The sequence below is a fragment of the Falco peregrinus genome, chromosome 5 (assembly GCF_023634155.1).
Source record: "Falco peregrinus isolate bFalPer1 chromosome 5, bFalPer1.pri, whole genome shotgun sequence".
Classification (NCBI taxonomy): Eukaryota; Metazoa; Chordata; class Aves; order Falconiformes; family Falconidae; genus Falco; species Falco peregrinus.
In genome coordinates this window covers 27,617,258-27,761,436 of record NC_073725.1, presented here as the reverse complement: position 1 = coordinate 27,761,436, position 144,179 = coordinate 27,617,258, and the positions used below count along the sequence as shown (strand labels likewise).

Here is a 144,179-nt window from a genome sequence, read left to right as displayed (position 1 = left end):
AATCTGCAGCAAATGAAGTTAGATTTCTGCTGTGTATATCAATACTCAAGATATTGACAAGACTGTCCTATGCCAGTCCTTTATTCACATTTCAGGTTAACACTTAGTTTTCCAGTTAGCAGCCATCCAGCACATTTTCCATGTCTTTTTAAAAAAATACAAAATTAAAAAAATAATTACTTTTATCTTTGGAACTAGAAGTCTCAGGCTGATAAACGAGCTATGTCAAAACGACTGGAAGTGTTTGGTACGAAGTCTCAGTTACGTTGCCCAATTGTTTTGGTACGGAACTCAGCTTGATGCTTATTAGGCCAACACAGGACACGTTATGGTCTCTGGTTGATGATGACTGGACTAGCCATTAGAGAAAACCTGTATCACCAGCGATGCCCTGCAGTCTTCAAACACATGAAGGCTCTCACAAAACCTTTCCATCAGGTCACTAAACTTCTAGCCAGTGTCCTATGCAACTCTAAAAAAATTCAGCATATTAAAAAAAAAAAAAAAAACAAAAAAAAAAAAAAGATTTTTAAAGTAATCTTTTAAAAACCCCACCATTTCTGTGTCTTACTTCTCTCATTATAAATTACGGCAATCTTAAATCAAGCATTAAGATTTCTGATTCACGAGACAGAGACTGGATTTGAATGCAGTAATTAGTGTGCTCTATCTATTCAGGCAGGAAATCAATTCAGGCAGGAAATTAACATAAAAGAATAGTGAATCGAGCTAAAAAAAAAAGCAGCAACAAGAAAGAAGAACAGTGAGGAACGATCTTTTACTAACAAAAAAAAGGTGAAAATTGGATGTGTACCTGTGTCAATTATTATCAGATGTTCCAATCCTACAATGCCATATAATAGGTATAGAACTGTACATCAGTAATTGCATATTCAATCATGTTTAAAACAAAACACTCAGGCAAAGGTCCTTGCTTGTTTGCATCTGACCATGCATGCACACAAATGGACCTCTGTGACACACACACACACAGTTTCCAACTGAAATTTTAGGAAAAGGAAAATCTGACAAATTTCCTTGAAGATAAAGTGTTTTGTTTTCTTTTTTTTTAACCTATTGACAGTAAAGTCTTTTCATTCTCATCCTACTGAAAACAGCTAGCTTTTCAGATTATTACATGTGGAACATCTTCAAACTGGCTTAGTTTGGAGAAGTGTCTAAAAAGCAACTGAGAAAGAAGATAAATTAACTTAAGCTGAATACAGAAAGTTGAAGTAGGTTTAAAGCACTGAGCTACCAACGTGAAAGCCAGTTTAGGCGCTCAAATTGCATCACAAACATGGAAGTGTTTTCTTCAAATTTAGCATCCAGCCAGCTTGTGCAACACAAGCTTGCATCAACTCAACTTTAAGTCCTTTTAGCACACCTCTGTGGTTCAATGACTTCAATTAATCTAAAAGACTTCATCAAGTGGGTATGTTCATAGCTTTCTTGTGCTTTAACTCAGTAAGAGCCAAAGTACCACCAGGTGTCAACTTAAATAGGTACAAGATTAAACTCCCAATATGAGCGAGTCAAACCAGTTTGATTAAAGGATGCTGAGGTATGATCCGAGTATTATCAGAAAAAAAAGAAGTTTCACTTTTGTGTGTCATTCAAAGCTAGGTAGCCTGCTACATATTTATTGCTTTCCAGAAGCCAGATGATTGAAGTAAATAATAAATTCTTTAAAAGATTTGTATGAAAAATATTTATCTGCCAAGTCATAGCATGCTGCAAAAAAAACCAAAAACAAAACAAAAAAAAACCAGTCAACTTTCCAGTAATAAAACAAAAACGTGCTAACAACCTTGTAAGCGAAATTACCACAACGCATGTTAACCAACCTCCCTGGTCCCGCGCAATGAGCTCACAGAAGTCATGATGTGAACAGGCTGTATCCTACGTTGTTTCCACTCTTGATTTAGGATTTCAGTTCTTTCCAGTATCTTCTGACGATTAGAATTAAACATACTCTAAAAATTAATCACAATTGTAAACATTACAAATAAATCAAAGACTCTAAATTCACCTGCTAGCATCATAAGGCATTACAACATTTACTAAAAAAAAAGCCAAAAAAACAAAAAAACCAAACAAAGCACGATAGGATTAAAAGAAAAGTGCTCAAAACTCAACAATGCAAATTTTGTTTAGATGTCAGAGAGGGTCAATGTAATTCATTGTCCCTTTCTTTGACTCAAACCATGTCCTCGTGTTTAGAGGCTCAGAGATTTAGCATGGAATTAAATTCTACTTGGAATTATAAAGAGTATGTGGCTAAAGAAATTGCTGTACTTGCTCTCCACAGTCTCTTCTGATACTTAGCATACCTGATTCAATCACATAGAATATATCATACCTGTTCATCAGATCACAGAGTTAAGACAAGTTTTCAGTACGTTGACAAGTTCATTACTTAAATTGTTACTGCAGGTGTTAACTGCAGGACAACTCCTACTTCAGAAGAAAATAAATTTTTGTATCATTTTTTAAGCAATAGAACTGAAAGATAACATACCTTTACTTCATCTGCACGTCGGAACCTCTTGAGCTGCCTCAGTCTCATATATTCTGATTTCACACGTTTTCGCCAACAAATTGGTCCCTTCTCAGATTTTTTTCCGGTTTGACCCATGATTATCCTACAAGAAACATCATGTTAACATTACCAGATCTGACACTGTTGCTTACAGAGGAAGTCAAAGTAGGATAGAAACATTCCTTTAATACCTTTCATATCCAACTCCTTTCATTCCTTTCAATCAGACACTTGCAATACCATCCCAATCCAACAACAAAAACAATTAAAATAGACACCAGAAAACAGTAATTTTAATCACAAATCAGCAGGACCCTTCACATTTGCTTTAAGCACTTCTAACGCCTCTACACAGGAAGGTACCTAATGGATTTAAAGGGGTGAAGCGGAACAGATCAAGATTCCCACTGCAATGCTACACACTGGAATCCTTGCAAGCAGTCATGTAAATAAACTTCTGGGCAGCTGTGTTCATGGCAGACAAACCTTTGCCTCCTTGCAGGAGTGGTCCTCTTCAGTAAGATACCAACTCCTAAAATAGGCTTCTGGAGTTGATTGCAAGTGCTAAGAGGTACCCAAGTACAGTCCTCCTACCCAGCCACTCAAATGTCAAAAAGTTCTAGAAAATTCAGACATTAAGAGTTTTGAAACAGAGTAAGAGGCCTTGCTTTTTTCTCAAGTATTCTACAAAAACCTAAACTGTCCAGCTGACTGCAAATAGGATGCTGATTCCACTTTTACTGATCACCATCCTAGTACCAAGTGCTTCATTTTTATGCTACAGGACTGCTGGCAATCAAGTTGTATTTTTACATTACAATCCAAATGTGTTGCTAGAATATGCCAATCTGCTCAGCGTTTTTCAAAATCAAGGACCGTATGCTGTGACTATGCTGGCAATGACTATTTTGACAGCATCCTGAAACAAAACCACTACACTGAAGACTGGCTTCCTCTCAAGAGTTGCTCTGTAACAACCTACAGTATTTCCCTGAATAGCAATAGCAGTCACAATAGCCATCATGGACTGAATGGCTGAAATGTCCAGTTACCCAAGGTTAATACATTTTCAAACAAGCATAATCAATTTGAGCAGAAATAATTTCAGCCTTTCTAATTCTCAAGGTAGGTAAATGTGAACAGAGGTGTCCTCTTCAGGCTGGAGTTGAATGTCCAGTGCCAGCCCCTGCTCCGCACCACAGCTCCCCTGACAGTTGTGAGTACAGCTTTATCCAAATTATCAAGAGCTCCTCGCTGCTGTACATACAGCTCTATTTTCAGCGGTTTTGTACAGGTCAGACTTGAGTTCTATCAGACTTTATGATGATTGAGGGGGGGGATCAATACAGAACCTGTTTATTCTCAGTAGTATGCCTTCATTTACACCACACATTTACATTGAACAAAAGTTATAGTCTATAAAAGCCTGACACCCATTTTTATGCAAGACATTATATTGTATTTTGTAAGAAAAATTGCCAGGTTTTTAGATTTAGAATGACAATGAATCAACAAACAAATGGTGGAATTGCCAATCCAAATTATGGGAAATATTCTCTGAGGAAAAAAGGCAAAGTTCCACATAATGCCCAAAGCACCTGACTAGACAGAGGGGGAGGACAGAGAACCAGCAGGGACAGGTAAATCTAGAGCAAAGCTCAAACACAGTTGCCCTCTTTACAGGCCTCAGGGCAGCAAGCAGAATCCACCTGCATCTCATTTGCCACAACACCAGTAGTTACAAGAGAAAGATATAAAAAAAAAAAAAAATAAAGCCACAAAAAAAATCCTGGACCATTCATGTTTGAAGATGGTAAAGACAGTGATTCATAGTGCACTAGGACACTGCTTAGAGAACAGCTTAAAAGCATTACGAACTACAGAAAATGCATTATATTATATGCTAAACTAAGCAAAGCAAAAAAACAGAAGAACATCCCACTAACTGGAAATAAATTAGACATAGAATAAGTATCATTAAATAACAGAAAGAGAAAATCTCAATTTGTAAGTAATGCAGAACATCAAAATCACTTTGGTTATGATTCAGTCAAAAGGTATCGGAAAAGCACCAATGAATTCAAAAGATAAATGAAGGCTCAGCTCACACCACTGAAGTAACATATCCCATAAAAACAAAACCCAGATTATGTTTCCTCACTTTAATGCTGCACCAACCACAACCCTTTTTATTCTAGTTTCCTGGAGAATTACGAATGACTCAAGCTTAAAAAAAAGCTTTCTTAACTAAAATTAAATTGCCAGATAAGCCCTACTCATCAAAAGCAGATCTATATGGAAATCATATATGATTAGATCAAAACCAAAAACAATCAACAAACAAAACCCAACAGAAATCTCATCTTTCTTTCATACAGCCCCTGGAAGACCCCACAAACAAGGATTTAAGACCTGAGAGAAATACACCCCCATCAAATAAGCAAATCCAATCTATTCAATTTTTCAGTAATGAACACCATTGTTACCCGTTATATTAAATTGGTTAAAAAAAAAATACTTCACAAGAAGATAAATACCCCCTTTTAAAGCAGCATAGTTTACACATAATCAGGTCATTCATCTGAAAACAAATGGGACTTAAAAGAACACTCTCTTGCACTAGTTTGAAGTTGCTATCTAGGGCACAACATAGACAATAATTTAATGTTCAAGACACCAAATAATAAACCATAGAAAATGAAAAAAAGGCACTGTTGCTTATGTCAAGGTATAGCAAGAAAAAGTTCTTCCAGATAAAGTAATAATGTTAATGTGCACCAGTCAGTGGGATACACAGAGTGTATAAAGTCAAGTATGTATAAACAAATTAGAAACAGCCTCATAAATGGCAAGTCTATGTTAAGAGAAAAAAAAACACCTGAGGGGAAAGAAAGCAAATGCATGTATAGGTTATAGAAAAATTATAGTTAAGAAAAAAAGCCAAGTGTCCTGGATGCATGTTTGTAAACTATCAATTCTGAAAACCCCTGAAACTTTATTAATGAATTCTGATTTTGAGCAGCAGTTTTTCAAACTAAGTGAACCATATTTGTATGTTTCTGGGCAGCTGAAGACCACCAAAGTTGAATTACAGTGTTGTTAATACATGTAATGGGGTAAGAGGTAACTTTTTCTGTCCCTAATCTCAGAAGAAGGAGGGGGGGGGGGGTGGGGGGGGGGGGGGGGTGGGGAAAGAAGAAGCAGGGGGGCAGGGAAAGAAGAGCATATTCATAGCAGACAGTTAATTCTCACAGTGCAGTTGATACATCATGTTCACATTAGGACCATAGCCAAATGCTACTGACAATTTCTAATGTCAATTCAAAGATCAGCCCCCAAACTATACATTTAAGAAACTAAGCCTGAGAAACTGGGATAAGAAGTTTTACAGACAAGGACAGCCCATGCTGGGTCAGGGCTGTGGGAGCAAAAAAATGAGACAGAAAGATGGAACTCTTACAGAAGGGTGCTGGACATTACCTCCATTCCTGAAAGGGAGAGTAATTTGGAGGATTAAAAGACTTCAGGGAAACATAATTCAGGATTGTAGATGTTGTCTTCTCAAGCCTACTGTTGGTCCACTTGCACTAGTACCTATGTGGAAGAAAAACCTTTCCCAAATCGCTTTCTTCCAGCATTTCTGCTGTTCACATTCATAAGTACTTGAGCTGTAACGACACAGATTTTACTTTGCTAAACAAGAATTTTTTAGCAATTCTTGTTAAAAAAAAAACCCTGTACATTTTCATTAAATTATGTTGCATGGGATTTCAAACTAGGATTGCACAGCAGAAAAGCTAGTTAAGATCAATTTGTCAGAACTCGTCAACTTTTCATATAAAGTTTCAGAGCATTCCCTACAGTAGCACAAGTGGCACAAGCTAAATCCCATCTAAGAATGGTTTAGCCTGTCTTAAGAGACAGCATAATGTCAAAAAGTTTCCATTTAACAAATAAAAACATGATACTGGATTGTCTTAGTGCAACAGTCTGATTCTGAGAGCCCCTAGGCCGTGTCCCTCTTCTCTGTCCCCATTTTCCCTTCTGAATCCTGCTAGCAGTTTCTATTGTTTTCAAGTCTTTTTCTTTCCCATTTTTTCATCCTCTTCATAGGAAGGGCCCAAAGAAACCATCTAACTGCTAAAGATCCCAGCCCAGAGAACTTTTATTCCAGAGAAAGAAATTATGTAGCAGTCAACTCAGTTACTTGTGGGCATATTATCTCATCTCCAGAAGAGATACAAGCAAGCAAGCCTAACTCTGAAGCAGGAATGCTGCTTCTAGACACAGTGCATCTCCCAAAGTGCACAATAACTTCCACGCAGAACCTGAGCTAAACTTGCCAGATCGTACCTGGCAGCACACTACGGAGGGAAACCTTGCCATAACTCCCTGCACCCTCTCTGCGGAAGAGGAGACACTGGAAAGTGTGGCGAGACAGCCCAAGCAATTCTAGTGTCAACGTGGTACAGCCACAGCCAGATGGACTCTCATTCCAGACCGAGCAATCACCCTGATGCCACAGCAAGCAAGGATGCATGTGGCACACTGAAATGCAAAAGTTTAATACCTTGGGTCCAAAGTTGCACTTAACCCAGCCAACCCTCCCAGAGCACAGCACTGCAGAACCAAAGCAACCCCTTGTTGCTTATTCCAAACATACAGCTGAGTGTTGATACACTCTGCTTGACAGCTCTTATAACATCCATATTTTTCCATTACTTGTAATATTACAGCTACTTAATTCCCTAAGCTACAGACTATACCTATGCACTGTATACCTAAGTGCATGGGCAGAACTAGACATTACATAGTCATACTAGTGAGAGGATCAATGTAATTCTAAACAGACCACCACCAAATACAAGAAAAATAACAAAATTAATGCCTCTTTTTGACCAATAGGAAGTGTGAACTATGGTATTAGGAATGAGATATACTGAACCCACCTAACCACTGATTTTTAGAAAAATCCTACAAGAAAATAAAAACAAACACATAGCTATTTTTTTTCAGTTCCTACTCATGCTTGCATAGTTGGAAATTCAACAACAAAGAAATGGCAGTGTCCTAGAGCATACATATTTACGTTTCATAATTAAATTATGTACAAGATCCACATTCTTTACAGTAAGTTTCAAAGAAAATTCATGTCTATAAGCTTAAATCCGCCAACACTTTCAGCAGCCGAAGTGTGTACAATACATCTAGAGTTGACAGCGAGAGACAAAGAAGCGTAGAAAAATTCAGCTCAAATTGCTGTTTTGCCTACCAAACATAGAAATAGCCTTATTTAAAGACAACGTCCTATTTCTTCCATCATTTTGGCAATATCCATCAGTGACAGACAAGCACATAGATAATTCTCTAAATTAGGCAGTCATACTGCTGTCAAAGACTATATTTAAGCTCCTCTGGCTACTGTGCCAAATTTCAGGCAAAAAAAATTAATGAAGATTTTCAAGCTGGAAAGCATGGGAGAACAAATGAAGAGGTCTGCCCTTTAAGAGAACGCTATTAGTTTATATCTGTGCTTAATATTACACAATATTTTAAACTGTAACAGTATTACCTTATCTTCCTGCTACTCAGGATTTCTGTTTGAAGATATTTATGAATTAAAACATACTGTGTACAATATAACTTCTCAGCCATTTTTTGTGAATTAATCTACACTCAAAAGGTTATGCATACACTTTACATATATACACATACTTAAAATATATGCATACACTGATATAATACTGCACTTAAAAGCACTCTTAAGCAACAGTTTCAATCACGGGGCAGGGAGAATGGTGGAGAATATAAAACCCAACACAGAAACTACATATGCACCTTGACGCAAGCTGAACAATAAAACAAGTCATTGTGCTTTTTGTTGCCTAGAGTAATGAAGGAGTAAAATAATTCAGAGAGGGCAGGCAGGGGTGAAGTACTACTTTTACCTCCCATAAAACCAAATGTGAATGCTTTCACATTTGCTTCTTAAAACCTCGAACTCTAAAGGAATGCATTTAACTGCACAACCCTGTTCGATCAACAGCATCATGCTACTTCTCAACCTCTTCTACCTCACCATTAGCATGCCCACAGCCCTATGAACAAATTAACTTCCACTAAGTGCCCTGGACTGGATGTGCTGGTAAGTTCAAAACATGCATTTGAGCTGGCTTCATGAACTGTCACTTCAGATACCATAAACTTATGAATTTAGATGCAATACTACATAACGAAGATGCTCACGTAAGTAATTTCTTCAGCAGCAACGACATTTTACAATCATCCCACCCATCCCAACTCTTTATTCTCACCCCAATACTGCCCACTGAGCCACAGCCACTCTTCTCGAAGGGATGCATGGTAAACTGGATTAAACTGACCAACAACAAATAAAAGCTCACTTTTGCGATTGTTTGTTTTCTGAAACACAGATCAGTTTGATGACCCCATGCACAACTCTGGTTTCCTGTGCACAACTATAAAGCAGGAAGGATTTGTTAGGAACTTTGCCAACATTAGGAAGAAACTAGTGCAGGCAATTATACCACAAACGCACTGGTTTTATACATTGGTTTGCTCTGGAGTGGCAGGCATGGTCTTTAACTGTAAGCTGTTACCAGATACAGACAGTATACATAACTCTCAGTCTAAGCATATGCAATCCTACTAATGAAAAAATTGTACATTAAACCCTAGCTGAAATAATCATTGAACTTCTTCAAGCATCTACAAAACCTGGGGTTTTGTTTAAAATAAAGCAACAACAACAACCACCATCATCCAACCCCACCACACCCTTCTATGTTTTTTCTCAAACTAAAAAGATTTTTGCTTGGGCAGTAGAATTTAGAACAACTTTCATGTTCAATTCAAAAAGCAGATTTTTACCAACAGAAGGGATTAACAAGATTTTTCCATAAGCCTGCAAAAAAATTCAATACTTGCTAGAAAACAAAAAAAGATAACACCTTTCAAGTATCAAAAAATCAATGCATTAAAGCTTAGATGTGGAGTTCTTAACTTTCCAAACCCACCTCATTAAAAAACCCAAATGATCTTCTATGTTATGGGATTTTACACAGCACAATACAACAAAATGATTGTTAACCAAGCAGCTAAGTAGTTTTCAGCTACGTTAAACTAAACTTTATTACTCAGAAACTCTTTGAAATTTACTTTTATTCTACTTCCTGCACCCTAAATGCAAAACAACAATGTTCTCTATGAACCTATCCTAAACCCCTCCAGAATAAGCAGTTTCCAGTAGATTCTTACTACAATTATCAAGCACTTGAAAATAAACTATCAATAAAACACATACCTATTGCCAGCCTTCAAAAAAACTGACTTGAAAGTTAATTATGAATTAATGCTATAATCTGTCTCCTTCATTTATACCAAAATGTTAACAGCACAAAGAGATTCATAAAAAAACTACGGTCAAACACAGTATTACTCTCTTGGGCTAAGTAAGAAAAATTGTTCACTGCTGTAATTTTCACAGCTGCTAACTATTTCCACATTAAGTTATGCAAGCTGCAGGGGCGGGGGGAAGAATGACACTCCCAGCACCTCAAATGGCTTTTTACCTGTCCTATCAGCAGACACACAAAAAATGCCCAGAAGTTTTGTAGTTGATTGCTACTCTGCTTTCTGGACTTTCTAAAGCAAAACATGGTTTTCTTTCGAACTTATCTATGTAAAATAAAACATTCTCATTTCCATGAGAAGAAAAATATTCTCAAGGCCACTGTCAGACTGGGGTTTCAGATGCCAAACCAGACCGACTAAGAAAAATCTCTAGCTCTGAAATACAAGTAAGGAAAGATTACACAGTTTATTATTAATATTTCACTACAAAAACAACTACAGCACATTTACTCTTTTACAGAATTAGTCACAGAGAAATAGATGGGAGTAAACTGTAGTGTGTTTTTTACGATTCTATATTACAGAAATGTGGTATTTTAAGCTTAGTGCAGCTTAACCTATTTTTAATCTAGAAATACCTAAAAATACTTATCTATGCTTTAAAATTTGCTTCATGTTGTTATTCCATATGCTGAAGTACTGAATCAATAAAGGATGTTTGCATATAGAGAGAGCTTACATCAAATGCTACCATCAGTTCAACTACCTTCCTCAAATTTAGTGTCAGTTTTACCTGGGAAAGAGATCATCTGTTTGCTGCATCAGTGGCCCCTGGTCACTCCTTTCCACCTCTACTCAGTCTTCTCTACCGTGAGAGCTTAAGTGCTTACGATTCTGTTAATCAAACTAGGTCAGGGAAAAAAAAAAATTTAAAAAAATTCTGAACAGCCCAGAAAATAAACACACTTGGTTCTTAAATACAATTTTTCAACAAAATCAGCTCCACAAGCTGGTTTGCTCAGCAGCCACATGAATTCTTGAATCAGCACAAGTGAAGGCGTGGCAACACTGGGGCCGAAACAAGAGGGTTTACTCCGTTTTACCAATATAGAAATATTATTTTTAACAACTAGAAACAGGAAACATTTACTAAGCCATCCATGCCAGCTGTACCACTCTTTGGGCAGAAAAATGCCAACAGGCTTGTATTGGCCTACAAAAGTTTAACCTCTATTGGGCTCTGACAGTATCCAAAAGAAACTGGTAAGTTCACGAACTGATCTGAGCAAGTAACTCCAAACAAATCATCTGTTCTTCTGCACTCGGACAGGCTTCAGAGGCTGTGGATGATGTAGGTTAAGAAAAACACTTGTGATGTACTCTAATGAGATTCCATGTTCTACAAGAATGTTTTTGATTACTCTAGAGATAGAAACCATTATTCAAGCTATTGCCAAAGACAAAAGTATTAATTTGAACAAACTTCATGTAAGGAGGAGAACTATTAACATCCTCAGATGTACCAATGCCATAACCCCAAATCGAGGAGTAATGTCTGTGTATGAAAGCAAATGTTCAAATCTTGTAATACTACCTCTTCCTCCCTCTCAAGTTAGCAGAAAACCCCTTACTTGCAAGTAGAATTAAAAGCCTCTGTACAGCGTAGGTAATGACCACATCCAAGACCTTTTACTGTCAGCCCTAACACCAATACAGACTGATGATGGCTGTAGGTTTTCAAGACAGTATGGCAGCACCAAAAGCAGGTGGCCTGCTGCTATAATAATGGGCATGCCTTTATTATGAGCAGTCACATCACAATTAAACTCCTTCTATCATGATAGTTAAGTTACCTGAAATTACTATTTGCAACACTGAATACATTTCAGTTAGTGGAATCCCTTCAAAAGTACTCAGCTGTCACTACGATATTGGGGGGGGTGGGGGTGTTGTTTATGTACCAACAACTTAAACATTTTGCCTCCATTGGAACAGAGTTGTCAAGTTCAAGGTCAGTGCTCTCTCTCCTCCCTAACATAATCAATGGTTACTGTGTATTAACAGTTACTTAACAGAACTTAACTTTGAAGAACATTTCAGCTTAACCAAAACCGTGCAACACATTTACATGCCTATTTGCTTTTGGAAGTTGACAAGAAATACATCCTACCGTACTTCTCAACTAGGACTGCAAAAGAAAGTGGAACCTTAAAACGACATTTGTTTCCTCTCTTCATTGTCTGTCTGCACTACTTCAGCATCTCTGATAGAATTTGCATTGCAAATGTGATCAGTTACATCAAATCAGATCTTTTCTGTACTCAAAATAAGGAGTTCCCTAACTGGACCAAAATTGCTCATGCTGGCCTGGTAAGTACCCAAACTGGCAGGGAAGGAGAGGAAGCATACAACAAGGGCCAAGGGAAAGGATCAAAGCCTTTCCCTGCCAATGTCAGCAAACCATTAGAGCATACCATCCATTTACACTAGACATTTCCATACCATGTAAAACATACTATTCACACAGTGTATTTTTTTTTACAAGACTTTGCACAATCAAAGCAGTTAATGTGGGAAACTACTTCTGTACAAGTAGCTTTCAAGACGCGTATTTCCTGCTATCTCTAGATCAACTGAAGATTGCTCTGAAAAGATGTGAGTGGCAAAACAGCAGCAACCATCTCTAACTTGTCTACGTTAATTGCCAGTGCAAGACAAATATAGATCTCTGCAACACATGAAGAGCTACCATAGGTTTGTTCAATTCAGTTCTGCCTCACACATCCCGCTACAGCCATTCACAACAACTGCATATATTCAAATCAATGGTTAACAATGGTTATTTTCCATTTCCTATCATTAGTACAAGTCTAAGGCATTAGTACAAGTCTAAGGCTTCAAGGCACATTCTATTTATTCTTAACAAAATTATTTAAGAATATGGTATGTAGGCTCCCAAACTCCTAAACAGACTCTTTACAATATATCATGTTTTTGCCTGTTTCTAGCCTTCATCAAAATTGGACGAATCGCTTCAAGAATTTCAAACAATACATAAAAGAATTAATTTCCTTAACAGCGTGCTTTCTTACACAAATCAGTGCTAAACCTGGCTGATCACAGAAGCTGAGCACTATTCCAGCCCCTCTACTGAGACATGCTAATCTATGCTAAATAAAAGTGCAAGAAGGCAACAGACAAGACAGAGGGAGAAAATTCTTCACGGTGAGTGCAGTCCAGTATAGGAACACATTAAGCAGAGAGGTGCTAGAATCTCCATTCTTGAAACATTTTAGGAGTGGTCTGGAAAAGACAATTTCAACGTTAGCCTTGCCCGAGTGGGACACTGGATCAGATGACCTCTAGATGTACCTGCAACCTAAACTATTCTACAGTTCAATACAACTCTGAACTGGGCCCACCATCTCAAAACCAAGGACCACATTATTTTTAAAGGTGATGCTATGGAGTTTGCTTGCCTTTGAAATTCCAGTTTAATATTTCAGCACATGAAAACAACCACCACTGCATTCTAAAACTCTTGGTATTTCAATCAGCTACAGGTACAATTTGGGAATTATTTTAAGGGAACAATAATTTGTGAATTAAAATGCTTAAGAGCTTAATCAGGCTGAACTCTTCAGTTTGGTGTGTAATCATTGATTGTTCTAATCAGTAGAAACATTTGCTATATTACAGTGTCCTTTAACATCTCCATCAACTACTTAGTTCACACACTCCTTTCCACTACTATTCTGTGTGTTTATTCATTTGAAAGAGGCCTTGTCTGCTTAACAGTATAGTTGGAGCCCTCAGTTCTACCTCTTAGAAATCATAATTTAAAAAAGCCAGATCAGAAAGGTCTTCACTAATTAAGAATGTAGTCTAACAAGTGCTACATACTCTCCCTAAACTTACCATTATGTTTAAAATTTAAAAAAAAAAAAACAACCAAAAAACAAATATGAAGGAACTGTTTTTCCAATAAGTTGTCTTCTTATCCTAATAGGGTTCCGCTTCTTTTACAGTCCAATCTTTGTGCCTTTGAAATTTCACTCTTCAGACCTTTTACTTCTATCTTCTATCCTTTAAGTGACTACAGCCTTACCTTGCATTTGGTGTGCTTAAGATCAGAAGCCTGAGATACACCCTGGAACATTAAATGGTTTCTTGGGTTTGGGTTTTTTTGGTGGGTATCCCCACCCAGCCACCCACCCTGACTTCAATTTCACTTTTTTTGATTTTTTTAAATGAATTTTAAACACATTGTTTAAATTTTTTAAAACATATTAACAAGTAAACATATTAACAAGTAAGTCGAGCCATACACATTCACAATAAGCAACTACTCTATGACCTACTTCCCCACAACTCAAAAGATGTTCCTTCTCAATTATTTCTCCCCAAGTATAATGTTTTTGGGCCTTTTTACTACCCCAGAAGCTCCTTAATTAATAGCTCCCAAATGATCCTTCAGGATAATCAAGATTACAGAGATGCTTTTTTGTATCTTTTGAGTAAGATTTACAGCTTCTTTCAAAAGAGGATTAAAAAAAATAAATCATCATTTTGTGGCAAATTCACACTTGGTCATCACACACTACCCTGACCAAGATGTGTACAGTTACTGTGTTTATAACAGACACCTTTTCTCTTACAGTGTATGTACGGCTATCAGTCAACTAAGAGTACATTTTCATGGCATACTTAATCTAATCAAACTTCTTATTTGTAGCAGCAGTACTACTACCAAACTAACTTATTAACTGTAATGCCTATATTTTTATTTGCAGTATTATTCCCCAAACTAAAACTAGTTGGAATGGTTACTTATTATTATAAACATAGGCAATAGCTTGTATCGGAGCTAATCAATGTAATCAGAATTTCCTCTAAATGGCTGATTTTTAGCTTTCCTGTGATAACAAGGCTGATGCATCCTTCTGCATACATCCTCTACAGTAACTTTTGATGCAAATGGCAGACGTAAGTCAAATGTGACGTGACTGTGTCACCAAGTTATGTATGCTTTCTGCAACGGTTTCATGAAGGACTGCAAATACCCTGGCATTAATGAAATGCTGCAGTGTGAATTCACATTTTAGAGAAAAAAAATAATGAATAAATAAATAATCAGGGAAGTCATGAAAACCAAAACTAATTACTAGGGAGAAACATCACTTCAGGCTGCAGACACTGATATATCAACAGATAGCAGCAGATCCCTACACAAGCAATGCACTGCAGCTAACCACAATTCAGAAGACTCACTCCATACCTGCTCTCTGCTCCAGTACGTAACATAATTACATACACCACTTTACAGTAGCTACAATCCTGCATTGTATGTCTAGATGTTGCTAGGGAATGCTCCTACCTTAGGTATTAGAAATTCTAACCTTCAGCCCAATTTCCAGATTTGGTAGAAATCCCTGTTTTCCCTCCCTATACTTAACTCCCGACTTCTGCTTACCTTGATGACAATATCTACCTTCCTTCATCAATTATTGTTTGCAATCTGTTTTTAAAAGTTAAATGAATCTCTCAAACACAGTTTCTCATTACTGCCCAAACATACCAGGCAAAAACTGTATGGAGGACCAGACAGCTTTGATTTTCAAGCATCACCCCTACTTTACACTGGCATTGCTGCAAAAAGAAGCAATTTTACCTGCCACTTCTTCCTGCACCTGTGCTGTCATTTCCCTCCTGCCAGCATGAGCATTTTTGCAGTCAGATACTGACAGACGCGAGGAAGTTCTCTGGCTGAAAATACCTTGCTACTTTTGACTGAAGAAAAGTGAGCATCCAGCCACTCTGTTCCCATCTAAACACACTGTGAGCTATGGCCTTAGACATTCAATTTTCAGCTTCTTGTGAGACTACTAAATGCCTAAGCCTGCAGATCAATTTCTGGATGCGTTCAGTTCATACTGAAACTCATACAACTTATTACTTGGAATGCTCACCTCACATAGTAAATCAAAGCAGTTCAGTTACTGACACACAAGACAGAACAGAAGCAAGTCAACTCTAGGGCTCACAGAACTCACTTTTTTTCTTCTTCAATCATGCTCCCCCCCATCTGATTTAAAAAAAATAAAAGAACTTGCCTCCCATGCTATTTTATTTCTTGCTTTCTCCCCTAACAGTTCATTCATATAGATAGTTTAGCACTGTATTGCTTGAATATTCTTATACGGAGTTTTACCACCATTATAAACTGACCAGGCAAACGCTAGAAACTCCAACTCTTTAACAAGGACAAGGAGGAAAGAAAGGGAAGAATTAGGAGTCAAGTAGCTCTTGGATATTAAAGAGGAGGAAATGTTCCATCACTCCCCTTTTCCTTCCTTGAAAAACATGAGGAATCTGAATTTATCTTCTTACTAGTTTTACGTTGGATTTTCTTTTTTTTGGGGAGGGGGAGGGGGTGGGGGGCGGACGGGGGGGGGGGTGGTGGTGTTAGAAAACTATCAAAACAAAGCAACTATCAGATAATCAACATCCCCTACCCTATCTGCCAGGATGTTAAAAATTTTGCAACTCAGAATTTTTAAGTAACTCAGACCTTCCAGAAGTACTTCCAAAGATACAGCCAAAATTGTCTGTGGTTCTAAATATCTTTTAAAAATAAATAATAAATCAATTGCTTCAAAAATTTAAACAATAAAAAGGAAGAAGGAAAAAATGGCAAGAACTCACCTAGTCTTGACTAATTCTCCCAATCATTTTAAAAGTTTTAGGCACTGAGTATAGGTTGATTAAACATGAATACCTGAGTAAGATCCAACAACATGACAGTTCTAGAAAACAAGCTTATTTCAGATTTTCTAACAGCCAAAAAGGAGGACATCAGTTTGATGACTTCTTTTTTCCTAATAGTACACTGCCTTTAGATTTATTTTGTTGGAGTGCTTCATTTAGAACATTTACTCCTCAAGAAACAACGGTATGGGTACTTCTCAGTCTCATTCTCTTCAGTAGAGAAAAAAAAAATTATGTCTGTTAATAACAAAGTAAGATTCCCATACAAATAATTGGGTTTTCAATACATTTCCTTAAGCAAATACAAGAGTAGAACAAAAAAAGTAATGTAGCACCTTTCAGACAGCCCTTAAAAGAAAAAGACAAATCCTTACTAGTGTGTCCAATCAGTCTGCATATGCAAGCCTGCAACCTTCAAAAGTATTCCTCTTCCTTTCAAAAATTAAGTTCCTTCTCTGTATCCCTACAGCCTCAGAATTTAGAGAAACAAGAAGAGACATAAAATCATTACTGAATAACATGTAAGGAGTAACAGTAACTATTTCAAAGCAAAATTTTCTAAATTCACTATGTTATTGCTTTCTTCCAGAACATTTCAACATTTGATACTTTTAGAAAAATACTGTTTTGGAAATAAAAATAACAAGTTCAAGTACTATCTCCCCCCTGCCCCCAACCTGGGTGGGGAAAAGGGGAAAGAGAGAATGGGGAAGTCATAACCAGATACTTTATATTTAAGATCAATCCAAAATCTGCACTAACTGAAGTCAACTGACATCTTTCCTCAGTTTGGGCAACATCAGCAAAACACTGTGCAGCAGGGTAATGCAAGTTTTTTACCTTCTATTTGGGTATCTGCATGTATAAATACTTTTAACTATATTTGCATGCATGAGTAAGACTATATGGATCAAAAACAAAGTAAAACATTTTAAATCTAAGAACAGCACAAAAGCAACAAAAAGTATCAGGCCCAATTTTGATCATGATTTTTACAAGTCACTTTAAAACCATCCCACACTCCTTACATAAGACCAAGCCTGGCTACTTGTCAGGAGAAAGTTATGTTTTACACATAAAACTCGAACAGCACCTCTGAGTTGTTCAGATGCATACCTCCAAATTTCTCCCTTAACACTCATTCACAGATGCCCAGAGGAGTCAGATGACTCCCACACACATTCCAAATAGCCTCTGTTGCCTAACACCTCCATCTCTTAATATTCAGCTTTTTGATATCCTGGATAAGTCTGGCAGAAAAGGTAACATTTGCTGGGAGCACTTAAGGCATGTCTCCACAGGCAAAAATTTAGGGTGTGAATATGAAGTGCAGACTATTCCACCCAAACTTGTTTTGTGGACACACCTTTTTTACTCTAAAAACTCTAAAATAGCCACAGGTTCTTCAGCTCAATCCACACACACAAAAAAACCACACACTCCATACTACAAAAACCCTGCCACACAACAGTTTAGTTTAATAGCTAACTTCTTCCCCTGCATAGGCAAATACTCTAAACTTTCAAAGACGTTACACTTCCATGTATGTAAATTTATTCTAGAACAGTCTGGCAAATTTTGGAGCTGATCTAGTATTTTGCCAGCCATCTGAAAAATTCTAAGACAAGCTTCAAATGATTAAAACAACCATAAGAGTTATTTACACAACTCTCATTTTAAAGTCCTGAAAATAACTGGGTCTAATGTATGGCATTACTCTTCTATAAGGTATATGGGGATTAATCCAACAGCACATTAGATTAAGCGTTGCTTATAAAGGGAAAAAACAGAGAGACTACTTTTCTAGAAGCTTGATTTAATGGAGAAAATTAATAAGAAACAGTTTATCTTGGAAAAAAAAAAACACAAAACAAAATCCCAAGCACAAGGGAAAAAAACAAACAAACACACACCCCAAAAAACTCCAGCACCCACCAGTGAAAAAAAATCACCTCCCTCAGGGTAAGGAAGAAAATTACAAATAGTAAGGCTTTGGGACCAATTACATCTCCCAGTTTCAAAGCAATGATGGATTCCACACCAATAACAGTTAAACTATTTTAAGAATAAAACAACCTATGTCAATCCTTCTTCCAATGGTTGAACAGTGGATTTAACTTTGCACTAAAGACCCAAGTAATAAATACTCACTAGAAACATGACACAAACTAGTGAACATATAGGTAGAAGAAGTTATCACAAAAGACAGATTATATACTGACCCTGGTTATAAATCGTATCATTAAAAAGAGACAATAATAACTTAATGACTTTAATACATTTGTCATGGTATAGTTTCACAGGTAAATCAAGCATCTGTAACACACATCTGCCTGACTTCTGACAGCAGCAGCAAACTGAATTCCAGTTTCTAGAATTCCATTTCTAGAATATTTTATCTTAATAGTGAAAAATAAAATCAGACAATTACACACCAAAAATATAAAGCCTGCCAAATCCACTCACACTAAGAAACATGAAAAGGAAACAGCTCACATTAAAAAGAAAAATAAAAATTATATATGTTTAAAGGTTTGAGTTTTCTTCCTTTCAAATACTTTTGTTTCTTTAAATTAGATCCAACTGCTTTGGGATTTAAACTGAACATGCAAGCTGTGAAAAATAGAATGCATGGCAGAAAAAAAAAAACCTGAACCAACCACGTAAAAAGCAGAATGGGAAGGAGCAAGGTACAACAAAAACTGGTAAGGGAAATGGGCCTAGTTCTAGATTTAAAAATAATATAAAAGCATAAAGAAATCATACTCTTCTGTACAGATTTATTTTCAGTTCACACCTCAGAAAACCTAGGATGTGCACTGCAATTTGTACTACTTTGCTTGCATAATTACACATACAACATCGTTTAAGCAGGCACCATATGCATACATATAAAAAGAAAACTAATAGTAAATTCTGAAGTTCTGCAATTGTGTATCAAGGCAGTCTCTATTTGGACACAGTAAGGCATTGGGTTTACCTCACTTGTTGATGAAATTGTATATATCCAAATTAGAAGCTCTGGAAGTAATACATCACGTTTTCAAGCAAATGACAACTCTGTGCTGATCCACTCGTTACATTGTTATTTTGATCCAGAGCATTCAGAACACGTGCAGGATCTATCTAGATTTCCAAATGGCCTTCTCGCCTTAAAAGTACCACTGATTTTACCATTAGAAAGGAAGCATAGCATGCATTATAAATTGTTCCAAGACAAGAGTATTTTTCAGAAACTGAGCAGAGGCACAACTATTGGAAAATACTATATGCAGACTTCAGCCAGGTAGCCAAAAGATTCCTAAAATAAGGGCATGACCCACATTAATCTGAGGGGTGTGTGGGGTGTGTTTGTGTGTGTTGGTTCATTTTCAGTTTTTCCTGGGCACAGCAGGGACACTAACAGACATCCTCTTCTTTCCCAATATTTTTTTCTTTTTTTACATGATGACCAGTTTACAAGTCTGCAGTTAAATAGTCATATATTTGAAGATTCCTTTCTTTTTTACCATTTCTAAAGAAGCTTAATTTATAGATATAATAGGCAAATTATACTTTTCACTCTTCTTAAGAGTTGCCTCTACAACAGTTTAATAGTGTTACTTTATCTTTTTAACTCAGAATACATATTCTGACTGCAAGACTGGAGGTGGTTTTCTCACTTTCACTGAGGGTCCAGACCTCAAGACAACAGCGTGACACATCTTAGTAGAAATATAGGTGTATAACTAGAAAAAGCCCATAACTATCAAACTACCTACAATTATCTGTTACAGAAAGCAGCACTGTTACTACTGTTTTTTAGAAAACTTCACTGTTTCTTGCTTGGAACTCAACAGAACCTGTTCCCTTCCTCCAACAGATTTCACTCTTCAGTTTTACCTCATCCATAAACAGACATACACAGCATCATCCCAAAATCTTTAACCGATCTCTGTGAGAACAGAATACCAATTTAATAATTCTGTACATTGTTTTCCTTTTCACCTTGAGGTCAACAGAACCCCCGGGGCCACATACTCAGAGCTAAAAAAGAAACCCAAGCACTCTGCTAACTTGTAATCAATGTATCATTCCCCTGCCAAGCACCTCTCCCTGTTTTGCATCCATTTTATACAAGGTTTTTCTTTGCCTCACCTCATAGACGTAATCACTTAACTGAAGTTATCACTTATATGTCCGTACTGGAGTAACTCATCCATTTGAACATCGACTTAGTCATTCCAGAACAGTTGTACAAGTCATATACATAGGTGCTAAATGTATCTATACATTTAGAGATACAGACAGCATAAATGCAGTCTTCAACCAGACACCATTTCAATGAGCCCAGCACTGCTCTCCATGGACCTTGCTCACAGTATGAGCAGAAGGCTAGTAGCGGTTTTAACATTAAAATAAACCTCCCATTACTGTCCTACAGCTTCTGTTAACAGGGAGCTTGTTTCTTAATGTAAGTATTATTCAAACACCTCATCATAGCCTTAAAATTTATATATACAGCGCCTCGTCCATTTCCTCCACTTTTTAACAAATCTGGTAAACCAAATTTTGCTTGAATAGGTAAATCTGTAAAGATGACCTACTTGACTTAGTAAACTTACTTGCTTAGCAAAGACTAGGTCCTGTTCCTGAGACTTTCAGCATCCCTGCTGAGGAAAACTTTATTCCCCCTGAATTTTCACTGATACTTCTCAAGTCGGCGCTTACAGATGCATTTTAGCCGACTGTAGAGTTACAGAACTTTCAGATGACAGCCAACAATAGTTTCCCACAGCACTTGCTCAAATACAAAGTAAAGCAAACATTTATTAAATATGCCTGCTGTCAGTATTGCAGCCATTTTAAAAAATAACTCTCACTGTTCATTCACATGCATACAGTACTGTTGTCTAAAACTGTTGTTCAATTTTAACATTATATCTATGAACTTATTAAAATGTATACAATATATACAGCTAAAGAAGCTGAATCTGCTTGTGAGCAGTGACAAGAACAGATTTTTTTTGACTGATTTTGATAGGAATTTTAGAGTGCATCAGCTTTTTTAGGAACACTGTTGGACTGTACTACATGCTAGATGTATTTTATTCTGACATAAACTGCTTTACAGAAAGCGGCAGTTAGCTTGCACTCTCTATATAATATAGTTAGCGTGTTCAATAATGCAGTACAAAAATTTCCTTCTCACTAAGCTGAAGTTTCTTTACAGGTAAGCAGAAGTGCAGGAATATATTTACATTTCACCCACGAATGTTGCAATGTTTCAGAACAAACAAAAATCTATTTGACGAAATCACCGTATTTCAGCTTGTTGGCAATTCTAGCAAGAGGGGGAAAAATACAGTCAGAAAAAAAAAATTGAGCTTGAATTTCAAGTCTCTGGCCTAAGTTTACACACTACTGCTTTAGCTCTAAACTGAGCAAAGACACTGTATGACCTTTTGACAATGCCAGTTTTCAGTGTCTGTCACTTTTCAGGATGAAACTACTTATTTAAAACAGAAATCTCTGGAAAAAATATTTTTTTCCCTAATTTTTTTTCTTGATTGGAATCTTGAATTCTTCCAAAGTTCCAGACGAAAATAGCTGTTGGCATCTCATGCAACATTTTACTGTCACAGATTTCTCCACAGGTTGTTCAACTTTAATTGTTACTTTCATTCATCATGTAGACGGATGAAAAAAAAAGATTCCCCCCCCCTTTTTTTTTAAATGCCACAACAAGAAATGTAACATTTTTGATGTAATGATCTTAAAGCCAGTACTTGATAAAGCACTCACTAGCTCTCAAAGTTAAAAACGCTCAACATGTTGCACAAAACTTTTGAGTTGTATCTCCTAAAACACTGGAAGCATGCTCTCTGAAAGACTCTGCAGATCTTAAATATTCACATTTTAATAATCTAAAGTGAGAGTAGTTATAGTACACTACGTACAAGGAATACTCACCCTTCTGAAGATGCTTTATTGTTACCACAAATAAACATTCCCCGGACTCTCAATTTGATATAGACACTGGGGACAAACAAAGAACGACCTTTTAATTTTTATAATTCATATAAAGAACCTGAATGCGCCAACCCCTACAAAAAAGATCAACCTATCTATGAGGAAATCCCAATTTAGAAGTGAAGATTACACTGAAAATGCTGGTAAAAAAACTCTTCACTGGAATCTGTGTTAGTAAGAACCAAACTCCTGAGAACTGAAACTACGGTTGGTAGACTTAAACAAAGACGAACCTAGCCTGCAACAATTAAACAGCTTTGTTCAAACTGTTACATGCTTCTTATTAACGAGACCAAGAATCTGAACTTCCAGCTCCCTAGTTAGAAAAACAAAAAAAACTTTTCTGTAGCTCCAAGAGAATAAGGGTAGTGCTTTGTAAGTTAGGGATAAGTATCTTGAGTAACGTGCAGGGTTTATTATCTCATTCCTGCTGCATCTATGCACAGATTGCTTTCCTTTTGTCTGCTAATAACAATTCCTGAATCACCATGAATACCTGTTGGTGTTACACACACACGCGTGACGCCACAACACACCGATTTCTCCCACCTTTACCCAACCGTACTGCTCCTCGGGGCCAGCGCTGCCCAGTGCCCCCCAGCACGCCTCCCCAGACACCCCAGTTTTAGAGAGCGCTCTGTATACCCCAGCTCGGCGACATCAGGTCCAAACCCCGGGACTTCCAGCTCTCTCTGAACTTTCTCGCGGCGCTCCAGCAGTCCAAGCTCGCACCGTGCTCTTAACGATTAGGAAGTTGGCCGGAGGGAGACGGCTCCAGACCGATCCACCCCCTCGCCCCCCGCAAACCCCCTCCCCGAGCCAGCACCCCCCGCAAGGCCAGGCGCGGCAGGGCGGGAGCTCCGGCCCGGAGCCGGTTTGCAGGACAGCGGGTGCGGTGGCGGCCCGGGGCGTGCTCAGCCTCCCCGCCCAGCTCGCCCCGCCGAGCGCCCGCTTCCGGGCGGCCGCGGGAGCCGCGCCGTCCCAGCCCGCCGGCAGCCCGGCCTCGGCGGGGGAAGCGCCGGGTGCCGCGGATCTCTCCACCGAGCGCTCCGAGACGGCAGCCGGCGGGCGGGAGGCGCCCGCAGCCCTCCCCTCTGCCCCTGCAATCAAACCGTGCCCGGCAGCCGCCGCCGCATGAGGCCAGCAGGACCGGGGAGGCGGGGAACGAAACCACCGGGTCTTCCCCGCGGGCCCCGCGCCCGCCGCCCCCCACCCCCGAAGGAGGGGGGCGACGACCTCGCCCCCTAACACGGGGCTGCGCTCCGCCGGGCGGGGGTCGGAACGGGGAGCGCCGGCCGGGCTGGACGGAGCCAACTTAGACAAAGGGCACTTCAGACTCCATGTCTCTCCCCTCCAGCTGTCACCGGCCGGGAGCGCGCGTGTCGGGCCGCCAGCGCCACCCGCCGCCGGACCCCCGCGGCCCTGCCGCGCCCGCGGGAAGGGGACGGGAGGCGGCTGCTCCCCGAGAGCCGTCGCCCCCCTTCCACCCCCTCCTCCCCTCCCCCATTACAAAGACAGCCGGTTATAAATAGCCGCTCCCGGCGCCAACGCCTCAAGCCCGCGAGGTGTCGCTCGCCCTGCCGCCCGCCCTGCCACCCGCTCGCTCACTCACCCGCCCCCCTGCCCCGGCTTCGCGCCGCCGTCGCCGCCGCCCCGCCGCTGCCGCCGCCGCCAGCTCCGCGCCGCGCCGCTCTCCCTCCCCTCAGCCTCCGGCTGCCGGATTCACCCTCCCGGACCGAGCGCCAAACGCAGCGGCCCAATCGGCATCGCGCTCATTGGCGAGCGCCGAGCGCCGCCCCGATTGGACGGCCCCCGGACAGGGCCCCCCCCGCGCCAATCAGGCGCGGCGGGGGGCGGGGCGAGAGGCGGGCACTCGCTCCCCACGTGCGGGGGGGGGGAGAGAGGGGTGGGAGAACTCTTTGTTCTCGCGCTGCCCGCGGGGGACTGGGGGCTCCGCGCTTCCCCCTCCCGCCCCCCGGTTCCGGCCCCAGCCCCGCGCCCGCCGCGCCCCAGCTCCCCCTCACTGGGGTCGGGCCCGGCGCCGCGTCGGGGAGGCTTGGGACTCTCCGCCGCCTCACGTGGAGGGGGGAGAGGGAGGGGAAAGGAGGGAGGCGAGAGGATTGGCGGGCACCGGGAGGGAGCGCGGCACAGCCTGGGGAGGGGCCGCGCCGCTCGGCGCTGCCGAGTTTGAATCAGTTCGAAAGTGGGAGCGGCAACGGTTTTAACGGTCCCGCCGCTGCGCGCGCGGGAAGGGGCAGCCCTGGCGAGAGGCGCGGGGCTCGCCGCGGCGGCGGGCAGGGGAGGGGAGCGGCTCCCCTCGGCCGCCGCCCCCCTCAGCCGCCGCCACTGCCCCCCTCAGTTGCCGCTCCCCTCAGCCGCCGCCCCCCGCCTGTTGCTTCCCCGGCGGGCAAGGCGGCTCGGCCTCCGCCCGGCTCTCGGCGCCGCAGCGGGTCGCGGCCGGCTCTGGGCTGAGGCGAGGGCGGCCTGCGCCCTCCCATCCCGGCACACGGGCGCCCCTGCCGCTCCCCGGGCCCGCCGGCTGGCTGACTCACTGCCCGGGGCTGCCTCACGTCGGGGCGTTTGACCTTTGCTTACGCAAACTTCACCGGCAGGTGCCCTGTTTTTTTGTGCATCACGGTGTTCCCCTCGGCTTTTCCTGCCTCGCTGCTCTGCATCCAGCAGTGGTTTCTCCACTCCCACAATCCTGCCCTGCCCTGTCGTGGGAATGGTAATAAATCACAGCAGCGGCAAAGGTGTCTGCTCCACACCAGGCTTGGATCGTGTGGCTTGTTACGTGCAGTCTCCAGCCTCTTAAGATTGCTATCGTTTTCCCCCGTTTCTAAACCGTTGCCCCGTGCATCAATCTTGTTGCAGAGGTTCTGTTTAAACCTTGAGGATTCTTGCTCCTTTAAAAGTCCTCTGTACTCCCCCTCTTCAGTCACTCTAGCCTTTGTCATCTTCAGTGGTGAAAAATAAATCTGTGAAGATAAAACTTTCCTAACAGCCACTTTGTCCTTCCCTTGGGACCGTACCCCTTTCCTGTGCATCCCGCACTGAGCATCGCTTCTGAGGTGCACAGGAGCATGAGCCTCATCCTTGTTTTCACAGACTATTCCCCTCATCTTTCTTTACCAAGTATCAGGAACCCTCTTCCTCACAAATACATTGGTGCATCTTCAGGGTCAAAGCTCCGCAAATGAGCAGGTCTTGAGTGATAAGTCTTCTGCAGGGGAACTAAATCACAAACAAAACCTCGTTCCTAAATCATGCAGTTGGTTTATGTGTCAAATGTGTAAGTACTTAAAACCTCCAAACTTCATTGAATATTAAACCTGCAATGAGATCTTAAGAGGGGGCATTCCTATGCTGTATGTTCTCAATTTACCTCATGGCCTCGAAAAGTGGTTTCTACTACTCACTTTTATTTCTAAATCTCTGAGGTCTTCTGAGTTAAGAGCAAAAAATGTGTGGCAGAAATTATTCCTCTTATGATTACGTGTCATAGGTAGATTGCTGTACCCTTCCTCTAATTCTAGTGGAATGGCTGACAGTTGGAAAGATTATCTTAAAATTATCACATTTGCAAAATATTAGTAATTTCTGGAAATCCAGCTATTTGAATCAATTCTGCCCCAAGATGGTTGCCACCACCAAAATGGCTCCCCAGTCCCTTCTCAACCTAGAATTTGTAATTTATTTTGAGAGTTAGAGTTGCACTTTATGGGATCTGGTCTTAGTAAGTGTGAATAATCATCACTCAATAAGCAAAGGGTAACTTACTGTAAGGCACAATCAGTCACAAGGTGGAAAATCTGCCTTGTAGAACCTATCCTGCGACTAGACCTCAGCGCAGATAACTTTGTTTTTCTCTCTTGCCCAGAAGGTTATCATCCATTATACCTGAAACCAATGTTTACTAGAAAATTAAACACATTTTGAATGGAGTTACTCTTTCTCCTTTGCACTGTAGCAAAACAACCTTTCCACCAAGGCTCCCTTCTAGGCTTTTAAAGTGAGGAACTCCATCATGCACCAATCTTCTGATCATTGTTCAGGCTGTCTCAAAGAACCAGCAGAATTTTAGCAGCTGGTCGGGGGTTTTTTTCTGCATACGGCAGTTTGATGTTGAAACCAGCTCCGTACAGACTTTCTGTTTTCACACCATAAAACACCCAAAGAGTTTTCTGTTTCTGCTGCATTTTTATGATTAAAGAACACCTATTTGAACAAGGATCTGCTTTATGCAGAGACATTCAGACCAGATCTTTAGGCAAAAATAGTACAAATATTTTTGAAATAATTACAAAACCTGGTATTTTGAGGAGTCATTCTGAAAAGAGTTAATTCTGATGACAGCATGTAATAGTGCTTTTGAGAAAAGTAGCTAACATTGTAGAAATACATGTGTTACATAACAATGAAAATAAAATCAGACTTAGGAAAAAAGTATCAGATTTGGTTTAGACCCTTCTGGAATTGTTGAAAGCTTTTGCCTTTTTTTATAGCTAACACATTGTAGAATAACTTTTTCAATGTTCCCGAGATGTGAATGAAAGATATATGTTCATACTGTATGTATGACTAAAGTAGCAGAATAAGGATTTGTCAGCGCTAGATCACAAACATCAATTAGACTTTAAAAGAATTGTTTAACAGCATCACAGGATATTGCAAACAATGATTGGGGTGTACTTCTGAACCTCTTCCCCCCTTTAAAAAAGTGGCATTTGAATACAGAAAAAAAAAAAAAAGGTACAGCACTTCAAAGCAAAAGTGATAGTTGAGTGGTTTCTTTTAAATTAAGATTTTGACATCTCAGACAAGATGGTGTTTCCAAAGCATAGCTTATTCTTTAAGCATTTATCATCCTAATGATTTCCTTGTGGTCAGAATCACATGGCATTTCTTCCATCTGGCTGGGGGAACCAAGCAGGACCAGTCAGGGAACTGCCTTAGCCTGAAATAACCACGCACGTTGGCCAGTTTTCCTGTTGTCCGCCTGGGTTCACTACGGAGAAGCACAGCTAGGCCACCCCCGCCACAAGCAGCCCAGAGCAGTCATGCTGGAGCTGCATCTGTAATTCTTGTAGATAAGCTTGTGACTCGATGATCACAGCGTCACTTGGCTTTGTGCTTCCAAATCGCGCTCTAACAACGCTGCCTGCAGCTTTTGGGTGGGTCTTCTCTGTGGCTTGGTCTGGGGGACTTCATGTATTAGCCACGCAGCCTGGAAAGGTTCAGTCCGCTTCCTTTTGAGCTTGGTTGCTCACTGGTGGGGAGAGAAGGAAGATGAACACACTCCCCTTCTTGTACCTTACCCCTACAAGCAAAGCCTATAGCACTGCAAATAATATTTCATTCAGCAGGTCATTTAGGAGCATGGTCTTTGTTTCTTTGGGAGTTGTTTATTTTATTTATTTTAAAAACATATTCCGTGTCTGTTTTGGCAGATGTGCCTTCCATATGCTACTCATTCAATTCCTGATGCTAATCTGTAGTTTTCCTGGTAACTTGGCTTATTGCAGGGCTTAAATTCTGCATTGTAACTCATGTGAAATTGGTAAGATTTTACCAAAGGTTGACACACATGGAAACGTATATACAGCCTAAGCTAGTAAATCTGTGATGGCATTAAACTGTTCATGCATGGCAATGATTACACAGAAGTCAGTTCATGCCCTCTTAAAAGAGTTGGCTTCTTGTTTCATTATTATTAAAAAAGAACTACTTTTGTGTTAACTTTTAAAAAACAACTAATGACTGTGTTTTGTAACTACCCATTTTGAGATCCACTATGATGTTTTTAAATGTTTTTCCACTAATATCTTAATGGTACTTCTGGGCCAATTTCCCTGAAAGAAATGCAACCTTATGTCCTGTTTCGCAAACCCTTTCTGACCTCTTTCTTTCCGTTTGTTATGTGCATCTCTGCAGAACTGAATTTAATAATCTGATAATCAGCCAATGTATCTTTGGACACAGTGGCCATTAGGCTAGATTAAGAGAACCAGGAGCCGAGTCACTGCAAGACCTAACATACACAGTGGTTTTTGACTCCCTGCGCTGCCTTCCCCTGTTTGTTCACTTGCAGCGAGCACCGTGGCCTCGTCTGGTTGGGTGCCTCATGTGCCGAAGGTGTAGGGCCTGGGGGCTGGACCAAGCCCTGCAGCTGAAGGCATGCCTCCAAAAGAAGCACCATGCTCCAAGGGTCCCTGCTAGCAGAAGTTACTCCTGCTGTAAGACCCTTTCCCTGTCCTGCAAGCAGAGGTGTGGTTGCCATTTGACTTGACGTGCTTGTCACGAGACCCCGTACCCGGGAACTCACATAACCAAAGAAGGCTGGGAGGTGTACGCAGCCAGAGTGAAAAATGTGCACAGTGGCAAGTGTAGGTGTATTGTCTAACACGAGAGCACCATGAAAATTAAATAGACCGCATGCATGAAAAAAGAGTAAGTACGCTGCTAAACATGACTTCTGTGCCATTTAGGGTCTGTCTGTGTCTGGTGCTGCAAATGGTAACACATGCAGCTGGTTCTTAGCTCTGCAAAAGCATCAGTGTCCCTCCCGCTGCAAGTAGTGTAAAGCTGCCTGACCTTTCACCGAATGTTTGCCTCATGTATCATGATAAAGGTATGTCATCTATTTTATACTAAGTATAACTGTTTTCAGCATGCCAGGCCACCTCAGCTCTATCATACTGAGTGCAATGAGATTTTGTTGAGGGAAGGGGATGCAAGACAAATAAAGGTGGAAGTGAGAGTGGCACAAACAATTAACTCAAACTATGGCTCTGTATCAAATGCATGATAGTATCTTTTTGGCTAAGGAGAAATGTTGCCAAAAGGAAAACTCCAGTGTTGTTTTTATACAACAAGGAAAGCAATGCAGGTGGTTTCCTATTAACTTTTTTTTAACAGAGAGATAATGCTTATCACATGTGAGCATCCATTTCCGTTTGTGAAAGGGATTAATTGACTTCCCCGGCATCAGTTAGAAGTGAATTTGACTTTAAAAAACTATCTATAGGTAAGGTTTCACTTTAAAGAATTTACTTTTGTTTGTTTTATGGTCACAGAAGCTGCTTAAGTTGAGGAAGACAAACTTCTCCCATCCCTATTGCTTGCTTTTCCCTTTTCTTTTTATTCTTTACCTGATCTGCATTTACTGTTATAGTCAAACCATTTAAAGGTCTAAATGGTCTCATGTAACAAAACTGCCATGAAAGCACATGCTTGAGAACTTAAATTCTAGAGCCCTGTCCCCATCTCCAGGTGTATTTGGCAGTGTAACTATGATACTGCTGGGTGTGCTACTCACAGGGGAGGATTTTGCTCAAATTTAAAGGTTCAAGTGGGCATTCAATGAGCTTTGATGGATGGTGTACCATCAGGCCAAATCCAAGATAAAAAGCTTGAGCTCTGTTTGAGTGCTCTGTGTCTGAGGTGTCAAGATTCTTCAGAGGCAGTGGCTCGATTACCCTAGCAGATGGATAGAGCTGACTGACTAGAATCAAATCTTCTAGTTTGGCTGCAGAAAGTATTTCTTTAGACAGTGAAGAGCAATATACCCATAGTCATAAATCAGATTGTTTGCAAAAGTAAATGCAGTTGTAAAATCTCTTTTCTTCTGTTCATCGTTTCACCTCTCAAAAGTATTACCTCCAAATGTAGCCACACTTCCATTTGTGTGCGAATTTGCCATGCATAGGCCTCCATTTGTAGCATCATTTACCCCTCCTCATTCTCTCTTTTATATTGACAGTATACTCACTTTCAGGTCATCCTTTGTAAAGGTGCAATCCTGTCCTTTCTAGAATTACCTAATCCTGACATCTAAAATAGTGGGATGTATTTACAGTTGCACCAACCCTACCTACCTTTTTAGAAAATATAATAATGCATATTATGTATATATATATATATACATATATATACATGTATATATATATACACACACATGATCTGACATTCTGAAGGTTGGTAGATTCATAAAGGAAAAATGAAAGTGTTATTTCATAACATAAACTTGATTCAACTGAAAAAATTCCTGGTCTTCTTGCCTTTATGGGAGAAGGCTGTGAATACCTATACTTTGAAAGTGGATTTGGTAATCTGTTAAATCTTGCCAGGACTTGTAAGGTATTTTGTCAAAAAAAGTGAATTTAAGAAGATGTATGGTAAAGACTTTACATTGGAAGTAAAAAAGGTAATGATACTTATCCACCCATTAGGTAAACGTCATCTAATGCAAGTCATAAAAATAAGATGTTCTTCACAAAGGTTTATGGAGATGTACAAAGTACAAATTATGGATCCTGTTTGAATATGCTTCCGGGTTGTGTTAATGTTTCTTATGATTCAGAAGCCTCTTCAAGTTATAGTTTTTTCCAAAGCTCATCCCTTGGGCATGGGTTGCAGAAAGCTTCTGTCAGGTCCAGGATCATACCAAGCTGCTGCCCCATTCCTCTTCCTTGTTTGCATCTTTGTGGAGAGCCCGTAGTGAGTTGAGTTGCTGGTCCCTACCAACTGAAGGCAAAGCCTTCCAGCACCCCAGGCTTTTTGTTTTCCAGTCTTACCTCTTGATGAAAACATTCACAAATAAATGGAAATTTTAGAAAAGGATTACACAGACCCATTCACTACTGTGACATTGTGTCAGTGAGTTAACTTCCTAGCTGTAAGGATTTCTAGTTAGTTGGCAGACTTTTTGCCAAAGATGTGGTTCTTTATCATATAATATCTCTGAAGATCAAAATGGTAAAAACAAAAATCACTCTACTACTGGTCTGGAAAAGCTATTACTGAGAAAATAATGGTCTTATTTCCAAAATCAGAGGATAAGAGGGTTTTGTGCTTTATGACAGAAAGAATCACCATTACAGTGATTTAGGTGCGTGTGCAAATACAGACAGACCTGCACATTACTCTGTGATGCAGTGATGCAAGACTTCCTTGTGAGATGTGTAGACAACATTGCATTTTGGGTGTCAGCTGAATATGCTGGTCAGATATGTAACAGAAGGAAACACCAATTTGAGTTTGTTTCAGACTTGTATCATAGAATAAAAATAGGTCATTGGCTTAACAATTTTAAAATGTTACTTGTCATCCTATCCTTTCAGAAGCCTTTACACTGAGTATGAAATATGCAATTAAAAGAAATTAAGGGAACTAGATGTTAGCCAAGAAAACTGTGAAATAAATGAGTGTCTGCACAGACTGATGCTGAGAAATGCTTTATGAAGGATAGACTGCTGACAACTATGAACCGTTCAAACCTTGTCTCTAATTTGTGTGCAAAAGGCCACATGTTGCTCCCAATAATGCTTACTTAAATAAATAATATCAAGGGCAGAACCCTTTCTTTTGCTTCAAAGCAAGTGAGGTAGAAAGGAAAAAAGAGAAGGCTAGGCAAGGCCTGTACAGTACTAAATTTCTACTTATACCTTAAAATACTTCCAAGTCACATTGAGGGATTGTTTCATGAAGATTAGTATCTGTCAGACTGAGGGTGTGATTCTGATTTTCTCCATCTATGTGGGTCTTAAGTGAATTTTAATTGGCATTACTCACTGGGAAAGTGAGATGAGATTCTAAGGCTGTAAGTACGAAGGACTGAGTCAACCAAGTGAGCGAAACAGTGACTAACTAATTAAGTGAATGAGTGAGCACAGCATTGTTTGCTTTTGTGATCATTTCTATGCATGAGTGAATGGCAGGGCTATTACATGTGTGTGAATGAGTGGGGTCAGGGTTACTGAACAATCCATACATTTGTGTGGTCTTTTCATCATTTCATTAGACTAATGAGCCAAGTGTTTGGAATATTAATACACATAAGCTAGAGCTAAACTTGTTATATAGTTTGGAGACAAATTAAAAAATATGAACGATAACATGCCAAGGTGTGTTTTCGGTTGCATACCTGTAACTCTTTCAGGTTGCTTTCAGCCCGCTGGTGTTGGGGAGCTCAATGGTACACTCTTACTTCTTCCAGGATTATTGGTACAAGTGACATTACCAAATCTGTTTGTAGTTTATTGCAAATCTAATTGTGTAATATAAACTGAAGCATTAGCTGACAATGAAATGATTTTCTGTCATATTACACTTTCATAAAGGAACAGATTTGGCTTTCCTTATGTCAACTGTTTTGTTTCCAACATAGTTAACAAGGCTAGCAATAATTTTGGCACCCTAAAAGCTTATTCCTTCAAATAGCACACACAGAAACAGAATAAAGCCTTGTTCTGTTATATCATATATAAATCATGTTCTATTGTCACTTTTCATTTCATAGCTGCATGCAATTAAGAGGAGTCAACACTATGCTTCTAAAATCCAATCAAATCATAGGTGTGATACATGCGTATAAAGACATAGTAAAGAATCTTGGAAAACTTTGAGATTTTTCCTCCCTATGGATTTTTTTTTTTCCTGAAGACTCACTGGCCTTCAACACCTTTTTCTGAAAAATAATAATAAAAAAAGTAACTTGCAATAGTAGGAAAGGCCGGAGAAAATATATCAAGCATTAGTAGTTACCAGCATTTCAACAACTCTGATGTCTTGACCTGAGCTGGGGAATGCTTTTAATTATTGTAAATTATTCTGAATTTGAAAACTGAGGTTATGGGAAACATATGTATATTACATAATGAATCCTGCAGTTTTTCAGGCTTTTTCTTGCATGTCGGCTGATTGTTCCAGTAGAAGATATTTCCTGATCCTAAGCCAAAATCTGCCCTCTCATCTGTACCACACTCTCTCAGAATGTGTCAGTAAATTGAGCAGCTGGCAGTATTTTTTCATGTATCTTATGATCTAACAACATTTTGCCCTTCTTTAAAAAGCAGGAATCCTTTGCTTTTTACATCCCCAAGGTTTGGGATGGCAGTCCTCCAGAAAAGGACATAATTTGGCAAAGAAACTGTGATTTAGCAAAATGCTGATGTTCTGCATATGCTGCCATCTTTCCAAGTGTATTTGGTCTTGATTTGGATGTCCTAAACTATGCTATTAGCTTTAAAGAAAGTAACAATTTTGGGATTTTTGTGGGTTTACCTAGCCAAAAGAGCTATCTGACTTTATGAGCAAAATTATTCACTGATGTATGTGCAAGTCCAATGCCAAAGGTAAAAATTTGTGAATTCTGTTGATGGAAGTCACGTGGGCAAGTTCCAGTTATCCATGCAGTGGTAAAACTAGGGTGGGATTCCATTCAGGTCTCATGACAACAAATATCTAACCTGGAGATAAACAAAGGCAAAAATTATTGAAAATGTTTTAAACGGCAGAATTGTTTTATAGAAAACTGAGAATTACCAGTCTAGGTTTTAAACTGATTGGTAAATGGCAAAAATCTTCTATTTGATCTCTGCAATCAAAACACGTGTGTTCCTATCTAAGGCTACCATTGGCAACTGTTTTACAAAGAGCTGAAAACTGCCCAATGTTCTTCTCAGTCACCAACTACCAATTCCAAACAGTGCCACTGAACAGAGAAGGCTCAACAACATCTCTCTGAGATGAACTGTGTGTCAAAGAAGAGGGTTTGGGGATTATTTCAGTCTAGTTCTTTAGTTTAGTATTAAATGGGAACCTGAGGTGTGAGGAGTAGATGGTCCAGGATAAGGGAACAGATGTGCTTTACTGTTCCTTTGATTCGCTTTGTGGTTTTTTGCAACTGCATTTCCATGTGCCTAATTCTTGCATTTTCAAAATGAGGCCAGGATTAATGAATGTTTATAAAGTGCTTTTGATGCCTAGAGAAAAGAAGGCTTTAGCATCTCAGAATGTCATTATTGAAGTGGAAACATACCATATAAGATGTCACTGACATTCATATTTGTGAAATTTTAAAATTATTTTTGAAGTACAGAATGTACTGTATTGGAAGATTTGAATGCAATATTGAAATACAGTATCAGAAGATAAGTAGGGGTTAAATCATGTCATATTTGTTTTGGGTGGCCAAATACGCGGAGAGAGAAACCTTGCCCACAGCTGGGTCAACTTTTCAGATAAGAAAGGGCAGTGTGCTCTGTTAGTTACACCATACAGCAAGCAAAGGCTCACGTGCACATAATTCTTGCAGATCTTGGAAAGGTCAGTCTGGCTGTGGCTCGATGTCTACCATGGCTCATGGAGCTTAACTGAAGAGCATCCGCTGCATGCGGTGATCAGATTGCACTCTGGTTCTTAAACTGGACTAATAGACAAAAATAAATTGAAACCTGAATGACTCATTTGGTATTTGAGCTTCAGCCTTATAGTGTTGCCTGCACAAAAACAGAACCTCATGACTACTTTTGTGCACAGCGTCGTTAAGAATAATGGCTTACCTGTGGAAGTGCTGCACTTTTCCACCTTCTTAGCCCATACTTCATGTAACTGATTCAGAATTCTCTTCATGCTTCCTCAGAGTGTGGCAGCCAAATGCACACGCTTTGCACATCATGTGCTTGTTCATAGTGCCTCTTTCACTGAGTATCTTTCGCGGGTTGAGAAGTTCATATTAGTGTGAAGGTAGAGAGGATCCTACATAATAAAAAACTGCTGCCGTTTGACAGCTGCTCGTTGACACATATTATGAGTATCCAAATTTATTTCACCAGCTTTTGCTGCCCTTCTCTGCGTACAGACTGAAGGGACCAGAAAAGTGCTACAGAAGCTGCATCTTTAAAACCAGTTTGTACAATGCTGCAGGACTGGCCAGCATGAATAGCTTCAGATTCATGCTTTGAGTAAACTTTACATGTTCTCGGAGCTATAGCTCATTTATTTGTAGTATGCAGTGTTTTCTGGAGACACTGTATGAAGGCGTAAAGAGAAACCTCATTAATCCTGAGATTCAGGCTGTATCCAAAGAATCGCAGCAGTTCAGAGGGCTCTTCTAAACTGCATAGTTGAAAAACACTTCCCCCTGTGTGCCTTATCCAGCATGCAGAGAATACCACATCAAACACACCAAATCAGCTTCGTTAGACTGCATAAACAGAAGGCTTTGTGTCATTATTTACTCGCCTTTTTTTTTTAAAAAAACACCAAACTCTAGGAAATTAAATGCAAAAATAAATAAATGAAACCCTACATTCATGCACACGTACAGCTACTCTGTTGAAATGTAAGAAGTCAGGAAATGCAAAAGTTAATGTTCTTATGTCAGCTTTCCTGCATGGAATGGAGACAGTCTTTCTCGTCCTGTTTTCCTTGTTACATTTATTCAGGTTTATGGCCCCTCTTAAACTGCAGAAGCTTCACAGTTTTTGAGAATAAGATGCTAACATCTGGAACAAACCAACTAAACTGCCCACACTTGTTTGGAAAAATATAATTAGTGCTTGCATAATAATAAAATACGTCTCAGTAATAAAATTAATGGAATACATTGCTTGTTACACTTCTGCTGTTTAATGTGTACTGTAAAATAAACCAGATGTACATTGTGTCTAAATTAATGTTGCTGTAGAAGCTTAATATTTACATTTTGTGGCTGATAACATCCTGCATTTGTGAATTAGAGAACAATTCTATGCTGTAAGATTTTATATTTAAAATTATCTTCTACTTTTTAGCCCAAAGTGAACAACACCTAGAAATTTACTAACCAAGAGAGAATTCCCCGTGTTTCTCTGCTGGAGAAGCTTCGAAACGTATATGCTTCTAAGGACTGCTGAAAAATCTGTGTTAGTTAGCATGTTCTTCATTAAATAATGTGTGATATTTGGGAATTTATTATCTGAACAAGTTTTCACACACAATAATACATAAATGTAAATTTGGGACCTGAGTTAAGTGGTTAGCAATCTTTCTGAAGCATTTTTATATGATTGATCACTAAATTGCACACTGCGGAACAGATGAAGAATTTGACTTGAACTGGTTTTGTCCAGTGTATATTCATACAGAGATCTTTTTGGGAGGCAGGGAGTGTCCCTGGTCTGGTTTAATTTTTTGAGGGAGGAAACATGTGAACCTTTACTATTTACTATTATTCTGAATTTAATACTGGATGTTGAATTTGACTGAAAGAACCAGTAGAAGTAGCATATACAGAAAAATCCCCATTATATTAGAAGGATAAACACTGAGCTGCCACTCCCAAAACCTACTTACAGTCATGTCTGCTAGTTGGAAGTCAAGTCTGCAAAGAAACACATAATTTTGATCTGTTTAGTAGAAACAGTCTTATATGTTAGAGCTGGATTTGCAACCTAACTTGTAAATAAGCATGCCTTGAAAATGTGAATGTTTCAAATTAACAGCTAGTCCTAAACTTCTTATTTAAATCTGCAGTGGTGCTGAGTAAAGAAAAATGCAGCTTGCAGAAGGAAGTGGAGACCTTGAGTAGCTGTTATTTGGCCATTCAGTATTCGTTGTCCATGACCAATGGCAGTAAAAACGTTTAAGAACCCTTACCATTTCCCATGGAATTAGTAAGTCAGAACTGGTAAAACTGCACTTTATTTTCCATTTATGCATCGTACTATTGTTTCTAAGATTTTAATCATCTCTATGTTTCAAAATATGATGTGTGCGTAAAGGAGTAAATGCTTTTGATAATGCGTGTAGACTATGGAATACACCAATTTATGAACTACCATAGAATTCTGTTTCATTTCAGAAACCTGACCCTTTTTTAATCTTGTCTTCCATGAGGAAGATCATCTAGAATTCACATTTACTTAAACAAGAGAAAAACAAAGCCTGTGCACATGCTATCCATAGAATAGAAGAGGGGATCAGAAAAAGATTTATTCCCAATTGTTGAATAGCCAAAATTTTAACAGTGATGATCTCACCATCAGTAGAGGCTACTTTGCCACTGGGTTTGAAAAACGCCTAGACTTAGTCACAGGACCACGCAAAATAATATATACAATAGGACCACGAATAATATATATACAATACTGAATAATAGCATAAAAGTCGATAGTTAGGCATAGCTACAGTGGCCCCTGTTGTGGCTTCTATTAATATCTGCCACTTTCCATGTGCAATATAAAGATACTGTAGGCCTGCAGAAAGAAGTCTGCAGTTTTAAAGGTTTTTTTCCATTTTCTTGTTACATTAAAAATCTGTTTATCACAACAAGTGAAGGCTGGGGGCACATATAAACATCTGTTCTGCCAGATTTCACTCAAGACAAATTGTGTTGGGTTGGCCTTATTTTTCCCCCCCCCTCTATATGTAAAATAAGCATATACATATTATTTTTTTTTGTTGTACTGCAGTCTTTCAACAGAGGCTGCACAAAGACTTGCAAATACTTAAGATGGTAATCTTATCTTCAGAAAAGCAGCTGTTAAACTGACTATATTATTTGTGAAGGGGTGGTTCCTCAGCCATCGCTGTTGCGTCAGGGCACTGCAAGGTTCCCACGAGTATGTCTTCAATACAGATGAACGGGCTTATGATCACATTGCTGTTGGCCTGGACCACGCGGTTACTGGATGGTGTGTTTTCCATGCAGGCATTGCATCAGCCATGGTGAAACAGGCTCCCTAAGGCGTCTCGAGGTCAGAGCAGCTCAGAGAGAGAACCTGCTCTGGCACTAAAGCCTGTTACTGCAAAGTTCTTCATCTGAGGCCATAAACAGATTTGAAACATCTGGAAGAGTTTATATTGGGTCAGTGTTTCAAATTACATCACCATTGTGGTTTTTATCCAGTGCTGGCGTAAGTGTTAAATTCAGGTTTATGGTACCATGAAATCACAGTCTGACTTTTAAGCTCATTTAGCATTGCATATGGCAGTGAGACGTTATCATATCTCATAAGCTGCCAGTGCCCTAATTTAGGAAATAATGCCTGCCGAAGATCTAAAATGCATGAGACCAAAATGTTAACACTGCAAAGAACCAAAGATAATGCACGTTTTCTTTCCTTTATGTCGATAACATTTTCTGTAATGATATATATCTTGTATTTTATTGTTAATGGAAATAATTTTCAGTAATACATTAAAGGGACAAGTTATTTCTAATTACAGGACTTAAAACAAAAAAAAAAAAAAAGAGAAAGCAGTAGATTTGTAAGTCAAGGATACCAAGGCAAACTCTGGAAAGGACTGTGCACCTGCTGTATTAACTGGAAAGCAATAACAGATGCAGCAGTTTAGTTTAGCACCTTTAAAAGTTTAACACACTATTGCTACCTGGCTTGCTTCAATAAAACCTTAGTATTTGTGTAAATAGAACAATTTTTATTATTATCTAATAATTATCTAATAATTATCTAGATTGTTTCCAAATGCCTCATTTTTTGAAGGAGATCAGTCAGCTGAAATGTCAAGATTTGGAAGCTAACAAACATTCTACTTATTGTAAAAAATTTGTCTTCCTTGATATTTTATAGGAATTTTTATATAAGACTATGAGACAATTTCATCAAAGGGCTTCAGGAGTTTATTGGCTCAGTGGTTTGTACTAATACTTACACCTCTTTTCTAAGTATAAACTCATTTAAGATTTTTGGATGGCATGCAATGGTGTCTTCCAGGTGATGAATAAATTTTTTAGTAAAATTTACCATTTGACAATTTTGCTTTATACTAATAATTTCAAGTGCTTTGGGGCTGTTAAACCCATTTCCTGACAGGCTTATCCTACCTGTGCAAATCACAGACACACTGTTTTGTACTAAGGGAATAAGGGAGAGGAACAGCATCTGTTGTTAAGAAAAAGTAAAAAGTTACAAATACCAGTCTGGTCTAAATCTTTGGAAGCTATGATTTTGTCAGTTTACATGGCACTTTCATGGAGTACTTCACTTCTGTGATTTAATAAGGATGATAGATATAGTTTTAGAATTACTGATACTTTTTACTGAGTTCTTATTTTATTGAATTTTGTAATCATTGGTTTTCAGCTACTTCTCCCTGAATTTATTTTCTGTCATGCTTTGCTTAAGCTTTTTACCCATGCATAGATGAATCCACACATCCTTTCTGTCTCGCCTGAGCATCCTTACAATTGGCTTTTGAGAACTGCAGTTCAGGCCTAACAGGTAAATGAGATGCTTCAAGACTACAATTATGTGATTATATTATGGTCTGAAACAGCCAACAAGGAACCAACACCTATTATCTTGTTACCATATTGTATACACATTCAAAATACGTGATGGAATGTATAATAGACCAGGAAAGGCTGAAGATGTTTGGAGTACAGCTGGTCAACCTTTCTGATATTTTACAAAGCATATATACTGTGAAGAAAAATTACAGCAACATTTGCCATGCATCTGATTAAAACAAGTCATAGACTGTCAGACTTCGTTGGAAGAGGTATTCCCCATTTCAATTTGCTTTTGAAGTTACAGAATCAAGTTTGTTTGCCTTCACTTCTTTTATTGAAAGAGCCAGCTGGTAGCTTGCTCACATGCCCAGACTTTGGGCTCCAGATGCTGAGACCTGTTGTAAATCTCTGCTAGTTCCAAACTGATCAGGAGAGGAGAGGGAAGATGCATGTTTGTAGATCAGGAAAAAAAAATATCAAAATTTGGGTCTTATTGTTACAGAGAGGTTGCTTTTAGAAGAACTTATGATATGGTATACCTGTATATATCAGTGAAGGTATATTGAAAGCACAGATTGCAGTGTCTTGAAGTTGTAGATACTTACTCAGCAAAGTCTGTTAAGTGTAGGCTTATGTGCCTTGCTGAGTGGGTGCCGCGTTTGCTGCAGCATTCCAAGTTTCAGGTGGACTGCAGCTGTCTGAAGCAGCTCAGTTCCTGAAGTGACACTTGTAAAATGGGTGTGCGGCACATATGCATTAACCTGCAGGTAGGACTGTTCTACCAAAATGTAATTTTAAACCTTTTTCAGGTATTTCAGTTGGAAGTACTAAGATTTTTTCAATACATTCTGGAAAATTGTAAGGCAAAGGCTATTTCTAACGTTCTTTTCCTTCAGTTATGTAGGTAAAGAAGAACATTTATTGTAAACACGTGTGTAGACCTCAGTCTACCAAATGGCCTCGAACTCTGGCAAATCCAACATCATGTAACTAGATGCCAAGCAAGAATTTTACGGAAAGGGAAACATTAGAGAAAAGTTTACAGGTGGGAAATGTGTTATCTTAAGTGAAGACCAGAAGAAAGCATGTTGCTATGCGATCATACCTTCTGGAGTTTCGCCACTCACATCACCACATATGGTCTGAATTATCTGATTGAGAGTTGATCTGCTCCGGACTTGCTTGCTGGAGAAGTCTTATGTCTCCAGGTCAGTTACTGAAAATCTTCTTTACCTATAGACATCTACTAAGACATGAAATCCACAACATGTTGTGAAAATGGCTGGAAACAGACAAAGCACGAGTAAGTGGGACCCCAGGTACTGTAGACACAGCTAAATATTGTTTAATACTTCTCTAGACTAAAAGATTGACTTGTTCTTATGTACATGTGCAAGACTGGTGATAACGTATGGTTTAACTGATGACTGAAACAGGTCAATTATATGTCACATTATTAAAACAGTGGCAAAACTACACATGTATTTTTTATTTTTATAGTTAATGGATACACTAGTAGTGCAGTATCTAATTTAGTATAAATGCAAACAAGTTTTAAATAAAATCTGTCTTTAGCTGATGGAATAACATTCTACTTACTTACATGAGTAGTAAATTCATTCATTCAAAAAATCAGAAGACCCTTTTCTGAGATAAATATGAAATTACCCCTAGTCTGGAGAGCCCACAGATAGCCGAGACATCATTTCAGCTATGAGGTGCAAAAGGAAGGCCACCTGAGGTAAATTTTGTCTAGTACAAATAGACATTCAAGAATTAATTTGGTAGCTAGGAAGTTCCAGTGTTTCATATTGTTGCAGCATTTTTAAGCGACTCTGGTATTCCTCAAATACGTCAAAGGGTTAAATGTTGTGCCTACAGCAGGGCTTTAGGTGACATGGAGCTGCCCTGGTGCAACTGATAAGGACTAAGGAGGAAAGAGAGAGGAAAGCAGCAGGAGGGAGGGATTTCTCTTCGTCCCTATCAGGAAGTCAGTGTGGAAAAGAAGAAGGAAATAAAAATGTTTGAGCGTAAATGAGTGAAAACCAGAGAAAAGGGGATGGGGGTGGGAGTGTGTACAGAACGGAGAGGGGAAGGCATTGAGGTGTCGACTAGGTTGTAAACAGGTGAAAGGAGAAAGAGTTATGGACCCAGCTAGGGTCGTGACATAAACTACAGGATCTAGCACTTGTGATAAGCAGAGTGCCAGACCCAATGAGCTAGAAAACAACCTTTAAGACTTCTGTCCTAAATATAGCATCTTAGTAGTGCTTCAGTCTTTGAGGGATTACTTTGTGGGGTATAACGCTGATTTCATTTTCTCTCCTTGCTTTTGGTTTCATTTTCTTTAGTTGTTAATAAGTCTGTGTACACCAAACATCTCCTGCAAGGTGCTGATGGGTTTTATGAAGACCACCAGCTCATCTACCAACCATAAAGTAAATAAGTACCAGTATTCTTTCACTATTACCTCCTTCTCAAATCCACTTGTGGAAATGTAAAGCCTACATATCCTTTTCATATCTCATTAGTGCTCTACTTACTGGTGACACAACAGAGGAGATGCAGATGAGTCAGGAGGCTTTGGGTTTGTTCTTCACTCTCCCAGCTGTATCATGGTGTTTGGAGCAGTTCACACTTTTTACACCTGTTTCTTCATTTGTTATCAGAGAATACTGATGATGCAGGCTTTTGTAAAACACTTGGTAAACCTTGGATGACAGAATATCAGAGACCTCATTAGTATTAGCGAAAAATTGTTTTCATTTTCCAACATGACTTTTTAATACCAAATATTCCCTGCAAACCCCAAGGAAATAAAAAGTAGTAGTAATAATGATGATGAAAATTCATAGCTCACCTCACTGCACTTAAAATTTTTCCCACCTTTTACTGTTGTTTAATTTCAATCTTTTTTTCTTATCAAAGTAAAAATTAATTCAATGTCAGAATGCAAAGGCTCAGATTCGCTTAATGTAAGTTTTGGTTTACTGCTTTATGTAGGAAATTGAAATACTGTGTTACAATATATTCCTCCCGGATTAAGTAGTATTTTTAGCATATACAATATATTACTGCAAGTTATGCAATGCTTGTATACAAAAATGTTTGTATTCATAATTAAAGGATTATTTTTAGAATATATATTTATAATATTTCAATATTTAGACGATACAATTGATTTTAAGTCTTAGGTTTCAAGATTTTAAGAAATTAAGAAATTATTTGTTATATATATATATATCTGTTCTTTCCCTGACTTTTACATGCTTGTACCACTGACAAAACCAGACCCTTAACTACTGCTAGTGTTACAGAGCTGCACAGCTGATGGAGAGTCAGCTGGAGTTTATTGAGACCTGTGAATCCCTAATGAAATTATCATTTAAATTCTAATTCCCTTCTTACCAGCAGCAGTATGTGAAGCAGAGCAGTGCTCAGATCACTGTCAGGCCACAGTAAGCAACACCATACAATGACAGGGACAGAGAGAACGTGAGACGCCGTTTGGGCACTCGCGCTACGGTTTCCTTGGGGTGCAGTCAGCAGAGCGCTCTTTAAACGTGTTGCTCAAACACCACTTGGCACATGCACAGCTGCTTTCAGTGGAGGGTTTGTAAAAAGGCCATCCAGCATCCTGGGGTCGAGGAAATCCTCGCCAGCTTCTTTTCTGACTGAGAAAAAAACCCAGTCATTGTCTTGACAGACATTAAGAAAATCTGCTTGCAGGCCGTTCAGGGGACCAGGAAGCTGAGAGAATCCGTTTTTACCCAAATGTGTTGTATGAGTAAATGCAATCATATGAAATCCAGCCCTGTTCATACTCAAAACTATAGCTTTTTCTACAGTTCTTTGGGTAGCTTGCAATTAATACGTACTTATACATTCAAATGCTAATTATAATTGTCCACTGAGACTGCTCACTTAACATCTTGATTTATATTCAGGCTTAACCGTCACTTCTAATTAATATTCTGTTTAAGCTTGTATAAATAGTGCATGCCATGATTTAAAGTAAAACAGTTAAAACCATAATAAAATAAGCAGATAAAATTTCTGTATGACACGTACTTTTCACACCCACAAAGCTCCTGTAATCCAATGCGTTTCTCATTTTGTATTGTCTTTTCCTACTTCCTTCAGAGCAGGAATAGATAATTCTACATGCAGGAATATATAGCTCTAGGCTCATAGTTTTTTGGTTTGGGCTTGTGGGTTTTTTTTTTACTTTTGACATTTCTTGTTCCATTGGGGTTTTTTTTCATTGTCCTTTTTGTATTTTGCTATGTTTAAGAGAATATATTCTCCCTCTTTGAGTCAGTATTTGTTGTAATTATCCTCTTCGATATCTCTGCATTCATCTGCAGAGGAAATTGAGCACTGCCTTATTTCTTACACACAGGATGACCTAAAGAACCGACTGCAGTATGGCTTGTCACTGTCACATCATTTCTGGTTTACCATATTCAAAAGATAACCTAAATTTAGAATTGTTTTTAAAAGAATGAGAGTCTTTAGATTATGAATTTGACTCAGATTCCTCTTTCAGTATAATTGGTTTGGGGTTTTGAGAAAGCATTGTGTAATACTACTCATAAAAATAAAAAATGGGCCATAAAAAGACACTAAAGTGACAGGCACAGCTTGAAACTAAAATCCACAAAATATAGGAAGAACATTTTCTCTTAACACAGGTGTACCTAAGCATTCGGCCAGCAGCTGCAGATCATAATCTATATGCCTCATTGGCTGAGAAAAATGGGAAGATTAAATTTTATGTTAAGGACATATCCAAGATAACTGAGGTTATACTAATAATCTTCATATCTTTTCTGTGTTTGTTTGATATGTACAGTGTAGTAACATCTTCCTTTTAAAGGCTAAAGAGCTGCTGTGCTATAGATGATTTTCCATAAATGCTTAGATATTCATGCTGAATGCAGCTCAGAACAAGACAAGTTTCTACATATTTTCAATTGATTTATTTTACAGACAGTAGTATTCCTTTACACCCATCCACAATACTGACAGAAAATAGAGTTTCGCTTTCTCTCTAACTAGGAATAATGTTAGACTGTACTTTTTAAGTAAATAACCCCTGAAGAATAAAAGATGTCAAATGAAGTAACTAGGTGGGATGCCAACAGGCTGGCCTCCAGGTTATTGTTAGAGTCGTGAAATAATTAACGTCATTTTCATGGACTAGTCTATTCCAGAAATTATTTTTCATGAGGGGTAGCGCCAAGTCTGCAGATATATGAGAAGTAAAAATCATTTTAAGAACAACATCTTTTCATTGTGAAAAGGAAAGTGTTACACACCACAGTGGCCTGGACTGTCAGTGAGCTGAGCTGACGCCAAACAGGTGGAAAAGGTACCTGGTCTTCTGGCTAGAAGTTTCTAGGTCGAAATAGTCATACTAGATGCTGCTTGGTTCCCTTCTGAAAGGCAACGGTTGCAATCTAACAGTGGCATGAATTCTGAAAAACTCTTCCTAGATCAGCTTCCCTTTATCAAAATAGGTTCACTTAGACCCAGTTCTAAGTATTGCACCTACTAGTGCGGCTGATCTAATGAAAATGGGCTCTATATTCCTAAGTTTTATCTGCAGCATAATTCTTGCTGACATATCTTAGTCGCCACTGGCTTTCAGTAAATGAGAGTTGGTATTATCATCTAGTGATGATATTTTTTTAATATTTTTTTTTGCAATGGAGTTGGCTGTGGCCAATAAAGTCTAGAATCATTTAAAAAAAAGAAACAAAGCTTTCATTTACTATTCACTTACTTTCTATTAATTTACTTTTCTGGTCACTGATAAAGGAGAAGGAAGCATTACTGCTCCTTAAAAAAAAATAAAATTCTCGAGAAAAAACAGTAACCAATATTTCCTTCATTTCTAGGTCTTAAAGAGCTTTACCCAAATGCTGGTCACTGGTGGCATTCCTGGGAGAGGGGAAAGTCTAAATAATCCCTGCAGCTGGACCAGAGGAGCACCAAAGAGAGGCAGGGAGTGAAAATGAGTTTATGGGTGCTTTTTAATGAGAGCTGTGGTTAACAGTGAATCTCACCTGCCTTTTCCTTTAAAGCTCATTTCTTGCCCTCATGGTTAAAATCAAGGCCAGATTCACCAGGGAGAAACAAGGGAGCTTCAGTGCTCTCCATTAGGTGCTGCCTGAGCTTTGCCAACTTGCACCAGTTTGTTTCCAGCCTTAACATACATAAAATCATGGGGCCAAAGAGGTCTGAAGACTAAAGCATATACAATTAAGCTGCCTCCTTCCTAACTCCTAATCTCAATGCCACGCTCACTCTTTTTCTGGGAGACTGATTGTGTTGCCTGGGACTGGCCACAGGGACTTCTCCAGGGGAGATTTCAGCTACTGCTGCAGCTGAAAGCACGTGCCTCAGCGGGCACCCAGATCATATCGGTTGTGTGCAATTCACAGAAATGTACATTGTGTGCACTCTGACAGGCAGCTGCGGGGTGGCTAGAATCTGAGCACACCTCAGAAGCCCATAACTCATGATTTCTGACACTTCATGCCCAAGCCACCTGGCAGCTCATCACCCCTGGCAATGCTGGTGTTCACCACACCACAGCCAAATCACCAGGGTGGCCACAACCCCCTTGTCACAGCCCAGCATGTTATAGCACAGCAACACTCACCTCCGGTTTCATATGTATTTCAGTAGTGGCTGAAAATCAGATGCAGAACCTTTCAGCTGATTCTTCAAGTTCTGTCTATAACATAAAGCTGAGTCTTGCACTGCTCTAGCGCAAACCTCACGGGCTGTGAGCTGGAGCCCAGCGTTATTAAGCTGGCAGAAAAGAGAATGAGTGGGGGCATCGTGGAAGCCAGGAGTGGGAAGGATTTGGGAGACCTCCCTGCTAAAGGTCTTCTGAGCAGCATCAGAGAATCTGTTTTCCCTTTCATTTTTAGTCAAGTATTCTTGGGATGCTAAAAATTATATCGTCACCTCTTGAGACATGTCAATAATACTAAATGTTTCTCAGTAAGATGTGCCCCATTTAACTGAAAGTTTTTACACTTTTGCAGGAAATACGTGATGAATTTCTGTAACCGATAGCGAGGAGAGTTGTACTGCTCTATCTTTTTCAAATAGGCATGGATCCATGAAATACTGCTTTTTAAAAGCCATAAAATTGGATTTATTTGATTCACCCTTTTAATTGCTGGCACAGGTGCTTCAAAAATATGGCTAAAATGAAATCAAGATGACATTCTTATTCTGAGTAGGCGCGTCTTAATGCGAGCAGCTATTTATTTTCAGGTTATTTATTTATGCTGAGAGCGTCTCAGTGATGTTCTTTTGAACTTGTAAAGGCATGCAGCTTTGAATCTTCCTGTCTGATTCTTGATTTAAGACGCTTGCTGACAAATAGACTGAAGCAAGTAGAAATCCAGACAAATAAAATGGAGAGACATTTAACAGCTCTAGGCCAGCCAGTCAGTGTGAGGAAGGGTGAAGTCTCTATGCTCAGAGTAATCCTGAGATAAGCAAAGGATCGTGTTTTCTTTGTACATTACTGCCATCTGCTGCATTTTATCAACAGGCTTGTAGAGTGTTTATTTTCTTAATTATGTGCGGAAGAGCTCAGAAAATGGAACAAGCCCCACAAAATCTGCCTCTCTGCACCAGTTTCAAAGCACCCGTTATTATTTTTAATTCAGTAACTAAATACACCTCTCTCTTGCTAGTCTCTCGACTCAATGTTTTCATAGCAGTTTCCAACTCAGTCATTTGCTTATATTTCCCATCATGCAAATTTGTTGCAATCCAAGAACTAGTTCTGCCATCTGAACTGCCAAAGAAATGCAGCAAAGGGACAGTGAGATTGTTTACTGGTGCTGGTGACACAACATATATACTATACATTAATCATCTTCTTTGCTTGGAGCAGTGAAAAAAATCATCCTAAGTAGGGTGGAACAGAGATTTGAGAGATTTATATAAAACACAAAGCAGCACTGTTGCTGGCTGGTCCGAAGGTAGTGGGTTAACAGAAATTATTACTGTTAGTTAAACTAACCTTTCTATATTCCACCCCACTGCTAACCTTGACTGGTCATTTTAATACCTTTTTAGGCACTTACTTTTCCTAATAGATTGACAGCTACTGGCCACATCTATTAGTCTGTAGGTAAAGTGACGTCTCAGATAAACTCTGGACTGTGACTGTCAGTTCTCACTCCCTAGTGCAACTTCTGCAGGAAATAGTTTGTTTTGTGGTACCATATGGTGGAAGAAGCACAGCATTTCCAAATTTCCGGGTTTTTTTTGACAGAAGTAATAAAGCTATGATTCTAGGTACTTGGGCCGTAGTGGTTAACAAAGGAGTACAACTTTAAGTACAAGTTTAATGTTTCATTCTTTTGAATACAATAGGGTACTGATGATGACTTTAGATAAAAAGGCAGCAGGAAAAAATTGTACATATGCCTGGCTAAGATTTAGGTGGTTAGTAAGTGTTACCTAACCTGCAGAGAATAAAATAGAACCAGGGAAACAAAGACCTTTACTTGTAAGAAGCCAAGGAGAATTGGAAAGGAAATACTGCAGTAGTAAAGTGCAAGTTACACCTGGATGGGAAATGGTGAAAGGTGTGGAAGGGTGTAGAGTGTAAAGAACTCGCAGAAGCATTGCTCTCTAGTAAGACTTACTAGTGTTCAGGAAAGATACTTTGTAGGGGAGGCCACACCTGCACGATCGATTTAAAGCTGGATTTCTTAAGGCCAAAGACTGATTTCTCTATTTTTGCAAGGGTGACTGGAAAAAAAGCACATGACAGCTAATTAAAAACAAAGAAATATTCCAGAAAATAAAAAAAGTCTTGAAAAAGCTGAACAGTAATTTAAGCCTTACTCTTGAACAGAATCCAGAAAGGAAAGATGTACCTGCAGAAATCCAGGCTGAGCAATTTAACCATTATGTCAAACATTTATATGGTAATATCACTGTCTAAAAAATTTCCTTTGCCTTTGGTGCAATTCCTCCTGACATTGAGGGTAATGAGGGTAGGGGTCTGTTATATGGGACAGAGGTTAGAGAGGAGACTGTAAGTGCTACCACCTATTTGGTGAAAAAGGTAAAAGACCCAAGTATTCAGCCTCAGTGAAAATCAGAGCAGTGCATGTAAATTCCAGCTAGAAGGAGCAGTTGGCAGAAGTATTCTTGTCTAACAGAAATAATTGTAAATATGTGACTTTTCCAATGTATTCATGATGACAAATTGCCCACAGTTTTGTCCTCTGTTGCCATGTGTTCTCTGGCCTGTATCTCAGCTGCTGTGAAAAGGTCTGTTAGGGCAGCAGGATTGAAATGAAAATGGAGGATTTATTTATATTTATTTCTATTTTTGCCCTACAGAATTGTTTCTAGTGTCTGTCCCAAAAGCCATGCTTTAAATTTGTTTATAACATTTACAGTTTTTTGATCCAGTTTGTAAGGTAGATATACCTTTCCAGGATCAAACCGCCACAGCTGCTCTATATAATTTCTAAGACAAACAAAAATACAACAGAAATTACTAAGCCTTTCTTCATCTGGCTGAATTTCTGGAAGTCTTAGGACAAAGGTCTGCCCCTATGGCCAAGCCTCAGTCATATTGACAGCGGTGGTGAATTTACCAGTTGGACTTAGAATTCCTCCTCACTCATACTCAGTAAGGTGAGTTAATTACTTCATCTCATTTGGGTTTGTCTTACTAGAATTTTGGAGCAGCAGGCAAGGAAGACAGACCAAGGTTAAGCATCCTTAGTGATGCTCAGGTGTATCAAGTGAGCAGTCCATTGGCTGGGGTCACAGTCTGAGCAAGACTGAGCAAACCAAGAAGGAAATATTGTTACTGATGTTATAAGACTTCAAAGTACAGCCATGTCAAAAGTTAAAAATCATACAGAAATCCAAATGATGTCTTCACAATGACCTATTTGATTACTGCCTTATGAATGGCCTACAAAACACCAGTGCAGACAGGATAACGTGGTGGAAGCCAAAAGGAATCATACATACACTGTTTGATGAAAAATATGCATATAACACAATAGGAAACCTAAGCAGTACAGTGGGTAACTCAGTGAAAGTACCTTCTCCATTGACAGCAGGGAACTAAGCATGTGGATGAATCATTAGGACCTATAAAAATGGGAACAAATGTACTTCATGGCAAACTAGAAGTTAATCCCATTCCTTAAAAGGAATTTGGAATTCATCTGTGGTGTCTAAATAAAAGCAAAACAAAGGAAAACGACACAGAAAAAGGAAAACATTTGTGGAAAAGGTGGGTCTGTTTAGAGAAAAGAGGAGATGAATTGATGGAGTTATGAAAGAGGGATGTAAAATTATAGCAGAGAGGAAGTCAGTTTGAGACGCTACTTACACTTACTTGTATTAACATAAAAGGTGAGTTTTAACAGTAATGAAAGTCAATCAAGATATCGAAACAAGCCGTATTTTACTTCAGGCATTGGTAAGTTGTGCAAATTCTTGCCACATATATTGAGGTATAATACTGTTGTGGCATTTATGTGGGTAATGGTCTTGCACAGAGGATCATTTTTCATACAAAACCGAAAAGCTGAGGAGGATTAGAAAAAATCTTTTTCTTGATTAGAGGTTCTTGTGTGCTTCTGTAGAAACTGCTCTCTTGATTGTTGGCCTTGGTGATGAGTTATCATACCAGACAAAAATAGACCTCTGAGAAAAATTTTGCTTGTTTCTCAGAATCTTTCATTCCTCAGGCACATTTTGATTTTTCCGGTGATTTTTAATTTGAGAATTTCCATTGTAGGGCATTACATTGTTCTCCAGAAGTCAGGATGATTCAGGGACCGCTATGTAAAATTAGAGAAAACTCCCATCTCAGCAGGAAACATTGTCAGTAAAATGTGCTGAATATATGTGTTTAATTAACCTGGCTGTCCTCGTAACAGTTGAGTGTCAGGTAACATTTGCTAGGTAGGGAAATGGAATCGGAACACCTAAAGGAAAATTCTTTGCTGTTAGTAGTCAAAAACATACCCAATATCTCAAAATGTGGGTTTTTTTCTTGCAATAGTGGTGCAAGACAGCAGAGATCACAATTCTGAAATGCTGGGTGTTGTGGTTTAACCTCGGCTGGTAATTAAGGACCACGCAGCTGCTCGCTCACTCCCCCCTCGCCCCGAGGGATGGGTAGGAGAGTTGGAAAGGAACGCAAAACTCAAGGGTGGAGTTTAATAATTGAAATAGAATAAAAATGAAAGAACAATAACAACAATGATGACAATAAGAGTTATAATGAAAATGGGAAGGGAAAGAATAACATCCAGAGGAAAGGAAGAAAGAAATGCGTGGTGTACAACACAACTGCTCACAGCCCGTGGCTGATGCCCAGCCAGTGCCCAAGCAACACCCTGCCCCCCGCCCCCCCCCCCGGGTACATACGCCAGGCATGCTGTCCCATGGCATGGCACACCTCCTTGGCTAGTTGGGGTTAGTTGGCCTGGCTGTGTCCCCTCCCAACTCCTTGTGCCCCTCCAGCCTTTTTGCTAACAAGGCCTGAGAAACTGAAAAGTCTTATATCAAAGCCAAAACACAGCACCTCACTAGCTCCTAAGAAGATAATTAACTCCATCCGAGCTGAAACCAGGACGCTGGGAAAGGCAATTCTTTCCAATGGAGATACACTTTACAAACTATATCTCACCACGCACACATTGCATTAAGGAGGATGCTGGGGCAGTTCCCTATAGCAGGCTTTGCTGGTACTAGAAGGCTTAAGTATTCTAACCAGTGTCAATCTAAAATTGCTGTTGTAAACCAGCATAAGCCCACGCTATAAACACATAAGATGGTTTATGCCTGTTACTGAACTAAATTACACAAATACAAGCAAAGCAATCTTAATGGCTCTACATTAGATGTTCTCACCAGTTTCTATATGAACTGTAAACTAACAGCTAAATACCAGAGATAAGAAATTGTATACTATTGTACTTGGTAATCTAAAAGCTATGTTTCCCAGTATTTACTCTGCTTGAACAAAAGTAGTGAAATATGTTCTGCCAGGCAAGAATACAACACTTCTAATAAAAATTAATACTATTTTGGGGGAGAGGAGAAGACAACCAGAAACACATGAGATTCTTGTACTGAAACCTGCCTAAATGCAGCAGTTTGAACCCAAACTCAGAAGGAACTTCAATTTCTCATCCCAGTTTTAATGTAGCTGTTCTTAAAAAAGGTTTATAGCACAAGGAGAGAAAGTCTAGAAGGAAAACCTTCAGAAGGAGAATCCCTGGCTCAAACTTGGATAACAGCCTACATTGCTATAAATGTACAGTGAACCCAAATGTGGCCCCCTTAGGTCATTCCTGACTGTTGTAGCAACATAAACATTACTTGTGCTTAAATATATGCAGTAATGTGTGTGTATGTGCTTGCCCAGTGCTATTCAATGCTTTATTAAAGTACCTTCTCAAGGATCATGTAACTGTACTTCACCTTTCTCAGAAGACCTTCAACTGAAGTTAAAATACATTATTAGTCTTGACTAATTTTTAGAATAAAAATCAAAAAATGGAGCTGTTAATATAAGGGTAACATATTGATTATAATTTTCCCCTGAAACAAAAAACGTAGGTGTCTTTCCAGACTTTGAATCCTTCCTTCCTAATGCATTGCAGCCTCTCAAATAAACCTGCTTTCATATTCCATAGTGCATTTTTGAAGTGTAGAAAGTAGCTGTTGTTTAGATTTCTAGCATACCAAATATCATATTTTGGAGGTCAACATTAAACCCAGGCTGCAGAGGAGAGGAGAGGGAAGGACAAATAAGAGTTAATTTTTGTTTTGTTTGCTTTAAAGGCACTCAGTCAATCACAGAGACCCACTCTTGCAGGCATACAAAAGTTAGGAGTCACTCGACATCTGCTTGCCAAGGATTGAATTATCCTAATTTTCTTGTCTCTCTAAGCCTTGGCCTTTTCTAACACTATCATTTTGGGAAGGGCTACTGAGAAAAGGGCAAGAGGAGCACTGCTTTTTACTTGTAGCACAAATATGCAGTGTGCATAGCCTTTGCAGAAAAACATCAGCAAAAAACCCTCTGTCTGAGAGTCTAGACAGCAGCAGAGATGAAACACTATATGGCGTCAATTCAGCAGTAATCTCATGCACAATATTTTCAGCATCAAAAGGAATAGCTGCATGCTTACAGTACTGCCAATATTGAAATATTCTGCTAGATCTGGATTTCAGTTCACACTGTTACTAAATGAGATTTCACTAAGTAGTGCTTTGTCGTAAACCGTTTAACTGCTTGCATTTAGTCATAAACTGTGTAGTAAAAGGTTGTAACCTTAATAAAAACATATAGCGTAAATAAAATCTTATGCAAAGAGGCATCCATTATTTTATTTTTTTACTTGAAGGCCAGCTAAGTGCTAAGTACTGATAGCGAAGATTATTTGTAACAATAAGTTAAAACCATGATGTGCTAAGCACTTCTCAGGGGCAGCCCTAAATCTTTATTTGTTGAACAGGGATATTTTTGAACATGATTTTTATTGGCATCCATGGACATAATTTGTATTTTTATATTTAAATCCCCATTCTCACCGTAACAAAGTCTTATTCCCTGATCAGGCCTACCAAAAGCAATTCAACACAGATGTTCCATATGACAAATGTAATTGATATACCAGTTTATACAGGCCATAACATTACTACTGTATTAAGATTTCAACATCTTTGGGCTCCTGAATAAGATGACACGTCAACATAAATTAGGAAATTGCAATATCAATTCAGCTTTGGAAGAACAAGTCAGATCAGAAAGATGAAGTACAGACGCTAGCAAGAGACTTACTGGTAGGCAATTTAAACCGAAATAAAATTTTCTGAGTGGAGATAGTCAGGGCTGTCAGAACCAAAGAAATGGCAAGATGATTTTCTTGTTTGAAATTGGCAGAAATCAATTTTCAGATGATTTTTTCTAAAGTTGTCTGAACAGCACCAAATAGAATTAGGTTTAGTCTCTGAACAGTTTATTTTTGAGTAGGCTAATAACCATGAACACTGCGAGTCTTTAAATATTGTGGTTGTGATCTCTTGCCTTTAGAGGTGGGAAAGCTTGTTGTTCTGATTAATAGTCTTTGTAATGTTTAGTTTATTCAGCATAGAAAATTGTGCTGTATCTTTAAACCAGAAAGAGAGAAGTTAAAAAACCATTTACCTCCATGTCTGGAAATGCTCAAAATAAGGCATTTATGTCCAAATTTCTAATTACATAAATACCAATTTTTAGGCTTTCCCTTAGGTGAAACAACAAAGACCCCCTGCAACTACATCATGTCTCTGATCACTCCTTCCATTTCTGAAATATCCTGCCATTTACTATGGCATTTATAGACAAAATGCAAAAAGCACAACAGCAGAGCAGTTGTGGTGCTGCTAGACATGGCTTCTGATAATTCTGGACTATTATGGACTTACTTATTACAACTCCTGGGAAGAAAGTGGAAGTAGTCTATGCTAGCGAGAAATTTAGTTAGATTCGTGACATCACTTTGTCTTTAGCTGACACTTGCAAGTCTGTAACAATTTAGAGAGCTTGTCAGCATGGCACAGAGAACAAAAAAAGTTATTTCAAAGAAAATGCATGCCGTACTGTCATATTTAGTTGGTTGATTTTAACCTGGGAGCTCAGCCATCAGCGGGAAATTTGCATCATCAAACACTGGTTTTACTACTGCTTCTTGGTTACGGTCGAGATGCTTTTTAAAACTGTTTGAGTCCAGGGACGTTCAGGAAAACATAACAAAAAATAAGCTACGTGTTTCTTTTAGGAGATCTAAGGTTAAGGAGAAAAGAGATGTCTTTTGGACCTTATCTCCACCCACCGCAACCCTATTGCCAGATTAGATCACTTGGAAGGGTTGTTTGTTAGCTCCAGACTCGCATATTTTCTTTAGGCATATTAAGGCTGTATGGAAATCAAGGAAGTTTTATTTCCTTTGTAATGTGCTTTGAATGCTTTATCTTGATAAACAAAATTCCTTTTTGATATATGAGCTATACTATTGTTTGCTAAAATCAGCAATATTGATCAAATACCTCTCCAGAAGTTATTTGTCTTCAGGAGAATGCTTTGAGTAACAGAAGTTACTTTTCCCTTCTTACACATTGGAAGGAGACACCTCTCATTCTTTACATTGGCAAATGTATAGATGATGTGGAGATGCTCATTGAGTTGTGTGTTGCCTTGCATTTCTCAAACACTCTTGGGAATGTGGTTTGTAGTACATGTCGAAGTGTCAGGTGAGGTCATTTGTTGTTTTTAATCATTGTCTATACACCCATCACGAATATTAGATGTTGAAATGCTGTGTGTAGCACTCTATATTTGAAGCACACCGTAGAATCTTTGTTACCTTTTTTCAGTCTGTCAAAATGAATTAAAAGTAACCAGACATAACCAATCGTAAAGGTTTCTGTAGCAACATTAACTCTCTCACTTAACGTGTCAAATATTTTGACCACAGGTTAAGTCTGTAAAGACACAGACAGCGGGTAATGAGAGAGAAGTCAGCATTAAACCTAACAGGGCTAGTCAGAAGAACAGCAGTTCACAACAAACAAATTAACACAAGCTATATAAAGAAATCCTCTCGAGTTTTTATAAAAAACCTGTCCTACTACATTCAAAGTGGGTGGGTGCTGTAGATGGGGTCCTCTGGAACAGATAGCAAGGCTCCAGCACGTATTGTTACACATATATTGAAAAAGGTGCTGTGGAAGATGACATATATCCCCTGCTTTAGCATGTTAAAGCAATAACGAATGTGAGGCCTGTGGAGGTGTGGCTGGAACAAAGCCAAAGATGAAGCCAGGAGTAATGAGCACAGGCCCAATCCTGATGTCTGCCTGTGGGCTGGCCCCAGGTTCCTGTCTCTGCCAGCATTTACAAATACTTTGGGTCTTTGCCATGACAAGGGATTATTCTTACAGCTCTAAGCCTATCATCCCTTGAAAATCTCTGCAGTACGTAAAAGATGTATCTGTGAAGGTAAGCAGGGCCCTGTTAGTGAAACACATGAAAATAGGGGTATGAAAACTCAAGGAAAATAGACAATCCCTTTTAAGGGTGAAAACAGAGATTACTTGCCATGCACACGCACTTGCTGGAGCCTGCCACAGCAATGGCACCACAGCACTGCGAGGCAGATGAGAGTGGCCCAATTTTGCAACTTTTTGAAGGAAATAAATTTCACAGCAAAACAGATTTTGTAGTAACAAATGAAATAGGTTCCTACTGTGATATAGCCCAAAAAGATATTGTTAGATCAGGAACTTGTTTGAAAATCCTGGATACAATATTACTGATGTAAAACACGTGCAAATGAACTATGTGGCATAAACAAATCCCTAACCAAACTTATTTACAACATTATCAAGGTATTTGACAAAAATGAGAGGTAGCAAATAATCTCAGGGATCATTCCAAATGAGCTGTGTATCCTGCAGTGCATTTTAACTGATTTTATGCAATGACATGCTCTTTTTTTCCCCTGCCTCCCTTTCTGCTCAATAGGTTGATGTAGCCAAAAGAACTCTGCAAAAGCAAAAACAAAACACATTTTTGAACTCCTGACAAATCAGGAAAGGTAAAAAGGTCCTCAGTTTAAGGAGGAAGGCTAATGACAAGAGATCTGGCTGTTATTGCTGGCTGGACACTACTTTCCCATGAAAGAGACCCTGATTCGGTGCCCCTACTTGTGTCGTAATAAGCTTTCTCTGACCCAGGTTAAACCTGCTGGGTCTCAAGCACAACAGCCTGATGTGCCTTCAGACAGAACAATTTGGATAAACTATGACTCCTCACTTCCTCGTGGGGATTGGAATGAAAGTGCAGCACTGTTCTGAAGAAACTGATTTATTAATTGTGGTGCCATCAGGATACCAGTATTCTACAGTAAAACAAACATTTGCTTTTGCTTCCAACCTAGTATCAGAAATACAGAGGCCAAATAGACCAAATTTTGAGATTTAGACATTATTCCAAATTTCAGAAAATAATTCCATTTTCTGTTCTGGCAGCCAGCTTGGTTTGAGAGTAAGGAATATCTGTATTTTCACCTTTTAAAGCCCAAAGAAGCCTAATAGATCACAGATATCAAGCTTAATTGAGCCCCTGGAATATTTCAAGCCAATCTCTCTGAAATCACTAGGAATGATATTTTCTCTCTTTAGGATTATTTAATCTACTCCTCAGACAAGACAGTGGGCTACTGCACACACAGCAATTTAAAGACATTCTAAAATCAGGCTCCTGAAGATTTTCCAGGGCAATTCCATCCTTCCCTTGTTTCCTCACTGCTCCTGTGCAATTGCACATGAACTCGTTGGGCTGAAAAGGTGTCACTTGAAGTGTTACCCATTTTCTGGATTAGCTGTGTTGATGCAAGGGAGAGGGTGGGACTATGCAACCAGGGTATCAGTGGGAAAAGGTGAGGCTGCAGGGGATGAGGCTTAGGGCAGCAGCACAGGCTGCAGAACAGCTCATGAAGTCTCTTTTGCTACACAGCCAGAAAGGGGACAGTGAAAAGAACTGCAACTCAATGAAATAGCGAGTGAGATGCTGAGTTTGGAGGGCAGAACTCTTGCCCCAGTGCTGTGGTTCATTACCCTGGCAGCTGTGCTCTTTTGGAGACCTGCACTGTAAACTGTATGGCTGAGCTGATCCACTACCCAGGGCCCTCCACATATTACACGGCTTTTTTGGTTTTCAAAACTGAGGCCATTTTTCTCCCAGGGGTGTGCGGTTTTGCTGCAGAAGCAGTTATTCCGGCACTGCTGAGGGGCAGGTGGCTGTGGGACAGTCTGGGGCAGAAGGAAGATTATTCTTTAGCTGATTTCATTTGCAAGCAGAGCTGAAACTCTGCCTTTTGGATGTGTTCTTTCCTTGATGCACTTTGGCTCTAAATATCATCAGGGAAGGGAAAAAAAAAAAAAAAAAGAAAAAAAAAAAAAGGAGAGAAAGACATTTTTGAGGTATTTCTTTTATCCCTAAATGAAAAGTTCTCTTTTGCAAGAGTAGTTTCTTAGTAGCTTTTGGGATCCAGATCCCAAGTGCACCCAATTGCTCCTGGCCTCTCCACTTTGTTACTTGCAGCACTGCTGTGCTCTGGAGCAGGGTGCTAAGGCTTCGGCAGCCCCTCTCGAGCAGAGAAAGGTATGTGTGGTGTTATGAGCTACAGCAGGCGTAACCGAACAAATATATGGGTATAAATAAGCCCATGACTCTGCCTTCTCCAGAGGGCTGCAGAGGCAGAAATGCAGGTGTAGCGCACGGTACTCAGTGGAGGACTGTTCAATTCACTTGTAAAGATTATCTGAAAACGTGGGTTTTGTTTCTCCTATCAAAGATCACATGTAATGCCTGCTTTGCTGCTTGAAAAGATTCAGACAACAGCATCCTTCTTCAGCAGTTTTCAATTTATGGCTCGAGGCTGCTTATTTGCATATCACTTACCCATGATGCAACATTGTCTGTTGTTGCTTAGAGGAAAAGGTCCATACGAAATATATTCCACTTTGGGTTTTAAAAGAGATGCAGCTGCATTGTTTTTAAAAGAGAAAACTACAGTAATGTAATTTGGCAAAACCTGGGTGCTAGTGGTGCCATCATAACAGAAATGGTATGCTGTTTTCAGAGATATAAATAATTTTGCTGCAGGTACGGTATACTGGCTGGTCCGATGGCAGTGGTTCTTATAATTAATTGATCACAGTCAGTTACAGATTTCTTTGTTCTTTCTCCACTCCCACTGCTGCACTTGACTAGTCTTTTGCTATGGAACTTCCACATATTTCTAATATCACTTGCAATAGAACATTATAGAAATTATGTTTGTATAGAGCTCAGACAAAGCAGGGATGCAGCTTCCTGGGCTCAGAAATATTTCCAACACTATACACTTAATTCAACCTTCCTCATCCTGATTCTGCTTTTTCAAGTGCTTTAGTGACTTTCCCCTTTTTTGTAGGTCCTATTCCCTTTAATTTGCAAGCTGACAGTCTTTTTTATTAGCCTCTGATTTTCTGGAATAAATGAGCATCGAGTCAAGAACATATTTTTTAATCTTAGTCCCTCATGGAATATATTTTCTCCTCCAGTCTCTTTGAGAAGCCAGTGCCTGCTACTTACTTGGGTTTTACCATTGTTAACAACACAGGCACTGTGCTTCAGAGGGAATTGAAAGCGTTACTCACTGCTGGGTGCACAGGAGGAAAGAAGAGTCACTTACCTGAGATTCTGCTTTAATTAATGGTTTTCATTTCTAATACATCATGCTTACAACTTCAAGCATGCTTTTCACAGGTAAATGAAACAGAATAGTCAAAAAGATAAATAGCAAAAATTAAGTGATGACTGCCTAAACCTTTCACATACGAGACATAAGAATTTCTGCTCTACGTGCTTCAAGAAAATGTGCCGTTTGATTTATCAGAGAATACGGCAACTGAGCAAGGTGGAGGCCCTTGTTTTATGCAGAAATGTATTTAATTTTGGTCATCATGAAGCTCAAATATTTCTTTGATGACTGCTTCCCACAGGTGGCAGCTCAAAGTTTGTAGCCTTGAGCCATCTCAGACTCCTCTTTCTAGACTGAGGGGTTTATGTCTTGGAACTGTGAGATGTTAATTGTGCTGAAAGGAATATAGCCTCAGCTACTACAGATTCATTTTCCTGTAGGTTCTTTGTATCAGCATTTTTCCTCTATGTGAAATTTGCATTTATTGTTCAATTTTTAAAGCCTGCTGGCTAAACTGCTATTGTTTCTGTTTACTTTTCTTTTCCATTCCCCCTTGGTTTTTTTCCTCACTGCCTTCCTTTCACTTGTGTCTGCCTTACAACTGCCTTACAGCCCCACAAACACATAGCAACCCTTCTTTTCCATTCCCCTCTTGTGTTTTTTCCACTGCCTGCCTTTCACCTGCGTACCTTACAAATGCCTTGCAGCCCCACAGACGCAGCACGCAAACAAAAGGTTCCTTTTGTGAGCTGCAGAGCCCAGTGGCACTGCACACCCCTCTCGCCCCCCAGCCCCCTCCCACCATGCCCGCAGGCTGAGCGTGCCAAAGCGATGAGGGCTCAGCTGTGCTCACGCTGTGCAACTGCACCGCAAGCTCCTCAGGCACAGCTCTGGAAATCAAGAACGACAAATCTCTCCATAAAACCAAATCACATGAATGTACTGGTAGAAACCTGCTTGCTGTCATAGGTTTAAATCCAATGTATATTTTCTTCCCCCCTTCAGGTTTTTCTTTACCATTTCCTGATTTCCCCCCTACAAGTATTCCACAACATCCCTTCCTCTAGTGTGCGGAAGCTTTCTGTTAACAAAAGCCTGAGTTAGCCTTCCAGTAACTCTCCTTTGCCACATGTTAATGTTTAATTTAGCACTGTTAATCAATGTGATAATAATTTGGCTCCTTTTCCTGACGCAGCAGCAGGTGTGGGTGGTTGCAAACACTCAGCTCTGCCTCCATCACAGGGCCCTGAACACTTCCCCAGCCACAGGCCCTCTCCTCTACAAACAGAGACCCTTCCAGCTCCCAAGGGATATGTGTTTCAGGGATCACGCTGAGAGCCTGGTGTCAAATACCAGGGTCAATATGTGAGGCATACCCGCGCTGAGCTGCTGCCCAGCCAGCCACCGCCACCAGGACCCCAGCAGAGGGGCTCCCTGTTCCCCCAGTGCAGCAGTGCCCACCCTTATGCAGCAGCCATCTCAGCGGATGCTTTGCCAAGCGAGCACAAATTATGGAGCAGGTTCCAAACTCAACATTGTGCCTTTTCTGGGGTGGGGGTGGGGGGGGCGGGAGGGTTGCAAACACCTTGGGGAAACCCCTTTCTTCCTCTCGTGGCAGGCCCCCCACTGGCTTAGCCTGACCTGATGCTGTAGGCAGCCATGCCTCCATGGCCAGGCCCAGGCGCAGTACGGTACTGCGAGGGGCAGGGTGGCAGTTGGCAGCCGGTGGGAAGCAGGGCACCTCTGTGAAGTGTGGGAAGCCTTCCCCTCTTTTTTGACGTTGGCTTTTTTTACCACCATGCCCCCCCACTTGTGCTAGCAGCCCACCCATGTTGCCAATGGCCCACAGTTGCTTTTTGCTGGCCAGGGCTCACTGCCATTTTCTCTTCTTTGCCTCATCCCAGCTTTCAGCCTCCTCATCCCAGCTTTCAGACATCTCCTTGGACCCGGCTGAGGCCTGGCCCATGCCGGGGCACTGCCTGCCCCCCCCGGGGCTCGCCCCCTCAGTGCCCGGGGCAGTGCTGCAGCTTTGGCTCCGCATCAGCACTGTCATGTCTGCGGTGAGAGGCCGTGGCTGACCTGGCCCACTTTACTGCACAGCACTATGTAATGTCTGTGTTACCGCAGAGATATTTAATAAGACCTAGGCAGTATCTGGCATGTGAGGAAAGGCACTTGCATTATTCAACGCTGCATTCAAAGGAATTAATATTTTTAAAATCATTTTACAGTATATGATTCTAGTCTGCTCTGCTTTTGCAGGGAGTTTTTTTTCCCTGCTTTGGAAACCCAATCTTGAGTCTATTTTCTAACCACTTCTCCCTCCTCTAGAAAAGCCACGTCCTCTAGTCAAGCACACTTGTTTCTAAAGAAAGCCATTGAGATAAGTGAGACCCAGCAGAGCCCGCCCTAGGCCCTCCGCAGCAGCGGTGTGCAGGATCAATCTCCTTCCCTCTTCCAGCACGCTGTACATCCCGGCCATCCCCTCTAGCACTGGAGACTCGTCCCACTGCACCCACGCTGGCCACTGTGTTGAATCACAATCTCTAAGTATATATAGTATATAGGTTATTGTCATTTTGTCATAGTCCTTTCATCCACTTTAATTGCTGATACACTCAGCTGCACAGGGATTTGGCTGTGAAGGCAATAAACGGTCGCATTTCTGAAGACTTAATGCTATGCGACTGCAATTTCTAATATCGTTTCCTATCGAGTGCAAGCGGCTTAAAAAACATCCCTCTGCTGTGAGGTCTTTTTTAAAATTCAGACACACTGAGGGGTTAAAGTTAAATATCCTGCTAACCCTGTTAGCGCAGCACCCGTCCCTGCTGTGACCCACTTCAACAAGCCTCCGAAGATATAACCCTGTCAACGTTGTTTTAAAAAGCCTCAACAACCCACCTTCCCTTCAAACACAAGCAATAACTAAGTTTCATCCCCATCTGGCAGGTCTGTACAAATCTTGGGGCAGTACATGTGCCCTGAATTTAGAGTTTGCCTCATTGTTTCCGAAAAATATCCTGGAGGTCACAAGTTTTGAGCGGAGGAAGTGGCAACCACGGTAAACAGAAAAGGCTGCATGAATGTTGTTAGAAGAAATGCAGCAAAAGGTCAGCCTTAAAGTGTTTTCTTCAGAAAATAAGCTGTTGTGAATTGAGGGTGGATTTAAAATTTAAACTTTTAATTTTTAAATATTCAGACTTTCTGACTTTTAAGTATTTGGGAGTCCTGATTACATCTCACAGCTGGCTTTGCTGTCACTAGATCAGTAAATATATTCCTGCTAAATACAACTGTCAGCTCAACATATATTTTGGACAGCAAGTCTTTACACTGCACCTTATGTTTGGGGGTAATAATGCCACAAAGTATCTTTTATATTTGCGTGATGACTATTTTTCTATAAAATGCCTTCTTTTCATAACATTTTGAACCTGTGAAACTTGTCTCCAGCTGTAGATGTCAAATGAAATTTTATAGACTGATTTGATTAATCATTCAGAGTATCGATTATTAGAATATTAATCACTAGAATATTGTAAAGCAAAAGCTAGTGATCTTCTTATTACTATGTGATATAAACTGCAACAGCTGAGTCTCACGCAAATGAATGCGATATAAAGATCAGTGATAGTGAAAGAGGTGTGGGCACACACAATCATGTGCTCTTAATTTGATCACCCAAGTAGAAATTTCATTAGGCAATTTTGATCACTTTTCCCAGGCTCATAGGCCTTTTTAGGATCAGAGTAGCTTATTTAGGGAGCCACTGGTTTTCTCCATCTCAAACCCATGGAGTTCAGCAGACTGAGAAAAAAAGGTTAAGGTAACTTAATAGAAACCACTGAAATTTCCACCAGGGAGAGCTTCCACTACCTACCAGCAGAGCAACTCCCCGGGGGAGCCCCTTGTGTAGCTGTGGGTGTATTCCTCGGGCTTACAGCTGATGCTTCCAGTGCATCCCTGCCCCTCTACGCAGGTGCGGTGCCTGTACCACCAGGCGGAACACCTTTTGCTTCTGCGTGACAGTCTGTCTTTGTGCCACAGAAATATTGCTATTTTTCTGCCAAAGGGTTATCTACACCTGTGCAGGAGGGAAGAGGATTGGCCTCAAAATAAGCTGCAAAAGGAAAACCATTGCCTTCCTAGCCTCCGCATCGGTCTTTAGACACTAATCACAATCATTTTGGCCACAACATCTATACCATAAACCAGCAAGAGTCAAATGTGGTAAACAAAAATACATGAAAATAATCTTCCTCATGATATGATAAGTTTCTTACAGAATTTACTCAATTTCTTTTATCTGCATTTTACGGAGGTAGTGTAAGACTAATGGATTATGAAATTCATTAAAGCAAAACAACCATTTTGAACAGAACATAGCTCAAAGTACATTTAGACATAGTACCTTCTCTCTAGGCAAAGTTATCCTTTCACTAGAGGTTTGTTTTGTTATTTAAACTGAATTCTGGAAGTATTAACTTCGATGCTTAGTGTAAGAAATAATAATTGCAAACACTCAACATCATTACCTCTGCTGAAAAAGCTGAGCTATTTCTTCAGCAAGCGTTCCCTAGGGAAAGGCGTTAGAAGTCTCTGAATATACAAATACCTATAGTCTGCAGAGATTAAACGAAGTAATTTTAATTAATTCCCAACAGGGAGAGAGTCTTCCCAAACTCTAAATTGTATGGAAGCTATGCAAGAAAAAAAATAGACATGTTGTGTAATTCCAGCTACTTCACAGTTTGTTTCCACCCCAGAAAACACTAAATGTTTTCACAGTGATACGGGTTATCTCTCTTAGGACTGAAACCCTGAGTACAGGTAAACCAAGTCTTACTTGGCCTCAGAAGGAAGCACTGCTAACAGTGTCACATGAAATAATTTCCTCTGTTGCCTTGAAAATATGGATCTATAATTTAACAAGTTGTCCCCACCAACTTAAAACAATGGCAAGTTATACATCTAAAGGAGATATGCTTTAAGAATGTGCTGCAACAAGTGTGTGCCGTTCCCTGTCACTGTCCTAGCCCCGTGAATACTCCAAGGACCATAGCTGATGTATGTTGGAATGCATTAAATCTCTGCCTTAAGGAGCTTGCAGGCAAGTGTCCCTTGCCTCTTGTTTGCCCTGTTGTCTGTCAGAGGGGGGTGCTGGTTTTGTTGAGACATATTGGTGCTTTTCCAATGTAAATAATAGCCAACAGTAATTGATGTTAATAAAGCAATACCGGTTTACACTGACTGAAGGTATGAACCTAATTATCAGCAAGTATGAAAACAAAATTAAATGGAAACCTATCGTGCATGTTAGCTGGGGAAAAAAAGCAGCTACAGTACAGAGAAACATTCCCTTGGCAAAAACCCAAGTGTCAGAGGAGCCAAACAGTATGGATAAAATAAACCATTTTGCAAACAGTTATTTTTTAATGAAAATTTATGTAGCCACAATGAATGGCACCATGGACACCAAATAGCTTCCAATACCTCCTGCTGTTGCAGAGTTCTCATTGTAAGCAGGAGGACTAAGCAAGAAGTTGCACCTGGTTTGTGTTCCTGTAGTTCTTCAGAAGAGAAAGCTGGTCAGATAAAGATCTGAGTCTGTGATCTTCTAGGAAGCAAGTAAAAAGAAACCCAGACTAAATCAAACAGACCAGAACTTACTCAATTTGTAGTAATGACATATAATACAACTTTCCTAGAAGAAAAGAATAAAGAGAATGTTGATATTGAAGTGCAGGAGCTTAGCATCTCAGTAGTTAGATGTGACTGTATTTAATTGCAGCCCACACTCAAGATGCAAGATAGAGACTGGATGTGAAGGTTTTAGTTTTGGATAGCTAATAATGCTACAGTTCTTGCTCCAAAACAAAAACCGAAAACATTGCTACCAGCAATCCACCCAAACATTTAGGCACCTATTTTTCACTAATCCCTACCCTTTTACTATATCTCTTCTCTGCGGACAGCTATCTTCAGCATTACAAAAAATGAACATTCAGAGGACAACACAGGGAACATTTATCATATGATTCCAAACCAAGTACAGCAAGCGTAGCCTCTGAAGGATTTCTCTCTGCTTTACCATATTCTGTGTTTCAGGTTCTGCCACTGCTGAGTGAGTTCATCTAGTCGATTTATGTAACACACAGCCCTTCTGAAAGCTTTTTGACAGTAATGAGCTTCCTTGCCTGTTAGTCAGTTTTACCTACCTCATGTTTCTGTCCATAATCATTCTGGGTTAAGAGTTGGACTTGATAATCTTAAAGGTCTTTTCCACCCGAAATGATTCTATGGGTCACTCCAGACCCAAGGATTTTTTAACAGTCTACTTCATTAGACTTTCATGTGCTCGTTGGGGCTCAGCGAGTCATGCAATAGCGGTTGCAGTGGCAATTAGCAAGGCCGCAGAAGGAAAAGGGCACCTGTTGCTGGGATTCTGGGAAGAGTCAAGGAGGAGATATTACGAACACATAGCAGTGGGTGAGAGACAGACAGACTTCTGCATATGTATTGGGAGCTTAAAGAACCAAATACTTGTGGTTTTTCCGCAGTAAGTGCTGAATTCACACAGCTTGGGCATGTTACCTCTTACTATACATTCACCAGCGTAGGACCAAACTAGATGTTCTCCTGCCCAGCCTTTAACTGGGAAAGATTTTCCCCAGAACATACACTGGCACCAAGGAAACTCTCAAGAGAGACTGAGCTTGGAAGCATTTGGTGAAGTCGTTTATGGAAACACTTCTGATGAAGAATTACACCAGACCTAATGGCCAAGGGAGACAAGTACCCGCAGGCCTTCAGAGAAAAATCCAAGAGAAGACCTCCAAGTCCAGGAAAACCCATCTTCCTTCGATAATCCCAGGCCTTTGGGGAAGGACAAAAGTAGCAATTAGAGAGATTAACTACCAGTTGCTTCCACTTATGGAAGGAGAGAGCACAGCTCTGTCTGTCCCAGGGCTCGCGAGGCAGAAGAGGTGGGCTATATTCCCACAGCAAAAGTGTCCCTTGAGGGAGAGGAGAGAGAAGCTTGAGGAAAATAAATCACATAAATCAGTGCTTATTGATATCTGTCTTCATTACGTGCAGAAGAAGCTGAAAAATCTGCTGGAGGGAGGCTCTCAGACATGCAGTTCCTTTCTGCAGCTGAGCCGATCCAGCAGCTTGCTTCTGGCAGTTGGTAGAGGTCCCAAGCCCGACTGGTCCTGCCCGTCTGCTCCTGCTGTTACCTGGGCTGCTCCTTGTGCTCGGCGGGTTGCTCATGATGAAGGGAGCCCTTCCCGCAATGGCAGCACATGCACAGACCTTTTTTTTAAACACCATTTTTTGCCTAGCATCTCCTTCCCCCCAGCCAGCCTTTTTCTCTTAGCTGGTCGGCGCGGAGTTATTTTTTGCAATTCCACCTACCAAAGCCACGACAACAATGTGATGGAAGGAGACGCAAACAAGCAACAATTGCGTGCAGACACGAGCATGACAGTTGCGTGCGTATACTAGATGCTTAGTTTTCTTAAGAAAAGACAGTAAAGAGATGGGGGGAGGGGGGGGGGGGAACCGCCAGTTGTTACGAGGCTCCTGAAAACATTTGCTGGCCTTAACAAGGAGAAAAGAAAAGAGATGAGGAGCGTTGCAGCCGTGCGCTGCGGAGCCGGCAGCCGGAGTACAAGGAAAGTGGGCCGGCCCGCAGAGGCGGCTCCCCGTGATTTGCATACTGCCATCCCAGCATGCAGCGCGGCCACGACCTGGGCAGCGAGGGTAATTTGCTGCTGGATTTAAAGCGTTTTTCATCTCGCTTTCACCGTGTGTGGATGAAAGAGGTGGACACATCGCTAGGAAAAAGCAGGGGCATCGCTCCTCTGGTAGCCAGACCTGAAAAGACAATCAAATCCTGAGGTATAAATAGCTTTGAGGGGAAGTAAGTGCTTCGGCTGGTCCGAAGGTAGTGGGTTATCTCAATTGATTGTTCACAGTCAGTTACAGATTGATCTCCTCGTTCTCTCTTTCCCCCCTTCCCACTACTGCACTTGACTGGTCTTTTGCCCCTCCAGCAGACCCCACTGCATTTTGCAGCCACCGCTCCCCATCACAGTTTCAGTGCAAAGGTGCAAAGGAAAGCACCCCAAAAAGTAGAAAGCCAACTTCTAAGAATCCAGTACCTGTTCTTCTCGATATCCATACTTCCAGTCACTTTCTTGGTGGTCCGGTTTGCCTGCTGCTGCCTGCAGCCTTCAAAGCACAGAACACAATCTGCTCATTTAGATGAGTTTGGCGGTATGCAAAAAGCACAGCAGTGTTGCTTCTAACAGGGATGACCCTCTGAGACAGAGCTCACTGCGTAAAGCTGAATTGCATCTTACGCCTCCTAACTGCATTGGGATAGCTGAGTGCCATGCCCAGTGGCTAGCATTGCTCCCACCTGTCTGGGGACCAGGGTGACAGAAAGGATGGCCGTGGTGCTCAGCCACTAAGGCCCCACACGCTTCTTGCGCAGCTGCTGCCCTGCCTTTAGCCGCATGGAGGAACCAAAACCCCCACGGGCCCTTGCACCCGTCACCCAGGGCTGTGATGGGGAAACGGGCAAGAAGCAAATGGGCAGCACAGGGCCAGTGCCGCGTCTGGCCCTGCTGCAAGGAAGGGGTCTAACGCATCAGAAATTGTGGGGTTTTAGAGTTCCAGGGGAAAATGAAAAGCATATCAGGTTTGTTTGTTACGAGAAATTATGAGGTTTTGTGGGAAGGGAGGGTTGGTGCATGATCCAAAATCTGGGCGTGGGAAACGTGAGTGCCTCAGGAGAGCCAAAGCCTGAGGAATCCAGGGCATTTCTAAGGTAAGGGTGGTTTGGAGAAATGCTGCACAGCACAGAGAACTAGAGATGTAACTTTTGGGGTTCTTTTAATATTTTTAAGTAATGGGAAGAGCGCCGTCTGCTCTTTCTCAGAAAAAACCAAAGGATTTCTGAGGAAAATTGAAATATCTGTAGTTAACTTGTTCTTGAAAACTAACTCCTACTTCTTTATGAATACAAACACATTTATAAATACATACCATTTAGTCAGCCCAATTAAAAGTACTGCTAAGTATTTTTGTGAAGCAGTATAAGAACCTCACTTTTGAAAGTGTACCTGGTCAGATAAAGGGAGTTTCAGAGCACATTGGAGCACTTCTAAAGGTACATTTCATCTGTTCATGTATCTCAAATCATTAAAGGTGGGGCCTAGAAATTAAAGGTATCAATAATTTTGGCATATAAGGAGAAGAGAAGGATGTGCCAATGGAGTTCAATATTACAACATAATGAATGAAGCCATGTTTTAACACAGATAAAGAAATAATGCAGATTTGTAGAGGAGAATCAAAACAAAACAGAAAAAGACATTTCATTTTTTTTTGGGGGGGGGGAAACTTGTCTTTAGAAATTAAAGTAAGAAAAGACAGCTGACTAGGTATTGTACTGCAACATTCTCACCATCTTTGGTTTTCCTACCTCTTGGTTTCTTCCTCATCTTTCCTTATGTCCCCCTTCTTACTGGTGCTCCGTTCTCTTCCATCTTTCTTTTCTTTTTCTCGCCCTCAGCATTATACTTCCTTGCCTCATCCCCAGCTCTTTCCCTTAATGCCCTTTACCTTCAGAGTCTTTCTTCCAAAGCAAGTAGCACAGAGAGGTAAATCTCAGATCACCCTTTCTCCCACCTGCTTTTCTGCACATATAGGGATTGGGGAGATGCGTCCTCCAGCTTCCCGCCAAGCTGTGCAGACTGGCTGGGCTGGGAGCAACCCCATGCACCAGGCCTAGCAGCCAAGTCATTGCCTCTGGCCATGCTCTCCTGGGCAGCTGTGTGCCAATGTAACACAGGTTACACCTAAGTACTGGGTGAGAAGGACCTGCCTGCACCATGAACAAGATCAGTAAGCTGGTCCCCTCCACCAGCTATGCAGTGAAGTTTTGTTTTCTTTCTCTAACCCAACCAATTTTTATTTCTCCCAGCAGATGTGGCAGAAGGGACAGCTTAGCTGTCTGACAGATAGAGAGCTACAGCGTTGTCTCAAGAGACGCACATCTGAGCATTTTTAGGAAAGGGAAGGTGTCTTCTTGACCTTGGGCAGGTGCTATAACCACTGTTAGAAAAACATGGACGGTCACACCTCCTGCTTAAAGAGAAATTCTTTGTGGAGATTGTCAGTCACTGCTTTCCAGAGGGATTTTTATGCTAAGGATCACAACTGACTGCAAGCATATTCCTGTGACCTCAAGAAATCTGCCTAAGCCTGCACAAGAGGTGACTTTCAGGCCCTTTCTTCGCTGTTTCCTGCTGGGTGGAGCTTGATTGCTCCTTACTCACCACCTTGTTTAGTTTGGATCTTGTCTGAGATGCTTAATCCACCCCATGCGGGAGGATTTTTACCCTGTAGGTGCATCCCAGATATGGAACTTCAGACTTTACACACCAGCGCAGGGACCAGTCACCTAATTTTTAGGCACTGAGTCTTTTACTGGATTTAATAAATAGTGATGGGATGAGGAAAACTTTGTTGCTACCATAATGCTGGCTGTATCTTTCTTATTCTGAAAGCTTAAGACAGGACTCAATTTAATAAAAGAGAAGAAAGAAAATTTGACCTAGGAGAAAGGAAACGTTGTAGCAGAGAACCACATATTAACCACTTCTTTCTGGTGGCATCCAAAAGAGCCCAGCAGTATAATTTTGAATGCATTTGATGGACTCTCTGAAGTCAAAGTCTCTGAATCAGTTAGATTTAGCTGATAGTTTATTTGCCTATTAGGGAAGTGCTGCTCTTGAGTCAGGCAATGCTCATTCATTCTTTTACCATCATTAAAAAGGTATTGTCTAAATTGATTACAGATTTCAGCTAGTGATACGATGAAAACGAGGAAGGTTTCAAAGCAAACGAGTCTTGTGGGTTTTTTCCCCCCAAACACTAATGCAAGATCCACAATTCCCACTAGAACATCTTCATAGTTCTACTTTTTCTGTGTCTGAGCTGATGCATTTCTCAGACTGTTTTCCCACATCTCCTTGCACTCACATAGTTATCGATACGTATATGCTAGTGGCATATGTGAATAATTAAGCTAGTACTGCCAATTCATGGTTCCCTATGTGTAGTGATTTTCACATGTTATCCTAATTTCCTCTTTCCTTTCCAAGCAATATGTTTTCCATTAGCATGTTCGGTCTCATCTTTCAAAGTGCAGTGGTTTACAGCCAAAAGGATGACTTGTTCCCTATGTATCCATAGTTCAACAGGATCCCCTCAGGCTACAATTCTTGGCAAAACGGGCTGCATTGTTAGGAAAAAAACCCAAACACTGATTTGCTCCTACCACTGAAGCTGTTGCTACATCGCTGTGATCAAAGAAGGACTTTTTGATCCATACCCATCCTTTTGGACTGCTTCTGGTATGAGGAATTGCTGCCCTTACTCCCACTGCCGTGTCACTACAGAAAACAGCATGCTTCAAAGGTCTTATTGTGATGCATCTTGGAAGTGAAAAAATTAAAAACAAACCCCTCTGTGACTTTTCCTTTTTATTTAGAATGTGACTTTTCTATTTAAAGATTGGCTGGTTTACCCAAATTGAACATTAAGGGTGATCTCTCAGAAAAATGAGGAGGCAGGCGGAGTAGTAAGGCCACTTACATTCCAATTGACTGGTTAGTACGCCAATAAACACTTCTTGATGTGCATCTGCTGTAGTTTTGTGCTCTATTACTGCTCCTTGAGGCTTGTTGAAAGGATCTTGAACAAAGCTCAACCCACCTGACACTAAGCCCTCTATGAAGACCCGCTGGATGAAGACCTGCTGGTTGGGGAGAGCTATGGCTTAATTAAGCTTGTAGAGTTTTTATAACATCTTGAGACTGTGAATGACCAAACCCAATTCAAAGTGCAGAAGAGCCAAACCCCACATTAAAATACATGACTAAAATCCACTGACCAAAGGCATTAGCAAAAAATAACATACAAAATGTTTCTCATAGCAGGTGAATGCAAAGCTGCCTTCGTGACTCAAGGCAGTACCACTTTCCAGAGGTACGTTCCACCTCCTGAATGCATTCTGTGGTTCAGAAATCAGTATTGGCATAGCATCGACACTTAGCAGAGAAGAGGAGCTTTAGTTGTGTTGCACACTGATTTGTTGTTGTTGGGGTTTTTTTTTTTTTTTTTTTGGTTTTTGTTTTTTTAAACAGGTACATAGATTAAATGCAACTTATTAGGCTCTATATAAAAAACAAACAGCTGAAAACTTGTGGCCTGATATGTAAAGCAATTGGAGTAGATGAGTAAATGGTCCTGTCTAGCCTTGATTTCTCTGACTATGGAAATTAGAGTTATTAATTTTTTTTCTGAGCAGTATTTTCTTCTGTTATATATATATATATACACACACATACACCTTCTTCTGTATTTTCTTTGCTTCTATCATGCTGGACAGCAATTTACTGGGCTGTATTGAAGAACAATTCTCCCTTGTTGTAAGGCAAAACATACTGGATTTCAGGAAGGCTACTGTAACTTAGGCAGAGCAAGTAGGAGGGCGTTAATCAAAGGAGGGGTGACAAGCATCAGCTTTCACCACGAAGAAAAAAACTGGCTGCTCAAAATCCCAGCACATGGAAATCCGTCAGAGGGCCAGGTTACTGATTGTGATAAGGGTTTTCTTTGCATGATTCTATTAAATATAGCTTTACCTCCTCTACCTTTTTGTTAATCAAGCCACACACAGCTTGGGATAGGAACAAACAGCATTTCTGGAACTGAAGGTTCCACCTTTCTAATATGAGGATTCATGGTAATTCAAAGAGATCTCTTCCTTGCTACACGCAGAAATGAAACTGGAGAATGGCCATGTCCTTCTAGATCCAGGTGGTGTCACCCAGCCTCTGCAAAGACACAATAATTTAGATTTCATGGTGTGTAGAGTTTGTCCAGACCTTCAGAAATGGTGCAGAAAGCTGTGCTGCGAAAGATCAGATAACAGCACAGCAGCTTCATGTGAAACCAGCTGTTCATGAGACAGAAAACCCAGCACCAACATTTATGTGACCTCAGCCTGCGGCCTCAGAGAACATTCACAGCTGAGTCTCAAGGAACCAGCCTCAGTACAGAGCAACGTCCAAAGCAGCTGAAAGAAAACAAGCTGACTTGTGGTCTCTGTGGGATTCTGGGCACAGATAGCAAGACAGGTCACACATGCCAGGAAAATGTTTCTCCTGCCCATGGCTGCATGGCTTCATGTGACCTACCACGGGTCCCACAGGTCCAGGCAGGAACAGGAGGGGAACCCTCCCCTGCCAAATGCACTGCAGTGATGCGCAGCGATTCCTGCAACACCTCCATACTTAAGCTGTGAGGCACTACTAGCTGAAGTCCTAGAAACGCCTGCAACCTGAGGCAAGACGCTACAGCATTTCAGTGCCTTCAGCCAGGGTCGCTCAGATACCTGCTCTGCACTGAGAAAGGGGGTTTTACAACTTAAGCAATTTGTCTTTGGCTTGCTTGTGCTTAAGAAATGCAAGGGTCTATACCAGTTTAAGTGGATTAGATACTTGTTCGCACAGGGCTTGATGAACTCATTACCCCACTCCAATGGCTGAGCATACAGACTGCAGTACTCAGTCCTCAGATCCCAGTCCATGTCCAACGCAGGCTGTGAGCAAAAAGCCTTTTAGAACATGGACAGTTTGCAGCAGCTTCTCTTGCGTACCATGAAAGAAAGGACACGAGTCTGACCACTACAGTCAATGCTACTTACTGAGAAGTCTTTTACCTGTATCGTATATTCTTATTCATGTTCTACTTTTCAGTACTGCTTCCCCCACGCTTAGCCTCATGCACAAGAGGAAGGAAACTTTGTGGACTAGTCTCCAGCTCCACAGTGCCATGATTGCTTGCTCCCAGCCTAATCCTGGACCATATCTAGGTATTACCATAATTAACATTTTTAAAGTAAAAAGATGGTTTATAGAGAAGAAACCAAGTAAAATCCTCCAGTGCAGAAAAGAACATTCACATTTGTGGCTAAGGTTCTCCAGCAGAGCTGAGAAAACACAGAGACTGTTCCCTGTTCCCTCAGCTCAGAGAGCAGATAGCCAAAGCTCTGTCACAACAGGTCCATGGTGGCCATGGGCTGGTGAGGGCCAGCAGCAGAATTCCTGCCTGGCGCCTTCCACACAGGAATAGAGGCTGGACATATGTATTTGTGGCTAAGGGCCTGTGGTAGATCTGAGAATGCTCTAGGGCCATTCCCTTGGCACAGAAAGCAGGTAGCCCAAATGCTGTTGCGTCAAGTCCGTGGTGGCCACAGGCCAGTGAGGGACAGCAGCGGAACTCCTGCCTGGTGCCTTCCCTACAGGAGTAAAGGTTGGACGTTCACTTCGGTGGCCAAGGGCCCAGTAGAGGTGAGAACATGCTGCAGCCATTGCCGTGGTGCAGAAAGCAGGTAGTCCAAGTTCAGCTGCGGCAGGTCTGTGGCAGCCAAGGGCTGGCGAGGGCCAGCAGCAGAACTCCTGCCTGGCACCTTCCCCGTGGGAGTAGAGGCCTGACATTCAGGTTTGTGGCCAAGGGTGTTCAGCAGAGGCAAGAACATGTGAGGACTGTTCCCTTAGCTGAGAAAAAAGGTAGCACAAGCCCTGCTGCAGCAGGTCCATGGCTGCCAAGGGAAGGTGAGGGCCAGCTGCAGAACTCCTGCAGGGCACCTTTCCTGCAGGAGCAGAGGCTGGACCCTCTGTTGTTAACCATCTCTTCCAGAATCAGAGGCCAGCACTTAATGCAGTATCAAGATCCCAGACCAGTATTTAGAATCACCTTGAATGTCCCCGCCACACAGTAGTGACATACTCTTCAGGGAGTATCAGCTGTGCTGGAGTTCCCTCTTGTCTCAGTCCTTGCCCCTGCAGGAAAAGGTACTGACCCTGAAGTCTCAAGTACAACTACTTAATGATGTACTACCATTTACAGAAAAATTTTTGTTTTCTAGTGGATGCATATGTGGGAGATACACCAGGCCAGTCTCCTTGGAGCCTACCCAGGATGTGTTATTACTACAATGACTAATCAGCCCTGTGCTGAAGCATAAACTGCAGGTGTTCCTCCACCTGGAACTGTAATAAGAAATGACACCATATGCTCACACAGCTGTGGCTAAAAGGGAGCACCCTTGTTCTGCACTGCATGCATTTTTTTCTTTTAGCCTAGATGTCCCCTTCTTACAAGCAGCAGCACTTAGACAATACTTTAATGAAGTTTAGAATGCTTAGGAAAGCATCTTAATGCACTGGGAATGGAAAAGCAGACATGCATAATGCCTTAAGCAAATTCCAAAAAGATGGTATGACCTGTTCCCTTAAAAGACATCAATTGCCTTAATATCACTTTTCAGGTAGAGAGCTTTATCTCAGAAGAGATAACAGGCCTAGTGAGGTAGCCATCCCAGCGAGTTTCACAGAACGCCGATGTGATATTAGTAGTGCACACGGCAGAAGACAGGATAGTGCAGCTAAGGAAAGCAATTTGCTTTCCAGTAGGACTTTGCCCAAAGTTGACAGGCAACAGTACCCTCATCTTGCTGGGAAGTGATCAAGATAAACAGATAAATTATGAGGTGCAGAAGCCAAGGTGCGTTGCACAGCCAAGGACTCACAGGAAACGTGACCAGAAGACACTAGCGTAAGGATGGATCAAATCCTCATTCCCTCTACTGCTCGTAACCTAAACCCATAGCCTACTGGGTATAAGTTACTGGGGTAACACTGTGTTTTTGCAGCTTGCTGTTGTCAAGAAACTAAGTTATTTATGCTACAGCTAGTATATTCCTCTTCCTCATTCAGCTCTGCCTTAAGCACTGCTTCTCCAGAAAAAAATTCAGGTCTTTGAGCACAGCCCTGAAGTAACTGTGTACCGGCTGTCTCCACCAGTGGAGGCAAGGAAGACAGCAAGACCACCATGCAGTCACACCCTGGGCCTTCTGCCTTTCATGGCCACCAGGGCTCCCAGCAGGCTGGAGAGGTAGTCTATCACCCAGAATGATGTCAGCTCCTGATGGAAGAGATCTACAGAAACAGTAGCTAACATAGTCATTGCCAACACTGAAATTACCACCTGCAAGAAGAGAGGTGAGAAACATTTATGCTCAACTCTAACCCTGTTTGTCTTAAGAAGAACAGAGCTTCAGACCATTCTGTAGTCCTCACCACCAATAAAGAACTTTTCACCCTGCCTTCTACGTGTTCCATACTTATCCATATTGTCACTGTGTACTGTTCATTTCAGTATAATGGATAATTGCCATCAGAGTAGTTGTGCATAATTGTATCATTATTGATTAACCTTCCCTTAATTTCAAGAAGGAACTAAAACAAAAGATCTTGCAAAGCCAGATCTGAAATCAAACTTGCCAAAAGAAGCCGAACTGTGGTCAAGACAAGTGTATATAGGGAAAGGTGACTGAGGTTCAATTCTCTGTCAACTGTAACTAGAGGGTCAACTACTGTTTGAGACCCCCAGAAGTTTTCTTAAATACTTGTAAGGAGCATACACAATGCTTAATTAACATAGCACCACCTATTCTTGGTAAATGAATGAACATGTATAACTTTTCCAAGAAATGTAATGCATAAACCTATGTATGGTCTATATAAATGTAACACACAGCATGCCCATTAGGTGGAATGATCCACCCCTGTGTATCCAGCACTGCAATAAAGGTGTTAAGGAGTTGGGTTTTTTTTTTTATTCCCAATTTTGGTGAAAGTATCCTCCTGCTGGTTAGACAACATCTGTTTTGGAACAAATCCCTATAAACCCGCAAAACTAAACTAACAAGCAGGAGCTGTTTAATTCCCTGCAGTATACTAAGCCTGATATTTACTTAGGGATAGAAACTGAACTATGTTTAAGAACAGATTTTATGAGTCTGCCTACTTTGCAGAACTGCGTTGATCTCTGCTAGCAGACAGGACAGCACTTGCTACTTGGCTTATGTATACTTTCTAAAGCTAAAAAAGTCACCTCTAACATAAGCTGGTGCTCAGTGAAGTCTGATCTCAGTCCCGTTGGCTGTGCAAGACATTTATCACAGATATGGCCTTTGAAGGCTCTACAGAAAGGCTGCAAACAGAAATAGCAAGTGACAGGAAGATAATGTACTTGCTAAGCCTTGCAGGTGAAATAGTGCCTAAGCTTAACAGGTAGCTGTGCATTTAGGGACAGCAGAGAAAAAGCCCTCTAATACGACAAGAGGAGAATGACAATGCCAGTGCCTACAGTGAATGCCTACGCTGTAACACAAAGCAGCAATTGAGATCTAATCCTGAATAGCTGCTTAGCACTTCCCAGCTTTTGCCAATAAACAACAGGAGCTGAATGCTATCCAGCACACCCTGCCACTCCTGTGGAGATGTGATGCTGTCCCCTTCATTCCTAATCTGCTGGTGAGCTTTGTTCACTAGCTTCAGCTAAATTGTTAATTAAGAGAAAACCTTCATGCAGTCTCATACACCTCTGCAGAAGTAAGTCACTAGCCATGCTTTGCTGCGTAGGTTGTAACAGTAAGTGAGGAACAGTCCTGTTTGAAGGCACATCCCTTCAACCAGGGTGCAAAATGTAGTGGGAAAGGATAAAGATTACATACATCCTTGCAGGCCCCTTTGGGTACTTGGACTATACCTTAACAGCTACCTCCCAGATGTGTTTATCCTTACTATACAGAAGACAGCATCTCCCCAGAAGAAAAAAAAGACTGGGCGGTAGTTTTAGATTTGCACACCCACCACAAAGTTGAAAACTAATACAATAAGGAAATACTGAAGATACACTGATGACACTGGTCTTTTGCAAGACACAAAATAGTGCTGCTAGGAGAGAAGCATTACCCATAAAAGTATGTATGTTTCAAAGCCACCTCAGTGAGAGTCAAGTCGCACACACCACAGCATCACAGCTCTGAGAAAAGGCAGACAGCGCTTCTGGTCTATATAAGGCTACCACCTCATCATGGCCCATAAATTTATGGACATCTCTAAACCGGGACATTCAAGATCAAAATCCACTTTTAAATGCACATACTCCCAAGTGGAGCACAGAGTAGACTCAATCATCCTTTCTACCTGCAGTAACTGCCACAGGACTGAAGTCCATCAGACTGCTCATTCTGCTTCCCTGAAGCAGAGCAACTACCAAACCTTCCTCTCTGCAAAAGGGAAAGAGACTGTCATACACAGCTTCGATACTGGAATCCAAGCATTACCACCCACCAGATGCTCTTTTTGGCACACTCCAATTACTCCAAAACACACTTGGGAAGACTAAGACGTAAATGGGCCAATATGGACTAGTAAAGAGAGGTAAATTAGGAAAACTTGGTATTTTAGCATCACCCTCTGTACAGAGGGGCACAAAGCAAAAGCAGACAGGTCTAGAGCACATTTAGTAAGCAAGTCACTGTGTCTTATCTCAATAGGACTGAATAATTTGTCCACACTTTAGAAAACCTCCATTCTTACCCTCAGTGATGAATATAGTGAAATAGTTACATGAATATGTATACAGAAACATATCAGAAGAGAGTGGCTCGAAACACTGCTCCCTCCAGTAATCATATCAACAAACAAGACAGAGAAATCTGTTTGGCCGAGGGATCTGGTTCTCTCTTTTTGGTAAGATCTTTTATCTTAAACACAGGAGTCAAATAACCAAGCTCAAGATAGTCACAAAAAATAAAGGATGTATTTTTCTCCAAAGATCAAAACCATAGCTAACGTAAGACATTCATATTAGAAGTTCATTGTCCAGAAAAAAACTCTTCTGCCATATAAAAAAAAGATACTGCAATTGCTTTACTGCTCAATGATTTCCTTGCTCAAACTGCTTAATTCTTCTCTCTTGAAGTTTTGTCAGTAACTTGCTTTTAACTACAACATAAAACAATTTTTCTTCACCACCCCCATCTTATCTAAAGCTCTTCTTTTGTTCTGGAGAGTTTTGTTGCATGCTCCTCTATAAATTTGCTCAAATGCTCTAAATCTCTGTCCCCGCCTTCAAATTTAATAGGGTTGTTCTTCTTGTCCCTTGGAGCAAAGTAGATAGTGGGGAATCCCTCCACTTTGTAGCGGTCACTCGTCACGTCATTGGCAGTAGCATCCATCTTGGCTATGATTAGATTTTTCTCATTCTTGTATTTTTTGCCTAGCTCTGTATACACTGGTTCGAGTTTCTTGCAGTGTCCACACCATGGGGCATAAAACTCTATGAGAACATCATTCTTTGGATCCATTACTATGGTATCAAAAGTTTTACCCACTACCACTTTCACAGGCCCTTTGTTATTTTTTGGCACCGGCTGGGACTTCACAATAGGCTTCAGTTTTCCTAGAAGGAAGTAAAACACACACCACCGTTAAAATACAGTAAGAGCAGTCCTTATGATCTCCCCCCTCCAAGAAAGGCCAGAAGTACATCCTCCCACCAGGGAAAAGCATTATGTCGGTAAATTAACTTACCTCCGCATGAAAGACTAGTTTGCTGGTGACCTTTTAGCACAATGACCTCATGAAATATAGGCAACAATTTGTTTCACAAACCCCTAGAACCTTTCTCCCTCTTTTTATAGCTGTTCAACCACAACGTATTACACAGTGATTTATTATTAGTCCCAAATGTGAGTGTTCAGCTCACTCTTCAAAGCTGCAAGAACATTTTAGGCCTGCCAAACACGCTCAGTTTTAGAATACAGCTAGATGCCACAGCACAGTCCAAGCAAACTTAATGAACCGAGATTGAAAATAAAAAAGCAAACAACGTTCAAAAGCTTTAACCCACAGAACACTGTAAGGTTGCATGTAAGACTTTTTTGCAGCCATTGCCTCAGGAAAAGCTCTTGGAAGGGGAAAAACAAAGCAAACTGCTTAGACAACCCTATTTTAGAAACTGTACCTTTTTTGAATGCCAGCACAAATTGCCTGAATACATCAGAGTCAAACTCTTCTGGCTCCATGGCGTATTTCTTGCCACCTTCATCCAGAATGGCAACATTGACATCCTCTCCACTCTCAAGCAGGCCCAAATCTTTTATTTCAGAAGAATAATCTTCCTCATCAGAAACAGCAAACACATACTCAGGGAAGTCTTTGGCCACTTCTAGGACTTTGCCTCTCCAGTACTGGGTAGCTGAAAAACAAGAACACAACGGGATTAGTAATTTCTAGTTAATTACTGCTTGCTTCCTTCTAAAGCAGAGCAACAGCAGTCTTGGCAAACTTACCAACACGATAGTCAAAACTGAAGTCTACAGAATAATAAACAACCACTAGAGGACGCTTGGTGTATCTTTTAGCATCATTGGAAGGCTTGCGATGACCCACTAGAGGCAAAGCATGTTTTAGCACGTGCTCTTTAATCTCCAAGCCATCTGTAGAGTCCTGTGTAACAAAATCAGGGAAAAAGTTCAGACAAATGGATTTAAGTGGCATTTTTGTTACACAGTACTGAAAATTGATCTTGATGCATGCACAAATAAGAGGGGCATATTATAAACAATGCTGTCACCAGTCTTCACATCCTTGAGCATTAAAGAATTTACTATTCTACCTTAAACTGAGTATTGTAATGGTCAATTATTATTTGAATATGTAACCTCTGGGTTAATTTCATAAAGCGTTCTTAAACAAAGCCATACAGTTTCAGGGGACAAACAGGTTGCCTCAAATATCTAGTGGAGTACTTCCAACAGGACAATGCCAACTCTTCATATGTACAAAGAAAGAGAACCTTCAATCCATGCACAAACTTCCTAGCTTCGGATCAGCTACTCACTTTAAGATCCAACACATGCATCTTGGGCTCGTGCTTTGACTGAAATTTTTCTGGCTGCATAACAACTAGTCTTCCTGAAGGTGCTTTCAATAGTTTTGCTATTTCACTGCTGAAGGTGTGATGGAACTTGTAATCTTCTCTTAAACCATTAGCTGAAAAATTAAGGTTAGGGAGAAGGCAAGTCATCAAGAAGCAAACCAACAGTTTCCAACTGAAATCTCAAGACTGCACTGCAAGGAAACTCTTCCCATTCCCAATGAGACACAGAACAACGCATAGTCTTGTGGAACAGCTCTCATCCAGGGCTGAGAAGCACATTAAAATACATACAATTCAAGCAGCACTATTTGAATGCTGTTCAACCACCCATCTACTTGATAAGGTAGCCTATGTATTCAAAAACCTTTAACAGCTTGTCAAACATGTGGTGAAACAGCTACTTGTTTATCAGTCTCCTACTGCTGGCTTCTCCCCAAATAACAGAAAGTAGAGCTGGAAAGAAACTCACAAGGTCATCTGGTCAGTCTATTGGCTCTGGGGCAGCCTGGGAAACAGTTCTGTATCTTGCCATAGTGGAACAACCAAATCAGCTCCTGATTCAACTATAAAGGACAGCAGTCCCAGAAGCAGGCAGAGCCAGGGGAGAAGAACTGCCCACACTGCTCTCAAGGCTCTGGCAGAAACCAAGAGCTGCTGTGAGTGGTTTGATCATGTGAGACACGGGCTGAGCACTTAACTGTTATACCTCTTCCGTGTGGTAGTAAATATCATTAACAGGATGGTCAATGCACAATGTCAAAACAGTTTTTAAGAACAAATGTTGCCAGGAATGGTCTAACTAAACTGATACAGAGGTGGATGATTATTCTTTTTCCAGGCCCCCCGCCCCCCCCCCCCCCCCCCCAACAAGTTTGGCAAAGCTGAGCCTCTGGAACTGTCATACAAAACAAGCAATGGCAGACAAAGCCACCAAGGCTTTAAACCAAGAAGTTGTGATTTATTCCTCAGCCAGGAGTTTTCCCTCCTCTTTAATCTACATGTTTTTAGGGACATGATACCAACAGGTATCTCCTGTAACTGCCTGATACTTTAATTATAGCCTCAAAATCTAGTGTGAGGTTTTTTTCTTGAGTACAAGTGGAAGAACACCCTTCAGTCTTATTCCTCTCCAGCTTCCCCCCTGAACGAAGAGCAGAAACAAAGGATCTCACCATGCCCAAAGTCCTGGGCAGGATCTCAACAAAACATTAATTTCATTAGTGATTTTAAAACATTCTTTACCTGCTTCCTGATAGAGCTGATAGGCTTTGTCATTCTCTCCACTAAAGACACCAATGATAATGACATCATCCCCATCTCTCAGAAATTCCTGTACTTGCTTGGTAGCCTGAATCTGTTTGGATGGAGGACCAGCCTGTTCAATCATGTAGTCGACAATACCTGTGAGAGACAAACCCAGCCCCAAAAAGTTGCTCAGAACATTTACTGAACTGAAAGGTTCAGGCATTCCCTCTACAACACTGCTTAATACCACATTTCCCATGAGCATCTTTCTTTCTGTGCAGCCCTCCTGCAGTAACTTAAAGACCAAGTCAGCAAGAACTCAGTCCAAGCTTTTAAAGCTACAGTTCTGGATACTTCTGAAATCAACCTGAAAGAAAGAGGTGGCCAAGCACTAGTTCCATGGATATCAGCTGATTTTTCAAGAAACCCTCAAGGAAATTCCAGACCCTTCACTGTCTCCTGACCCTATGAGCCGAAGTTCTACTTGGACTTGGAAGTCTCAAGTCTTCCCTCTTATTGATATGTAATATTGAGCACTTTACCAGCCCTTAGAGCACATTCCAAAGCAATTAAATGCCGCCCATTTAGTTGTACTGCCACTGCTTCATCATGTGTATTTAGCTTATATTAAAAGGAGCTTACAGTACCACCAGAAGACATTACAAAGATTAGAGACAAATTTAATGCTGCCCTACATAGGCAGGAGAGCAGGCTTTCAGGTTTTCCCAACTAACATTGCTAGGATATTAATGAGTCTGCAAGTCCTATAGGTACATATGTGATCAAACCCTCAGGAAATAAGAAAAAAACAGAAGTTGCAGTACCGTATTTTTCCCGTGGACCACTGTAGTCATAAGGTTTGCCTTTGCGGAATATTTTCAGAGTTGGGTAGCCAGTAACATCAAACTTCTTTGCAAGCTCAGTTTCAGCAGTGGCATCAACTTTAGCTAGGGGAATAGGAGGTGTGCGCTTGCTGAGCTCCTGGGCAGCCTTCTCATATTCTGGAGCAAGCCTTTTGCAGTGTCCACACCTAGGGAAGGAGAGGGGAGGGCAGTTTTTACAAGCCATAAGTCCTGCTAGGTACCTTCCACCTCTGAAGTAGAAGGTTAACCTTCCAGAATGGAGAAAGTAAAAATGAGGTTATTCACTAGAGAAGAAGTCTTCAGTCTAGAAGACTTGTCTCTCCAACCTGATGCTAGCCTCTATGGCTGGCCCCACATTACTATCAGTAGTTTGAATTTCAGAGGCCATTTTTAAACTAAGGACCAAATCCCTTTGGTTTTCAGATCTCTCAACATGTTCCTAAATTAGTAGATAAACAAGGAGAATCTTCAATGAAATTTTGGAGACCACCCCTTGCTGAGACACAGATCCAGCCTAGTCTTCAATGCAATCCTAGACCCAGATTAGAACCAAGGGACACCAGAGCTATACACACCTACCAAGGCAAGCCTCTTTAGAAGAGGCATAACAACATAAAACCGGTTCACCAAGCATGTTCAGGCCAGCTGTGCTGAGGAAGTACAGGGGACTGTCTTCTTGCTTACCATGGAGCATAGAATTCCACCAGGATTATGTCAGCACCATTCACAATGTCATCAAAATTATCCTGGGTCAATACCAGGGTAGCTTCTGGTGGAGGGGTCCAATTGGGGTCAGATACCTCCTTGACTTTGGCCACAATTGCTGAAAGACAGTTCAACAGCCCAATCAGCAAGTCTGCATTATCATACCAGTAGCATATCAAATGCAAGAGTCTGTATCAAGAATTTAAAAATCAAGAGTGACAAGCATGGTCTTGGACCAAAGCTTACATGTTGAGCTTACACAAGAACACTTTCTTAATCAAGCTCCTTTACGCTTTACTTCATTGTTGGTATTGCCAAGGTCTCCTTTCCACGCCACACAGCATCTTACTTATGCAGAGCACAGATCTGTACTTTGCAGCACCACAGCACATGAATTCCATCTCAACAGACAGATGAGGTAGTTTTCCCCCCGGCTCTGACTGAAGTTGGACATATTCATTAAGCAAAAACCAAGTGGTTTTATAAACAGTCAGTATACAGAACAGATGTTTCTTATTAGCTGATCCTTCAGCAAACATGAGACCACCTCCTCTTCAAGTCATATTTCTAGAAACCTTCCATCAGTAACGGCACTACCCACTACCTACAAGATTCTCTTCTAGCACACAGCCAATTGAGAATTTCAGTCTTCAGTGTTATTCTGCTTAAGATAAAGTAATTCAGATCAAAGTCCTTCAAAACAGTCACACAAAGAAGCAAGACCATATACCTCTTCGGTGGTTTTTTTTTTTTTTTTTTTTTTTTTTCTTTCTTCTTTTTACAGAGAATTGCAAAGGACTGGTGCTTACCGTCTTCTGTCCGAGAACCATCATAGTCAACAGGTTGGCCTTTTTTCAGGATTTTGATGGTCGGGTAGCCACTGACGTCAAAACGACTTGCTAGTGAGGTGGCTGCAGTAGCATCTACTTTGGCAACTGGAATAGGAGGGTCATTGTCCTTCAGAGTTTTGGCTATCTTTTCATATTCAGGAGCAAACTGCTTGCAATGCCCACACCTGCCAGAGGAAGACAAAAGTAGATACATAAATGAAAAACAGATCCACAGGAATGTTTTGCTGCTCTGCATTTCCAGGATGTCTTCTGGCAGATGTTCACAAAATCAATATAAAAATGTTTGTCTAGCTATGTTTTCAGATCATGGATAGAGAGTAACTGTAGTTAATGTGCTGTTTGTTCAAAACCCAGCTGTGGTAGTCTGCCCCTGGCTGAACACCAGGTGCCCAGCAAAACCACTCCGTCACTCCCTGCCTCGGCTGGGCAGGGGAAGGGGAACACCATGGGAGGCTCATGGGTTGAGGGAAGGGCGGGGGGTGGCTCAGCAATTACTGTCAGGGGCAAAACAGACTCAACTAGGGGAAATTAGTGTAACTTATCACCATTCAAATCAGAATAAACACCTTCTCGCCGCCCCGCTCTTCTTCCCAGGCTCAATATAATTCCCGATTCCTCCTCCCACCAAGGGGGCACAAGGGGACAGGGAATGGGGGTTATGGTCAGTTCATCACATGTTGTTTCTGCCATCCCTTCCTCCTCACACTCTGCCCCTGCTCCAGCATAGGGTCCCTCCACTGGGAGACAGTCCTCTGTGAACTTCCCCAACATGAGTCCTTCCCACGGGCTGCAGTTCTTCACACACTGCTCGAGTCCCTTCCATGGGGTGCAGTCCTTCAGGAACAGACTGCTCCAGCGTGGGTCTGCCAGAGGGTCACAAGTCCTGCCAGCAAACCTGCTTCAGTGCTGGCTTCCCATGGGCCACAGACTCCTTTGGGCACCCACCGCCACAGGCTCCAAGTAAGTACCTGCTCCACCGTTAACCTCCAGTGGCTGATGGGGACAGCCTGCCTCACGGTGGGCTGCTGTGGGATCTCTGCTCCAGCACCTGGAACACCTCCTCCCCCTTCTTCACTGACCTTGGTGTCTGCAGGGCTTTTGCTCTCATGTAGTCTCACTCCTCTCTCCTGCTGGCAGATTTTTATTTTTCCCTCCTCCTTAATATCACAGAGGCACTACCACTGTTTGGCCAGAAGCAGATCCATCTTGGAGCCACCCACCCTGGTAGCCTCCCTGCTACCAAAACTTTGCCATGCAAAACCACCACACCAACTTTTGGTTTGTAATTTTTTCATTTGACAGACATTTCCATATATGCTTTATAAAGCCATTGTAAAATGTAATTAACAGCTGCTTTTACAACAAAATCTCAAACCTTGTACCATGCTTCTTCCTCCCTGACCCTCCAAATAAAATCTCAGACTTCAATTTCTCCCTACTCTAGGTTCATCTTCTCTACCTAGCACCCTAAATTGAACTAAAGAGAAAAATGAACCTGTATTTAAGTTGCCTAATGAAATATCACACCCACCAGGGCAGAACACCACCTGCTCTCTCTTTGGCCACACCAAACCTCTTTGGGAAGAACACAGGCTCTAGCTGCAAAAGCTGCCACAACAGAGGACACCAGCATAAAACACAGCTGAATATAGCGTGGCAAGGACATGGACCAAGTCCAGAGGAGGCCACAACGATGACCAGAGGGCTGGAGCACCTCTCCTGGGAAGACAGGCTAAGAGTTGGGGTTGTTCAGCCTGGGGAAGAGAAGGCTCCAGGGAGACCTTATAGCAGCCTGCCAGTACCTAAAGGGGCTGACAAGAAACCTGGAGAGGGGCTTTTTACAAGGGAGTGTAGTGACAGGACAAGGGGGAATGGCTTTAAACTGGAAGATGGTGGATTTAGATCAGGTATTAGGAAGAAATGAGGGTGGCGAGGCACTGGCACAGGCTGCCCAGAGCAGCTGTGGGTGCCCCATCCCTGGCAGTGCCCAAGGCCAGGCTGGACGGGGCTGGGAGCAGCCTGGGCTGGTGGGAGGTGTCCCTGCCCAGGGCAGGGGGGATTTGAACTAGGTGATCTTGAAGGTCCCTTCCAACCCAAACCACTCTATGACAATTTATGAAGCTGAAGACGAAACCAGAAAAAAAAAAAAAAAAAGAGAGGGAAAGTAGCATGTAGCAGATAGTCTGTGCTCCTTAGCCTCTCAACCGGCAGGAAGGGGAGTAGGAAAAAGAAAAAAAAAAACAACAGTGGTGTTTAGTCTGTGATGACCACGCATCCTTCTGTTCAAATAAATCCAGCTTCTTGTTCAGTTTTCACACAGGCAAACTACAGCTGCAGAAATAGTATCTACAGCCAAGCAGGGATGGGATTCTTTGTAAAAGAGTGGTACTAGTTAAAATGCAACTCCACCTCAAGCAAGATCATATTCCCCCTTCTATTTAAAGACTAAAAGAGGAGAAACAAGTCAGCTTTATATCACTAAGCCACAAAGCAAAAAGGTTTTGGCTGCAACACTAACTCACCAACTTGACTGCAAATGTATCCTACTCTTGTTTTCCCCCAATAACCATCCCTATTACTTTCGTCCATAAGAATGCAAGAGAAGATACATTCTGGCCTAGATCCTTTGTCTGTTATATGCAGGTAAATCCATTGTAGCTCCCCTAAATGCACCAGTGCTACTGTGTACACTGATATGCCAGCAGAATTATCATAATTGGTTAGATGTACAATGCACTGTTTAAACTGTTAATACTAATGAGCTATATATCCCTACTCACACCACACCCTTCCAGCAAGGACAGAGATTTGAACTTGGACAAGGGAGACCTTCTCGCAGTTCCCCTACTAGGGAAGTTTCGTCCATCTAGGTGAGCAAACGCGCAAGTTATCAGTGGGCCAGCACAAGGACACAATAGCAGGCTGCCAGATCACACTGCATTACTTTTCTGGAGCTCACTGGGACCATTTCCCTTCCCCAAGAGGCACAGAGCAGGGACTGAACCTGGGCTGTCCTTCTCTTGGCATGGGATCCCTCAGCATTACCCACATCTGTGGAGAAAGAGCTCGCTGTTGTCTGTCTGTACAGGGGCAGGGAAATGGGGACCTCCACACCACCAGAACTGTCTCCTACCTTGGACTCCGCAGAGTCCAGTGCTTCTCCTGCATGCCAGCTACTCCTAACCCAAGCTCACTTTTTAGGAGCATGTCCTGTCAGAGAAGCCCCTGACAGCCTTGACATCCTGCACCTAAGGAGGTACCACAGGCTGCAAACCCACCATGGTGCATAGAACTCCAGCAGCACAGTGTCCTTGTCTGCAGTAAAGGTGTCAAAGTTTGCATCATTCAAGACTAATACACCATTTTCTTCTTTAACTACAGAATCATCATCATCATCATCTTCATCATCATCATCATCACCGCCATCATCAGCTTCTTCTGTAACAGATTCTGGAAAAGTAAAAATGCAATAGGGATTAGACTGTGTCAAGTTTAACATTAAAATAACACTAGCAGGTTAAAGATTTAGTAAGTATATTCTGTGGTTAAAAAAGTATCAACACAATTTAGTTCCTGCTCCATATAAAATGACAGCTACTTCAGTTTGCAAAGAGCTTGGACTCAGATGCTTGACCATTTAATTTTTGTCCACTCTACACCAGCTAACAGCATAAGTATTTCAGTGAAGTGTCAAAATGTATTTTGCGCTTCAGGGCAAACTAGTAAAATGGACACAACAAGAATTAACGCACACAGACCTATGTCATGGCCGTTACCAAAGTACACTGGGTATCTTGTTGAAATGTTGGAAGCGAGACATGTGTTGTCGGGCAAGAGGGGCACACGGATGATACCTGAATTCAAAAAGAAGCCTTCCGTCATGCAGCAAAACAGCTGTCCTTCAAGTGCAGCAACTTGTGGTTGGAAAAATATCAGGTGTCTCATACCAAATAAGTAGATGTTATCTGTCCCCAATGCTTCCCTTGTACCCTTACTCATTACAGTTGTAACACCACAACTGATATGCTCTGCTCTGCCTGTTTGAAGGTCTAATCAAACAAACTCACTCAAATGCCATCTTTCACTACTACCAAGATGGTTTAGAGGCAGTGCTTCAAAATTATGCTTCTGTTCCTGACTGCTCGATCCCACCCCTACCACCTCAATATATCTTGCATTCAGTTACACCAACGTTTCAGGCCTGCAATTCATTGGATAGGCTTTCCACTCACAGAAGCATCACTGCTCTGGATCAGCAGGAGGCTGCACAGTGAGTGTAAAAGCAAACAAGTGACTGTCACAGGAGTCCTGTGAAAATCCATTCCTGTGCACCTGGTGGATACCAAGTACTCTCCTAAAAATTAATGGAGTGAGAACTTCTTTCAAAGAATTTTTTCGGGAAGCCTTCTATTTAAGGAGGCCCAATCCACTGGTCCAGAACAGGCCATTCAAGGAGAAAGGACATTTGCTAAATTACTGAAGCAAAGTTCGCACACGAAATCTGAAGCCAAGATATTTCAACTGGTTCAGTCTTTGTTGGCTTGGAATTTGAGATGGGTTCTTTAATATTTGATCTCTCACATGTTCCTTTAAACTTTCATTTTTTTAAACTGCTGTCATTGGAGGCAAGCAGACCTTCTTGAATGACTTTAAAGGAATGTTAAGCCACAGAGCAAGTAATGAAAATACCTCATCCCAAATGAAAACTGTGAACCTAAGGCTCTTTCAACCACTGAGTCCCAGGATTAGGGAAAAGAAAAATAAGAAAATTAAGGTTTGTTGTTCAATTGTGACTAAGCTGATCGGAGTTGCTACAGTAGGACAGTAAATCACATACATGTAAGTTATTTATTCAGGACAAGAATTCTGAAACTACTCTGATATCACCTAAAATGTGAAAGTTGATAATGATAAATATGTAATATACAGGTATGAAAAAACCAAACCCTGCTATTTTAAGACCAAAGGCAGCCACAGGAATAAGCTCACCATAGACAAAACTATGCTGTTAAATTGCAATACCTATTTTTCTGTTAGAAGAAGGTATTAAAAAACATAAGTTTATATGCTCTCAGAAAACAATATGTGCTCCTGGAGAAAATGTATTTATCTTAATTAGAACACAACTATACACACCACCAAAATACTAAAGCTTCTGATGAGGGGAAGAGATCACAGGAGGTCATTTATCACACAACAGTAGTCACCTGGATTAAGTTTCTTCCAAGAACTACTACCATTTCTTCTGATCTACGAAGCAGCTAAAAGCACTGTTTGCAAGTGGACAATGCCTCTTGTGTTGCTACCTCTGAGCACTTGCAGTGAAAGGGCTGAACTGTCAGAACACCCTTGAAGTGAATCTACAGCAGTCACGTACCTACAGGAATGAATGTCCTGGTGAAAAAGCCTAGTTTTCAGGGGGTTTCAGCAGTCAAAACTTCTGCTCACAGAAGTAACTACAAAGCTGTACCCAGCAGTTTTGAGGGCTATGTTTCACCACAAAGTGTTCATGGTTGGTCTGTGCCTGAATTCCCCGCAAGTTGTGCAATGCCTATTGCTTTTCCAAGCAAATCACTTCAGACTTGATTTTTCCTGACACAAAGGAATTTGAACAAAACTAGCCAGCCAATTCTGCTCACGCATCTCTGAAACTCACTACCAGGTTGCAGCTCTCATTCAGGCTTACTATTGCTAACTACCCACCCCCAACAGACAAAAGACCACTGCAGCTACTGTGGCACAGGCTCACGGTTTAAGAAGCCGAGAACAAAGCACCACCTCCAAAAACAGCCTGCATAGATAGAAAATGTTACCACTAGATCTAACGTCCATCACCAAAATATTTTTTTATCTTTCCCTGCAAGTGTCTGTACAGCCTGCCAACATAAAACTTCCTTGACAGTGACGCATTGTCATGGATATTATACACACCCACTTCCTCCTCCTTGGAGGTGGAGGCAGGACAGTAGCATGGAACAGCAGGACTCCAGCTTTTGCCAACTGGCTTAAGGAGGGCATGCATTTCCAAACAAAAACGGTAACCACACCTATAGATTGGTCCTTAACAGTACAAACTCGCCCTCTGCAGTCTCCAGCTTCACCAGTACCTAAGGTTATCCTAGCTACCTCTAACATCCCCTTTAGTGTTGGGACTGAAAGGCCTGTTTCAAGGACCTGACCAAGTACGGGAGAAGGAATCCGCACTTTTTTCTAATGAAAGAGCAACAAACTTTCCTCTACGTTACTGAGTTACAGTTTGAAAATAACAGATACAGAATGAGCTTAACTGTAACACCTGAAGAGGCAGAAGTAGCTAATAAATATTTGCATAACACAGCTCATGAAAATAAAATAGCTGCACCCAAACTGAAGCATCTTTGCTGCTGCAAGTGTATTTGCCACACTGCCCTAGTCAAATTTCTTTTCCAAAGCCATACAGTGCAAGAAAAATCCAGACAAAACCAGGCTTCATCCCCTGAACAATCAATTTACATAAGGTTACTTCTTTGTTACTAAGTAAATTTATTACAGGTCTGCATTTCAAGGACAAAAATGGAAATGCCTAACTACATGTATTTTTAAAGCAAAGGCTTGGTAAAGCCTGGTTCACAATTTATATACAAATTTGAGATACACAACAGACATAGGAAAACGATTCAAGTTGTGCAAAGGATTAGTGTTCAACTCGCACACAGGAGGAAATACTTCCATCACTATGCATCTTTGATACCAAGAACTCACACGATGAGAAACACAGCACACATGGGAAATATTGATGAGAGCCTGGCTGTGAGAAACTGAGCTACTGCTGTCTGCCAAAGGACTCAGGCTGCACTGTTACACCACAGGTGTTACTTCATCATCTGATGGTAGCGGGGGAAATAAGGACCAGGCTTCATCACAGACTACAAAGTGATAGTAATCAAATGTTCTAAACAAAAGCAGAGAAAGAGACATAATGCAGAATCTTCCCATGAAGCTATTTCTTTTTAATTCTAAGGTGAAATATATGTATCTCCTTATTGCAGATACAATATCCTATTAAAAAAATAAATCTCTTAATCCGTATCCTACACATTATGCAGTTGGTGACACAGATAACGTACCTTGACATAAATGCATTTCTTCAAGTTCCAGTGCCTGTTCACTAAGCAAGAATTTGCAGGACAGGAGTTCAGGAGGTCATCCATAATCCAGCCTCCTTGAACGCCCTCCAATACTTAACATACAGCAGCGTTAATGCAGGAAATATGAAAGGTGTAGGATTTCTCAAAATCCACGTGAAAGACGCTTAAAACAAAAAACCCAGTACTTTCAAAGGCCTGCCTCCTACGTACAGTTGCTAAACTTAAGTCCGAGCAGCTTTGTCTCAGCTAATTTTGGAAAGGAGAAGACACGCATCAGTGAAATTCAAAGACAATGGGAAGAACCACCAAGAAACTAGCAACAGGCGGCTTTCCTTCTGGGGAGAAGCCCAGGCACTCGGTTTGAGACACACAGGGTGCACAGATTCCCTGAGCTAAGGGGGTCAGGAAAAGGGGGCTCCGTCGAATAACGAAATGGCAAATTCACCGGTAATTTCAAAGCCAGCACTCGCCAACATGGCTAATCGCCAGCTTTCAGCCCCGAGGAGGCGAGGCGAAGGCGCCGCGCAGCCAAGCGGCAGCTAGCCCGTTACGAGGAGCAAGCAGCTCTCCGAGCCACCAGCGCCCGCACGGGAGGGGGGGAACGCCTCGCCCCGCCGACTCGGCCCGGAGGCCCGCGGAACGGCCCGCCAGCCCTCATCCGCAGGCAGCCCCCACTCCCCCGCTCTCACCTCCGTCACCCTCTTCCTCCTCGCCGGCCGCTGCACCCCTCGCCAGTAGGGCGACCTGGGCAAGGCCCAGCAGCAGCATAAGCACCCACAGCCCGCTCGGCCTCATCCCGCCGCTCCTCAGCGCAGCGCAACACGGCACGGCACTGCACAGCTCCGCTCCGGCCCTGCCCGGCCCGCCGCGCCCCTCACAGCACGCCGCGCCCGCCCATTGGCTGCCTCCCCGCGACGCGGGCGGCACGGCCGCCAATCGCCTGGCGCGTCCCTCCGAAGCGGCGCCGCGGTGAGCGGCCGAAGCCAGGGGCGAGCGCCCGCCTCCCCCCATAACATCGGGCGCCGGCTCTGAGGTGCCTCACGCCCATTGGCTGGCGGCGGGCCGCCAACCGCCGGCCGCCACGCACCTCAGGCGCAGCCGCCCTGGCAGCGGGGCGGGGGAGTGGGGGAGGCGGGGCTGCCGCCCCCGCCCCAAGGGCGAGCAGCCACATCGCCCTTCGGGATTGGCGGCGGCGGACGCTGGGGGCGGGCGGAGGGCGGGGAGAGGGGGAGGGGTGGGGCCAGCGGGCGACTGCAGCCAGTGAGGGCGCGCCGCGTATGAAGGGCGGGGCGGGGGCTGCCGGCTCGGCGGGAGGGGCTCTCCTTGTCAGGAATCTGGCGGGGGTGGTCGCGTTCTAGTTCATGGGGCGTGGGCTCGAGGCTCCTGGTGGCGCAGGCCCCGAAGTTTGTATTATCTAAGTAACTGGGGTGGTTTTGTTACCGATAAATCGTAACCAGGAAAAATCTCCAAAGCAAATGACAGTACAGAAAGACGACATTGATTTATTGCAGCGCTGGGTGCGTGGGGGATCTCTCCTGGTAACATGCACACCACCGTACTTGGGGGTACGTGTTACATATAGTACAGCACTTGCATATTCATAGTACATTATATATTCATTCATGCGCAAGATTGCTTACAAGTTTCTCGCTTCTAGTGCAAATCAGTGATAGCAACCCCTTATCAGCTTGTCTCCTCTTGCAGCCACTTCTTCACTTGCAGACTGCTTTCTGCATAATTGATATGGCGGTGGTCTTACCGCTATTCCTGCCCGGGGCTGGCTGCCTCTGTGAAGTCCTCTCAGCCATCAGTTTTGGTGACTTGCGACGGTGCGTACATAAGCATTACCGGCTTGAGAGGGTGGGCCAGCCCGACCCAAACCCTGTGCACATTCTTGTTTAATTAGAGCAGAGTTTGGTAATTAGGGAGTTGAGGCAACCTTTTGCCCCTGGCTGAACCCCAGGCGCCTGGCAGCGCCTCTGTCACTGACCCCGCCTCCGCCGGGCAGGGGAGGGGGAACCCCACGGGAGGCTCATGAGTCGGGGGGAAGGGCAGGGGGGTGGCTCAGCAATCGCCGTCACAGGCAAACCAGACTCGACTTGGGGAAATTACTGTGATTTATCGCGATTCAAATCAGAAAAAACACCCTCCCCCCGCCCCTCCCTTCTTCCCGGGCTCCACCAATTCCTGGTTTCTCTCCCTCCCCCGAGCGGGCGGGGGCCGGGCCATGGGGGTTACGGCCGGTCTGTCCCTCGGGGCTTCTGCCGCCCCATCCCCTTCACACCCTCCCGGCCCCAGCGTGGGGCCCCGCGGGTGCGGCCCCCCGGGCACAGCCGGGCCCAATGTGGGGTCCCCGGCCCGGCCCGGCCCGGCCCCTCTCCCCGCGGGGCCCCGGCCCTGCCGGCAGCTGCCCCTGCGCGGGCTGCCCGCGGGTCACGGACCCCTGGGGCACCCCCTGCCCCCGGTGCGGGGGGGGAGCTGCCCGGCCGGGGGCTCCCCGGGCCTGGGGGTGTTATATAAGTTGGCGATAATAACTGGTCAAGGCCAGAGCCAATTGAGCCGAATTAGTTTATTAAAGCAAGCGGCCACAAGCAAAACAGTGCTGGGCGGCGGGGAGTCTCTTGCTCCACCAACGGCGCGCGCCCAGTTCCCGAGAGTCACCGGGTTTATACCCTTCGTTTTCCTGTATGTCTCCTTTAGCGGTGTACTCTGCGTCTGCGCGGCTCGTTGCTAGGGGGTCGTTCATTGTCTTCTTCAGCCTCCTGGTGGTCGTGGGGATGAAGGCTCCTTGTCTTCCTCACGTCACGAATTCCTCGCCTCGTACTTCTGTACTCCCTTTTCCCTTGCTTCCTTGACCCTCACACAATGTTGTCTTGCTCTACCATATTTGGTTAGTTGAGCGCTTGCAGTTAGTCTCACACAATGTAGCAATATAGTTAGCCTTGCAGTTAGTCTTACATGGTTTATGTGGCAACCTCCTTCTCCTTTGTCTTTTAACTGAAATTGATGAACAAACAGTTTACTATCTATCACAGGGGGAGCCTCTGCGGCGGCGCCGGGACCCCCCCCGGCCCCCTGCGGCCCAGCCCCGGGGGGCTGCCGGGCTGCGCCTCTCGCACCTCCTCACTCCTCTCTCCAGCTGCAGTTGTGCAGGTTTGGGGGGGGGTGGGGTGTTTATCCCCTTAAATCCGCTGCCCCCGCGGCTGGTGGGCTCAGCCCTGGGTTCCCCCCGGGGCCGGCGGGCAGGGGGGCAGCTTCCAGCAGCTTCTCACAGCAGCCACCCCCGTAGCCGACCCCCCCCCCACTAGGCAAACCCAACACGGTGACTTACCACCGTTTACCTGCAGTGTGTGGCAGTGCCGTAGAGCCTGGTGGCCCGTGTTTCACAGAAAATCACAGAAAATTTTAGTGTCCTAGAACCACAGAAAATACTGTGATTTTTTGCTTCAAAATGCCTGGTGGGGCTGAGGATGGTGGGGTGCAGCAAGTCGGACTGTAACACTGCCATCAGCAGCGCAAGCAAAGGTGTTCCGGGCCTTGGGCAGAGGATTAGGGTGTGCAGCTGCCTGCCTCAATAGCTTATGCTTACCTTTTTGTGTTTCTGAAAAGCTGTGGTGAAATTGAGGTCGTTTCGCTGGTTTACTGGAGAGCGGGTATTTGCTGAGTCAGGTTTTTCCAAGTGTATTGGCTGCTTCCTCATCAACAAACCTACAGGCATAAGTGGGCCTTGGGATAGTTGATTCTTCCCCTTTCCCCTTCCCGACATAGCCATGGCACTTCTTTTTTTCTTCCTTTTTTTCCCCCTAATAACTGTATTTCTCCCTTTTGCGTACTGATTGGGACTGGAGAGAGAGATCAGCATAATTTCTAGCGATGACTGTTCAAATACTTGTGTGGTGAACATCTAAGATCTAACAAGACAGTACTAAAAACTGGGCTTTTGGTGCTCGCATTGCCGGTTTGGCCACATACTTGGACAAAACACAGCTGTTTGTAGGTTCGTGAAACAATTAACAAAATTCATGACTCTTGAATAGTTTGTAAGCAAAGAAGCACTGTTGTTAAATTCAGTGCAGAGCAACCACACGGTAAGGTGGTAGCAGCAGCTTCTGATAAGCAAATACTTTCAAGACCTTGAAGTGCAAGCTTAACATAAGAAACCCACTATTTTAGGGGACTGGGAAGACATTGTACTGCTCTGAAAGACTGCTGATGTATCTGGGTTTCCATTCAGCATTTGTCTGTGGTCTGTAGCAAAGAGGTTGGAAAAAGGCATTAAAACGATGCCTTGTTCTACATTGTGAACTTATAGAATGGGAGGCTGTCTTCCTTCAGCTCAGTTGCCAAACAAGTTATTTTTAAAATACAGTGGCTGATACACTAGCAATTTTTCAACTTATCTGCCTGCTGCTGCAATCCAGTGAGACCTGTCTGAACCAGGTTAGAGCTGTCTTGATCCTGCCAGGATCTTGATCCTGATCCTGTCTGGTTTTGGTATCAGTATAAGAAAACCCAGAACTTGTTTTGAGGATAAGTTTGATTAACACATTCAGTAATTTGAAGATAACACATAATCAGATTGGACAATTAGTGTTCTGAATGCAAAAAATTAGTAGTAAGGAAGGCTTTTATTTAGAGTCTCTTCACTGGTTAACACAGCCTTCGATTTGAATACTATGTCAGTGTGTGAAACATTTACTGCCTTTGTCATTAGAGTTTGTAAGAGAAATAGCAACTATTGTAATGCATTTTATTCTGCATTAGGTTGGAGATTATCCACCTGACAGTGACCTGTGAAAGTAGAGGAGTTCTGTCAGGCCCAGTACTTCATGACTGACATTGTCGAGGCCATTGGAAAACTGGTTAAAAAAGCTTGCAGAAAAAACAGGTATGTAAAATGAGGAGGTGGTGTGAGTATTGCTTTCATCTGTTAGAATGTGAAATACAGGATTAAGTACTTTTGTGATGGCTAAGTTTTATGGTTGCTGTGCTTTATGCCTATACAAGTTAACCAAATTGAAAATTGATATCAGGTGTTGATCTTGACTCAAAGGTGTCAAGCACCAACATCCAGCTACACCAGGGGTCCTCAAAATTTTTAAACAGAAGGCCGGTGCGCGGATGAAGTGGCAGGCAGGCATCTGCGGCTGCTTGGTTTCCCCCCCAAACCCCAGCAGGGTGTGTGTGTGTGGGTGTGTGTGTGGCGGGGGTCAGGTGGGTTCTGTAAACACCGGGGGCCTGATTGAGGACCCTGGAGGGCCTTATCTGTCCCATGGGCTGTAGTTTGAGGACCCCTGAGCTAGACAGTGAAAAGGCAGTGCAAATACTACAAATACAGGGTTTCCTTTATATTTGTTTGAACTGCAGGAGGAAAGCCTGCAAGACAGAGTCCCTGTAATCCCTGTTCAGCCAAGGATAACCTGATCATTCGAGAGATTTGCTGAATTGTGGATTCATTGTGTGGGTAGTTCCAGTATTGGTAGCCCAGATCTTAGGCACATTCCACTAGCCAAACAGGACAAAGGACCGTAGTCTGGCCTGTCGTCAAACCAGCGGGGCTGTGCCTGTCTTCCTAGTTTGGAGTAACAGAAAATAGCATAGCGAGTAATAAATAGCACACCAAACAGAAGTGCAATTCATGATGGACCAGCTAGGGTGCAAGCTTGATGCGATTGTGAAATACACGGAGCACTGGGAAGAGCTGGGCAGCTTTTCCAAGAGATTCCTTCCTGCTCTCTAAAGGCTTCCTTACCTGTGGGGGTGACCATATGAAGCTGAAAATCCCCTGAACTAAGAATGAACCTCTGAACTGGTAAGAGCACTGTGCCTTTTGCCAGGTACTCATTCTTTACATGAGTTAGTAACAGGAAAACTCTCCTCTTTACCAGGAGAGTCTCTAGGTAGAAGGTAAGTAAAACTGAGCCTGGAACAGATAACTAAGTATAGGACCGTCTGTAGGTTAGATGCATGGAAAAGTGAATGGCACAGGTCCGTTGCAGCATGTGTGCTGTGAGAAACTGGCCATACTTACAAGTTACTTCTGGCTCAGACATACAAGAAAGCAAACAAGCACTGGAAATATGAGACCTCAAGAGCATTGGTGGAGCAGTTCCTGGGTAAAAGGCATTTCTGTCTGCTAACATCTGCTATGCTGCAGAAAAATCCAGGTGCTGGCACACTGGTTATTTGAAAATGGATTATGTTTTGCACATGCTGTGTTTTGATACCCTTATAAGCTGTTAGCATCACAGTTGGCAGACTTGTATCCTCAGGAACAAGCAGATGATCATAATCCTTACATACGCTTTTCCTCAGGAACATTTGGTATGTGTCTTTCCTGTTGGTTTAAGTGGTCAATGGCTACCTTAAAGTCCTCACAGGTTGCACCTGTGTTTTCCAGCATCATTAAGTGATGGACTGTGAAAATAGCTCTTTGTAGCATACTGTGATTTTCTGCTTCAAATGGTGTCCTAGAAGTTGACTAGTGTCATCTGTCCATCATTCTGCAAATACTATGGGGTACAGTTGTTGATTTTAGAAGAGGCAAATTCAGCCGTAAGTGTCAAAAAAGTAAAAGCCAGTGAAGTAATGAAAATTGCAAGGTATGCCAGACTAAGCTACATTAGTCTAATTTCTGCTATTAAATGATATCACAGTCTCAAAAGTAGATTTGAACCAGCTCAGTAACAGTACTGAGCAATTATAATGGTCTCACGTGTGTGGTAGCTGCTTTAATTTATTGTAATCCTTAATATCACAGAGTGATGCTGACTGGTATTGTCTGAATAGAGGTGCAATAAATTAATTTACTATTTTTAAATATGAATGTTGTGTCTGTGTGCTATAGTAAGTTGCTGATTGTGCTTAAAGGATTGGAAATGCATTTTAATGGGATGTATGCAGCCACAGAGCCATGCCAGTGAACTAAGGTGTTGGACTGTGATGCACAGCATTGTCAGTAGGATTGTGTAACAGGCCACTTTTTTTCTTTGATTTTTTTTGAGTAGAGTTCTGTACAGCATGAGCTGATGGTGCTTCTGATGCCACCCACTGGCAGTCTAAAACGTGGATGAAATGCTGCTAATACACACTTAACTTTGCAGAATGTGCACAGTTCTGAATAGTTTTGGGGGAATGCTCTCAAAATTTGTTTTCTAAGAAGAGACATTCAGTTACAAAACCTCTCTTTTATGTGATCTGCCAGTTTTAAACTGGCACAGTATCACACAGGTGTTTTGAATGATTTTTCTGGTAGCTTTCCTGTGAACATCAGTATTGGTAGATAATATTCAGACCTCATTTCAGAAGCAAATGATACAAATACTGCTAAAATTAGCATAAGAAAACTGTCTAATTTCAGTTATACTGATGTCATTAAAAATTTGGGTCTAGGGCTTAAAAAACATTTGAAAATTTTAAGATTCTTGTAGCTGATCTCATCTAGTATGGATTGCAGTGTCAGACATATAGAATTATAGAACCATAGCGTGATTTGGGTTGGAACGGACTTTTAAAAGATCATATAGTTCACCCCCCTGCCATGGGCAGGGATGTCTTTCACTAGATCAGCTTGCTCAGAGCCTTCTCCAACCCAACTCTGAACACTTCTGGGGATGGGGCATCTACAGTTTCTCTTGGCAACCTGGTTCAGTGTCTCAACACTCTCACAGTAAAGAATGTCTTCCTTATGTCCAATCTAAATCTACCCTCGTCCAGTTTAAAACTGTAGCCCTTTGGCCTGTTACTACAGGCCTTGGAAGAAAGTCTCTCTCCATCGTTCATATAAGCCCCCTCCATATATTGCAAGGCTGCAATAAGGTCTCCTCAGAGCCTTCTCCAGGCTGAACAACCCCAGCTCTCTCTGTCTGTCTTCACAGGAGAGGTGTCCCATCCCTCTGACCATTTTCATGGCCTCCTCTGGACCCACTCTGACAGGTCCATGTCTGTCTTCTGCTGGGGGCCCCAGAGCTGGATGCAGTGCTCCAGGTGGGGTCTCAGAGAGCAGAGTAGAGGGGCAAAATCACCTCCCTCGACCTGCTGGCCACGTTTCTTTTTGATGCAGCCAGTTGTCTTCTGGACTATAAGCACACATTGCTGGCTCATATCCACCTTTTCATCTACCAGCACCCCCAAGTCCTTCTCTGAAGGGCTGCTCTCAATCCCTTTATCCTGCAGCCTGTAGTGATGCTGGGGATTCCCCGGACTCAGGTGCAGGACCTTGGAGCTGGTCTTGTTCCTCCAGCCTGCCCAGGTTCCTCTGGGTGGCATCCCCTCCCTCAAGTGTATCAACTGTGTTTGGACAAGTGTTTTGTATTACATGTGTCAAGTGTGTTTGGACACTGCCTGCCAGAAGGGTTTGGCAACGTTTGTAGTAGTTAAACAAGCGCCCGGGGAAAGGGAATGTGATTACCTACTCCAGTAAACTGATAGTTGTTTGCTGACACAATGCTGGCCTGTGCCAGGTAGAGCAGCACTTCCAAGGACTTCTGGGCATTCTTCTGGAGCTGATGTGTTCCTGGGAGCTGTTTGTGTGCAGCCAGCCTGCTTGGAGAATGAGGGAATTTATTAGCATAAAAGCAAGCACGTCATGTTGGTTGGCCCGAGTGCCTAGGAGTATCCCAGGCGTGTCTAATTTACTGGTATAGACTTGGCATTTCAGGGGTTTGTCAACTGGTGCCAAGAATAGCAGAGAATGTGTGAAAATATGTACTCACTGAGATATGTGGCCTAAATGCTGTACCTCACATTATTTTTCTTCAGAGTTCTATATTGGACATATGGATCAGAAGGGATTGATTACTTCAGGTGTCTGTGAACTTACAAGCTTTCTAAATTTGGATGGCTATGAATCCAAACCAACTTTGTAAATGTAATTTATATCTAAACTGTAATTTATAACATATTTTTTTTTCCAGCTGAAACATATACATATAGATCACTTTCATGGATTTAATGGTAACTTCATATGGAATAAACATTGGAACCTTTCAACAAGGTCACATTCTAGTACTTTCAACATGCAAAAGCAGTCTTACCAGTATTCAAGACTACAATGTGTTGACAGCTTGGAGGTACCAGAATGGATATAACGGAACTTTCATGGTGACTACTGCTAGAATTTCTTACTTTTTCACAAATTGTTTTCCACCTTTTTGTACAGATGGCTAAATGTTTGCCCTGCCTCCCGTAAGGGACAGTTAAAGTTTGTGAAGTTCAGTGCATCGCTGGCTCTAATGCTTTTTGGCATATGGGGATTTCACTAGAAAAAAAAATTAGCAGATTTATCTGTGCATTAGATATATGCATATAGCACAATGGAGGTTTAAAAGAACAGTACTGTGAAGGTACAGAACTGTATAGTAGTTTCTTGATAATGGTTGACCTAACAAGATGAGGATAGTTGTTTTATGTTGGACAATTGAAAAAAATGGTAATTACCTTGCAGAGGTGGTTGTAACTTTTCCAAAGGTCAAAGGTGCCACAGTGTTTGGGCACATCTTTCCATCTGAAGAAGCAAGGGAGGGTGAAATAATTTTATGTAAAAAGCAAAAAGATTCCTAGATGGTTTCACCTGGCCTGAGTGCAGCCTGGAAAGTTGAAACACTTCTTTGCAGCCAGAGAAAATTCTCTTGTTTCCACTGAGACCTGCCACAAATGACCCTGCCCAAACAGGGAGAAGAAAGGGCTTTGAGAGGCAAGTATGGAAGAGGCAAGTATGGAAGAATGCACCTTAAATAAGCAGCAGGCAGGATGAGGAGTGGTGTTCTCAGCAAAGGTGCTGGTGAGGGACCCATGTGGAGAAGTGGTTTTGCTAATGGTGCTGCGCAGTTGCTGGAAGCGCTGACTTCATTTTGGGATTGTGTTTAGGGCTAGTGATGCTGATGGAAATTCAGATTTCCCAGCATCGTCTGTTTACACCTCATCACCTGCATGGATTTGTCTCTAATCTTCATTTAGCTCTGACTCTGATCCATCTAGCCTATGAGGAGATCCACTGATCCCACAGGAAAAGAAAGGAGATATAACATGGAATGAGCAGCCCCTTGAAATCAGGGTCCCATCCCCATCAGCACAGGAGTGCTGCCATATGCACAGCTGATCACAAGATGTCAGTGTCAGAGTGAAGTTGGGAGTGGGAAGTTGAACACAGCGGAGATCTCCCCGTTCCTCATTCTGTGAATGCTGCAAGGAACAGTGGCTGCATCAGCCCCTGGCATTGGAAACTTGTGCGGTATTGTTGGGCTTGTTGGGCATTGATGCCACAGTGCCTGGCAGGAGTTTTTCCAGCTCTTTTCAGGGTGCTTTTGGTTTGGTTTGTGCATCCGACCCAGCAGAAATCTGAGGCAAGGCAAGAGCAGGAAGCCGACAGGAGTAGGAGCAGGAACAGATTGTGGCCGGAGGGGGAGGCTGTCGCCCTTTGAGCAGCTATCCTGGGTGGTACAGCACTCCGAAGTCAAAGGCGAGCATCTTGCATACGGCTTTTGGCTGACACATGAAAGCACAGGGCTTCCAGTTTGTCACCTGTAAAGGGCCCATTTTTTTATCCAGGAGGTTAATTCAAGGGGATTCAGCCTGAACTTGCTTGGTACAGTCTGTTGCAGATTACATCAGTGAAAAATTTCCTAAAGAGAACTAGTATGTGTACTTGGCACAAGATAACACAGCTTTTCCATCCCAGAGTGTGCTGCATGAGAGTCAAGGGAAGGGAATCTTGTGAGCCCTATAAGCCCATGGGGGACCCATGCTCACAATGCTTCCATTATAACCTGTCAAGTTATTCCACTCCCAATCCCAGTTCTGTACGTATAGTGCTGTATCGGCTCTAAGTAGTTTAAGTGACAGATGCATGAGAAAGGATTAACAGCGTAACTGCCACCTTCCTTCTTAGAGTTGTGTGTCTTGGACACACAAACATGCAGGATGTTTATTAAAAAACAGTACATCTTCCAACATTACCCGGCACATGGCATAGCATTTAAGAGATCTTTAACAGACCTCTAACAGCGTAAGGTTTCATGTCACTCGCATGTGGTTGACATGCCCTTTGCAGCAGAAGCACCGCGTTTAACCTCGCCGGCGCAGGTGGTATGTCAGCTACTTCCTAACAGTGCTGTGAATTTGGGTGCTTACTGCATCTCTCTGCCTGCTTGCCATGGCAAGCTGTGTGGTGGCAAGTGTTTTCCACAGTTATACCCGTGCTCGTCACTGGTGCTGTAGAAGAATTTCACACAAGTGTTTGGCATTTTAAAAAGAATATTTACATCTTCACAATCCACATATAGTGTGCAAGCACTGATTTGGTAATACACGATCTAGGTGCTTTTTTCTGTGTTACAGTGACATGCAAAGACAACTTTTCCCAACTGCAGTTAATGCTAGCATTAGCTACTTGTATGTATGGGGAGTTCGTGGCAAGGTGCTGGCAGCAGGGCAGAGAGCAGAAGGTGAGGGAGGAAGGGCTCCAGGCATGCCTGCAGAGATTCCCTTGCACCCCCGGGAGAGGACCACAGCAGATCAAGTGTTTCCCTTTCTCCTGTGGAGAGCACCATGGTGGAACAGGTATCCACATTGCAGCCCATGGAGAACCACAGTGGAGCAGATTTAGTCCTGAAGGACTGCAGCCTGTGCGGAGGACCTGTGCTGGAGCAGGGGAAGAGTGTGAGGAAGAAGGAGTGTTGGACTGAAGCACCCGGTCCCCACCCTGTGGCCGTTGATAAAGGAATTGATAATGAAGTGGAGCCTGGAGAAAAAAGGAGTGTAGGAGGAAGATGTTTAAGGTTTTGTGTTTATTTCTCACTCTCCAACCCTATTTTAGCTGGCAATAAATTAAATTAATTTGTCCAAGTCTGGGCTGTTTTGCCTGTGATGGTAATTGGTACACGATCTCCTTGTGTTTATTTCGACCCACCAGCATTTTAATCTTATTTTCTCTCCCTGGAGGAGTGGGGAGTGAGAAAGTAGTTGGGTGAATATCTGGCATCTGGCCAAGGTTCCACATAATTTCTGTTTCCAGAAGGCTGTATTAAAACAGATTTTTCATCTGAAAGTAGATTACCCCATACTGAAAATGGCCACTAATCAGTTTTTCAGCATCAGCAGCAGGTAATATGAAGACACTCAAATTATTGTGGCTCATGCATGCGAAGTAATGATTGATGTGTCTGACAGTAGTAGATTTTGAGAACATTAGCTTCCCAAGACATGATGAGGCTATGTGTTGTTCATTATCTGAAGTCCTGAAACACATGGCTTGTAAGTATGATCACATGCTATGAAGTGGCAGAGATTTGTGGTGGCAGAAAAATTCTGAAAATCAAAGCACTTTCCTGTGAGGCAATTAGAAACTTTATTTCTTCCTACTAAAATGTCTGCTGTGTCTGCTTCACTGGGCTTCTTTTTGGGGAGACAACCAAAGAGAGTGTGGACATTAGTCCATGCAGACACATAGTAATGCATCTTAAAATTTACTGGGCTCAGAGAGCTTTTTCTACACTGAATTTGTGTGATAGGATAAGCCGGAGAACTTCATGTCTCTGTGTCTGTATTCTTCCATGTTCCTGTATCCCTTTTGATAAAAAAACAACAATAAACAAACAAACCAGCCCCCCCAAAACCCCTGCTTTGATTTTAACCTGAATTATTTTAAAGGTCCACTTTATCAAGCACCTTAACAAACCTGTTGACGTGGCATATCTGAGGAGAACATAAACTGTGGTATTGCAGTGGGAATAAACTTCACTAAATGGAAGAGGGTTGGAACCTCAAGCTAGTCTTGCTGCTGGAGAAAATATCAATGCATCCACATCATTGAAGGCATGGGAGAAGGAGAGCAGAATAATCTGGGTGAAAGCCCTGAGTCACACATGCATACTGTTAACAAGCCCTATTCGACCTGTGAAACAGAGGAACGTGGTAGTCTCGGTCACAGCTGCCCATTTAGAGTCTGAGACTAACAGAGGTCTGATGAGTACGTTGATTAATAGATGTATCGCCTTCTGACAAAACCATGGATTAATAGATGTATCGCCTGGTGACAAAACCATGCCCTGGCAACTGATGTGGCCGTCCTTGTTGGAAATGAGCCAGTGCTAGACTTGGTGTTGTACCCCTGCGCACAGCTCAGCCGTTTGCTTTGCTGCAGCAAATGAAAACCAAGCGAGACTCCTGGTACTGTGCACAGCTCAGCAACCTGTGCTCTATCTTTTCTTGCTAAGAAATCCCTCAGCTTTTGCACCGGAGAGGTGTTCTAGTCTCTGCCCTTGCAATTAGTCTTTGACCACCCAAGCAGTATCTTCACTGTCTTTAATCCACTGTATGGCTTCCATTACGGCTCTGCCTGAGCTAGCCCCTGTAGACAGTGGGATCAACATCAACTCACTTAGCACTTACACTCCCCTTCAGCTACAAACTGTAACCAGGAGCCCAATATCCTGTGTAATACATTGCCTGTATTTGGGACAGCCGGAAGCATATGCCCGTCTTGTCAAGGCAATTCCTCTTCAGCCTCTAAATAGGATTCATGTACACAGATTTGTAAAGTATCAGCTGGTTATCAGGTAGGCATAGATACAGTCAGTGCTGATGTGCTACCTTTGAGAAGGCCTGGGCAACATGCTGCTCACAAATCCTGTGCAGCCATTTTCTCTCAAATCTCATCCCTTCCCAGAAATCCAGTAACTTGAAAATGGTTTTAGAGGACCCAAGCGTTTCTACTGGGGAGAGCTCTGCATCTTCAACAGTGTTACACTCACCTGGGGTTTCACGGGTGTACAGAAGTTGTGCTGAGCTCCCAGCACACTTGAAAAGGACCCTTCCTGAATGTGTAATTTTGAAATTCAGAGAAAGTGCTTGGTACATACTTGTGCAGCTATTCTGTGGTCCACTCATAGGAGACACTGTATCAAAGGCAGAAGTGTGTAACGCTTCTATCAACTTATTTCATGGATCATGCTGCTTTTTCATTGATAAGTTGCAGAAGCAGTGCAGATGCCACGTGAAAACCTGTTAGTACACTCTGCTGTCACCTCTTTTTGGCTACTATAGTGGGAAAAAATGTGGAAGTTTGGTATCTGTTGTAATGTCCTCACGTGTCTGTATCTGTAGGTGTCATGTGGCTGTGCCGGTTGCTCTTGAAATGCACCACAAATCTTAGCCCACCAGATTTATCTGACTGGATCAGAAAGTTTTCTCTCCCTTATGGAGAATTGCTATGGAGAAGCGCATTTGTCATGTCCCCAGGTATCCCCTTACTTCTCTGAACTCCCTTGTGATGGCCCCAGAGGGTTCTTGCTGTCCCTCGGAAAATTGCCTACAAGGCACCAGAGCTCAAAGTACCCATCCTGGTAAGTAGTTGCTTGACTGTTGTGTTTTTTATGGACTGGTGACTAGAAAGTGTGTGGTTTGCCCTTGCAGCCCCAGTGACTGTCACAGTAAAGAGGACACTTCTGTGCAATTCTTTCCTTCCCTGCCATTGGAACTTCTTTCTCCCGGGGTTCCCGGCAGTGGAGTGGAGAAGCTCATTCAGCTGGAGCCCCAGGGGTTTATCCAATTTTTGGCCAAAGCTGTGAGCTAAAGTCAGGGGCCAGAAGATGAACCACCTGAGGAGATGGGGTCACCTCAAGGGGCAAAGGAAAAAGCAAGAGTCATTGTAGAGGAATCGAAGGCAGGTTAATTAACATTGATAATATACAGCTGTGGGCTGGCTTCAGGGGCGGTGGGTTGGCTGATGTGGATAAGGTGCAGCTGTGGCTGGTTCCTGCTAAGTAGTTAAATAGCTCTAAGGGGTAGGGAAGAGGGACCCTGGATGAAGAGAGACCTGGAAGAAGCAGAGGGAGGAGAGGCAAGGAGATGGATGCAGCAGAGGCAAGAAGCAGGTGGCCTAGGATGAAGGATCAGTAGATGAACTGTTGAAACCTTGTGAGGGATTGGTGGCTGTGCCAGGGCAAGGCGTGGGAACTACTTATTGAAGTTAACCTGGTATGGGGTGGTAAAAGCCTTGTTGCAGCTTGATGGTTTTGAGAGTGCTGCAACAAGTCACTTGCTGTCTTACAAAGAGAGAGCAGCACTAGCTGTGTGCAGCATCTAGATAGCAGGTGAGGGACCCACAGTGACTGGGGAAGAGGAGGATGCGAAGGAGACATCTTTTGGGCACGTAGTATGGGACAGGCTGGGCAGTGTGAGGAAGGAGGCCACGGGTTCCCCAGTGACCCTGCTGTGATGGGACTCCTTGTTCATGGGCAGGGCAGGTAGCAATGCAGGAGCTCCACCATGTCCTGAAGGCCTGCAGGCAAAGGGAGCTGACTTTTCAGATGATTTTATGTATGTAAGTCCTTGGTTTTTTTTCCGTTACACAAATAACAGTGCTGTAGCCAGAGTCTCCCATAGCTCAGGTGATGATGCTGGGGGTTTGCCTCATGATCCTTCTGCTGGCAAAATGGAGTGAGGGGAGAAGTCAAAAATTCTTTTTGGGGCAACCCAGCCCCTGCAGCCTGTACCTCAGCCAGCCAAAACCTCCCTTTGCTTCTGGGTGGGAGGCTGTGATAAGGCTGGCTGAGTTTTACAGCACTAGTCAAATTTCTGTCAAAACTTGACTTGCATCAGCTTGCCTGGAGCTGCGATGAAGACCTGGTGGGATGACCACAGAGGCTGTGGGGCACCAGTGACTAGTGGGAGAGGTCTGTAGCTGAAGCTGCTTTCAGAGGGAGCAGGGAGGCCAGCAGAGGCAACTGATGTGCCACTATAAAAATAAATGCACAGCGGCTGTTCCCCACCAGCTAAAAGCGGGGGTGAAGCTAAAGCATTCTTTTGGAAATTCTGGACAAACTGTAGCTAGAAATGAATATCCCATGGCTTGTGTTGCTTTCTGTTTTGCTCTTGTGAGTACTTGTCTTTTCTTGCCCTTTGTCTCCCTAGGACATTATTTAATCAAAAATGTTTGATGATAGTTTGTCAGACATGACATTCTTGAGGTCATGGTGATGTTTCCTAATGTCACCTGGAAGCATTCTGGGGACTAAAGAAACACTGCGCAGTACTTGAGGGTGAAAAAAAAAAATGTTTCCTTAGCAGTAAAAATAGCTTTATTAGACTGGTTGGAGTTTTATGATAGGGTGAAGGAGTTGCTTGTCTCTTTAGAATTGTTAATTGCTCTGTCATACTGAAATTCAGTGCTGAAATTCAACTCTATTTTATGTTCTGTGGTCCATGTACAAGATTCCCTGCACTTTTATTATTTGACAATATCAGGATAAGTGCTTACTGTGAAGTAGCTTGCTATTGCTGTCTTCACAAATGAAGTTCCTTATTTGAATAAGATGCCGAGTAGTTTGTTTAGTTTTGGCATCAATAGCTAGCTGGTCTGTAGGGTTTTTCCAATGTATTACTCTACAATATATGCTTAAGGATATATTTTTTTAAATTTGGATCCAAACCTTTTGTTTAAGGATGTGATGCCTGACTAAAATCCAGGCCTTGCTTGCTTTTCTGAGGCCATGAGATGCTCTTTGCTGTAGCATCATAATCAGATAAGCCACATCTGAGGAGGGGGAGATACATTAGCATTTCTTTCACTCTGTGTTTTTGTTCTGGAAGGCTGATATGAATGGACAACTCTCCTGTAGTATATAACCCTTGCCAAGTTACTTACCCCACCATGGAAAACAGATTGACAAGCTTTTTCTTTTATTAATTGTTCTGTAGTTCAGTTGGTTATTTAATATCAGTAATAACACCTTCGATGATACTGGAGACAAGATTTGAATGGTTGCACTTGTAAAAAGGAGAAACACTTTTGCATACAGCTGTACTTCCTGATTTTGAAAATATTTAAAGAAAAAATACACCTTTCCATTGTCTGATATGGAAATTGAGAGAGGAGAAGGCTCTTCAAGCAAATAAAATGGTTACTGTCAGGAACCTGAATATCTGTCTGCTGGCAGAGGACTCGGTGGCTGCTGCAGGATCAGCCTGCACACACAGCTTTCCATGTCACTTCTATCAAATGTAGTGTGAGAGCATGGAGGATCAGAGAAGGGAAGAGTGAGTCATGTGAAATGCAGCTTGGGCTGTGTGTGTGTGTCAGTATAAAACACATTGTGTCTGTAGAAGGTTGTTCTTGTTCTAAGCTGTCTGACTCAATCAGTGTTTCTGTGCTGCAGAACGCTGTCATTTTGTACCTCCAAAGCATTCCCTCAACTGCAGGGTACTTTGCCTGTGCCTAAAGATAATGCTGTGGCCAGGTGCCTAATCTAAATAGCCAAACAGGAGATGCAAATATTATATTGTATCAATGCTGCAGGGATTTCAGAAGCGAGGGGAAAAAAGTTAATTTATTAAGTATTTCAGAGCTATTAATATTTTTTAATACAGCATTCGCTCAGGCGTGTGACTGGTCATAGTCCTAAGTAAAAACAGAGAAGTCAATATTCTGTGACAATATCCACAATACAAGATTATGACAATTTTGAGAAGATTTTTTAAAAAATCAATACTTTGTTCTTTCTGAGCTCTAAGAAATGGCTCCACCCTCAAAGCCACCAAGTTCTGACTAGCAGCTAATCTGCTGAAGTTCATCTCATCTTCATGAGGTTTGTTGAAGAGTCAACTAAAGGGCAGGTTGTTGAGGTCTTGGAAAAGGATCTTGGAAGTCAGTTCTCCAGTGCTAGACAAAGAGCTCAAGTCAACTTCACCATACTCTTCAGAGCAGACTTTGTAAATGGGAACAAGTTGAAGTAATTTGTCAAAATCATAATTTGATTTTGATGCTTCAGCTTTCTACAAAACCAGGTGATATAACTAACAAGCATAGAGATACATTGCTTTTAGTCATGTTTCTCCATTTCTGGTCACGAAAATGCTTGATAAGTTTGTAAGAAAGGCATAGACATTTGGAATCCCAGCATTCCTCTGCTAGAAGAGCATAGCCTGTTTAAATCCCTTAGAAATTTAATGAACTCTTAAGAAGTCCTCTTAAGACACTTCTTTACAGCTGAAGTGTCAGTCTTCTGCATGCAGTAGCAATTTTTTGGGTGCTGTATTTAAACTTGGGGGGGGGGGGAAATTTAAAACACTGATGAGCATATCCTGGGTTACTATTTTTGATGAGGGTAACAGATTTCATGACCATTTCATAACCTTTGTTAACTTTTAAAGGTTCACTGTGGAAGGCTTCCTACTTAAAAATGTAATATATTGCTCAGGCTTTATTCCATTTATGCCTTAATAGCCCAACAAAACTGTATCACAGAACTGGATTTGTCTTTTAGAAAGTCAGATACGGTGCCAAAGCCACTGTAATCACCTATGGCATGATGAACTACTTAAAAATTATTGGCATTGTTGCTAAGAGTGCCAAGTAGCAATGTAGACCAGCTCTCTTTAATGTGACAAAATACTTGCTATTACTTTTGTCAGTATTAGTGCTTTAACGTTTGTGATACTCGTGCTGTCATCAAGAGAAAAAGAGAAAATTTCAGGTGCTATAGTAACAAAATATTAACTTGAAATGTGTTTCTTCTTGTTTGTAGTTCATTTGTGCCTGGTTGTTTGGAAAGAGAAATATGAAAATGCTTAGCAACTTTGTTTTCATTTGCATATCATGTCATTCTGACAGCCCCTAACAAATTAATCATAGTAGTTTTATTTCTGAGGAGCTTACAGCTTGTGCAGTCTTACAGAGGCTACAAACATGAGGCTATTCCTGTTGCTGTTTTTAGGAGGATGTTTTCCAGCTGCTGAATATGTGGTTATTTAAAACACAGTTGTGTCAGCATTTTTGGGATTTGCCAGAACACTGTGCAGATTTGAAGCAATGGTAAATGATATTACGGTCTGTTGAAACTATTCCCGGTGTCTGGTAAGGTCTTGTAACATACAAGACTGTCAGTCTGTTGAACAAAATTGGTATTAAATGCCTTTAAAATCATTGAGATTTTAGAGCTCTTACTTCAATCTCCATTTATTAATTTTTGTTTGCATAATTCCTTCTTTCATTTACTGTCACTATCTTCTGTAACAAGTACACAGCAAAAAAAGATGTTTTTGGTCTGAAGCTCCCCTTCAGTTCAGCTATATGCCCCTATTTCTGTCTTTGGAGTGGATTATTACAGCAAGTACATGAAATACAGGCTGCAAGCACCCCTGTTTTGCAGCAAGAAAAATACTTCTAATGCAAATATGGATTTTTTTATGATTAGAAATCCAGAATGAAGAGAAGTGTTAGGGATCTGGGAGGACATGTTGGAAGGACTGTGAAAGGTGGGATGCAGTTAGGAAGCCTGAATTTTTCTTCCTGGGAATCCTGAGGAAAAAATGAACAAAAGCTAGGGAAGTTCAAAGAAATTGCAGCAAGATGCATGCTGCCCTGTTGTGTAGGAAGGGGCCTGCTGAAGATTTCCCATCAGCTTTCTGTGCTCCTGGTGTTTAGTTTTGAGCTGGGTCACTGCCAAGAATCCCAGAGAAATCTGCTTACAACAGCAGTACCAGCAGCTGGCTCTGGGTGGGTTAAGGTGGAAAACAGGTTTGCTTTTTGTGGGAGCCAGACCACCTCTGAGGAAGGGGGAAGCTGACATTGTGCTCTGTGTGAAAGCTTCCCCTGTACCCTAGTAGAAGCCTCAGCAGCCCAGCTGGGGTTGTGATAGCAGAGCTTCTGGTTGGAGATTAGGAAATTCATACAGTGGATAATGATGATATTATTAGAACCACATTACACTGGTTGGTTGTTTGGACCCCTGTAGCCACAGACAAATATTTCTGCAATGGAAGTTCTTGGCAAGGCTTGTTAGTGTCAAGTAGAACATCACTGCTTTTGGCAGACAACAAAGGCAGGAGCAATGCCTGCAGCAGTGGTGGAGGTATGGTATTAAGCAGCACTGCAGAGGACCAAATTATTATGGCCACAAACAGGAACTAGACCCTATGGAATCCATCAGTTTTGAAACATACTCCTTCCAGATGTCATGGCTGTCCCAGTATTTATAACTAGCATGTCAGTAATCACTGTGAGCCTGCCCACCTACTTTTCACGATTGGGTTAAGCATAATGCTGTCTGTTTTTTTTATGCAAAGCCTGTGTGATTGCATTGAGGCAGTTTGCCTATCAGTCCAAAATTTTTGCTGTGGCTTAGCTGTCAGTAGGGAAAGAAACAGACTGATGTCCAAGTGGAGACCAGTGACAAGAGACGTTCCTCAGGGGTTAATACTGGAACCAGAGCTACTTAACATCTTTTTCAGTGACATGGACAGTGGGATTGAGTGCACCCTCAGCAAGTTTGCTGACCACGTCAGCTTTGTGGTGTGGTTGACACACCAGAGAGCAGGAATGCCATCCAGTGGGATCTTGACAGGCTTGAGAGGTGGGCCTGTACAAACCTCATGAAGTTCAACAAGGCTAGGTGCAAGGCCCTATACATGGTTTGGGGTGACCCAAAGCACAAGTACAGGCTGGACAGAGAAGGGATTGAAACCAGCCCTGAGGGGAAAGACTTGGGGGCACTGGTAGCTGAGAAGCTCAACATGACCTGGCAATGTGTGCTTGAAGCCCAGAAAGCCAACCATGCCCTGGGCTGCATCAAAAGCAGCATGTCCAGCAGGGTGAGGGAGGTGATTCTCCCCCTCTGCTCTGGTGAGACCCCCCTGCAGCACTGTATTCAGCTCTGGGGAGCCCAATGTAAGAAGGACATAGACCTGTTGACATGAGTCCAGAGGAGGCTGTGAAGATGATCAGAGGGCTGGAGCACCTCTGATATGGAGACAGACTGAGAGTTGGGGTGGTTCAGCCTGGAGAAGAGAAGGCTCCAGGGAGACCTTATAGCAGCCTGCCAGTACCTAAAGGGGCTGACAAGAAACCTGGAGAGGGGCTTTTTACAAGGGAGTGTAGTGACAGGACAAGGGGGAATGGCTTTAAACTGAAAGAGGGCAGATTTAAATTAAATATTGAGAAGAAATTCTTCACTCTGAGGGCGGCGAGGCGCTGGCACAGGCTGCCCAGAGCAGCTGTGGATGCCCCATCCCTGGCAGTGCCCAAGGCCAGGCTGGACGGGGCTGGGAGCAGCCTGGGCTGGTGGGAGGTGTCCCTGCCCCGGGCAGGGGTGGGACTGGGTGGTCTTTCAGGTCCCTTCCAACCCAAACCATTATATGACTGTGATTCTATGAAATGCTTTCTCTAAACATTCTTACTGATTCATCACAGGTTTAAATTGCCTGAGTCTTTCTTGACTTTCAAAGTGAGTAAATTACCAGTTTTCTTCATTAGGTTGAGAATTCAGTACTTAAATTATCTTTTGGTGGGTCAGATAGTGACATGTGTGAGTGTAATAAGCATTGAAGTCTTCCTCTTTGCCTAACAGCAATACCATCAAGTTATAGTACAAAACATTTTTTGCCTACCCTCTTCAAAATGTTAGCAGAGTTCTTCCATTTAATCTATCCTCTCTGTTTAAGGCAACACATTTCCTCTTGGATTCTTTCCAGAAGATCAGGTCTTGAAAGAAGAGCCATGTATGAGGTGTCATTTAAATTTGTGCTTTCATCAAGTATAAAACTAGTAAAGCTCCTCTCTTTTCTCACTACTTGTGAGTCTCTAATAATTTTTTCTTGTGCCTGCTGTTCACCAGTTCTTACAGAAACTGGCACTTTTCTGTTCAGGACAATGTTAAGTCATCAGAATTAAGTAAACATCCAGCACTTCTGAGGAAATGCTGGCCCTTTTTCCCTGGAATTACCATCTGTAAATGCAGGGGTGTGTTGTTGTAATCCAATAATTTATTTCTGTAATGTCTCTTTTAATTTTAGTTTGTTTCTAAATGTGTCAGAACACTATCTTTTCATGTGCTACCTTCTTTCTTCTGCTTGTCTTGATTATTGCTAAATTATTTTTCATGTTTAATTTGAAAATGGTATTGAATGCTTGTGGGGTTATCCCACTTTGGTAACATAAACAGCACAGTCCCTCTTAGGAAAAAAGAAGCCACCATATTTTTTTTCCCAAGAAATTGTCAGGATGCTTAACTTTCTTGTAGCTGGACATTGTTATGTTTGCTCACAACTCTTGTTGTGCTGCTTGGTTCTTCAGCTGCCTGCTCCACAATAGCAGAAGCTTCCCAAATGCCTTCCTCCTTGCACAGTGCCTTCTTGCACACCCAAAGCCCTTCTTGCTCATGTGCTACCTGCCTCTAGTGGCTTCTTCAATAACCTCCTTTTCTGTGCTCTCTGAAGGTGGCTGAAACTGTGTCACACCACTTGGTCCCCAGCGGTCACTGCCATGGCATGAGGCCAGGGGTGGGAGGCAGGGATCACACTTGGTGTTGCGGGAGCAAGCGTTGAGTTCATCTTCCCTTCCCACAGAAGACAATGCAGACAAAATGACATATTAGGTGCTGGTGTTAGTTGATATTTGCTTTTGTAGGGTCAAAGGCCTGGGATGGGGGCCTGGGTGAAGACTTGCATGTGTAACAGTGCCCCAAAACCAGCTGGGTTGTTGAAATGCAAAAAGCAGCATGGCGCTGGAGGGTGTTTTGGCTTAAACCTGTGTTTGTTCTTAAAGGCATTTTGCTGCCTTACCCTTGGCCTGAGTGTCTTGGCTAAGGTACAGTGTAACATACTCAGCAGTTCAGCTGTTCCTTTGCCACATGCTGTCACTTGAGTCCTTTTCACATAGTTTCTAAAATCATCCACAGGAATTATTACAGTAATTTCTTTTTAAAAGGGAAAATAAAACAACTTTCAAAAAACATTACCTGGAAGCAATTTATTTGTTTTAATTCCAGATCCTCCAGAAAATTTATTTTTTACATAGTCTTAAAATGACCTATGTGTTGATATAGTGACAGTTCTAAAAATAGAAACCAAGTAATGGAAAGAATTAGATTTTCATTTCCGTAAATCATAAACCAAGTGTGAGTATTAATTCAGAACACAGTGTATTAAAATTGCTGTGACATGACAGCAAACTGGATTTTCTGCTAAAATGCCAAACTGTCCTCTGAAAAAGTTGTAAATACAAGGCCAACTTCAGAAAAGTCAGTGTTTATGAATTAATTATCAAAACCATGTGAACTACAAGCTTTGCAGCATTTTCTTATGAAAGCTGCCTACATTGGAGAAGATTAATCTACCTGAGAGATATTTTTGCTGTGTTTATCACAAAATTTGGTATTTTGGTTTTTCTTTGCTATTTGTGTTACGGAATATTGATTCAGAGCTTAAACTTGGTGAGTATATGAAATCAAAATGAAAGTCTTTCTCCATAGCTTTCTGCCAATTTAAGAAAGCAAGCCTAGCAACTGTTGTCAGTAAGGACTGATTATTTTTTATCTGACCAAAATCTTATCTTGGGCTGCAGCACCTGATCGAAAGTTCATACTAACCTTCCTCTTCTTGTATGTTTATAGACTGCGGTTGCCCTCTGGGCTGTGCCAGGGCTTGTCATTGCTGACAGCATCTCCTGCTGCACTGCAAAACCTCCTTCAGCCTGCTACAGGCACCTGTAGCCCAAGCAGGTCTGCCTTTTAGGAGTGCTGGGCAGTCTGCTGGCTTTGGCTAGGTTAGTGGATAACCTGCCACCACAAGTGTGCAAGAGCAGTCTGGCTGAACTGCTAAAGGTCCTTTTTCTAATTAGCTAATGGGTTTTGTTTGGCTTGTGAGTCAAGCAGAGATTGCCTCTGTGTAATGCAAACGTTGATCTTTTGGCTAAAGCTGGTCGAACCCCAGGGCTGAAGTGTCTGTCAGTGCTCAACTAGCTAATAGTGTGAGAATACAGAACAAAAGTGTTAGTTTATACCAACTAATATTAGGTATTGGTTGACTCTATGAAGCTGTTGTTGGGCTGTCTTTATCAAGAAATAAAAAAAATATCTAGAACAATGTATAAACTAAGAAAATGCTGATTGTTTTGAAGTAAAACTGTGATCTCAATTATGAATTGCAAAGATCAAACTGGGTTTGGTACTGCATGGATTAAATCCCGTGTCTGAAATGGGAATTGAAGCTACTAATTTAAAAATGGATCAAATAAAAGGTGAATGTACCTCAATGTCCAGAATAAGAGAATTTTGGAAAGGTGTAGAGAAACGCTGCAGATTGAGAATTTTTGTAAAAGTAGTTACACAATTTAGGGAATGGTTAGTAACAAAAAAGAGAGCTAAAAAGTCTTTCAACAAATTTTGCTTTTATCAGTCAGGGATGTTTTGAAGAAAAACCCAACAGACTGAAACTGTGGAACACACCACTGTCTCAGAGACGCTCAAAGTGAGCGCAGCTCTTAACCTAGTCCATAAGATGAATTACCAGTCCCTGACGTGATTGCCCCATGGTCTCAAGATTCTGATTACCACTGTTTTGTCTTGCACTTTTGGGTTAGAGGCCCTCTTTAACTCTTCCATTCAATAGGTACTGTCATGACATACTGAGCCTGTCACAGTTGAAGAGCCGTAGCAATCCTGTGACTATCAACCACAAGTCAAGGACAGATGTTTCTGCTGCACATCCTTAGGTCACAGGCCTAAGAATTTCTGTCTGAATAAGTCACCTTCATCTCTGCTTGCCTTTTGGGGGGCAGCTAGCCAAGTATTTGTAGCTAATAATCCTTTGGAATTACTTTGGCCCATGATTTGGTTCTTATCAGACAGGAGCTTTAAGAAGCAGTTGTTTTCCAGAAAGAAAAACATGTCAGGATGAACTCGTGGCTCTTACTGAAACATAATTTTTTTAGAACTGTAGATAGGACACAGCCTTCTGAGGTTTGCTTAGATGTCTAGTACTTTCTCCATGGCCAACCTTTCAAAAGAGTTACAAAGGATGATTAATTCTCTCTTCTACCACTGACCAAAGCTGAATAACAAAACATGCACTACTATAGATCAAAAATCCCATCTATTTATAGAAATTCAGAACCAGACTCTTTGAACTGACATATTTTTTTCTAACTAGCACTGTATTTTTTCCAAGATGCTCTTGTTTTCTTATGTTTTAAAGGCTCAGCTAATATATTTTTCTCCTATTGATATTTCCAAACACAGGTTTGTTGTTTGTTGTACGTTATATGCTTGAAAGCTGTGTCATTCCTGTCATGCTTCTAGCTTTTGTAGAAGTAAAAACACTAAGAGGTGCTTCTTCTGTCCTCTGCTTTCAAACAAAAAGAAGTGTAAGTTTGTAGAGGAATGCAGCTGGGTTAATTAACAATATACAGCTGTGGGCTGGCTTCAGGGGTGGTGGGTTGGCTGAAGTGGATAATGTGCAGTGGTGGCTGGTTCCTGCTAAGTGGTTAAATAGGTCTAAGGGGTAGGGAAGAGGGTCCCTGGATGAAGAGAGACCTGGAAGAAGCAGAGGGAGGAGAGACAAGAAGGATGCAGCAGAGGCAAGAAGCAGGGTGGACTGGCCTGAGAGGATGAAGGAACAGTAGATGAACTGTTGAAACCTCATGAGGGATTGGTGGCTGTGCCGGGGCAAGGCATGGGAACTACTTATTGAAGTTAACCTGGTATGGGATGGTAAAAGTCTTGTTGCAGCTTGTTAGTTTTGAGAGTGCTGCAACATTAGTTGTGCGGAAATCTCAAATTCTTAAATAATTACATCCATTTTTCTCATACATGTACACTTTACTGAACTAAAAGTCACATTATTGCTGTGAGAATATCCTTTCTGCAATCCAGAGCTTCTGTTCTAGCCTGTGTGGGTGTACCCAAGCTCACCGCTTTGGGGACCAGCAGTGACAAAGCTGTTGAGAAGCCACCAGTGTGATGGCTTGGCTTCTGCAATTTGTCCTGACCCAGCCTCACTGCCATGCAGGTTAAAGCCACTGGAAGTACAGGCAAGTCTGAATTTTCCTCTGAAAGCCTGTATAGTTGTACACTGTTTTTGTGAGTGTTGCTCTGGTGATTTCCACTTCTCCAGTTTCAGAGCTTCTTGCCAGTGCAGTACTGTAAGGGTGACCCTCTGCAGTTCTACAGATTTCATCCACAGTCTGCCTGTATGTGAACCAGGTGGTGAAACCATTTTTATGCCTAGAAATTCTCCTGTAAGAGAACATATTACTCTGTAACATCATTCAGTGGGTGCCAACTGCTACCAATTTGCAGTTAATATATTTTCAGATGAACTGTGGTAGGTGAGCAAGAATTAAGAGCATCTCTAAAGTGCTGTTACATGTAGGCTTGGAAGTCATGGGTGTTTACACTTTGAAAAGGAAGGTGTCCTGAGGTGCAGCCTCTTTTCTTTTTGCCTTCTAACCCTCTGACTACAGTTAAACCCAGTTCTTTCCTCAAAATCCTGCCTGCATCCATCTGTTGGGGAGCACCAGCCTCACCTCATCCAGCTTATCTGGCAGGATTTGGTGGATAAACCAGGAACAGTCAATAATCTGAGGTAGTATTGTCATTAAAAACCTTCAGGCTGTGCCATGCCCCATATGAATAAGACCCAGCGTGGACTTGACTGACATTTTGAGCCTTTGTTGCTTTTAAATTCCAGAACACCCACTGTGTCAAGCTATTACTGTCTCGGGCAAGAACATATTACCCAAATGTGGGGTGCAGCACAATATCAGCACAGAGGAGACAAGGGAGAAGTATGCAGAGCTCCATTTGTGTGCACATGTACACATAGTTTTCCATTTATAGGTATTGTAAAGTTTATCACCCTTTTCTCTAGGGTTTGGAACTCTGCAGTATAATTTGCATATTAACAATGCAAATCTGTAACAGACAAGTAATATATAACATTTAAGCTAGAAAATATTGAGGCTAGAAAATGTAGATGTGCTTCATATCATACCAAAGCAAGTAAGTCAGATTATTTTTGATTGCTCTATTGAAATAGATATGTTTAATGTAATGTTTACAATCAACCTTTGTAAAGCGGATCTCACTCTTGGGTATTTTTATAATTCAAATTTCTGGCTTTCAGTTCCCTACTTTAGCCATCTGAAGCAGTTGAAATGACACAAATGTTTTAAGAAAATGGTTTATCCTCTACTTTTACTATCTTGCATGGGTTATTTTTTAATATTTACCAGGGTTGAATATTTGTCCTTTTAAAATACTCAGTACAGTTCTAGTTCATGCAAGCATAATATGCTTAACAAGAAATAATTGGAAGTAATTTACATGTAAACCAATAAGGAATGATTCTATCCAGTTTGACACCATGTGATTATAACTTGGCCTCCAAAAGGACCACCTGAGAAAGTATACATGCTTTAGGTTTCAAAAATATCTCTACAACATATAGCGGAAGTAATTGTATTTGACCCACTATTGTGAAACTGAAATAAACTCAGAATTGTTAGGCTGACTGTATTTAAAAGCACTGACAAGCTCTCTTTGAAATTAATTTGTCAAGCAGTTGGAATAATAAAGATTTTCTGCTAGAGCTGTTTTCAACAGCTGAATAGTTAAACCAGTGAAATGAAACTACGACATGGTAGAAGAAAGATAAACTGGACTGGGTGGAGCGTATTGTGATGGTTGTCATACCAGAAACTATTAGGAGGGCTTGAAGGATTAATTGGATAATGTAAAGGGAGCAGGAACCAGCAGAGAGAAAAATGAATGTTTTGGTTTTGGGGTTTGTTTTTTTTTTTCTTTTAGGAAAAGAATGTGCGTTTAGATCACCTGTATGAGGAGGACCTATGTAATGCGTGACACACCGTTCCATGAGGCAGCATATTTTACAGTCTAGCAATTAAACTGATTTTTGCATTTAGTGGTTGAGCTATTTGGAAGTCAAAACCACTCTGAAAGATCGTGTGCACACAGAAGGGGAATTCTTGCCATAGGATTTACATACTCATGTGAGTGGGATTTGGAGCAGCAAAATGAATGTTGAGTGTCTTCCTCTGGGAGGAGTTTTGGGAAAAAAGTTAAGATGAGATTTGCATCTGCAAGGCCAGGAATGTAGAGAGTTGGGCTAGGAAAACAGAGGCCAATGTGACGGTTCATCGTCTGGATAGCAACAGAAATTACAAGGACAGTGGAAGGCAAACTGTTTAATCAGTTGTGCATGCTTGCCTTCCTACCCCCACAGATCACCCACCAAGAGTAGATCCCCTGCTGCTGTGTGAACCGCTGCCGTTTGCAGTCTGTCTGGGAATCCTTTACTTGAAGTTTATAACCTTGACATCATGGGCTTAAGTGGAAGTTTAAATAATATTCTTTATCCGTTACCCTTAGCTCTGTTGGACCTGGCTTTTATTCTTTCCGTAAGCTGATACGGGTCCTGGCATGTGAGACTGAGCATTTGGGCAGAATCCTCGATGGTGTAGATACCCACGATGCCCGATATTCTGTCCTTTTGCAGGCTTGCAGTAACCAGGAGCTACAACAAACACACCTACTTCTGGTTATCACCTACTGTTTTGTTACCCTAAAGACTGTAAAAAAACATAGCAGCACTTATTTCTTATTTTATTTTTGTTCTTTGGGTCTTGCTGTTTTCAGGAGAACTTGGGACTTATTAATGTGGTCTGCAGGCATATTTATGATCAAACATGTTGAACAGCGTAGCCTGTGCTTTGACATCAGAGTTGATGTGGATTACACAAATGTAGATAATCAATAGCAAAAATTCCAATAAAACCTTTTATATTTTTATTTACAACAAACATGTCCCTGCTTACACCAAGGATTGGCAACATGAAAAATGCCAAGGTGCTTTTTTTTTTCCTGGGTTGCTCTCTTAGTTCATTTGATAGAAAACGCCACCTGAGGTTTTTGCTAATAGAGCAAAAAACCAATTTCAGTAATTATTATAATGTTCTTTCCACAAGTCTTTACTACTACAATCCCAAAAATGAGCTAAACTCAGCAGCAAGGTGGCAGATCTTTCATTTCTCTTCAGGAATATCATGCCTTTCCAGTGGTTCACAAGCTGGTATGTGAACAAAGCTAAGAGCAAAGGATGATGCACTCTTTTAAGGAAAGTGTTGTATAGGGTGGTATCACAGTGAGAAACTCTGTTTTGGTGAATCTGTGCTCTGACATTACCAGGCCAAAGAAAGTTGCAGCATGTAATATAAAATCACCACTAGATGGTACTTCTCAACAAACTATAATTGACAAAACAGCTGGTCCTTCTGTAATTGCCTTCAGGCATGAGGAATGGCTTCTGAAGGGTTGTGCTTATTTATATATGTTGGGGTTTTTTTTCCTTAAGTCATCATTTTATTGATTATGTACAGGTCTGAGTCTTGGGGAAGTGGAATGTTATTTAATCTGGACTTTGCAAATGGTCTGCATGGTGTATTTTATATCTGTAACACTTTGAAGCAAAAGACTCAGGCTTTTCGTGTTTCCTTCATGGTGTAAGGTTTTGGATCCCCTCTTCTTTACTCCGTGTTGGGGAGGACTTTGCCAGGCCACAGTGTGCTGTGCCTAAGGTATGAGTTTTGCTCCTCTGAGCCAGTTGCGACTTGAGCTAGCAAGGGTCAGTGTGGGAGGTTTTCCTTGCTTAGCCAGCCAGTGAAGCTTCCTGGGCAAAGGAAATGAGCATGTTCCATTTATTTAAAGGATGGTAAAGCAATTTTTTTTATGTGCAGTGATTTATTTCCTTGTTTCAGAGTCGTAGGGGTCTCAGACCTTTCTAAACGCTGCTCTCCTTGCAAGCTGATAATGTTTCTCATCTGGGTGCAGTATTCCACTGTTTTTCCTAAGAACATACCATCTCTGTGTGTGTGTCTGTGTATTATGCTATACAGTAATAAAACACTTTTATTTTCATAATTTTGCAACAGTTGGTTTTCTCTATACAAGGAATGTTATTATTAAAGTGACGAAAACAGTAAATTTCAGCTATGTATGAGATACTCATATCCATGAGACTGACTCTTAAAACTGGTTTAAATTAAAAATATGTTCGAGATAATTTAGTTTAATCTTGCTCGTCAGAACAGGAATAGGACTTGACATTAATTTGTATTTCATTCATAAAGCCCATTATCTAATCACTTGTAGGATTCACTTAACTCCAACTTTAGAAGAAGCTTTTTATGACTTTTCAAGTAGGTTCTTTACAAGAGCCTTTTGTTGTTCTTGCAAGTAAACATCGCATTAAGTTTACAAACACTCATATAGGGAGACCTATTCAGTAAGAATGCAATGGCTGTGCTGAAATCAATTATTTAATAATATTTAGCACCTTCCTCTGTGATTCACAGTGCTTTACAAAAGTCAAAATATTTTCTTTATTTCCATGTAAAAAATGCAGAAACATTAAGGATCTATATTCTGAAACCAGGATTTTCCAACTTGACAGGACTAAAAACGTAATTGCGTTTCTGCTTGGGGATGGTGGAAGGTGCTGGCACGGATTTACTCTTGAAAGAATGGGAAGTGCTGATTTAGCTGTAACCAAAAAGGTTGTCTCTTGTCTCTCCAAGCACTTCTTAAGCAAAGGAAACTATGGCGTGAACAAGAAAGTATCTTCCCTCCTACGGAGCAGGTAGAACTAGCATCAGGTTCATCCTGATACCAAGTGGGCCTTAGGAGGAAAAAACTTGCTTCTTAGGACTGAAAGAAAGGCAATGGGGCATCTGCAGCTGATGCTGCCAGAAGATACTGTGCTTTTCAAGCTATTTACACTGCTATATTTTATTCTGGAGATGGAAATTTCACCAAATCCAATATGAATCTTTTTACTGTTACCTTGATAAACCAGCTCCGGTTGTCTTTCCACTCAAAGAAGCTCCTGTTCTGTGCTTTTGTGTTTTCAGATACTTTAAATTTAAAAAAAAAAATCGAAGTATTGATACCATCACTTTTTATTTCTTTGCTTCCAGTGCTTTGTTCTCCTTTTTTGTCTGGCTAAGTTTCATTCATGTCTTCAATGTTTTCATCATTTTCAGAACAGTTTCTCCTATAATTCTAAGTAGCATTAAACCATTGTAAGAATTATCCCAGTGATTTAAATTTGCACCACTTCTCCACTGAAATGAGTGTCTTAGTAAGATATTAGCTTAAAAGCACTTCTATTGTAAAGAAATACCTGTAGAACTGCAGTGTCCTACAGTTCTAGTTTTCCCCTCTAAAATTGCTATGAAAATGGCATAAACAAAATGCCACATTTTGCTGGTTTTGTTTAAAATGTAATTATTTTTCAGGATTGTAAAAAAAAAATACTCCAAACCTGAATTAAGGAAATTGCTATAAATTATAACTCCCTTTTGTATTTGTGCTTTTACATGTTGAAGATCATGAATTACAGAATATTTACTTTTATGAAAGAGCAGGAAATTACATGTATGTCCTCTCTGCGCTTTGCATTACAAAAGCAAATAGAAGTTGTTGCAAAGTCTAAGTGGTATTTATTTGTTTTTCAAATAATGTGGAACATATTTTTCATTATTGTTTTCCTTTCAGGTCACTGGAACTCTTTTAAAAACAAAGAAATTTATGAAATTACTTCTGTTTGTGTTGGATTTCTGTGAAACAGATATAACCTCCCATAATAAGCCAATACTGTAGTATTACATTTTAAGAATGCATATTTATTAAAATACTGATTCCATAGCGCGCACGCATGCTTCATTATTAATTGCCAGTGGGGAAAAAAATATCTTTTGTAAATAGAGCTACAAGACACCTTCCTGCTTCTGTCTGGCATGAAGGCATTCCTCGGCTGGACAGGCAGATGGCCTGAGGTACTGGTTCTCAGAGATACCAAAGCGTATGGAAGAGGCTGAGTAAAATCTAAGAATGGAGGATGGAAGGTTTTGAAGAGCATTCTGTCCTGGCTGAGCCTGCACCTCCTGAAGAAGTTATGGTTAACTTAAATGGATGAAGTAGGAAGAGTTTGCTATCCCGGGTGTTTTAGCCCAAATGTAGAGCTCAGACATTTTTATAAGTGAACCTCCTGGCAGTGTCCCCTTACTGCACCTTGGTTCCCCTTGTAGAGCCATCTCAAAGCATGTGTGTTGGATTGTGCTGGGAAGAACCACAGCTGGAAGATGTGGTCCCAGTGCGTACCTCATGAACTAGGGATGCTAGTCAGCATTTGATCCATAGGATCAGGCTAGCACTGAGTAGAACTCCTGAAATGTGTTCTAGTGTGGGGACCAGGACATTATCACCAACTGTTTCAGCCATCAGGCCATGCTGCTTGGGAAGGCAGTCTTCATTTCAGGAGGGGGTACATAAACAGCCCAGCTGGCAGAGTTTGTTTGTGGGGCTGGTGGTGTCTAGTGGGAGAGGAGGAAGAATAAACCAAACTTGTTCATAGATCATACGGGTCTGTTCACTTGGGGGGGTTGGGGCAGAGAGCTTGCGTTAAGTGGTAAACTTTAGAGTTCCTAAGTAATCTGCTTGCTTTATGTGTTTGGATAAGCAGCACTTTACATTTGTTGTCAACCACAACAATGCTAGCATTTAAAATTCACTTGTTTTCACGTGAATGGTTCTGAATATTGGCTGACTGCTCCATGTAAGAAACAACGTAGAAGACAATGAACACAGCCATGAGGAACATAGTTAATACATTTTCCATTGCTGTGTTTTCTTGTCCTGTATACCTTTAGCTCTCCTCTAGTTTGGTTTGAAGATTTTTTAAATAGTGATCTTATTACTTTTTTAAGTATGTTTTTATTATTTTTGTCAAGCCTTGGAGTCAGGACAGGCAGAAAAAGCTGTCCATAAACATGCTTAGATATAGCAAATACCAGAAATAAAATAAGAGGAGAAACATACGAAAGAATACAAAATTAGTTTTAGACAACCATCAGCTATTGAAAGGTTTATTTTCTCCTAGTACTGAGAACTGCTATTGTTGTTATATTCACTTTTTCCATCATCTCGGTCAGCGTGAGCCAATTTTTTTTAATGGTGAGAACTAGACACCGATTCAGTGTCTGAAATCACCTTCTGGTGTCCTCGTGGAGATGACTGGGGAGGCTTTTTTCTCCTGGGTGTGCTGCTTTTATGTGCCAGAAAGCCTTTCCTCCCTGCTGTTGGTAGCACAACTTCTCTGCTTGAGATACTCAAATGCCAGTGAAAATAATTCAGAAATTTCTCAGGAGCCTGCTCCTCAGGTATACAGAATCCTACCCCACTGTCACATGTGTTGATGGGGTTGGAGTTAGAACTGGAGCACTTGATCCATCTGCTTTTAAGCAGAAGAAAATAAGTGTTTATTTGTAATGCAATTGAAGGAGGAAACGTGTTGCAACTGATCAAGATTTGGAGCTGGACCTGTTTTTGAAAGTGGATCACAAGGGTAATACTACATTGTCATCACCTGTGGGCTTGCTCAGGATCCTTTGATGCCTCCATTCCCCTGAATACTGACGTGGGTGAAACACCAGAAGACAGCTCTGTGATGCCAGTCCTCTGCTGGTGTGACATGTTTGAAATGAAGCCAGAAGCTCATGAGCACCGTCGGGCTGAGGGTGCTCTGCCCACTGCCCTGAGGAAGCAGGAGCCCGACGGAGGGGTGGGCTCCCCTCGCTGCTTGTTATTCTGTGCAGAGTCTGCCTTACTGGCTTGTTTTTTAAAAGTGCCATTGGACTCAGGTGTGGGCAGAGATAACACTAAGGCTTCTGTGCTCTTCCTAGATAGTATTTTTCTAGCTCCTTTTAAGGATAGTATTAAAACTTCAGGCTTACTAGCCATTGATCAGTTCCTGCCCAGTTAGAATAATTTGCTGGGTGTACACTGCACTATCCTTAAGAAACAATTATTTTAAAAAGGTTAAAAATGGTGACCTTGGAGATGCATATATATGTGTATTGAGTTTGGTTATCCTTGCATTTAAGTCTGTTCATACTTCAATACAAATAATTTATTTTTCTTTGTTGGGTTTCTGGATGGGGCGAGGAGACCATTTTTTCTCGTGTGGGCCACAGCGTGTTTATTTTCACCCCATGTTATTAACTTCCCCCAGCCAAATCTAAGGCAAAAGTCATGAGAAAGGTCATATGCCTCCTTGGCCTCCAAAAGTCTGCCCATGAGTGCCAAAGGGGACTGTGTGTCAATGAGGGGGCTTTTTGCAGCCAGCATCCCAACTGAAATCTGAATGCTTGTACTCTTTTGGGCTTGTGGTGAGCTACTGCTGTAGCTCTGTTCTTCATTACAGGAGAATAACTGCAGACACATCAGCCGAACTAAAAATATTACTGAGCCATTTACTGTTGGTATTTTACTTTTTTTTTCTAGGGTGCACAGTGACTCAAACGTGTAAGGTTATGCTACCTGAAGTAGACGTATGTATAAACCTAATGCCGGTCAGAGTCCTAACTGAATATATATACCGAGGGATCAGATATAATTTTGATTAGGAGCATATTAGTCTAATCATTAAGAATCATGCAGTTGAATAGATGATATCAGTTTGCCAGCCTATTCTGAGCTCACTCTGCACATCCAGTTAATGCTAAAACCCAAGTTAGAAACCATGAGTGACTTCTGTGTGTTAAAACAAGGAGTGTATGGGTGGACATTTGGAAACACTTTTCCTGCTGAGGTATAACACATTTCTCTGAGCATTTCAGTGCTGTATATAAACAGACAAAGTAGCTCAGGGCACTGTTTGATTTAGATGACACCATTTATCCATCTAAAGTTGGAGACATTTAAAGTATCGTGCTGTTTGACAATTACATTCATAGCCTGTTGCTCTAAAATATAAGGAATATCTAGTTTTATCCATCAAGCGTAACTAGAAAGAGTTATCCCTTTTGACATGAAGGGGTTGGACAAAATTGTGTGGTCTTGTAAGTAAATGAGGAGTTGAGGATAAAATCTGAATGTTTCGGTTTGAAAATTTATAATGCAACCATGGCTTTTAAAAGGAATGTGCCAAGTCCTGAACCCCAGGATAGAAGTCAAGTCTTTTGGTTCCTTGTTCCCACTGATAATCAGTTATGTCAAAAAACCCTCTTTCAAAGCTTATTTTCAGAGCCAAATGCCCTTAGTAAGCCTTTGTCTCTTTTTTTCCTTCTTTCTTCTCTTTACTGCTCTTTTCTTGACCTCCTCCCGTGACCCAGACCTGCACACAGTAATAGCCATGACAGGAGATGACAAAACACTTGTTTGGCACGTGCTTTCATTCTTGTTGGGACACATGCTGATCTGGGGCTGCCAGCACCTCTTTGTTTTATGAAAAAATGTTTCTTTTAGCTGTGTAAAATACAGGAGGTGGTTATCTCTGCACATCCACATCTCTGAACTTTAGGGAAACACTGAAGGACCTGGATTAATATTATTTGTTTCCTACTGTTCAGTTTAATAAGCATCATTTTTAAATCTAGAAAACCCGGTGTCCAGACAAAGAGATTTCACCATTCCTTCAGAAAACTAAACACCTTTCTTTGATTTTAAGGGCCTTTTCAAGGTAGGAACAACTTTTTACAGGCATCAGCTGAAAAATCACTGGAAGCTCTGCGCTGTTCTAACGCCCTTTCCACCCGTCTGTGGTGGTAAGAGATTACAGCAAATTGCCTTGCATTCCCTTTTCCCACAGGAAATGTTTGTGCTATATTTGTATCAGGAAACATTTTATGAACAGTTTTAATCCACAGTGTGCCAAGAGGTAGGAATGGTGATGGATTCCATGGAAAATGCCTACAGTCTCAGCTAATGTGACTTTATCTTCCTCTACCCACCTGTTTCTTACCACTAATATTTTCAGCAACATATTTTTGCAGTAACATTTCAGTCTTTTGTCAGGCACTCTCAAAAGATTTAATAATCTAAATTTTGTCCCTCTTGACAGTAAACAGGTACACATTACTTACTCTTATAAGATTCAATCAGGAATAATAAAATCTGGCTGAGTTTCAGGAAACAGATTCTCTGAAGCTTTTTATTGAAAATTGCATTGCTGTGCATTCACCTACGAATGCAAGTAAATACAGAAGCACAATGGATACTTTATGGCATTAGTAGACCAAGTCCAGAGCAATGCGGTTTTCCTCAGTGATATCAAAGCCACAGTAAAACTAACTGAAAACCTCCTTGAGCAGCAAGAGCATCACCTTCTGGCACTGAAGAAGAGGGGTGACAAAAAGCTGAGTGGCTTTAGGAACATCTCCTAGACATAATAGCAAAAACTTGCACCTTTTGTTGCATGTAGAGTCTGTTTTCTAGTGAAAATAAGGTTAACATGCAGGAGTTTGAAAGAGAATGATGACCAGAATTTGTGTAAGAAAAGGGGGAAGGAGAAAACCACAAGGGTAAAATAATATGTGGTCAGGGCTGAGGAGATGCCAGCAGAGATGCGAAACTGTGGCAGGAGGGAGAAGCACGAGGTCTACAGGCATATTGAGGAGACTGCGAAAGCAGAGCGCCTTCCAGCCAACAGGGCAGAACATTTAGTGGGCTTCCATATGGGGCAGGTGCCTGAAGGGACTGCAGTGTTTAATACATTTTTCCATCCAAAATGATTGCTCTGTCAGAGATATGTGTTGCCTTGTTGGTTTGGGGTTTTTTTTTTTGTTTGTGTTTTTTGGTTTGTTTTTTTTTCCCTTTTAACTCCCCTCTTTAACTTCCTTTTAACGCCCCTTTCCAGCCTACTATTCTGGTAAAAATCTGGTTTATATAAACTCTACATATATATTCATAGATATGCACATGCCTATGAGTCTACACCTTGGATATACTGTTCATATACAGAATCTGGTGTGCACTTGTTTTGAAAATAATTCCTTATGATTTTTCATAGGTATAATAATAATATACTATGTTTAGCCACTCAATTCACAGATCAGTGCCATCTGTTGGTAAGGTTGCCTGACTCACACCTAATAACTTGTGCTGCACTGTAACAATTCCAAGCCAAACATTTTTTTTTTCTTGTTTAAAGTATTTTATTATTTATCTTGTTGTAATAAACCCATCCTTTACCACAGCTAATGGCGTGCAGATGGATGTCATCATGCTGCTTTGCTATTAAACCCATAAATAATAGAGAAAACAATGATTATGCTAGTAGCTAGCAATTGCATCTCAGTTTTCTATTATACTTTCCTAGGTTCTTTTTGTGTTTACATGTATTTTTATGTCTCAAGGCAAGCTTATTCTTTACTGCAAAATTTCCAGGCTATGTAATTTCTGCATTCTCATCACAATTTTTCCCAGTTACTACAGTACTTTCTCAGCCAACTCTTCTGTCATGCTTGACCCCATATGTTTTGTGTTCTGAGGCTGTTTAGAAAAGGAAGCCAAGGGGCTGCAGATTCCCTAAGCCAGTTTGCTGCCCTTGATTTTGTGTTTATATACATTGTGGTTTTATGCAGATACGGGCTAAGTGCCACCCTTACTGTAGCCAAGCAGCTTCTTGATTGCCTGGGAACATGGGCAGAGCAAACTCATGTCTGGCTGCAAGAGACTGCATAGGCTTTCCCTGTGTGGAGATCTACATATTGGATCAAACTTCCCACAAAAACAGGACCTGGAACCAATTTCTTCTGAGTTTTTATAAGTTTTAGCTTCCAACCCTGACTTAAGCATGCAGCTCCATTTCTACAAAAAAAAGTACTGTATAAACCCATGTATTATAGCTAAGGCTTTCTTCTGCTGCTGTTGTCTTATTTATCAGCTTCTTCCCATACTTTAAGGTATTATCTCCTCCATCTCTTGAAAAGTTGTTCATGATCAGTACCCCAAAACATCTGACACTGCTATTATGTCCAATATATATCACCTCAATAGCAGATAATAGCTTTCAGAACTGACATATTGACTTACTAGCATTTAGCTTTCTGTAAAACACCGGTGAGCTCTTTTAACAGACTATTAGCACTAGATGTAGATGTAGCTACAGCTTCTGTTTTCCAGCCTGCTCCCCTTATCAGCAATGGACAGCATAGGAAGTGATGAACATAGATTGCAACAAAAGGAAACTCAGGTTAGATTTGCAAGAAAATAGCTTTTGTGATAAAGACGCTGAAGTATTGAAAGAGATGGAGAAAGTTTTGAAGTCTTCATTGTTGGGAGTCTTTTACAAATGTGCTATAAATGTTGTGGTTCCTGCCTTTGGGTACCAGAGAGAACTGGACCACCTCTGGATTCCAGCACTGTGATTTTACTGTATTTTAGTAAGAAAATGTCTGTCTTGTGGGTTGGTTGTGGGTTTTTTTGTTTGTTTGTTTGTTTGTTTTTTTTGTCCCCCTTTCTTTTTAAGCAGTTACAGTAGTTTGCAGAGGGAAGAAGGGAGGAGACAAGACAAGAGTTCATGAGAAATGGGTTGATACTACGAGTGGTGCATATGAGCCTGGTAACCTGTCCTGTCCACCCTGTCGGCCAGACTCTGGTCAAGCAAGTAATTTTCAAGGAATGGGTTAGAAAGGTGTAGGAGGTGAGACTGTCATACCGGTCCACGTGGGCATTTTAAAACAATGTTTGAAAAGGTCAGTGTGACGACTTCTTTGGGATGCAGCAGCCTTTTTCAGCTGATCAGAGCTGGGTTCTTCCTCTGGGTTTTTCCCTGGACCTACCTGTGTCATAACAAAATTCTGCAGCTGTTCTTGCCTCAAGGGGGAGGTCAGAATTCTCCCCAGAATGGATACACTCCACCTGCTTTTCTGCCACCACAAGGGGGAACTGATCGTTGTGAAGGGCAAAATAATGACTACTTTCTTTGATTTCTCTTACACCAAGGTTTACTTTACACGATATGTTTTTAAATGTATTTGATATCTATGGTGAGGGTAAAGCAGAGGAAGAAGGGGAGGGTGAGTTCCCTCTTTGTAAACTGTGATGGTAAAGCTGTTTGAATCAGACCCTACGAGTGAATCTCATAATTACTTACTCATGTCAGTAAGCACATCGTTTTCTGTTTGGAATCATGGAAAGATCTCAGGGCACTTTTTTATCTGTTTGTTTGTAATAAGTGAACCAATCTTGCTCATTTAGAATGAACAGGTAAAACTGCACTCATGTTTCTACTGCAAACCTTCAGTGAGTTACTGAAGTGCTGCTGCCCTGTCCTTCCTGTAGGGAAAGCCTAGAAATCCCTCTGTTAAGCATTATGCTTTGTTCCTGCTGGGCTTGCTTATTTGGTTCTTAATAAAGTTCATGGCATAGACTGAAGCCCAGCTTTGTAACAGCGAAGCAGCTCTTCAGCCAGACTCTGTTTTAACCCATGTCTTCAGAACTATAGCAGCAAGGATTTTCCATTAATAGGAAAAGGGGTCCTGGGATGTTGCCCTACAGCACCTTTTCCGTACCAAGCTTGGGTGTCACAAATGTTTATTGGGTGTGTATATTAGGTTTATACTGCTAATAGTCTCGACTTTAAGTCTTTCCCTCGTGTTTATCAGAAAATATTCCTAGTTCCATTGAGCCATGCGTTTCATTATCCACTTCTCCCATCATCACTATCATCACCAATGCAAAAGTGACGCTTGGGTCTGGAGAGGGCTTATCCACAGCAGTTGGATAAGATGGCAAAAGTTGAGTAAGACTGATGCTGGGCCAACAGGAAGCCATAACTTAGACAACTTTGTGGTAATTCAAATACCAGACAAGTGAATTTTTCAGAACATCAGTATCCCACAGGGACATAAAATCTCTTGGTTCCCAAGTGAAACAAAAAGAAAATGCATTGTTTTATTTTTAACCACAGGAGACAGGGAAGAGTGTACTGAGGCAGGCCCTAAGATGGCCACATTGAGTCAAAAACTCAGTTGCCATTGGCCTTGCGCTGATGATGGTTTTGCACTAAGAGTAGAGATTACTCTGGGAACCCTTCTCTGAGATTCTGAAGAGGCTTAGAAGGAAGGCTTTTTGTCTCTTCACTTGTAAATGTTTGCTGCATGACTCAAGGCTAGTTGTGTGACTTTCTGGTTAGTTTATCTGCCAGCAAAGTGAATGTAATACTAAATTGTATGACTATAATATTAATTTGAAGTTCAGTTGTTATATTTAAAGTCTTTTGAAGCACTGGAATCTACATATAAATGATCCATCATAAAACACTTGCAAGATTTCTTCTGTATCTTTAGATTATAGAACTGTTTTCTTTTTCCTTTATTTCTTCTTCTTTTTTTTCTGCCTTTTTTTCAAGGATTTATATCCCTGACTGTAACAGGAATTTTTAGAATGGAAAACTTAAATATATTGTATCCATGCCTCAATTTAATTTGCTTTTTATTCTCCTCTGAACATATTCTTTTCAGACCTGGAGTTCCATCAGATTTTTAGATCTTAAGCTTTCTGGTCATAGATGAACGTACTATTTCAGGGTATGGGGACCCCTGTACCCCAGGGTACAGGGTTCAGAGACTGAATCCTTGATGTTTTGTTCTCTGATGCTTTACAGACTGATTACTTCATTGCTTTCTAGCATTCTTTAAGGGTCTGAAACAGATCTGAAAGAAATTGAGTACCTTTCTGGTTTAGTCACTGAGTGGTACTGAACGGTTCTGGCGTTCGTCACCTTGACAGCTATTCTTTGGTTAGTGTAATGAAGGATCAGCTGGAGCTCCAGGCTGGTCACCGGGAGCAGTGATATTTCTTTTCCGCGATACAATTATTTCTTTTTCTGTCATGCAGTCTAAGTGAGTTTCCTGCTGCTTAAATCTCTTTGCAACTCTGGTTCGTTTGTTTGTTTCTGTTAGATGTGTTAATAGGTTATGCTTACTTTTCAGCTTTCTGAATTATTTCAAACTTTTTGCTGTCACTTTGTTTTTGTGTGATAGTTGTTTTGCTCTCTTTCCCTCCCTGCCCTAAGTCCTACTTTCACTGTCATCTTTTCAGTTCTCTTACCTGCATCCTTTTCTCAGCCACCTGCGCCACTGCCTAGGCACCAATCCTGTGAACACCACTTAAACAGAACTATGTGCTGAATGAGCCTTACTGTTTGGCAGATGAAGGAAGCAGACCACACATGGAGTGACCCGTACATGAACAGAAGCACTTTTGCCTCTTTGCACTTTGTGAGCTACATGATTTTGTTGCTCCGAATTCATGTCATCAGTTAATTATCCTTATTTTTTCTCTGTGTGCAGCACTCCCTGTTGGAAGAACTGTTTCCACTGAAATCAAACCTCCATTAAAAAACAAAAGGTACTGACAGATCGATTTGAGTCAGGGACTAAAACCCCACAACTTCCAGAGATGTTTATTCCAAAATTATTTTGGTTTTCTTGATTTCTTTAGTTTTCATAATTTTTCGTTTAGTTTATTCTCATTGGACTAGCCTTGGTTTAGTCAGTTTTGAAAACATTTTATACGGAATCTCTTGTTTCTGTTGTATTGATTTATAAACCACATGTAATAACTTTCACCTTGCTCTTCTCCTTGTACCTGTTCTTTCTTCTACAGGTTGCAGGATTTCCTCCCCCCCGCCTTAATCTAAGCAGAGCCTTTATTCACACTCTGAACGTCTTGGCTTTTACCTTCATCATCTTTTATATTCTTCCTTTGTTCTGCGAGTCATTATGGCTTTTGTTAAAGTGCATATCATAAAAGAAAAATGGAGGTCTCCCAGTCCAGTTTCCCCAGATTATTCTGGCATTGTTCCGTACTTGGTATTTTTTAATACTTTGTCTATTTTTAAATATCAAAGGACACAAAAGTGATAGTTATCTTTATTAGAAAATTATATAGTAGCTTGATAGCTCCCTAACCTATCTTCACGTTCAACCATTTTTTCTCATTAATGCTATTTGCATATTGTACTTCTAAATTTGTAAGACCTGCAAGAATCCCCTTCTTTTCCAATGAGTTTAAAAATATTCTTTCTTGACCTTTACCCTATAGCCATCATTTCATGTCTGCCTCTTCCTACTCAATTTTTTTTTAATCTCTGTGGTCTGTTTTTGTTACTAGTATTAGTCTTTTCTCTGGCCTCTTGTTTAAAGCTTTGTCTTTGTTAATTATGATGGATTTGAACAGTTCTCTTCCACTGCAACTGAATTGTTCCAATGCCTTTATTTGCATGGTGCTGAAGATGAACACATTTTACTTAGTGGTCCTGCCAGTCTCTGTGGAGAAGACTGGATTGCAAGGTCATAGTAACTGATCATCAAATTAAATTGACAGTTCCGACAATGGGAACAAAAAAATAGTGCCTGCCCTGCCTTTTGAGATCTTTCACAATCTGCAAGGAAACATGGAAGTGCAGAGTAAGATACTGATCCATTTCTGTGGAGGACCAAGACCCCAGGAGGGAGAACAAGCTCCAGCAGGTTCCCACCTCACATGCAGTTTCCTCTCTCTTCTTTATCTCCAGAATTTATGAACCTGGCGGTACTCACCTTGAAAGACACCTTGCCAGCAGCTGTTTTGGGATGTGTCTGTGGAGCAGCCTAAGAGGTGATTCTCTCCAGGGATTTGTGCACCCTTCTCTTGGATAAGTCCCCACTTTGTACAAGTGGAGATATCTGCATCCAATCTAAGGGATGACACAGCTGAAAAAAGAGAGAGATTTGGGGATTTTTCTTTCAGAAACTTCAGAGAACTTCAGGACAGGTGGGACACATAAGCCACAAGCCCCCTTCCATTGCCAAGTTCTGCTGCAGTGGATGAAGACTCTGAACTTTGTGGTAGTTGTTGCTTCGAAGAGCAGGCGGCTTTGAAACCTATGTCTCTATTAGGAAAGCATACGAAACAGGGAAGCTTAAATCAGGCAGAGTGCTTTGATGTTCCTGAAACACCAGGAATGCTCCTGTCTAACCCTGGAAGTGAATTAGAAAGGTAGAAGTTGGGACAGTGTTAGGGGGCTGAGCTGGGTGTGATAAATGTCTTTGGATGGATGGACCCGACAGCCTGGAGAGCCTGGTGAACCTCTCTGGAGTTTGAGGGGCAATAACAAACAAGGGGCAGGGCAGGAGGGAGCAGGTTATTTGCTGGGAGATGTGGGAGTGCTGCAGGACTAGGGAAATAGACATGTTGAAGGGACCGGGAGGAAGTTTATGTTAGGTCAGCTTACAGTTCTGGATTTTTCTTCACTAACCCTCTCTACTTAGCTCATTTTTTTTTATTATTATTTTTTTTTTTTAAAGAGTGCCTCATGGACTCTACCACAGCTGGACCAGGGATAAGGAGAAAAAATAATTGGAGGCTCTGGGATATGTGTTTGGCTATTCAAAAATGTTTCATCATTAGTGTTGTTCCTGTAATTGCTAATGACTTACCATGTCTTAGATCTGTAAGTCTGCCTGTTTCTGTAACTCTGCCTGTTTCTTCCATTTTTGTGCGGGTTACAGATGGGAATTTTCAACTGCTGTCTGTTTTGGTATCTCCATGTTGCCATATTTCTCTCTGTGATTTCATCATAGGTTGGACACATTTAACTTTAAGAAACTGAAGAGAGGGATTTTCATGAAACTCTTGATTTCTTTACTAGGAAATTGGTTAGCTTTCCCAGCCTTTAAATGCTCTCTGCACAGTCATTGCATTTTAATGAATTGACCACTCGAACACAGATGTTTTGGTTTTTCACTTCTAAAGCAATGATGTAATTAATGTTCATTAGCAAACATTGTTTCTCTGTGGGAGGGTCTCTATTTGGTAATGTAATTTGTTGCAGGAGGACTACTGTCAGCCAGCACCCCCAGACCCCTTCCTGCAGGGCTGCTCTCCAGCCACTCCTCTCCCAGTTTAGACTGGTGCCCAGCATTACTCTGTCCCTGGTGCAGAATCCAGCATTTGGTCTTGTTCATTTCCATGCTGTTGATGACTGCCCGATGCTCCAATCTATCCAGAGACCTCTGCAAGGCCTCTTGTCCCTCGAGAGAGTCAGCAGCACTTCCCAGTTTAGCATCATCAGCAAACTTGCCAACCATGCATTCAACTCATGCATCCAGATCGCTGACAGAAAGATTGCATGGAGCTGGCCCTAGAATTGAACCCTGAGGAACAGGATCCCTGTTCCTGGGGACTGGTCACCAGCCAGATGTAGCCCCATTCACTGCAAGGCTTGGCGCCCTGTCCTTCAGCCAGATCTTCACCCAGCACACTATCTCACAGTTGGATAACTTGTCCTGAAGGATGCTGTGAGGGACAGTGCTGAAAGCCTTACTAAAACCCAGAAAAAACTCTGCCCACAACCATTCCTTCACACACCAGGGGCTGACCTTATTGTACAAGGATATAAAATCAGTTAAGACAGGAATTTCCCTTTGTGAACCCGTGTTGACTGTGCCTGATGATCACATTGTTCTTTAAAAGTCTTTCAATAACACCAGCATGATCTTCTCCATCATTCTTCCAGGTCCTGAGGTTAAAGATAGTTTGTTAAGGTACAACTGTGTTGATACTGCTTAACTTTATCTGAAGAATGTTTACAAAATAATCCTAAAAATAGTTCTAATCTCAAGGTAGGATGTGGAGACTCCATGCATCACAAGACTGTAAGTGGAGCACCATTGCCCATCCAGAGGAAAGACAAATTAGGTCTCTTTGGATGGAAGGTGGACAAATCTCCCCCTTCTTCCCAACTTTAAGGTATTTCAAATTGCAGAAGTAAGAATAAATGTTCACACATCTAAAGGCACATATCTGCTTTGGGAATGAATTCATAATGAAAAGAAGATGGTGGTTGTTGGGGTTTTTTTGGTTGGTTGTTTTTTTCTTCTCAATAATTTCTAGATTAAAATCTAGATTCTAGATTGATCATAAATGGTCTCTTTCTGCTAATGCCTCTGCTGTGTACTGTGGCAAATCACTCACTGAGCCACTGCCTGTTCATTTTCCATCATCGTCTTCACTGGGCTGAAGGTTTCTCTTGGGCCTGAGATCCCAGACTCTGAATTGGTGTAACTTGTTAGAACGTTTTCTTTGTAGGAGTTTTTACAGACTGAAACACAACCTTGGTTGTGCTTCTCTCTCTCTCTATTTTTTTTTTTTGAGTATCAGCTAACCTGCTTTTTATGTTACAGTGATGTTACATTGAGGCTTAGTAAAAGATTTATTCCTTTAGTTTGTTTTCTGCAGTGGTTTGATATTTTGTGATGTATGTAAAGGCAGCTGTTCACAGACACAATGTATATTGAAGCAAAGTGATCGTTTGCATGAACATTTTTCATACTGGAACACTGCTTTTTGGGCTTAACTTGTGAAATTGTTTCTCACAATATTCCTACCTGAGGGGAGGAGAACAAGGAAGAGAAATCTCAGAGAGGCACGCTGCTCCTGCAAGTCACAGCTCAGCGTCTCACTCTCAGCAGATTTCACATGAGTTTGTCCTTCCTGCATGCTTACTGAGGCTGAAACTTCAGACCTCCCAAGGCTCACTTTCCTTGATTTGATCCCTTTTAGATGCTTCACAGCACACATGCTCTTGTAGGAGAGTTAGTTTCTCCCTGACCAGTATTGGGTTTAGCCACTGTTCACAGAATTCCTCCAAGCAGGAAGGTTTCTAGCGGGGAGCATCGTAGGAGATTGCTCATAAGATACTTAGGTGCTGACAAGCTTGTGACTTTCCTTCGGTGCTGTGATACTTCAGAGTTTATAACACTTAAAGCTTATGGTTTAGGTCTTGCTGTGGAGTTTTTTGGTGGAAGAATATAGGTAGAGGAAATATTTCTATACCAACTTCTCACCAGCTTGACAGGTTAAAAAAAGAGCGTTACAAAAATGACAAAGGGGATGATTTGTAGTAATTTTAACGTATTATCTTCATATGCCAGTGCATGGCATCAGTGTAACACAGAGGCTGGCAGGAATGGTGAAAAGAGGGGTGGTTTGCATGGTCGGGAAAGCAGATGATACCTGAAAAGCTCTCTGAAATGTAGCCTATGCCACAGAAACTTGTGCAAGTCCCTGCTTTTGATGTCTGTGGTGTGAGTGCATGGGTGACCAGGACAGTGACCGGAGCTCTAGCAGCTGCTGGGGTGTTACAGGCTGTGTCGACTGCTCTTTCTGTAAAGAGACTGTTGGTAGGGGGCTGACATCGAGGCCCATGAATGGACATGCCAGCCAGTGCCAAAGGTCCTTCTCCTGGCTAGGGAGGTCACTGTTTCTTGTTGCTTTACTTCTAGAGCCCACCCTTCCCTTTTGGTACCAGCTCAGGACATCATGGGAATTGGCAACTAGCTGCCCCTCCATTGCTTCTCCTGTTCCCTGCCTTTGCCGATGAACAAGTCTTGCAAGAGTGTTGCTGCTGCAATGCCCTCAAGCTCGTCTCCCTTTGCTCTGGCTGCAGCTCTGCTGTTTCCAGCTGATGTTGTCAGCATGTGCCCTCTGTGAGCCTCACCAGCACTGCTGGGTTGGTTTGCACTACCCAGGAGGTAGGTATAAATATGGACACAGACACAGATACTTGTGTACCTTTGTGCGTGCCTGTGTGTTATTTTTTCCCGGTTGCTTCTAAAAGGCAATTCTGCTCATTCTGTGCCAGGAGTGGGCAGAGGCAGAAGTATTTGCTAATATTGTTTTCGATGTGAATAATGGTGTTTTGCCTGAAAGAGCGGTTTGTTCAGACAGACACAAACATTTCCTCGTTTCAGATAGGAACCCAGCTGGGGCCGTCTTGTGCAGCCTACAGCAACATCCCCAATAACAGCTTGGTGGCTTTCCCTTTTCCCTTGATGGACAACTCAAGAAATAAGCCTTATGGGAGAGAGACCAACAGTCCTCCTACATTTCAAGGATTTGTACAAGATTGCTGGGGTGATTTGTTGTCAGTCTCCCAATCTCTACCCTCTATAAAGTACCCTTTCCTTTGGTGATACTTAGCTGAGGTTTTTTAAGCTGGTCTATGCAACTGAGTCAGTTTTTCCTGAGTGTTGCAGGGAAAACCTGCTCAGTCCACATGCCTTAAAGCAAATTGAAATCCAAGCGCTTGATTGATCTGTCAACAAGGTGAACTTAGGCCGCAATCTGTGAAGTGTTGCATTCAAGATCAAAAGTAGTAATACAACAGGTAAACCCCCAGACTAGATACTTACTAACATTAATAGACACCAGCAAATTTCTGAACACCCTCTGTAACAAACGCAGAAGAGGTTTCTGAAGTGCTACAGGCCTGGCCATGGGGAAGGCAAGCACTGTGCAAAGTCCTGGTGAGAACTCGCCTGCACCACTAGGGACCCTTCTCACTCCTCAGGGTCAAGAAGGATTAATTCCATCTGTGATCAAGGCAAGGAAAGACTGAAGACTTGATTAGGGACATGGAGGGACTACAGAAGAAAACTAGAAGGGGCAAGACAGGGGCTGAGAGGGCTGCCATCACTTTCAAGAAAGGTATCAAGAGTGAAGTCCAAAGGAGAAGAGCTACTGAAGTGCAAGGAAAAAGATGGTCAAGAACACAAAAAAACAACCCCAGGACTTCTTCCAAAGAGGACAACCCCACCACAAGTAGGGCAGGAGCAAATGTCCCCTGGTGCATTGGTAAGGGTGAGGAAATCCTGTGTGTGCTCTCTGCATCTCTGCAGAGTCCATGCAGAGGGAACCACAAGCCCGTCTATCCCCTCTCACATCCCCCATCCAAAGGAACGCGACTGGCATAAATGCCCTTTGCAGAGTCTGGCTGTCCAGATGGATGGAGAGGGACTCCCAGCAGCTGTGCCCCGTGCATGGCCACCAAGGGCAGGGACAGCGCCCAGGGCCTCCTGGGCACAGAGGCTGCCCCGGGGCCGGTGCCCCAAAGCCCTTCCTCCCAGGGGTGCTCGGCGGGGGATGGGGTGGCACCTGGGGGGCTGTGTCACCCCCATGTCACAGTGCCATCACCTGGCAACGCAGCAGTCACAGTGCCCCGGGGGAGTATAAAAGGGGCCTCATCCTGTGTCCCCCGGCCAGAGCTGGCCTGGCACCGGCCTGAAGACACCTGAGAGGAAGGCCTGGAGGGGCCGGTGGGATTCCCCGGGGGCTGAGGGAGGAAGGCTGGGGGACACTGGATATGAAGTTGCTGGAGCTTCTCCGCTTCAAGGGCAGCTGTGACAAGGCTATGTTCCAAGTTCATCTGATGGATGGAAATCTCGCTTGAGCCTTCAGGGAGCAGACACAAGCCCCTCAGGGGATGAGAAGAACCACCAGCACCTGGAGGTGCTCAAGGCTATTGGGCTTTTTCAGCTGGACAGCCATGGCACCACCAAGGGAATGCCTTCTTGAGGAGCGCTGCAGAGCTCACCGACTTCATCCCTGTGGAGCCAGGGGCGGTGGCCGTGAGTTATGGGATGCAGAGATATTGCCAGGGGTCCCAGAGCTTTGGAGCACCCACTGGTGCCCTGCCAGGCACGGGAAGGATTCTTGTCCCCCCAGGTCGATCAGGCCAGGGGTGTTTGGTCACTCTTGGAAGCCCCTGAGGTGGCTCCGGGCTGAGGGAGAAGAGGGCTGGGGCATCTCCCGGGAGGCGTGCCCGGCCCGTGGGACGAGGAGGCCGGTCCCGCTCACGTGCTCAGGGAACAGCCGATCGCCAGCGCTGCCTGGGGTCAGGAAGGAATTTTCCCCCGGGGCACATTGGCACTGGCCCCCAGGGTTTTTTGCCTTCCTCTGCAGCACTGAGCGCGACCGCTTGTCAGGGCTCCTGCGGTCCCTCGGGCCAGGTCACCGCCTGCTGCTGGTGCCCCACGAAGGTGGCCTCTCGTGCCCCGCAGCTGGGGGGAGGAAGGCTTTTTTTCCCCCGCGGTGGGCGAGCAAGTGTCCCTGCCCGGGGTTTTTTGCCTGCCTCTGCAGCACCGCGCAGGGCCCCTGGCCAGGGCTCCTTTGGGCCATTCTGGCCAGGTGCCTGCTGCTGGTGCCCCACGAAGGTGGCCTCGTGCCCCGCATGCGGGGGGAGGAAGCTTTCGAGGCTCCCAGGGGGCCCCCAGCGTGGCCCCCGCGGGTTGCTGCTTTTCCTCGGTAGCACTGAGCACAGCCCCTGGCCAGGGCTCCTCGGGGCCCTTTCGGCCAGGTTCTTGCCCGCTGCCCTCGCACCCCCGAGGCACCCCCGTGCCCTGGCGCTCTGGCTCTCTTGCCCATCGCAAGCCTTGGCAGGAGCCAGCTCTGCTCTGCCCTCGGCTCCCTTTCCCCTGGGCTTCTGCCTGGTGCCAAACAGCCTCCGCTTGGCCGGGCTCCAGGCTCGCTGCCCCATCAGGAGCTGCCACTTTCCAGCTCTCCCCATGTGCAAGGCAAGCGCAGGGCAGGCATGAGAGCGCTTTCCATGCATCCCTGGCCAAGAAGAACAGTGGTGGAGCATGTTTCCAAAGGAAAAAAGTGTGCTTGTCATCAGTACAGGCCATACTTTGGGAAATACCCCATGGCACCTCAGCTATTATTCTTATTCTTTTGTGCATGGTCGGTCCTGGGGCTCATTCATGAAGCTCTCACTCTTCAGCAAGCAGGCACTGCTTGGCCTGTGTCCCTGCTGCTCCTCTCTGTGGCTCTGTGCCTTTCCCATGCCAGGCTGCAAGGGATGGGTTTTCCAGCTGAACTGAGGGATGCACCAGCCTGCTCCTGGCTACACATGTTGCTTGTGAGCATCGGCTCTGAAAAATAACATAAAATAACTTAAAATAAAATGAAATCCTGTTTCCACTTGTAACTTTCATGATTTGTGTCCTTGATAGTGTTTTGAGAGGTGTTTCCTGCAGGGGTTTGGGATTTTGTGATGATGCATATAGAGTCAGCTTTTCACAGATGCAACACGTATATTGAAGCACCTTGATGTGGCCCCATCGTAGTGTGACTTTGGCATGAAGTTAAGGTATTCATGTCCAGTGCATCTGACGGAATTTAAAGTTTTTTACAAAGGTTGTAATGCAGCTTGGCCACCTCCTCTATTGAGATGTCATGCTTTAGGGTAATTCAAGATTAAGTTCATGATGCCTGATTCCTGGATATCAGCTCAGGACAAGCTCAGAACTTAGCTGCTCAGCACAGGGAAAATAACTTTTGAGTATTTACTTACATTTTTTTGGTCTAAATCTTTTCACTCCTACCTTGTTTTAAATAGGAAAACGCTTTTTTTTTTTTTTTTTTTTTTTAATGTTTGCACAGTAGAGGGAGCTGAAAGTTTAAAAAATACATTCAGTGTGTTTTTGCCTGTAAAGATGAGAATTGTAGGTGGAATAATGCATGAGGTTTTAGCATTGCAGTTCAGGAAGATGACAGACATTTTTTCCAAGCTATTAAGTGAAATGAGTCAGAGCACTTTAAGTCACTGGTGTTAATAGTCTTACCTGGGAGCATTACTGTGCGAAACATAAGACAGCAGAGTAAAGGCAACACGCTGCTCAACCATATGTTTTGCAGTTCATTTTATTAAACTGCAGCTTACCTTCATGCTGTTTATGTTCAGAAGTACTCATTTAATGAAATAATTTAAATGAGTTACATATGTATATGAGAAATTTTTCAGTTACTTTTTTATGCATTAAGAATTAAATAATCCTTCCAGCATGGCGGGTTTTTTTCTTTGTGTATTTTAGTTGTTGTCAAACTGGTTTCAGTCCAGCCAGATTCAGTCCCTCAGAGCGGCCAGTGAAAAGCCCATGTGCTTGCCCCTGAGCCTGTTTCTGTGAAAATGATCCAGGTTAACATCTCGTTCTTCCACCTTCGTAAGATTAAACTGCTGCAGCACAAACAAGCTAGTAGGCTGCAACAATTACTGCCCCGTGTGAGGCTGACTGAGTTGGACTCTGACTACAACAACTGGTGCCCAACATAGCTGAGACAAGCGGGAGAACCTGCAACCCATAACAGACACTGTGAGAGGTGAGCTGTTGACAGCTAATTGATATGGGTTATTGCAGTATTTGTTGTCCCTCTTAACTCAAACTGCAACTTTAAACTATGTATGCTAAGCCCATTTTGATAAAACTGGGCAAGGGAGAGGCTGCATGTTTAGCTGATCTGGAAGAAAATATAAACCTCTGTTATCTATTATACAGATTATAATATATAACCCATGTAATATTATTATACAAGCACCATGCCTGCTTTAACGACAAGTCCCTGCATCGGTCTGTGTTTCCAAGACAAACATGAATGATCAGGAAACCCTCCAAAGACCAAAATGCCCCATTTTCTTCACTGTTCTTTGACAGTGTTAGAAAAATGACCTACCTGGCAGCAGCCCTACCTGATCCTGCTGGTTTGGAGCCATCTCTGAACAGGTGCAGAGGAGCATGGAGTCTCGGTGGCTCTGCTCTGCTGAGCTCAGAACTTCCTTCCAGAAATTCGGCTGGGGCTCATCTGCTTTCTTAGTTGGGGCTGGGGTGGGAGCAGCAGAGCAGAGCAGAGAGCAGAGGAGGTGAGGAGACCTCATTACGCGGCTTGGGCACAACATGATACCACATCTGGCTGAAGCCACGGTGACCTCTGTGGGTGTGAGTCCTTGTGGCTTTTACTGACGGGGAGCCTCATTGTCTTTCATATCCTTTATTTGTTTGGGCATTAGAGAGCTCTAAGAGGGAATGTAAGTGTACAAAGGTGTCGACAAAAGGCAGAGGGGAGGGCTTTGAAGGATCTTCTAAATGTAGATAAGAAGTTTGAAAAAACCATGTTTAAGCAGTACAATTTTCTCAACGTGATGAGCTGGTGGGAGCGCATGAACTGATGTCAAAAGTGGTTACTGTGCACTGTATTAATAGGGGACGTGATAGCACAAGAGCTCTAGGTTCCTGGACAGTCACACCTCAGGCAGAGGGAGAAGAAGGCACGAAAAAGATCCACACTTTGATTTGTGAGCTTGAAGATGAGCTTAAACTTGTGAGCAGCTTTTTGGAAACAGAAATTTCTACTCCTGCATCAAATATGTGCTGGTTTTACACGTATGATTAAAAGATATAGCTTTATTACCTGTTATCTGATCATCATAAATCATTCATTCACTCTGCTGTTTCTTTGCTGACTGTAAGGGTGACACTTCAGACTGTTACCACAGGGTGTCTCTCACTGGTAGAGTTCGGCATCCTATCCATTACCACCCATTATCATCTCTGGGTCCATAACGACTTTCTGTTATTTCGTCAAGATAATTACCTTCAAAGAATTTCTTTGATTAAATAAATCCATTAATATGATCTCTATATAATACTAATGCTTCTTTGATTGAGTCTTCTCAGTTACTATTTGGAAAGTAGGCTGCGGGGAGACCTTAGAGCACCTTCCAGTACTTAAAGGGGACGTACAAGAAAGCTGGAGAGGGACTTTTTTTACAAGGGCATGTAGTGACAGGACAAGGGGGAATGGCTTTAAACTGAAAGAGAGGAGATTTAGATTAGATATAAGGAAGAAATTCTTTCCTGTGAGGGCAGCGAGGCGCGGGCACAGGCTGTCCAGAGCAGCTGTGGATGCCCCATCCCTGGCAGTGCCCAAGGCCAGGCTGGACGGGGCTGGGAGCAGCCTGGGCTGGTGGGAGGTGTCCCTGCCCCGGGCAGGGGGGTGGGAGCTTGATGGTCTTTCAGGTCCCTTCTAAGCTGAACCATTCCATGATTTTATGACAGCACTTTTTTCTATAGTTCATTAAGGAAGATCAGCATCTTTTGAAGTTTACTTTAATGGAAGCCCTTCTATCAATCAGTATTTGCGAGGTTCCAGAACAAATTAATTGAGAGAAGTAAATCTGTATGTTATTACTGCTGGAAACCTCTGTGCCCACCCCTTACGCAGACCAATTTAATGTAAATCCATGGAAATGTTCACCTAAGGAACAGTCATGCTCAGACTTTCTGAGCCCACGTCACAAAGCTACCCAAAATGCTGATTTCCTACTCAGTGAAACAGATAAATGAAAGAAAAGTTGTTCAGCAAAGTATGATCTTTTTTATCTCTCTCTCTCTCTTTTTTTTTTTAATTTCTTCCAGAAAAGGAAGAAATGTTGTATCTGTTAAAGAAAATGAATTCCTTTAAGAAATGAAATTCCTGTCTCAGCCCATGAACACAGCTTTCCTCATAAACTCAATTGTAGGCATTTATTTTGTTCAGAATTAGAATAGCAATATTCTGAAGACTAGGCAAAAAATGAATTTTATTCCAATAGAGGAACAGTTAGGGGACATGCATAAGACAGAGCAAGCTGAAAATATTTGAAGGTAATACTGTCTTTTAAAAGTAGATGTCTAATTGATGTTGTGCACAGGTATATGTTTTTGGTTAAATATTTATGCCTTTTTCTACATACACACCCCAATACACGCTTTGAACACTTTTAAGGGTATATAATTATATTTTTGTTTCAGGTTATTCTGTTTGCAAACTCCCATTTATTTAAAGCTCTGATGGATGATTGAGGCAAATGACATGCAACAGCAGTGCAAAAAACACCTTGCACTTGTTTAACACTGTTTGGCTTTACTGTGAACTTTAAATCTTGAGAGATTTCATATTTTCTGATACCTCTTGCTTCCCCTAGTGCAGCACTGTACTTTTTACACTGGGCTTTGCATCAAATATTCCTGTTATCCTCACGAACATCAAGCAGTAAATTTCACCTGAAATCATTGAGCTGCAACTAATTAATCAACCAGCTGATATAGTAGATGGAGATGGTGAATGTGCATGCGTGCCGGTGGTACACCACCTGCTGTGCTGTCATCCACTTACTCACATCCTTCCTCTGATTTAGAAATCTCAGGAGACAATGGTAAAGATAGCTTGCCTTTGGAATATTTTACATT

The 144,179-nt window shown here is 42.0% G+C and overlaps 2 protein-coding genes and 1 long non-coding RNA gene across 15 annotated transcripts in view; 1 reads left to right on the top strand and 2 right to left on the bottom strand.

The window, feature by feature from the left end:
• The window catches only part of EZH2 (enhancer of zeste 2 polycomb repressive complex 2 subunit), a 52,580-nt gene extending 27,841 nt beyond the window's left edge, over window positions 1-24,739 (bottom strand). For 4 of the 13 annotated variants that reach the window (XM_027784595.2, XM_013298056.3, XM_027784598.2 and 1 more), the window contains exons 1-4: window positions 23,342-23,481; window positions 22,637-22,702; window positions 2,522-2,645; window positions 1,848-1,976 (exon numbers count right to left, since the gene is read on the bottom strand). In XM_027784595.2, coding sequence (XP_027640396.1) covers window positions 1,848-1,976; window positions 2,522-2,645; window positions 22,637-22,674 — 291 coding nt within the window. In that variant the 5' untranslated portion in view covers window positions 22,675-22,702; window positions 23,342-23,481. Of the gene's footprint in view, window positions 1-1,847; window positions 1,977-2,521; window positions 2,646-10,709; window positions 10,823-22,636; window positions 22,703-23,341; window positions 23,482-24,308; window positions 24,456-24,720 lie in introns of those variants that run through there. The other 9 variants (XM_027784599.2, XM_027784600.2, XM_055804921.1 and 6 more) reach the window with 7 other exon arrangements.
• Window positions 24,740-77,778: 53,039 nt separating this feature from the next.
• On the bottom strand, window positions 77,779-91,595 carry PDIA4 (protein disulfide isomerase family A member 4). Its single transcript, XM_055805668.1, has 10 exons — window positions 91,405-91,595; window positions 86,867-87,038; window positions 83,547-83,752; window positions 82,717-82,855; window positions 81,994-82,199; window positions 81,167-81,325; window positions 79,886-80,037; window positions 79,335-79,491; window positions 79,007-79,240; window positions 77,779-78,442 (listed from the first exon to the last, which is right to left on the bottom strand). Exons 1-10 carry the CDS (start codon window positions 91,508-91,510, stop codon window positions 78,027-78,029), a joined length of 1,947 nt encoding a protein of 648 aa, XP_055661643.1. The 5' UTR covers window positions 91,511-91,595; the 3' UTR covers window positions 77,779-78,026.
• Window positions 91,596-92,058: 463 nt separating this feature from the next.
• LOC114011759 (uncharacterized) lies at window positions 92,059-135,133 on the top strand. Its single transcript, XR_003553814.2, has 3 exons — window positions 92,059-92,280; window positions 95,480-95,603; window positions 132,869-135,133. It is a non-coding gene; the product is annotated as an uncharacterized LOC114011759 (long non-coding RNA).
• The last annotated feature ends 9,046 nt before the right edge of the window (window positions 135,134-144,179 follow it).

What these genes read in the sequence shown, in the direction of transcription:
- PDIA4 (XM_055805668.1), bottom strand. Translation starts at nt 91,510, where the DNA reads ATGAGGCCGAGCGGGCTGTGGGTGCTTATGCTGCTGCTGGGCCTTGCC. An exon ending in TCAGCTCTATCAGGAAGCAG is followed by an intron (nt 80,038 to 81,166) that starts GTAAAGAATGTT and finishes TTAATTTTTCAG; the next exon opens with CTAATGGTTTAAGAGAAGAT. An exon ending in TGTGCTGGCATTCAAAAAAG is followed by an intron (nt 78,443 to 79,006) that starts GTACAGTTTCTA and finishes ACTTCCTTCTAG; the next exon opens with GAAAACTGAAGCCTATTGTG.